General features: G+C 65.3%; 6 protein-coding genes and 1 long non-coding RNA gene across 11 annotated transcripts; 3 read left to right on the top strand and 4 right to left on the bottom strand.

Annotated features, from left to right (window-relative positions):
* Positions 1-12,654: 12,654 nt before the first annotated feature.
* RBBP8NL (RBBP8 N-terminal like) lies at positions 12,655-26,238 on the top strand. Of its 2 annotated transcripts, none has more exons than XM_037060025.1 (14): positions 12,655-12,735; positions 17,437-17,556; positions 18,553-18,595; positions 19,227-19,322; positions 19,609-19,721; positions 20,128-20,200; positions 20,695-20,819; positions 20,939-21,021; positions 21,209-21,366; positions 21,878-22,571; positions 22,755-22,881; positions 23,367-23,437; positions 23,536-23,668; positions 25,042-26,238. In XM_037060025.1, the coding sequence occupies exons 2-14, from the start codon at positions 17,496-17,498 to the stop codon at positions 25,059-25,061; spliced, it is 1,797 nt and encodes a 598-aa protein (XP_036915920.1). In that variant the 5' UTR covers positions 12,655-12,735; positions 17,437-17,495; the 3' UTR covers positions 25,062-26,238. The 2 variants fall into 2 exon arrangements, with proteins under 2 accessions (XP_036915920.1, XP_036915919.1); XM_037060024.1 differs by having other exon boundaries at positions 12,680-12,786.
* A 43-nt stretch (positions 26,239-26,281) lies between these two features.
* On the top strand, positions 26,282-37,495 carry CABLES2 (Cdk5 and Abl enzyme substrate 2). 2 transcript variants are annotated; one of them, XM_037060026.1, is made up of 11 exons: positions 27,292-27,727; positions 30,999-31,070; positions 31,155-31,247; positions 32,258-32,335; positions 32,944-33,052; positions 33,389-33,554; positions 33,935-34,038; positions 34,403-34,509; positions 35,036-35,240; positions 35,423-35,564; positions 36,277-37,495. In XM_037060026.1, the coding sequence occupies exons 1-10, from the start codon at positions 27,348-27,350 to the stop codon at positions 35,561-35,563; spliced, it is 1,455 nt and encodes a 484-aa protein (XP_036915921.1). In that variant the 5' UTR covers positions 27,292-27,347; the 3' UTR covers position 35,564; positions 36,277-37,495. The 2 variants fall into 2 exon arrangements, with proteins under 2 accessions (XP_036915923.1, XP_036915921.1); XM_037060028.1 differs by lacking the exon at positions 27,292-27,727 and adding an exon at positions 26,282-27,252 and having other exon boundaries at positions 35,423-37,495.
* Positions 37,496-37,613: 118 nt separating this feature from the next.
* RPS21 (ribosomal protein S21) lies at positions 37,614-38,891 on the bottom strand. The gene is made up of 6 exons (XM_037060029.1): positions 38,783-38,891; positions 38,548-38,610; positions 38,408-38,471; positions 38,175-38,246; positions 37,762-37,817; positions 37,614-37,674 (listed from the first exon to the last, which is right to left on the bottom strand). The coding sequence occupies exons 2-6, from the start codon at positions 38,595-38,597 to the stop codon at positions 37,665-37,667; spliced, it is 252 nt and encodes an 83-aa protein (XP_036915924.1). The 5' UTR covers positions 38,598-38,610; positions 38,783-38,891; the 3' UTR covers positions 37,614-37,664.
* Positions 38,892-52,928: 14,037 nt separating this feature from the next.
* LAMA5 (laminin subunit alpha 5) lies at positions 52,929-94,205 on the top strand. 2 transcript variants are annotated; one of them, XM_037060022.1, is made up of 80 exons: positions 52,929-53,273; positions 57,149-57,301; positions 64,205-64,322; positions 64,589-64,707; positions 64,790-64,960; positions 65,040-65,137; positions 67,891-68,006; positions 68,193-68,302; positions 68,412-68,502; positions 68,737-68,871; positions 68,975-69,034; positions 71,192-71,332; positions 71,424-71,561; positions 71,658-71,792; positions 71,871-72,005; positions 72,086-72,223; positions 72,702-72,754; positions 72,966-73,071; positions 73,180-73,232; positions 73,321-73,426; positions 73,775-73,874; positions 74,027-74,183; positions 74,315-74,453; positions 74,606-74,748; positions 74,832-74,938; positions 75,035-75,188; positions 75,540-75,700; positions 75,792-75,900; positions 77,230-77,327; positions 77,405-77,606; positions 77,714-77,840; positions 78,275-78,414; positions 78,945-79,060; positions 79,173-79,384; positions 79,788-79,992; positions 80,219-80,363; positions 80,572-80,712; positions 80,834-80,992; positions 81,135-81,236; positions 81,331-81,414; positions 82,042-82,272; positions 82,604-82,717; positions 82,884-83,011; positions 83,174-83,254; positions 83,338-83,552; positions 83,855-83,955; positions 84,070-84,250; positions 84,356-84,505; positions 84,737-84,888; positions 84,959-85,069; positions 85,270-85,381; positions 85,973-86,137; positions 86,224-86,420; positions 86,557-86,673; positions 86,750-86,904; positions 87,097-87,238; positions 87,336-87,438; positions 87,959-88,069; positions 88,664-88,843; positions 88,962-89,110; positions 89,193-89,363; positions 89,459-89,595; positions 89,677-89,830; positions 89,956-90,089; positions 90,167-90,329; positions 90,441-90,563; positions 90,650-90,798; positions 90,877-91,009; positions 91,080-91,223; positions 91,378-91,508; positions 91,620-91,790; positions 91,879-92,014; positions 92,103-92,245; positions 92,314-92,509; positions 92,585-92,752; positions 92,861-93,023; positions 93,149-93,282; positions 93,359-93,452; positions 93,605-93,724; positions 93,849-94,205. In XM_037060022.1, the coding sequence occupies exons 1-80, from the start codon at positions 53,013-53,015 to the stop codon at positions 94,085-94,087; spliced, it is 11,136 nt and encodes a 3,711-aa protein (XP_036915917.1). In that variant the 5' UTR covers positions 52,929-53,012; the 3' UTR covers positions 94,088-94,205. The 2 variants fall into 2 exon arrangements, with proteins under 2 accessions (XP_036915917.1, XP_036915918.1); XM_037060023.1 differs by lacking the exon at positions 84,959-85,069.
* Positions 94,206-94,499: 294 nt separating this feature from the next.
* Positions 94,500-99,935, bottom strand: ADRM1 (ADRM1 26S proteasome ubiquitin receptor). 2 transcript variants are annotated; one of them, XM_037060020.1, is made up of 9 exons: positions 99,853-99,935; positions 98,850-99,063; positions 97,849-97,965; positions 96,504-96,714; positions 95,884-95,965; positions 95,451-95,683; positions 95,078-95,235; positions 94,868-94,970; positions 94,500-94,730 (listed from the first exon to the last, which is right to left on the bottom strand). In XM_037060020.1, the coding sequence occupies exons 2-9, from the start codon at positions 99,060-99,062 to the stop codon at positions 94,627-94,629; spliced, it is 1,221 nt and encodes a 406-aa protein (XP_036915915.1). In that variant the 5' UTR covers position 99,063; positions 99,853-99,935; the 3' UTR covers positions 94,500-94,626. The 2 variants fall into 2 exon arrangements, with proteins under 2 accessions (XP_036915915.1, XP_036915916.1); XM_037060021.1 differs by having other exon boundaries at positions 98,850-99,033.
* A 6,181-nt stretch (positions 99,936-106,116) lies between these two features.
* LOC118996565 (uncharacterized) lies at positions 106,117-106,784 on the bottom strand. Its single transcript, XR_005068514.1, has 2 exons — positions 106,467-106,784; positions 106,117-106,433 (listed from the first exon to the last, which is right to left on the bottom strand). It is a non-coding gene; the product is annotated as an uncharacterized LOC118996565 (long non-coding RNA).
* A 681-nt stretch (positions 106,785-107,465) lies between these two features.
* On the bottom strand, positions 107,466-126,488 carry OSBPL2 (oxysterol binding protein like 2). The gene is made up of 14 exons (XM_037060018.1): positions 126,445-126,488; positions 120,349-120,494; positions 118,936-119,080; positions 118,530-118,605; positions 117,117-117,251; positions 116,552-116,649; positions 114,735-114,917; positions 113,366-113,473; positions 112,805-112,894; positions 111,414-111,537; positions 110,126-110,263; positions 109,128-109,251; positions 108,823-108,913; positions 107,466-107,776 (listed from the first exon to the last, which is right to left on the bottom strand). The coding sequence occupies exons 2-14, from the start codon at positions 120,383-120,385 to the stop codon at positions 107,674-107,676; spliced, it is 1,452 nt and encodes a 483-aa protein (XP_036915913.1). The 5' UTR covers positions 120,386-120,494; positions 126,445-126,488; the 3' UTR covers positions 107,466-107,673.
* Positions 126,489-132,955: the final 6,467 nt, after the last annotated feature.

Here is a 132,955-nt window from a genome sequence, read left to right as displayed (position 1 = left end):
GGAGCTTCTCGAGGGAGCTGTGCAGACCCAGGCTGGGAACCCCCCACCGCTGACGTGGCGGACGGAGGGCGAGCGCTCAGCCCGCGGGTGCCCCAATCCCCACCCTCAGAGAGCCCACGGTGGCCCTGCAGGCGGCCAGATGCCTGTCCTCTACCCTGCCTGCATCCCTGAAGAGTTTCACCGGACCACGCGGCACCTGAGCCACCAAAGAAAGCACGGGCCGAACCCCACAGCTCGTCCACGCTGTCATCCACTGAGCCACCGGCCGTGGCCAGAGGCCTGGCTCGGGGCCAGAGATGAAGCCCCTGCCTGGGCCCTCCCTGTGCACCCCCAAAAGCGAGGTGCGGCCCCTGGAGAGCCGGGAAGAGGGAGGCTGCTCACAGATACTAGAGACCCTCCCGGCCCACCGCCTCATCCCACCCCATGGACCATGGGGCCCCCCACGCTCCGGGGGGGACTCGGGCCCTGCCCCACCCTTCCAGCCCTCACACACCTGCCTGCTTCCCTAACAAGTTAGGGGCTCCCAGCATGGCCCCCACCTTCACTCCCCCTGCCCCCAGTGCTAAGCTCAAGGACTCAGTAAAGCCCTGGGCCGCTAGATGAGGGACAGTGAGGGCCGAAGTGCACCCCCGAGTCCTGCAGAGAGGGGCCGGGGGCCCCAGACAAGCACGGCTCCCTCCCCAGAGAGATGCCCAGAAGGACCTGGACAGGACACAATGGCACTAAAAATACCCGTGGGCAGGCAGGATTTCCCAGGGACGTCTGTAAGTTCTGTCCACGGAAGTCATAAATACCGAATAATGTTAACGTAGAGCCGTTAGTCACCGGGGACAGCCACGTCCTTTGTGGGGGCGAGGATGTTTTCCAGATTGGTAATTTATCTTTTCAGTGAAATCCTGCGACGGGCGAAGAGGAAACAAGAACAAACAAGGGTCCCCCGGGAGCTGCTGAGAGCAGGGCCCGGGAGCCGGGAGCCCAGCACCCCCAGCGTGCCCCGTCAGCCGCCCGGCTCAGGCAGCGGGACCCACGTGTCCCCTGGGGTCTCTGGATTGTCCTTGACGTCCCCAAACAACCCCGGTCAGTCCTGCCTCCAGCTTCTGCACCTGGTGCCCCTGGCCCGCCGCTGGTGACCCCGAAGCCTTCTCCCGCCTTCTGGATCCCCCTGCCGTGCACCCCCTCCCTCCCCAGATCCACACCCTCTGCCCCCCAGGCTGCCTAGGCAGGTGCCCCTGCCCAGCCTGAGAAGTCGGGTGGCCCAGCACCCTGGGTGGGGCGGCCAGGGGTTGATGGCCTTGGCCACGTTGGTCCCATGTGGGGTGCATGGGGATCCCAGTGCAAAGGTCCCAGAAAAAAGAGACTCAGCCATAAACCAAAGGGCGGCGTGCCCTGGAAGGAGGGTTCAGGTGGCAGGCGGTGCCCGGTGGCGGGGACCTGGGTGCTGGGAGCGGCTGCAGGAGGGGGACTGAGTGGTGCCCTCCCTGTACAGCTGGGCCCCTGCAAACGGATGGGGCCAGCTCCCTCCTCCAGGATGCCTGGGGACAGGCTGTGAGTCCTCTGTCATGGGTGGGGCTGACTCTGGGGCATCCATCGTGCTGAGACCCCCAGCTTAGACTCCCCACATCCTGGGGCCCTTCTGAGCCCTGTCTGGGGACCCAGCTCAGGGCCACCGGCTCAGCTCTGCCTCCAGGGACCAGACGTAAATGCCCAGGGAGCTGGAATGAAGCTTGTGGGGACCAGGGACACAAAAGCCCTTCAGGACTGGCTGTCCCCGCATGCACAGCTCCTGACCCGGGGGCACTGGGCGTTCTTTACCACCTTCCAGCCCTAGTCAGACTCAGGGGCCCCTGCAGACGGCATCCAGAGCCCTGGACTGCTGGCTCCTCCCCCACACTGGGCGTGTGGGCTCTGTCCCCAACCACTCCCGTTGAAGACCCAACACCCAGCACCAGAACGTGGCCTTATTTGGAAATCCGTGGCTGCAGGTGTCACTAGTTAAGGTGAGGCCACTGTGGAGTGGCCGGCGTAGTCCCACAGGACCAGTGTCCTTATTAGAAGGGACACTGGGACAGACAGGCACACAGGGGGGCTGGGGCCGCCGGCACCCCCAGAGCTGGAGAGAGGCTGGAGCTCAGACGTCTGCCTCCAGCCCCAGGAGAGGACGCGTGTCTGTGGCCGGAGCCCCCGGTCGGTGGGGCTTTGTCCCAGAGGCCGGGACACGCACGCACAGGCCCTCTCCGCCACCCTGCGCCCCTCCGCTGGGCTGGCCACCCAGGAGACAGGACCTGCCCTGCTAACAGCAGCCATGACAGCGATACCTACAACCGTTTGGGCTGGGACCTTGCTTTTTAAACCCTCACCCAGGACGCGTTTACTGATTTTCACACAGAGAGAGAAGCTTCGATCGGTCGCCTCCCATACACGCCCCAACCAGGGATCGAACCCGCAACCCTGTGGTGCATGGGACGATGCTCCAACCAGCTGGGCCGCCCGGCCAGGGCTGGGCCCGGATCCTTTCAAGCCAAGTGCATGACCCTCACCACGGTGGCTCTCTGAGTGGCACAAAGGTGGCTCTCTGGCAAGGTGGCCTCGTCCCCAGCCCATGAAGGAGGGAACCGGCGCAGAGACAGGGAGGCAAGCGCCCCACCACACTGGGGCCGCCTGGGCCAGGGCTTGGCCGCCCCGTCACAGAGGGGCCCAGGCAGGCAGCCCAGAGACCACTGCCCCGCCACATCACCCAGTTCACTTTCGTCTCGGTCATTACTGCCACCTGGAATATCCTTGCCACGTGTGTCCTCCGTGAGCACCTGCCTGCTGTCCAGGCCGGCGCCGTCCGGGAGAAATTCAACACAAGCTGCGTGTGTCATTTCCGAAGGATCTTGGGCAGGTTAAGAACACCTTGATGCGTGGTCACCGTGGAGAGCGCTGCGTCTCATTCTCATGTTTGAGTGGGGCCTTCACGCGCCAGCATGGGAGTCACAGGGACCGCGCAGCCCAGTCATCATGTGCAACTCAGAGCCGCCCCACTGGACGGCACTGGGGTCCTGTTTATGCACATTTGCTCAGGACTGCGGGATTCATGGATGAGTGTGCTACCCCCGCAGTCATGGTCTGTGCCCTGCGTGGTCGTCAGGAGCAGGAGGTGGTTCAGGGCGTCCCTGCCTCCGGGGGCAGGGGGGATGGAGCCTGGGGGCAGAGGGCAGGTGTGGGGAGGGGGTTGGCCGACTCCCATCCTGGCTGCCTTCCTGGAGGGTAAGAGGGGAGGAAGAGGACCTGGGCCCCCTCGGTCTCCCCAGGACGCGCAGTGGCAGTGATGGGGGTAGGACAGCCCCTCGCAGACCCCACCACAGTCCACCAGGCCCCTGTGATGGGTTTTCACCCCAAAGATGAGGCTGAGCCAGAACCTCAAGATGAGCCCTCCACGGAGAGAGCCCCGGGGCCGCGGGGCCGTCCGTGACAGGTGGGTTTTTCACGCAACCACCCAGTGGACGCCCCAGAGCGGCCGGTCACCCAGCGGGGCGCCGTTGTGCCAGCCTCTGCTGCCAGGCGGGGGTGTCAGCTGATGCCCCCGGGGCGGGGATGGGGCCTGGTGGGGAGCCAGCAGCCTGGAGGGGGAGACTCACATTTTCCGATGAGAGCCGCAGCCGAGGCCGCTGGGGGCTGGAACAACGAGCACAGGGACCTCTTCACCCCTTCCAGGGTCGGCCTCTGAGGGCTGTGGTCGCGGGGGGCCATGAGGGGCCAGGAGGAAGGGCGTGTCCGGGGGAGGTCTCCACCAGGAGCCACTTGAGCGTGAGTCTACCTGCCTCTGAGGACACAGGGCTTCCCCAGAACTTGGCCGGCTCTGGGAAGTGGACCGCAGGGTCCTGGCGGCTGTCACCACCAACCCTGGGCTGAAGGGGGGGACGCAGCATGGATGGCCGGCCTGAGTGGATTCAGGAGGGAATGAATGGATGAAGGCGCTCAGTCCACTCTGTCCCCACGTTTTGTCAGTGAGCCCTGCAGTCCAGGGCCTGCATATCCCCGCCCACGGGGCTAGAAACTGGACAGCGGGGGGCACAGGCCGCGGGCCCTGGCCTCATGGGCGCCCCCTGACAAACCCAAACCTATGCAAACCACGTCACTAGGAGGGGCGGGTGCAGGTCGGTTAGGAGCAGGGACGGACCCAGGCTCTGACTCCAGCTCTGCACAACCCAGCTGTGTGGCCTTGGACAAGTCACTCAACCTCTCTGGACCTTGAGGGGTCACAACCCTGCTTGTGTGACCCCAAGGCTCTCAGCAGGGGGCCTGTCAAGCAGGCGCTGTGCCACGTAAGGAAGTCTCCTCAATGGTCGGTCCACTTTGTGCCAAAACCAACCGCCACATGGGGCCTTCGTCGACCTCGGTGCCTGGGGCCCATGCTCCCGCCAGGTTTCTCGGAGACCCGGCGGAGGAGGCACAGCCCTTTCCTGCACAGCACCACCTGAGACGCAAGACGAAAAATGTGGAGCAAACGGCCTGGCCAGCACACGGGCCCGAGGCAGGCGTGGGCCAGGGAGTGGGGAGGCCCTGGAGGGTGCTGGAGGCAGCTGGGCGTCCCTCCCACGGCCACAGGCCTGATGGGAGGTGGGCACAGCCCAAGGCCTCCTCCCCTCCTTCCTTCGCTCACTCATCCATTCGCTCACTCATCCATTCGCTCAGCGGGGCCGAGGTGTCTGTCCCCGCACACAGTCGCGGGGGACTCTCCCGCCTCAGTTCTCAGTTCTGCTGCCCCAGGAGTGTGGGGTCTCCATGTCCCTGGGTGCCCGTGTGCACGTCAGCACCAGTACGCTCTGCAGCGCCCCCAGACTCCAGGGGTCTGAGCCCCAGGGGTCTGAACTTCTGGGCACCATGGCCGCTCCCCGACCAGCTACAGCCCCACTGCACAACCAGGGACAGTGACACTGAGGAAACCAGAGCCCCAGGCCTGCTGGGCTAGTCGCCCCCTGGGACCTGTTCTCGGGTGTCCTGACACCCGGGGCCCGGCACGGACAGGACAAGGACACACCCTCTGGTCCCCATCAGTGGGCGGGGTACCCGGCGGGGCTCTCTGACCGGCATGGACCCCACCCCAGACCTCCTGCAGGGACAGGCGTCTCTGGGCCTGGGTGCTGGGCCCCCGGGCCCTCACTGCCACCCCGGCCTTGGCCCTGGTGCAGCGGCCGCCTGGCACAGACAGGAGGGCCCCTCCCCTGCAGAGCCCCCCTCAACTGCCTTTGATCTTCCCCGACGCTCTGCAGTTCTGCTCCCTGTCGGCCATGACACTGACAATTGTTTATTAGTTCTGAAACAGCTGAGAGTCATGTCAAACATTCGCATGTTAGAAAAATGTTTATGAAGTGCTATCGCCGTTTATGTAACTGTGCGTTTGGGAGAGCAACAGAGGCCCAGGACCACACAGCCTCGGCCTGCACTCGGCCTTGCCCCTAGGTCCAGGAGGGTGCCCGCCCCGGCCCCCGCCCCTGCCCCGCCCAGCCCTGGGGTAAGGGGACTGTCCCCAGGGGTCCCTGGTGGACTCACGGGAGCTGGGTTCAGGAAAGCAGGCGCCCACCCACCTCCACTCTCACCCTGTAGGGACGAGAATGAAGCTCCAGACGATCCCCCCCCCAGCGAGGTCTGCAGCCGTGGCCGCTGGGTGGGTGCACTGTCCCACTGACCCACTGCAAAGCCCCTCTGTGGAGGCAGATGCCTGGTTTCTCCCTGGTGCTCTGGCCGACAGCGCTGAGGCCGGGCTGGGGTAAGGCCCCTCGGTTCCCTGCGGGTCCCCTGCGGAGGCCAGGCTGACCCTGCCGGGCCCCGAGGACAGGGCAACACAGCCTCTGCCACCCCACCCGCCGGTCGTCCTTCCCAGCAGGACAGAAAGATGGCAGTGGCCCCTTGCTGACATTTCAAATACATTATTCATGGCGGGAATGCTCAGGGGTACAGGGCCCGATGGGCTGCTCCCCAGGACAAGGAGGTCACCGCTGCCTACATCCGCCTGTCCGTCTGTGCGTCCAAGAGGAGCCTGCTGAGCGAGAAGGAAGGGTGGCTGAGGGTGTGGCAGGGTGGACAGAGCGGCTCCCGGCACGCGGAGCTCCAGGAGTCACATGGCGGGAGGGGCCCGTGCCGGGATGCTGGGCCCCTCAGCACCGCCACACGGAAGGCCCCCAGGGGAGGCAGGCTCAGCCGAAGGCCTGCGGTGGATGCATGGGGAGAGCCTCTCTGTCCGAGCCCCGGCCACGCTGGCTGGGGGCTCTGTGGGTTGGAGCGTTGCCCACGGACCAAAGGGTTGTGGGTTCCATCCCCCGTCGGGGCACGAATGGGAGGCAACCAACCAATGTCTCTCTCTCATGTCCGTGTCTCTCTCTCTTTCTCCCTTCTTCCTCTCTCTCTCTCCAATCAAGAAACATATCCTTGGATGAGGATTTAAAAAATAATAGTGAGAGGTCCAACAACAGGGGACCAGAAGGGCCTGCAACCTGAGCACGATACCCCAGACCATAGGAAATGAGGAGCGCAGACCCACGGCCCCGCAGGTGCGAACAGCCCGGCATCCGTGGGGGGAGTGGACAGACAGACTGCGGCCCATCCCTGCAGTGGTCGGCCATTAGGAGTGAGGTGCAGATACAGCCCGCGGCGTGGACGAACCCCAGGCGTGCTGAGTGGGCAGAGGCGGACACAGAAGATCGCACAGGGCGTGGCTCTGCTTGCAGGGATGGTCCGAAACAGGCCACTCCCTCGAGCTAGAAGCAGATCCGGGGTGGCCAGGGGCTGGGGAGGAGGTGCCCCATGGATATGGGTCTCCTGTGGGGTGGCGATGTTCTGGAACTAGGCGGAGGGGGCAGTTGCACACCAGCATAAATGGGCTCCATGCCCCTGGGTTGATCACTTTAACGCAGTCAATTTCAGACTGTAGGAAGTGCGCCTTAATTAAAAAACAGAAACGCCCAAGCAGCGTGTCAGAAGATCCTAACTCCCAGCCTGCCGTCCCAGGGGCGGCCGTCCCACTCTGGCCCGGGACCCTGGGAGTGGACGTCTTGCCCTGTGCGTCCCGCAGACCCCAGCGTGGAGCTGAGCCCCCGGGGCCAGCCACAGCCAGACAAGAAAAGCTCTTCCCCCAAACAAGCCCCTCCCCAGCCCTCCAGCACCCATGAACACCCACGGTGGGTGGCTCCCAGGGCGAACAAGATCCCGCCTGAGGGCCAAGGACCCCAGGAGAGCCGCCCTGACCCCCTGGCTGTCCGCAGTATCTCCTGAGGCCCTTCCTCCGCAGCTGAGCCGTAAAATAAAGGCCCAAACTCTGCACCCCCGAGCGCCACAGTCCGACCGGAGCACGGGTGGCTGAATCTCTTTCCGTAAATGGCTGGGTGACAGCCATTCCCAGAGCATCCGGCCCGTCATTGAACGGCCAGGGCTTGCGGGAGGCTGGGTGCTGCCTGCCGCGCCCCCCGCCCAGAAGGCACTGGGAAGTGCCCCGCACCCAGCAGGAGGCTGCCAGGACCCCCAACACCCCTCCTCTTGAAACTGGGCCTCCTGAGCACCCAGCCGGCCTAGAGGGTCTCCCAGGGGCTTTGGAGGCTGCCACGTCCACCTGAGGCCGCAGGCAGCCACCTCCCCACCTTGTCCCTCCAGGAGGCGCAGAGGCCAGCTGTGACAGAGAGCCTGACCTCCCTTCCCTCATTCTCATTATTTAACTGGTTTTTTTCCTGGCCATAAAATTCCGACTTTTTGTATTTTCAACTCTCCTTTCTCATAGAACAACAACATCGGTATTTCCTGAGAGGCACGGTATCTTTATGGTGGGTGTGTGGGGTCCTCAGTGACGTCACACTCCCTGCCCGGAGGCAGCCCCCGGGGCTGCGGCCTCAGGGTTTGACTCTGTCTCCCTGCGCACGCAGGAAAGCGAGGGTTTTCTCTGCGGTGCACCGGCTCCAGTTGGGCCCCTCCCACCACGGCCGCCTGCTCGGCCCCACAGCCGCCCCACAGCCCACAACCGAGGGCTGGGTCACCCCGACTGACTGGCCAGAGGCGATCTCCACCCTGTCCCCACAGCTCGAGGAAGCCAGAGGCTGTTCCACGCAGACACCCGAGGCCCGGGAGCACTGCCATCGGAGGTCGGGCTGTTCACATCCGGGGACAAGGAAGCAGAAAAACAAGTTTTCAACTTCCCAGAGCCAGGTGGCTGGGCCCAGAACTGCCGGCCTGGCTCCGGTGGGGTCTTGCAGGGAGCATCGCGGCCCCCGGTCTCGGACACCTCCCAACAGACTGGGAGGTCGGGGCCCTCGCCAGCTGCCGACCCCAACACAGCCACGGAAAGCAGCATAATGTGGAAGGGCTTTGCGGGCCAGGGACCACCCAGCATCCTCGGGGAGGCCCCCGGTCTAATCCCTACCCCTGCTGGGGCGGCTCACCACTGACCCCCAAAGGAAGCGGAGGCGGAGAATGCCCAGGGCACCCCTGGTTCTCCCCCAGGCTCCCCGGTCCCTGTCCCCAGAGCCCCCACCCCACGGCTAGTGAAGTCCACTTTGGGAGAATGAGAGGGTTGACACGGCCCCCGTCAGGGCCCAGCTCGCTGTTCTGGGGACAGGGCACACCGACTCTGAAGTTCGCGCAAAGGCGAGAGGACCCGGAACAGCCAGCTGAACGGCGAGGGGGGAGAGCAGAGTCGGGGGGCTGAGGGCCAGGCCACGGGACCGGCTGAGAAGCCACGGCAATCACCACGGCATGATCACCGGTGCGGGGACAGACACACAGACCAACGGGACAGACAGAGAGCCCAGAAACAGACCCCCACCAACAGGGTCAGCAGACCCTTGACAAAGGAGCAGAGGCCACTCGGTGGGGAAAGGATGGTCTCTTCACTCACTGGTGCCGGGACCGCTGGACGTCCACGTGCAAAACCAGCAATCTACACACAGGCTGTGCCCTTCACAGAGCTAGCCCGGGACGGATGGCAGACCCAAGTGTAGGCCCCAAACCAGAACGCTCCTAGGACACAACCCGGGGGAAACCGAAAGGGCCTGGGGTGGGGCGCTGACCTTTTAGATGCCACACCAAAGACATGGCCTGCGAGAGAGAACTGATGGGCTGGACTTCATTAGAACCAGAACCTTCTGCTCTAGGGAAGCCACTACCGCCAGAACGGAAGACGAGCCACATCGGGGAGGTACTTGCAAGGCGAAGGTCAAAGAGGATGTTGGGAAAGACCTGTGCCGTGACCTTGTAAGGAGGAAACAAAATCTTGTAGAATTTAGCTCACGCACATGCACAGGCTCACAGATGTGGATGACACACCACCACGGGGGTGACACCTTCCATGAAAAAGTCACACGGGTCCTCAGGGTGTCATTTCTCACAGCTGCAGGGGACCCCGCAGTTGGCTCCATAGAAGTGTCAATGAAAGCAGCCCCCCCCCAAATTTCGTCGTTTCTCTCGATCGCTGAGTTTTTGCTGCCACATTCGGTTCTGTGCCCACTGTCCTTACTCTGACCCCAGTCCCCGGGGGAACCATTCCTGACCCCTCCCTAGTAGTGCCCTGCTGACCCAGTGACTGGCTCTCTCCCCCAAGCCTCGGTCTCCCCCACAGCCCGGCCTCTAGCAAGAACCCCAGGGACGCCCCCATCAGGGTGTGCAGGACTCAGCGGACGGTCGGTGGTCCCCACTAGCGGGGCGACTCAGGCACCGACGCTTCTGGCGGTTCCTCAGACCGAGAACCGCCCTGTGAGCCGGCACTGCCCCTCTGGGGTGCATACCCAAGGTGGGGGCAAGCAGGGGCTCCTCCGGTGACCGAACACACACCCTCACACACCCACCAGGAGGGAGCAGCCCGCGGGTGCACCCACAGGTGACAGACGGGCACAGCGGGGTCCCTCCATACGACGGGGCGTAACTCGGCCTGCAGAAGGAATGAAGAGCTGACCCCTCAGGACACACGGGACCACGTGGTGTTGCTCCAGGTCCGGGAAAGGACCAGAAGGGGCCCACTCGTGGGGACTGGAAGCCACTGCTCAGATGCCCAGATGTCGGGAGCCGTGGCTCACGGTGTGGGTTTTCTCGAGGGGAGGCCGATGTCGGGACCAGACAGTGGGGACACCTGTGTACACTGTGACTGTGCCAGGTGTCCCAGCGCTTCAGAGCGGGTGACAGGCACCGGGAGGTGGCTACCCAGAGGAGGCCCCCAGCTGAGGTTCCTGGGCGACAGGGACGGGGCCCCGCCCATCTCAGCTCTGAGAGGGGCCCCCTCACCCTGTTGTGCTGGCACCATGTGGTTTTAAGAGCCGGGTGCCCAGCGCCAGGATCCTGTGGGGGGAGAGTTGGGGCTGCCTCCCCTTTCCCCAAGACATCCCTAGGCACCCCCCTCCCACCGCTGGGCCAGGCCCACACCGCTCCCTGCCCCTCAGCGGCAGTCTGGGTGCACAGTCCCTGGGAGCACCCCACAGGGAGGGTGGGGCAGAGGCCCCAGACACCCCAGAAGGCTGTCTCGCCCCTGCAGGCCCCCTCTGCCAGCCCTTATTAATAGGTGACCCATTTATCTGGGACCCAGGGCTGTGGGCTGGCCTGGCCCAGCTGCTGCCCCGCAGCACAAACAGTGGCGGGACAGGCCAGGCTTTTAAAGGTGCTTCCACAGAGGCCTTTGAAGGCTTATCTGCAGCCCCTCCCAGCCAGGGATAAAAGTGGGTCCTCCCCACCTCTGGGCTGAGCTTGCCTCTGGCTGCCCCAGGAGACAGGTACTGGGGGGCACAGACCCCTCCCCAGGCTTCAGGCCCCAGCCCCTCACAGGTGCGGAGCCATCCCTGGTCCAGGGTAGCCCTGGGATTGGCTCTGGGAGCAGCCCCTGACTGCCTGCAGCCCCGGCAGGCACTGCCCAGCCCACCTGGGCCTTGGTCTCCAGCTGCAGGTGGGCCTCGGAGCAGCGCCCTGACCCTGGGCTCTGCTGGTGGGGAAGCCAGAGTCTGCAGGGTGGTCCAGGCCGTCGCTGTGGGCTGGGCCGGATGCCCCCCTGAGGGGCGGAGGCTGCCAGGTGAATGCGACCCGCTCCCCAGCACCCAGGGCGTCAGCAAACAGAATGAATGAGTGGGTGCAGGCAGGCAGGCTGTGGTCTCCCTCAGTCCTCACAGTCTCTCTGCAGACTATCTCGGCTGCAGACGACTGAGCCCTGGCCAGGCGAGCACCCGCTCTGTGTCCGATTCTTAGAGCCAGGTGCTCTCATGGGACGTCGAAATGCATGTCCGGGTCACGGCCACGCACACACGCACCCAGGGCCATGCCCAGAGCCAAGCGGACGACCGAGGGGCAGGCCCTGGACGGCTGTGAGAACGCACAGATGCGTGGTCCAGTGAACGGCTGCCCCGTGGCCCCGCCCCCTCTCTCTAGCGCTGCCCCTCCCTCTGCCCCCAGAGGCCGTTCTCCCACTGTGTCTCTGCACCTGTGCTGTCCTGCACTCCGCCTAAGGGCGCTCTCAGCCTGTCACCAGCTGTCCTCCACTTTCTCCTCCCCACTATGCGCTGGCCCCAGCTCACCGGAGCAGGGTCGTCGCTAACTCCAGGGCCAGCGCATAGTGGGGGCCCTGTAAACGGCTGCCTGACGGACCTACCAGGAGAGACCGAAGGGGGCCGCGCCTGGATCTCACCTGCACCACTGGTCCCAGCGCCAAGGTGCAGGGGGACCTCAGGGGGCTGCTCCCACGCCCCCCGACCCTGTGGTGCTCGGTGAACACTGGCATTCCGTGTCTACATGTGCTGAGGCGCGAGCCTGACAGAAGGCATGGGGGCCCCACGGGTCAGACTGCCCGTGCACTCCCTCCCGCGGCACACACAGACACATGCAAACACACCCAAACTCACCGCCGGCGGCCCGAGGACACCTCTCGCACAGGGCCCAGCCGGGAGGGGCAGGGCATTGTGCAGGGGACGCCTGGAAAGCTCCAAGGCCTGGCTGACCAGGATGCCCTCCTGAGGCCCCAGGGCTGGGCCACCCAGGCCAGTGGCAGCAGGGGCCTCTCAGGAGCCAGAGCGGTGGGGCGTGGGGAGGGGAGGAAGGAGGCCTGGGTGGCTGGGGAAGGGAGCATGTGCGAGGGGGCCTGGGGTCCCTGCGGAGGCCGCTCTTACCCGTCCAAGTGCAGCCACAGGTCACCGTGCAGAGAGCAAACACCACAGCCTCAGCCCAGCCCCTCCCACAGCCCAGGCGCCCCCTGGGCCCAGCCCCACGGGCACCCCTAGCCTGCCCCCTCCACAGGCCTGCCTGCTGTCCTCGGAGATGAGCAGAGGGAGAGGTGCCGAGCAGGGCATCCCCCAGACCCAGCGGGGTGCCTTCAAGAGGCCCTGTGCTCCTCACCCTCACTTTGCAGACAGGGAAACCGAGGCCGGGATGGGAGGCGGGAGGGGCCCCTGTGCCGCCAGGTGACTGGACCAGAGGTCAGTTCCCTCCTGCCCGCCCCCCCCACCCCAGCACCCTCCCCCCGCCGTTGGCCCCGTGTCTCAGGCCCCGGATTCTCCTTGTTAACTGGCCAGAGGCCGGGCCACAGGGTATTCCGGGGAAACAATCCCATCTCTATGTGGGTTCAGGCCGGACCCGTTCGGCCGCTTTCTTTGCGATGGCAGAACCCGCCAGGCGGCTTCGGGCCGTCTCTGCCTCCTTTCTGCTCCTGGCAGGGACGGCCCGAACCTGTCGAGCGGGTTTGGCCAAAATCGTGCCTTGCTGCCTGTGCAAGCTCACACATTGCTCCCTTCGGTCTCTGAGGTAGGTGCTCGGCGGAAAGGGCTGTGGAGGTCAACAGGCGCAAGGGGCCGGGTGAGTGCCAGGGACCCTGGGCCCCACGGCTCCTGCCCTCGGCGGTGGGGGAGGGGCCCAGGTCACTACGGGGGTGACCGCCGGGGGTGCCTCAGCCTCCACTCACTGGGCAAGAGGCTGGCCGGGCTGGAGAGAGGGGCGCAGCTGCCTGCCGCTCCTCCAGGGAGCTGAGTGGGGGAGGGGCCCAGGGGGCCTCCTGGGCAGGGGCCGGGGTGCAGAGGCAGGGCTGGGGGCGAGGGGCAAGGGCACCCGAAAGGGGCTGGCCAGGCACTCCATCCGGGGCCTGTCCCACAGCTGGGTCCTCACGGGGCCAGGGTGCAGCTCTGGGGGTGGGGGAGGTGCACTGTGCGTGGTCCACCGCACAGCCTGGGCGCGGAGGGACACAGCTGCTCTCAGCTTGGTGTCTCTGGGGAAGAGTGACAAAGACCCCCGAGGGGCACACGGATCCTACTCAGCCTCCCCCAGCCAGGCCTCAGGCGGCAGGCAGCCCATCCTCAGGAGGCCGGGGTGCAAGGCCCACGGTTACCTGAGCCACAGAGCAGCCCAGGACACACCTGCCCTGCCCTCTGTGCACGTGTGTGCGGGTGCATGCAGGATGGTGAGCACACAGGTGCATGCATGTGCACATGTGTGTGTGGCACATGTGCCCACTGTGTTTGTGTGTTGGGGTGTGTGCTGGCATGTTAGGGTGTAGTTAGGGTCCCATCCATCCATGTGTGCGTGGTGGTGTCCCGGCTGTGCCCGTGTGCCGCAGGTCTGTGTGTCTGGCAGAGGTGTGTCTGAGACGCACCTCTAGACATGACCCACTACCCTACGCTGGCCTAGAAGGTCCCCAGGGGTCCCCGTTTCTGCCCTGACTGTGCCCCTTGTGAGCTGGCGACTGTGACGAGCGGCACCCCCGTCATCGCGGCTTCCTTGTCCATAAGTGGGGCTGCCGCGGAGGCTCTGCTGGCGAGGATAGAGCCACCAGGCCGTCGTGTGTGAGGCACCTGGTGCGTGGGGGGCCCAGCCTGGCTGCTGACCTCCTGCTGGTCATGCGGCCGCTGGCACACTCCCCATGTCTGAGGAGCCCCAGACCCCGAGGTGGACGGGAGCGTGGGGCGGGGCTTCCTGCCTGTCTGCGTGATGGCAGGGACACCAGGGCTTGGCCCGGTGAGTGATGGCCCACCGCCGCAGAGCGCCCCAGAGGGCAGATGGAGACCCTGGAGCCTCGCACAGCTGGGAGCCTCGGGGCTACATCTGTGACCGGGCTGAGGAGTCCTCCTCAGACAGCCAAACATGCATGCTGAGCCTGGGCACACAGTAGGTGCTTTGGGAACTCAGGCCAAGAGCGTGCAATGGCTCTGAGGACAGGCCTGGCCTCGAGCCAGCCCACAGGAACCTGTCCTCTCACCCTCGTGGCAGTGAGACCTGAGCCGGCCCAAGGGAGGGGGACCGGGAAACAGAACGGCTGGCCCTTGGGGGTCCCGAGGGAGGGAGGGAGGCGCTCGTGGGGACCCAGGGTTTCCACTGCAGTGAACCGCGTGCTCGGCCTACCAAGCACGAGGCTGAGATTGTGTCACCAGGGAGGTGTCCCTGGACACGTGTCATAGGGAAAGAGCCTCACAGCACCCTGATGGGGGGTAGCGTTACCCCCCCTCCATGAGGAAACCGAGTCTGCTCAAGGTGAAACCACTCGCCAGAGCCCACACACAGGGGTAGAAGCAGGACAGGGGTCTGTGACGGGTCTGCAGGCTTGTGACTCACACCCCCAGGCCTTGGTGCTCCGCACCGTCTGGCTCTGCTCAGGGTGAGGGGCGTCAGCATGGCGGCCCCCACCACCCCTCCCTCCACCCGCTCCTCCCAGGGGCTTGGTCCCAGCAGAGGCCTCCCAGCCCAGATGGGGTCTGGGGCCCTGAGGGGTGGAACTCAGGTCTTGGCTTCCCACCCCACCCCAATGGGCAACTCAGGCCACCCTTGAAGGCGCAGGGCCCCCAGACCTTGGGGGGTCCACCTCACCCCCAGAGTTTCTTGAACCCAGGGCGCTGTGCGGGGCACTCCTGGCAAACAGAGCCGACTGACCTCCCAGCAGGAGGCTACGACCCAGGGCCACTCTGCCCATACCCGCCACCCTCCCCACCACAGCAGTGGGGCCGCCTCCACCTCCCGCCATCCCCCACCCTCCCCACACTCCAGGAGGGTGGACAGACAGTGTCCACCTGGGACACTGTCCACTTGGCCTCAGCCAAATCCATTTTGGTCACCTGCCCTCCTGAGAACATCGTCCTGTGCCCACGGCCCCGGGCCTCCCTGGGAAATGAGGGTCCTCAGCCTTCTGCACAGCCCCGCCCCAGGACACTTGTCCATGCTGTTCCCCTGTCTAGCGCACAGACGGGTGTCCCCTGCTGTCCACCATGGACCCTGAGAGGAGCAGCCTGGAGGGCCGGCAGGGAGGCTTGGGGCACAAGGAGAAGCCTGGTGGGAAGTGAGCGGGGGCCGCAGAGGGCACCATGGGGACACCATTGGGGACAACGCTTGCCTCTCCCTGGGAGCCACAACCCACTCAGGCTTCTCCTGGGCCCACGGCACTGCAGGCTCCCTCAGGCTCATCCTTTATGAGAGGCGGCCCCGCCCACTGGCCACCGAAGGCGCTGGAGGGAAGGGCCTCCTGCCGGGCGGGTCTGTGCAGAATTTCCGGTGCTGCGGCTCAGCCTTCCCCAGGCCGTCCCAGCCTGCCTGCCAGGAACCTGAGGCCAAGGAAGCCCCAGTTCAAAGGGTTCCCCTCCAGGGGCCCCACCAGGAGATCAGGTCAGCACGGCAAACACAGCAGGGCCACCGGGACACAGCGGGGTCCCCGCAGGGCGAGGGTGCATCCCTCGCAGCCCTCAGAGAAAGTTCCAGCCCTGACTCCCACCTGCCCCATTAGCCTCTGGACCCGGCACCTGCCCTCCGGCATTGCCAGAGCCTCGCTGCCCACACAGAGCCACCCCTTGGGCACCCCGCTTCCCCACCAGTGACAGACCAGTCACTGAGAAACCAGTTTGGGGAGCCCCATCTTCCCGTCCCTCTACTCCCCACCACACCCCAGCACCCTGCCGGGGCGGCTCCATGGTCACCACAGGGCACAGGACCTCACCCTGTCCTCCAGCTGGGCCCAGCGTCCAGGTGTCCAGGCTTTCTGATGCTACACGTGGGTGCCAGGGCCCGGCCCAGAGCCGGTCTGCTCCCTGGAGGGCAGCCCTGGCCTCTCTTGGGGTCGAAAGGCCTGCTCCCCCAGGCAGAGCGACCGCCAGCCCCACCCCCAGGCACCTGCCGCCCCTACTTCCAGGGGCAGCTGTGCCTCCTGCTCCTGGTGGGTAGCGGGCTGGCTTCCGGCGGGGGGACAGCCACGGCTCTGTCCACAGACATCCAGCCTGGCATCGGGGGTCCCAGTTCGGGACTGTGGGGTGCTGCTTCTGGGAGCTCCCACATATCTTCGAGGCCCCTGCAGCGGCCATGGTCTCCAGTGACGGGCCGATGGGGGATGGCCCAGTGGCCTAGTGTGGAGTATGTCCTGGGGAGAGGGCGGAGGGAGCCGGACACAGGGGCCAGTCCTGGGTGGCAGGCCCGTGGTGGCTTGGATCTGCTGGCCATGGCAGAGGGGGGTCCGGCCGACAGTAGCTCGGAGTGTCAGGAGCAGGTGGCCTGTTTGCGGAGTTTGGGGGCCAGCCGGGGCTGCTCAGGCCGAGGACCGGGCCTGGAGGCCAGACCCGGGAGGACCAGGGTAGGCTCCAGAGGGTAGGCTGCTCGCAGCAGATGGCCGGCCCCCCTTGGGGACACAGAGGGCGGGGCTCCACCCCAGTCATGTGAAGCCGGAGTCAAAATGAGCACCAGGAGCCCTCACAGCCGAGGTGGACCCAGGGAGCATGGGGCTCAGCTCCCTGACATGCAAACAGAACACACATGTGTACATGCACACACGCACACAGAGAGATAACACGTGTGCATGCCACACACCTCCCAGCCGAGACACAGCACACAACACCCACAGGTGCAACGTGACACACACATGAAGCACACAACACATCTGTGCGTGCACAGCACATGTGCAGGTGCACACACAACACACGAGTGCACCGTGCACACATTAAGCACACACATGCGCATGCAGCACACTGCCCAGCACACTGGGGCACGGCACAGCCAGACTCAATGAGTAGGAGCCAGGACAGAGGTCTCAGCGCAGGCGGCCAGGGAGCCCTGCCATGCCTCCGACCCCACAGAGAAGGGCCTGGGAGAGAAGTATGTTGCAACCGGCCGATGGGTTCCCAGAGCATGTCACGGGCGCCCCATGCAACAGCAGGCCTGGCCAGGCCCAGCAAAGTCTCCCAGCCTGTGGCACAGCCTCCTAGGCCGGGGGCCAATTCATAACCATGGGGGGTGTGGGGAGAGGGGGCCACAGGGGGCCTCACCCTGCTTTGCTATGAGGCCGGGGTGAGGGAGGGGGCTGAGTAGACAGGCCCCATGCCTCCCATCCTCTCCAAGCTCCCCACAGGACACGCCCTGAGAGCAGGACAGTGTGGAAGAGGCCCCTGGGTCCTCTGTGTGGGCGTGACCCCATGGAGTGGTGCGGGGTGGCCCACGGGCCCTTCCCACACCAGCGTGCCCCCCTCCCCACCTCCTGCCCCACAGGCTGGAGACAGAGCAGCAGTAGAGCCGAGGGGCCACCCCGAACCCCAGCGCTGTGGGCCATGGACGGCTTCACAGAGGCTCTCAACAGGCTGAAGGCCGTTCACGAGCAAGAGGTCCTGGGTGAGCGTGCAGGGGCGGGCGGGGTGGGCGGGGTGGGCGGCCCCACAGGCGGCTCCACCCGGACAGACGTCACAACGGCCCAGGCCAGGCCAGGGGGCTCCCACACGTCTCCTCCAAACCCCGGCCCTCGCCTCCCGGGCCCAGAGCCCAGGCGGGACGACCCAGAGCCCCAGGTGTCCATGCGTCCGGCTGCCCGGCCTCACACCAAAGCCCCAAGGGTGGCCCTGCAGGTGGTCTCCCAAAGGGTCAGCCCAGCCTGACCACAAAGAGCCGGCGACCTCCCCCTCCCAGCGCAGGGGTCCCAGCACCCCCAGGAGGGAGGCCGCCTGCTTCTGGGAGGATGCTCACGGGTCCGGAAGCCCGACCAGGAGGGCTCTGGGGCACAGATGTGAAAGCCACTGTTTCCCTCTGGGACACACAGGCTGAGTTCTGTCCCTGCCCGGCACCATGCCAGACACACACACCTGACCCTGCACCCCCCACGCTCAGGGCCCGAGCCAGGCCCTCCTGAGACCGACCATCCCACCAGCACCCCCACACACACCTGAGGGCCCACGGACCCGGGTGACCTCCCCAGAGACCTAAAGAGGCAGGGCCTGCTTGGGCAATGAGCCCAGGCGAGAGTACATTGAGGTGACAAGGAGGGGTCTGCCCGGGCCTCCCCTAGGGCCCCATTTTATTTCAGCATTAGCTGCACCCACAGAAAACACCCCTCCCAGGACCTGGCCCAGTGATGGGCTGCTCCCAGCTTCGAGGTCATGGCCAATCTCCAGACAGAGGCCAGAGCCACCGTCCTGGGCAGGGGGAGGGATGGGAGGCGCTGGGCCCAGGCCGTGTTCCTGAGATGGTGCCCACCTGGGGGGGCCTTGGAGAGTCAGGGGCAGACCTGGGCAGGGGTGGGGTATGGAGAGGGACAGGAAGTGCCCCGGGCTCTGCTGCAGGGGTTGACTGGCCACACAGCTAGGCCTGACCCCTGGTCCTTCCTCGATCCTCCAGGCCTGCAGAACAAGCTTGTAGAACTGAACTCGGAGCGATGCCGGTGAGTCAGGACGGCCTGGCCCCGCAGGGACGGATGTGAGGGACAGCGGCTGGCCAGTCTCTCTCTTCACCACCCCACCCCAACACCAGGGTTCCACCTCCCGGCCCACGTACGAGTGGAAACAGGCTCAGCATGGGTGGGGGCAGGGGGGAGTCTCGGGCCTACATCATGCCCCCAGGAGCTGGTGCCCCGGGACTGCGAACTCCAAGGCCACCACGTGCCCGGGGACCCTCATGGGGCTGAGCAAGCCCATGTCCACTCAGAGCACCTGAGATACCAGCAATTATCAATAGGGACAGAAGTCATGACCTGCCGAGACCTGAGGGGCCTCCCTGTGTCACCAGCGGGGCTCCGTTCTGTTGTTTGGGACAAAGCAGAGGTCACTCTGATGGCCTGCGGTGCTGGTGCGGGGCCTGCTGGGTTGAGCACGGCCCACAGGAGGCCCCCCCACAAGGAAAGCCCCACAGTGGGCACTCCCAGCAGGTCCCAGCCCAGGACCCTGGGAGAGGCCGGCAGGGTCGGGGAGCAGCGTGGGGCCCTCGGGCAGAGCAGCAGCAGCAGCAGCAGCAGCGGCCTTGGTCCCCCCCCCCCCCCCCCCCCGGGGCCCCCGCCNCCCCCCCCCCCCCCGCAGGGACGCCCAGAGGGCGGAGGAGCTCTGTGCCAAGAACCAGCACCTGCGGGAGCAGCAGAGGGCCCTGAAGGACAACGTGCGAGTGCTGGAGAACAGGTGGGCGGGGGCGGCGGGGGGAGGGGCAGAAGACCAGGGGTGGGTGGAGAAGGGGTCTGGGGAGCTTCGGGGCTCAATAAACTGAACCAGACAGCCCCCCCGCCGGCCCCCCACAGCCTTTGGCAAACTGCAGGATCCTGGCTCCTTCCTAAACTCACCAGGCAGGGGGTGGGGTGGGGCTGCCACAGTTTGGGGACCACAGGGGCAAGTCCCCGCCCGGAGGGTGCAGCCCCTCTGCAGGCCTCCGGCGCCCCCTCAGAGCGGCCCTGCCTCCCCCGCCCCGCAGGTTGCGGGCCGGCCTGTGCGACCGCTGCGCAGTCACGCAGGAGCTGGCCCGGAAGAAGCAGCAGGAGTCTGAGAATGCCCTCCTCCGGCACCTGCAGTGCATCTGCCTCCTCAGTGAGTCCCACCGCCTGCCCTGGGGTGCCCGCGGCCCCGCCCCCCGGCCTGCCGGCCTGGCGTGGGGTCGCTGGGAAAGGGGAGAAGGCTATCCTTTTGTGGGGGAGGTGACCCGCACCCCGATCACAGACCAGCAACTCAAGTTCCCCAGCTGGCCCTGGCTTGTCTCTCACTCATCAGTACCCTGGTCTGGGGCGTCCGGGCCCTCAACGCCCATCCCCCCGCTTCCTGGGGGGACATCCCAGGGACAAGGTCCTGGGAGGAGGGTCCCCACCGCTTTTCACAGCCCTGAGGCTGGCGCTGTCCTCTCAGCCACAAGCGGCCAGCCCCCACCCCGGGCAGCAGCGGGCTGTGAGGCCCGCCCCACCCCTGCCCCCAGGCCCTGGCTGACCTGTGTCCTTTGCAGCCAATGAGATGAACCGGCTGCAGGATGAGAATGAGGCCCTGAAGGGAGAGGTGACGAGGCTTCGGGGCTCAGGGTGAGTTTTGAAGGCACCAGAAGCCTGAACACCCGACCCCTCATACCCGACTCACAGAGGGCACCCCACAGGAATCCCTGGGGCACCAGGGAAAGGGGCCTGGGGCACGGCATGGTGGGGGAGACCAGCCCAGCACTGGGGTGGGGGTCCCCTGAGCCATTCACCACAGAGCCAACTCCCGACCTCGGAGGGACATGCACAGGGGGCCTGTAACCAGCCAGGAGCCCAGTGGACCCCCTAGGAACAGGCTGGGTCCCCAGCCCCCACAGCAGCTAGGACCCTGGGGCCCCCAGGGGTGCTGGGTCTGAGGCAGGCAGGGCAGCTCAGCTCACAGTAGGAGCCCTGGAGGTGGGTCTCCAGCAGTGTCAAGAGAGTGAGAGCTTTCCTGGGTCACCCGGGGCCCCCCCACAGTAGTGGTGGGGACCCCAGGAGGGCACCCGAGCCTTTCTGATTGTCTCTTTGGGCACTGCCCTCCCCCTCCCCGTGGGACACAGGCCCAAGCCTCCTTGCGAGGAGGGTACCCCAGACACCACCTCACCCCCGCCGTGCACCTCCCCGGGTGCCCGGAAGGCCACCGAAGAGAAGTTGCCAGGAGAGGAGGCTGAGGACCACCCCCCAGGTGTGTGTCCATAGGCAGGGCAGGGGGCACAGGCCAGACAGGCCCTGGGGGCAGAGGGCAGAGCCAGCAGGGGCGGAGTCGCCTAACCACCATCCCCTTGGCCCCTGCTTTTCCTCCAGCAGAGAAGCTGGCGTACAGGATGTCTCCAGGGGCCAGAATCTCCCCAAGGGCCAACCCTGCCGAGCCGAGGGCCCCAGACGTGGTGAGCGCTAGGGACCCCAGCCCCATGTGTCTGCCACACTGGGACCACTCGGCTCCATTTGACTCGGGTGGAGGCAAAGAGCAAGGCAGCAGGTGCCCTGCCCAAGGTCACACAGAGAGCTGGGGCAGAGGCCACAGCTCAGGCCCCTGGCTGACTGCACTCCCCACCCCACCCCCCGTCTGCACAGAGCCCCCAGCGGATCTCCAACCAGCTGCACGGGACCATCGCCGTTGTGCGGCAGGGCGCCCAGGCCTGCTCCACCGACCGGGGTTCCGCCAATGGGACGCCCCCTGCCCTCAGTGGCCCACCCAGCCCGCCTTACGAGCTCGGCCTCCCCCTGGACAGGTGTGGTCCTGCCCAGAGCCACGGCAGAGGCAGCCCCGGCTGAGTGCCTGTCTCCAGTCTGGTCCTCACTGGGGAGGGGGCCATGGCCCAGGAGAGGCTCTGCCCTCCCAAACTTTGGCTTTCCCAATCCCCCACCCACCGCAAAGTTCCCACGGGGACACCTCCTGAACAGCCCGGGTGGGGCAGGGGGCCTGCAGGGAGGAGGTGGGGCTGGGCCCGCCAGGTGAGCCAGGGAGCTGATGCCCAGAAGGAAGGGCCTCGGCCTCCTGCTCCAGCCGCCCCTGGCCAGGCGGTCCCACGGCTTGGCCTCCAGAGTGGGGATGGTTGTGGGGCGGGGGCGGGGGAGGTGGACGGTGGGTGGAGGTTGGGAACCCAGCAGGAACCCACCTTCTCCCTGCCCACCCTGTGACCTGGGCAGCTCTCCTCACCTCCTTGGGCCCCAGGTCTTCCTCCGTGACGTGGAGGTTGACTGTGGCCCCTGTCACTGGGCTTCTCCCTCCCCACCCTCCAGCTTCCCGCGCTCCTCCCGGCCCTCTGCCGTGACCTACGCATCCCTGAAGCAGTCCCTCCAGGCTGACCACCTCTGTCTCCTGAGCCACCGCCTGTCCCTGCACCTTCGGAGCTGCCACAGCAGCCCGCAGGGCCCCCCACCCCAGGGCCTGAAGGCCGGAGAGTTGGAGGCCTGGGAGGAGCCCCCCGGCCTGCTGGGCCTGTCGGGCCCCCTGGTGGACCTGCGGGGCCCGAGGCTGGAGGGGGCCCTGAGCCTGCTCCTGGCCCAGCAGCTGCGGACGCAGGGACAGGCTGACAGTGCCAGGCTGAGGGGCCCCCGCAGGCCAGGGGAAACACTGCCCTCCCCTCCTCTTGGCTCTGACTCCGAGGGGCCAGAGAGCGAGGTGGCCAGGGCAGCCCTGCCCGGGAAGCGGCATCTACGGCCCACAGGCTCAGACAACCCCAGGGCAAAGGAGGCCAGGACCACGCAGGACCACGTTCCAGACAAGCCCCTGGACCTCTCAGAGTGGGGCCGGGGCCGGGATGCCCCCGAGTCCACGGGCCGGCCAGGGTCACTCAGCCCCCAAACTGCGCACACCCCCAGTCCTGAGCCACCCCAGGGAGCGGAGCCGCCTGCCCAGTCTGGACCTTGGGGACGCAGCAATGGCACCAAGGGGACCAGAGCACCAGAGCCGGAGGAGCCCTGCACCCCCGAGGTGAGTCCCCGCCCTCTTCTTACCTCCAGGGGCCCCCAGCCAGGCGGGCAGCCATTCCTGGTGCCTGGCTGCCTGGCTGCCTGGCTGCCTGGCTGAGCCCCCAGCTGTAGCTAGGCCAGGGCCCACAACCGGTGCCCAGATGAACCCAAAAGAGCCCAAACCATTACCTCACTTCCCCCCCAGGACTCCCCGCAGCCTCTCCCAGGGCCCCAGCCCAACCTGCGGTCTCCTGGTAGGCCCAGAGATGAGTCCAGAGAGAGGCCAAAACTGTCCCCAGACCCACAGAGGCCTGACACCGAGGGCCCCCCAGGTAAGGCTGCATCCACAAGAGCCCAGCAGTGGGGCCACGGGAGGGGGGCAGATGCAGTGGTCAAAGTCAGTGGGAGGGAGGGAGGGGTGTCTCGGGGCCCAGCTCAGCCCCCAAGCCTGCCAGGCCAAACTCTGGGTCCCCCACAGGCAGAGCTGGAAAGGAGTTGAGGGGCAGGGCAGGCACACCTCTGACCACAGGCCGTGAAGGGAAGGGTGTCCTAGCTAGGGTCTGGGGGCAGGAGGTGGGTGCCCCATTGCACAGCAGCCAGGCCAGGGGACACCCCCGCTGGTGGGGTCATGGTACAGGCACTGGAGCCACAGGGCCTGGGGCCAGCCCAGGTGCAGGTTGCTCCGCCCTCTGTGCCTCAGTTTCCTCACCCGCACAGTGGTTGCCACTCACTCCTCCCACACCGGCCAGCCAGAGAGAGCCCTGCTGCCGGGCCCCAGGTGGCCTGCCTGGCCTGACCCCCACCTTGCACCCCGCAGAGCTCAGCAAGCCTGAGGTGCAGCTGCGGGTGTCAGACGAGCCGGCCGCACCCGATGCTTCGGATGACGAGGTGGGTCCTGGGCTCACGTGGGCTCCCCCCCCCCACCAGCCAGGGCTGCCCCAGGTGCAGGGGAGAAACCAGGCCCTGACCACACCCTGCCCCACCAGGGGGGCCTGAGCCCCAAGGAGCCCCCACCAAGCACACCGGGGAAGGCGGTCCGGTGCTTCTGCACCGTGGAGCCCCGGCAGGGCCGCCCCCCGAAGAGGAAGCAGGCCCCATCCTCCGACCAGCGGGACAAAGGTAAGTGGCCAAGGGCGGGTGAGGGGTCAGGGAGGGTGGGCAGTCGCCGCCGCAGCCCCAACACCTCGACCCCACCTTTCTGGGCGCTTGGGGAACGGCCTCTTCAAACGGACGGGAGCCCAGAAACCAGCCCTCAGAGCTCCCCTGGAGCAGGCTCTCCCTTAACAGCAGGAACCCGTGGGGCTGGGGTGACTCTGGACCCACTTCCCCTCACTGCCAGCCTGGCCCATCCCTCCACCCTGCAGGGTTGGGGCCACCTCCGAAGAACCTAGGGCGCAGGGCGCGCTCGTTCCTGCTAGGGATGTGGGGCCTGCTTGAATGTTTGCCGAGGGCGGCTCCTGGGGGCCGGCTCTGCCCCACAGGGCAGTGGAAGCGGAGCCGGGCCTGCGGGCATCAGGACCGCCCCCACTTCCAGCCCTTGCCACAGAGGCAGCTCTGGCCGGGCCTCCGGGAGCCCGAGAGAGCCTGTGCACGCCTGGGCTACTAATGGACGCCACCCGGCTGTCTGTGCAGGCCGGTCTGCCTTGAGGCCGGTTGGGCCCTGGCCGCCACAAGGCGCTGTTGTTGCTGTGCAGGTGACTGAGGCCTGTGTCTGCCGGGCGAGCCAGGGGAAGGGCTGGTGCGCCTGTCTGATTTCCAGGCACTTCCTGCTGGGCACTATTTGGAAACGGTCCTGGTGGGCGTGGTCCGCAGGGGCACGCACGTCCCTGCCCCACCCTACACTCTGAGCCTCCCCGTCCTCCCCCCCTGCCCCCGTCCCCGCAGCCAGCACAGGGGCTCCCCCACAGGCACCGGTGCGCCCAGCACCCCCACTGGCGGTCGGTGAGAACAGGGCCCTGGCCTAGCTTGTGGCTGGCTCTGCTACATGCCAGGCAGGGCACTGAGTGGCTCGGCACAGGGGCAGCAAAGTTGCAGCTTGTGCCCACGGCAAGGTGCCAGTGGCCTCCAGTCTCACCACCCCAGGGCCTGGACTGTGGTGGGCCCCTGTCTCATAGGTGGGGAAACTGAGGCACAGAGAGGTGTGGCAACTTGCCCAAGGTCACAAAGCAGGTGCAGGGGGTCAGAACGCCGACAGGTTTTGACACAGGTCTGAGTCTTGTTCAGTATCAGAGATGTGCTCGGGGGCCAAGCCCCTGCAGGGTCCCAGGGCCGGCACCTGCCCCATGGCAGGGCTTACTGTCTGCCCGGGCAAGACCCCATGGCTCCAGTGTCTGTTGCTGTCACCACAAGTCACCCCTGCCAGGGTGAGCTCTCCGGTGCCCATGTCCAAAGGCTGCCCTCAAGGCCTGGGGAGAGCCTAGTGTCATTCCAAGAGAGGACACGCGGGGCCACCGCTGGGCGCCCAAGCCTAACTTCAGCCCCACTTCTCTCAGCCTCCAAGAAGCTGTCGTGAGGGAGAAGGCACTCCAGGGACGCCCCTGACGGCGGACCGCAGCCCGGGAGCTTGAGACCCTGAGGACTAGGAGCCCTCGTCCAGCAGCAGAGGCTGGGGGGACCGATGGCGCTTTGGCCCCGGCACCACGGCCCACCCACCTGACTGCCCACAGCCGGGACTGCTCACACTGCCAGCACAGCTCGGCCCAGAGGGAAGGGCACTGGGTCCTCACAGTGGGCACAGGGGCTGGGAAGGCCAAGAGGGAGCCTTTAGGTGGTCTTTCGAACCTCTCCATCACACTCCTCCAAGAGTGGCCACTGAACCTGCCACCCCACCCTCTCCCCAGCACCTGCTCCAGAGCAGGGGCTCGAAGATGGAAGCGGCAGGGATGCTCAGGCCCCAGCCCAGCCCCACCACCGCAGCGCACAGACAGCCCTTACTGGGCAGCGCCGCCTCACCCAGTCCCCTCTGACCATCCCAGACACTACTGGCCCCAGGCTCCCGGCTTCCCTTCCTCTTCGGCCACGGAGCTGCAAGCGGCGGTCTTTGGGCGCCCCCTGGTGGTGGAATCCAGCAAACAGACTGCGAGTTTAGGGAGGCTGGGGACGGGCGGGGGGAGGTGCCTCCGCTGAGAGGGTCCCCGGGGACTTTGGGAAAATGAAGGTGCGAAGAAGGTGGTATGTGTGGCTACCGAGGTAGGGGGCAGCCGGCGCAGGTGACTCTTGAGTGAATGCGTACAGGACCAGGGAGGTCAGTCCCTTCCAGAAGGGCAGGATCAAAACCAGCAGCGCGTTACAGGGGCAGGGCGCCCCGAGGACGGCAGGAAAGAGCACTGACAACGGGCACCGGCCCCCACACAGCCCCTCCTCTTGGTTGACCCCCGTTCCCTGGCCCCACATCTGCCACTGATGCTGCAAGGGAAGCCCGCCCAGTGCGCCACCCTCAGCCCCCAGGACATTCTGCACCCCCAGTCCAGGACAGAGGCAGGACACGGGGCGGTGACTGGCCTGGGTGAGGCCAGGGCAAACTGCGGCAGCAGGCCGACTAACGGGGGCACTGATCCCCACTTTGCTCCGAGTGGCCACAGAGACTAAATTCCAAGAGAGTAGTCTGGGGAGGCGGGGGAGGGGGGGTCCACGTGTGCCTGAAATCTCCCAGCTGCTGAAGGTGGCATTGATGTTCCCAAAATCAAATAAAAGAGAACATCCAATTTGCAGGCCTGGGTGGTGAAGGCTTGGGGGCAATTTGGAAGGATGGCGCGAAAGGCAAGAGGACAGACTGGGCACTGAGCGAGCCTCGCTGTGCCGGCCATTGAAGGTCACCAGGAGGAGACGTGCCCGGGAGAAAGCGGGGCCCGAAAGGAGCGGCCGTGCAGCCGGGCCCTGACTGGCCACCGTGCAGGCGATGACCTTTCGTACTCCCGGCGACCAGAGGCGCGCCGCCCATTTTCCTGGTGCCCGCAGACCATGGCCGTGGGGCGCGGGGCAGCGCGTGCAGAGGCATTGCCGAGCCGCATAACTAAGCGGCGAACGCCGGCTTCCAGCCCTGGGCAGACCGCGCTGGCAACGCCCCCTGCGGAGCCAGCGCCATCCTGACTGCACCTGGGGTTGAAATCGCTGTCCCCACCCGAAGGCAGCACCTGAGCCTGAAGCCACCGCTCTGACATCAGAGGGACGCGGGTGCAGAAGAAACTGAGTCTCAGATCACTTTGTTGCTGGGGGAGGGGCGGGACTGCCCCTCCCCGCCAGCCCTCCCAGATCCTCCTCTCCACAGACCCGCTGTCTCTTCTTCAGTTAAGGAAGGAGCCCTGGTGGCACCGCCGCGGTGCCGCACAGCCATTCCGGGAGCCTGCGGATCCTCCGGTAGTTTGCACGCTGAAGGGCCTCGCCCACGGCAGGTGACACAGCCACAGGCTCTGCGCGGCAGACACCCGGAGGGGAAGTGCGCTGGGGCCTAAAAACGCAATCTCCACGGAGACCTATCACGAAGGCCGCTGCCCAGCAAGAGCTCGGCTTCCGAGGCGGGGACTCGAACCCGTGGCCCCGTCGTCTCTCGGCTCCCGGCCGGGCCCGGCGGAAACGCGAGCGAGCAGACGACAGGCACGGGCCCTGGGGCGCAGAGACAGCACCTCCGTGACCCAGGGGAGCCGCCCCCGAGCTCAGCAGCCCGCCCATGGCTCCATGCTGACCAATTGCCGAGCGCGACTGAGGTATATTTGCATGAGGGCGCGCCGCGACCAATGAGCGTCTATCCTAGGCGCTTGCGCGCGGGCCGCGGCGGGACGCCCGCGGGCTCAGTTAGAGGATGGCCGCGGCGGCGGCGGGTGGAGCCCCGGGCCCGTCCCCCGGCCCCGGCTCCGGCCCAGGTCCTGCAGCCAGGGCACCGCCGCAGGCGCTGCGGAGACGCGGGGACTCGCGGCGCCGACAGGCCGCGCTCTTCTTCCTCAACAACATCTCTCTGGACGGGCGGCCCCCAAGCCTGGGCCCGGTTGGCGAGAATCCACCGCCACCGCCGCCGCCGCCCGCCGAGGCCCGTGAGCCGCCGGCGCCGCCGCCGCCCCCGGGCCCCGAGACCGCGCCCCCCGCCCCACCGGGCCCTCCCGGAACCGCGAGCAGGGCCTCGGTGCCCCAGGGCCTGCTCAGCCCCGCGCCCGCCAGCCTCGGCCTGGACCCGCAGCGCCACAGGTGAGTGGGGCGGGCGGGGGCGCGGGGACCCGGGGACCCGGTGACTTGGCGCCGGCAGTCCGGGGTGGAGCCTGGGGCCCCCCTACACAGAATTTGGGGAGTGGGGTCATCCCGGGTCCTCAGCCCATGATGCCAGGTCGGGGTACAAGAGGTGACCCTGACCTTCTGTGAGCCCCAGGCACAGGATTGGGATGTCAGGGCCGGGTCTTCGAGGGCTCAGCCAACCCCCGTGGACATGGTGTTGGGGTTTCCTCGGACCTTATCAGTTCTCAGGTACTGGGGTCATGGCCCTCAACCTTGCCAGTGCCCTGAATGTGGGTTTGCTCTGCACTCTCAGCCCCCAGACTCAGGGGCAGTTCTGGGACACCCCTCCCAGCCCACCTTTCCCAGTGCCTGGACGGAGGACACAGGCTGCCAGCTGCCTCTCCGTGTCCCCTGCACTCTCTGCTCTGGGCGACCCCCCACCCCGACCCGTGGACCAGGGGGCCCCTGCACAGGAAGGACAGCTGGCCTCAGAGTCTCCTGCAGATCATCACCCCCTGTACCAAGGCTGCTTTGGCACTGGTGGCCCGTTACCTCTGTGCTGCCCCCATCCCCACAGTCCCCTCTGAGCTCATGGCCCTGGCACGTCCCAGCCAGCAATTCCTCCTCGGCCCTGATTCCATCTCCAGGGACCCCTCGGCCATCCCGGAGCAGCGCCCACCCCGGGCTCAGCCCCTACAGTCTGTGCCCCTGCCTCCAGACCCTGGGGAGCTCTGGGGTAAGCCCCGCCCACGGCCCCTTCTCCAGGGCCCCTGCCTGGCCTTCAGTCCGAAGCACAGAGCTGCCGGGCAGTGGGCAGGCTCTGAGGCTGGCCCTGAAGTCCAGAGGTGGCCTCTCACATGGGAGTCATCTGGGCGGCACTGGCATGGTCACCTCCAGCCCTGACGCTCGGGTTTCCCGGGGTCTTCCGGTTGGGCAGGCCACATCCACAGCATTTGCAGGTGCAGCTTGCGAGGTGTGAGTCCTGGGCAGGCCAGGCATCATTTAGGGGTCTGTGGGCCAGACCCTGTGGACAAGACAGCACTGGCCCCTAGAGCCACACTGGTGGGAGGGGCTGTTGGGAGTGCCTGGAGCCCTGGGTGCTGGTGCGGTTGGGGCACCACTGCTGGATTCTGAAGAGGGCGTGTGGCAGGCCCAAGCTCAGGGGAACTGAGACAGGGCAGGGTGTGATCAGAGTCAGGTGCCGCGGGGGCCCTTCCCACTGCGGCCACAACACCCTGTGTCCCTGCACCCCTTGCCTCTCCCTCCTGCTTACCCTTAAGTCCCTGTCCAGGTGCCCTTCCTTCCCTCAGGGCTGCACCTGCCCTTCTGGGGCCCTGACCTTGTGCCTGGGGAGTTGCTGCCCCGGCCCCAACGGACAACAGGGCGAAACAGACGGCCTGTTTCTCTCTCTGCGCCCCAGGCCCAGGCAGAGTCGCTGCTCGGGGTGTGAGGGACGCCTCAAAGAGGTGGCTGCCAGCTCCTGGCTTTAGACTTCAGGGATCTGTTGTTGTGTTTTAGGAATGGAGAGGATGCTGAGGTGCTTCCCCAGAGTCCGTGTCATGGAGTTGTGCTGGGGCCTGGGCTCTGGGAATAACCTTGAGAGGAAGCCCAGCCCCACCACCCAGTGGCTCTGTGACCTCCAGCAGGTGGCACAGCTTCTCTGAGCCTGTTTTCTGCTCCATGGGGTGGACTTGCATTAAGCACCGCCTGCTTGGGGGCTGTTGTGGGGCCAGGTGAACATCCAGGGCTTAGCGGGGATGGCCTAGGCCTGGGGAGCAGAGCGAGGTCACGGGAGACTCTGGCCACAATCCGGCTGCGCGGGGCTCAGCCCACACATGCTCCACGGCGGGGAGCCTTCGAGACCCTGGTTTCACTCCCAGGACTGCCAGGGCCACATTTCTTTTCAGTTCAGCACGCAACACGCAGGAGCACACCAGGGCCTGGGCTGCCAACTGGGTCAGACCAGGTCAGGAGCCCCTGGCCTGTCCGGTGCCATGTCACGGTGCTTCTGTTCCCTCCTCCCCTCTCCTCTCTCCTGGGAATGGGCTTCGGGACAGAGCCCTGCATGGGGCAGCCTGTGGGGGTTTACAAGGTCACAGGTCCAGCTGGGGTGTGGGCAGGGCTGCACGCCCTGCAGGGGCTCCAGGGAGGGTTCAAAGCCATTGGCACCTCTCGGGCGCCTGACATGGAAGAGCAGTCACTTGAGTGGGGCCACCAGTCTCGGGTGGTCTGACTCCAGGTACAGCAGCGCCTTCCCTGCGCCTCATTGGCCATGGGCGTCTGGAGCCCTGCTGGGCAGGGCGTGTCCTCGGTGACCAGGTGAGGGAAGTTTCTCACCACCACGGGCAGCATCACCTCTGCCCGGCTGTAAGGGCATCACATCCAGAAGCAGCCCTGGCCCCAGCAGTGCAAGGGGGGGCGGGCCGGAATCTGGACTGCAGAGCCACGGGGAGGGGGGCGGTCCCAGCCCCACTCCCCAGCTCTGTGCCTTGGTCTCCCTGCCTCTCTGTGAACAGAGGGTGGTAATATGGCCTCCCCAGTGGAGCTGCTGGGAGGATCGAGTGTGTCCCCAAAACACTCACGAGGAGAGGAAGGCAGAGGAGAGCCCCACACAGAGCAGCTCTTCTGCAGGGGCCACAGGGGCTCCATCCCTGCCCAGCAAGTGAGCTGGACCCTGTGGGCTGGGGTCTGTGGGTGCTGCTCGGCTGCAGGGCCACGTTACAGGGACGGGAGGGCAGCACCCGCCCGGCATTTCCACCTCCGTGGGGACTGCGCTGGCACGGCTCACACAGGATGCCCCAGGGGTGCACCTGCCAATTGGCACCACCTGGGAAATTGCCTGAGGAAATAAGCTGAGAAAGCCCCTGTGGCCACCCTTGGGGCTGCTTCTGGGGCCTGGGGCCCCGCCCTCAGGGAAGGACAAGCACAGATGCAGACACCGCAGAGGTGGTCCCCTCTCCACCAGGTGGCTTCCTTTCCTGGTACCACTCCAGCCCGACATCCTTGCAGGGCAGGGCTGGTCTGGTCACCCTCCATGACCCCACCCAGGGCCTCGGGACACAGGGGCCTGCCCAGCAGTCCTCCCCTGCTGCCCCTGGAGTGGGCAGTGAGCACCCCTGCCTGCGGAGGTCTGGCTCTGCTTCTCTTACCAGCACCCGTCCTGGCGGGCACCGCAGCAGCCCCGCCCGTCCTGGCCTGCCCCGCCTGCCCGGCCTCTGTGCTGAGTCCTGCTCTGTCTCCTTTGCAGGAGGCGAGTCACCTCCCAGCGCTGTTCCCTCGAGTTCCTGGATGACATGGTGGGGTGTCCCTCGGTTCCAAGGTAAAGAACTCTGCGGCCCCACACACCTGCCCTGGGGGCCAGAGAGGGCATGAGAGGGACGGGCGACCTGTATTTCGCCCACAGAACCAAGCACGTGCCCGGCTCCCCCAGACACAAGGGCCTGAAGAAGACTCACTTCATCAAGAACATGCGGCAGTACGACACCAGGAACAGCAGGTGTGGCCGCGCGGGGCCGCCCGCCTTTGCCCCCCACGTGAACCCAGCGCCCGTCCATAGCAGCCCCTGCCCTGCCACCCCAGAACCGCAGGGACAGCAGATGAGCACCAGCGTGGCAGGAAGGGGTGTTGGTGCGGGCGGACGCGTGCAGGGCAGAGGGCTGGGTTCATCCCCTCGTGCAGAGGAGAGGCGAACTAAATCCCCAGCCCAGCAGTGCCCCCCGAGACAGGGCCAGCAGGTGGGGCCCCCAAATCCCGGGTCACAGACGCTGAGCGAGGCCTCTCTTCTCTTCTGCCCTTGACACCCTTCCCTGCCAGCCCTGAGGCATCTCAGTGTCCCACCCTGATCCAAAGGGTCCCCACACTGTACCCCTTGCCATTGAAGGGCACCCCTCGGGAGCCAGATGGCTGCCAGCCGTCCCCGCTTCCCAGTAATAGCCGTGGTCAGACAGCCCTGGACCGCCCAGTGGCTGAGGGGCAGGCCCTGGGGATGCCCAACAGGCTGGCCGGCCTCAGTGGGCACTCGGTGGGCAGTCACCCCAGACTTAAGGGGAGTCTGTCGTCCTCCCTGCCAGGCCAGGGCCTTGCCAAGCAGAGCCGTTCCCAGACGGGCAAGGCCTGTCCCCTGCATGCTCCTGTGCCGGTGGGCCCCTTGCAGCAGGCTCTCTTCCCAACTCTCTTAGGCCCCGCCTCCCCAGGATGGCCGAGGAGGGGCTCCCTGAACCCAGAGGCCCTGTGGGCACCCTCCTTTGCCGTGTGTGTCCGCCAACGCCCGATCCCGGGAACCAGAGTCCCAGCTTCCAGCCTCGGCCCTGCTGCAAGGGGCCAGGCAAGACCCTCCCCATGCAGCGTGTTACATGCCGGGGGCCAGTGAGAGCTGGGGCAGCCAGACCCACGGGCCCTGGCCTGGGAGTCCTGGACACCTGGGGAGGTTGCCGTCCCGAGGCTTTGTGGGAAGGAACTCTCCCAGGAAGCCCCCGCCACCGGTTCCAACCGGCGCCCTCCCTGCAGGATCGTGCTGATCTGTGCCAAGCGCTCCCTGTGTGCGGCCTTCTCCGTCCTGCCCTATGGAGACGGCCTGCGGGTCAGGTGAGTGGCCGGGCGGCTGGGGCCGGGCTCAGCCAGGCTCCTGGCAGCCTCCCCCTGTCTTCGCAGCAGACCTGCCCATCTCCTGATTCTCTAGGAAGGGGTGTGACCCTCTTTACTTCTGTTTGAGCTGCCTGAAGGTCAGTGCTGGGGTGCTCCTCTCCGTGGGGACACTGATGTGTGTCCTTGTGACCCAGCCAGGTAGTTGTGTCCTGTGTGTGACCCAGGAAGAAGCGGACAGCTGGGAGGGTGGGGATGGCACCTGGGACCTGGTGTGGAAACCTCCTGCCCAGTGTGACTGCAGGGTAGGGGGCACCCCGGGAGCACAGCCGTGGGTGAGGCTGTGGCTCGGGCTGCAGGGGCAATATCGCTGCCACTGTTGCTTTAAAAGGAAGCACCCAGTCTAGGGAAGGAGCCAGACCAGGCAGCTCACATGACAGGGGTCCTCGCCCGAGTCCCCAGCAAGTTCAGCACTGCTGCTGCTGCTCTCCAACGCGAGTGCTGTGGCAGCTGCCCTCACGACTGGGGGTGGGCCAGGGGAGAGGGAGGCTCTGCCCCCACCAAGGTGGGGCGGGGGGGCGCCCACAGCTCTCGTGTGCCCTGCGTTGCAGTGACCTGAGGGTGGACAGCCAGAAGCAGAGGCACCCATCTGGCGGGGTGTCCGTCTCTTCTGAGATGGTGTTTGAGCTGGAAGGTGTGGAGCTGGGAGCAGATGGAAAGGCAAGAGCCGACACCGCACACATGGCCGGGCGGGCATGGGGCTCACATCCTGGGGAGAATGAGCGTGTGGCCGTGTGCTTCCCTCTCATCTTCTCCATGCAAGGGGCCGGCGGGAGTGAGCAGCCCGCCCTGCGACAGCGGCCCCTGGGCCCTGGGGTTCAGAGGGCAAGGGCTGGTGGGGGTGGCATTCTGGAATGTTGTCACTGAGAACGGTGATGGTCAGGTGAGCAGCCCCAGCTCTGGCCTGAGCGGGGTCATGGTGGGTGAGGGGCAGGGCCGTGCATGTGGCAGCAGTGAGGAGGGGCGGGACCGCCACTGATGCACTCACCTGTCCAGGTCGTGTCTTACGCCAAGTTCCTGTACCCCACCAACGCCCTGGTCGCGCAGAAGACAGATGGCCACGGCCCAGCGCCACAGCCCCGGCCCAGCGTGCCGCGGGCGCTGCCAGCGTCCAGATACAAACCGGCGGCTGCCAAGCCAGCACCCCCTGGCACGGAGCTAGGTACCCTCGCCGGCGCTCAGGCGCCCCCCAGTGGCAGCAGAGCAGAGTCGCATTTGAACCCACAGCCCTTGGTGGAGACAGAGGCAGACTCGAAGCCTGGGACTGGTGGGGGGGGGGCGCTGGGGGCCAGGGTGTGACTTTTCAGGACGGATGGACTCTGGGCAGAGCAGACACGCAGCCAGGCGGTGGGGAGAAGCTGTGTCCACAGACGGCTGGGGGCCAGGTGTCCTCATCAGGACGCCCTTCCCTTCCTCGCGCACTGGGAGCCCCTCCCAAACCCCATGGGACCTGGCATGGGGGCTCCTGCCCAGGGTGACTGCAGGAGCACGGCTCCTGCCCCAGGGTCAGGGCACTGGGTCAGCGCTGCCTCCTGCCCACAGGGAGTGACGCGGGGGATGCCCTGGAGTACAACCCCAACCTGCTGGACGACCCCCAGTGGCCCTGTGGCAAGCACAAGCGGGTCCTCATCTTCGCATCCTACATGGTACAGTGAGTGCAGACGCACACCTGCTCTGCTGCGCCTCAGGGGCCGGGAGCCCGGCGCCACCAGGGCAGGACCGACAAGCTCCCAACCCCAGGGCACCAGTGGCACCTTGCAGAGGGGGCATGCAGGGCTGGAGAGTGGTGCTGGCCGCACCGCCCGGGGGTCAGCCCACGCCTTCAGCCTGCTCACCCCTCCACCAGGGCCCCCCCCACACCCTCAGCCCGCTGCCCTCTGTCCTGAGGTGTGTCACTCTCACAGACCTGGGGCCACTCTGAAGGCATGGTGCCACCACACTTGCCAGCCAGGCCAGTGGGAAGTGGCCTTGCAGCGGCCAGGCCCCAGCCTCCCGCCCCCTGTGTTGCAGACGACAGTGATCGAGTACGTGAAGCCCTCCGACCTCAAGAAGGACATGAATGAGACTTTCCGGGAGAAGTTCCCACACGTCAGACTGACGCTGAGCAAAATCAGGAGGTAGGGGGGCCGAGGCCACCCAGGAACACCCCCAAACTCACTGCTGCTGAACGCCACCCTGGGGTTCCTGTAGGCCCCCATTTCCTGTCCATCCCTGAGCCTGGCAGACTCAGGCCCCTCCCGACGTCCGTGCGGCCCATAACACCTGGGCAGGCATGTGCGAGCACACACACCTACACCTGGCCGTGCCCACTGAGCCCCCCTCACCAGCACCTGAGGCCCTGCAGATACTGCAGCTGCGAGCTGAGGCGGGGCTCCCAGTCACTGCCCTCTGCTGGGACCCTGCCCTGCCAGCTCTTACAAACGCCCACCCCAGCAGCTCCCAGGGCGCCAAGGCTCCCAGGGTGGTCCAGGCACCATTTCAGCACACCCACATCTCAGCGCCTTGTGGTGCTGTGCCCTTGTGGTACCTCCCCGCACAGCCACAGGACAGCAGGGACTCTATCCTCTGCAGTGGCCCTTAGAGAAGAGGGTGGGACGACAGCTGTTCTAACGGAGGCCGCCTGACCCCCGTGTAAACCCGCAGTTTGAAACGGGAGATGCGGAGTCTCTCTGAAGAGTGCAGCCTGGAGCCCGTGACCGTGTCCATGGCCTACGTGTACTTTGAGAAGCTGATCCTGCAAGGCAAGCTCAACAAGCAGAACCGCAAGCTGTGCGCGGGCGCCTGCGTGCTGCTGGCCGCCAAGATCAGCAGCGACCTCCGCAAGAACGAAGTGAAGCAGCTCATCGACGTGAGTGTGCGCGCCCCCAGCTGGCCACACCCCCTCCCAGGGCGGAGCCCCATGTCCCCAGCTCTCTTCTGAAGGCTGAGCACTGCCCCTGGGGGCGGTGGTCGTCACCCACTCCCCACCTGCTGACTTAGATGGGAACCAGAGCAGGGGCCACACTGAACCCTCTCTCTTCTTCAATGCAGAAGTTAGAAGAAAGGTTTCGGTTCAACAGACGGGACCTAATCGGGTTCGAGTTCACAGTGCTCGTGGCCTTGGAACTTGCTCTCTATCTCCCCGAGAACCAGGTGTTACCTCATTACAGACGCCTCACGCAGCAGTTCTAGGGTACGATGCTGCAGAGACCACCCCTGGCGCCCACCCCACTCATCACACCCACACTGTGGGCCCCAGGGGCTGTGCCCAGGCAGGGAAGTGCACCCCAGTCCCACTGCCTCCCAGCAGGGGCCCAGCCTTCACACACTTGATTTTCCTGGGGGCATGGCTCTCATTCCCAGGCACAACGCACCTCCGTGGCATTTCCGAGTGTCCCTACGCCCTTATGTGGACAGAACGTGGGACATGGGAGTCCTCCCGGGCCTGAGGCTGCTTCCACACCAGGACCTCAGATTTAACGTCACAGCCTCTTTTCCCATCTGCCTCGCCTTCCACGCAGTGTCACAGCCGTGTCACAGCCCCCTGTACCGGCCGGACCACGCAGCCTTGGAGGCCTGGTGCTGGACACACTGCATTTGCTGCAGTTACATGACAAAGCATTAATCCTGTTTGGGGTTCTGGGTGTGAACCCCCCAAAAAAACAGTGCTGTGGACATGACCCTGCCCTACAGCCCAGCTCCAGGCCTGCCCCCGCACAGAGCCGCAGGGTCAGGTCAGGCCAGCAAGAGCAGACTCTTGTTCCTCTTGACCAGCTGCACTCTGGACCTCTGCTCTCCCACACATCAGGTCTCGGGGAAGTCCCGGCACTCAAGTGTCAGGCACCCCAAGAGGCCCTGGCACACTTGTCCACCCCACACGGACACTGCCCTTCGTTTCCCACCAGGAAAGCGCCACTGGCCTGTGACACTGGACCTTCAGGTGACCGACTGCACAGCTGGCTCCTGATCTCACTAAGCAATACTGTGACAGAAAAGCAGTCTATTTGTCATCATGGGGGATCCTGCCCGTGGGGACTTTTTCTAGAAGGAACAGAGGCTGGTCGAACAAGGTGTGTGAGGCTGACCTGAAACCACACTTGGCCCTCAAGTGGAGAGAACACTAACCCTTCAGTCCTCACCTGCAGCACCGCCTCTGGCCTCCTGTGCCCCAGGCTGACTCTCACACTCAGCGGGCCCCAACCAGAAGCAGCTATCACTCCCAAGCTGATCTGGGCCACACCAGCCTAACCATTCAGCTTCACAGGCCTGTGTCCCCTTGCATGAGATGACGTTATTCCTCAGCTTACCACCCAGCCCAACACACTAAGAACCAAGGACTGGAGAGTCAGCCTATCTGGGAAACCGCCTGGGCCTCCAGCTGCTCCACCAGTGTGCCACAAACCTGTCACTGGGGTGGCTCTGGGTCAGCCCCCACCCCGTGCCCTTGCCGGCGCGCTCACAGAAAGGCCCACTGTGCTCATCACAGCTCCCAGCCACCAGCAACTCAGCCTGGACCACCCCCGCAGGGGTGTTCCTTCTCCCACTCCTTGGAAAGTAATGGAGGACCAAGCCTGCATCTGCTGCCCAACCTGCCTCAGTCCCCCTCCACCCCTCCTGGATCCAAGCTGAGGTGGAAGGAAGGTGCCGGCTGCCAGGCCCCGTTGCATCTCAAGGACACGTCTGTGTTACAAGTACTGTCGCCCTGGACATCCTGGTTTACAACTCAGCCTCAAGCGACCTGCCACCCAGTGATTCCTGTACAGCTGTAGAACCGCTGACAAATGCCGTAACTTAAGTTTGCTTATTTATTGTCTGATCCAGTCCTTCACCAATCTTGTCTATGACCTCCCCACCCAAGTCCATGTCCCTTTCGGTAACGCCAAGCTGCCATGGTGTGGCGCTCAGGAACCCTGGTGGCAAAGCCAAGATTTCAGCCAAACCTCAGCCTGAACCCCGTCCCCTAGAACCAGCCCAGACACCGAGGATGTTGAGGGCCGGGTGTCCCTCCATGGGCACCCAGTTGCAGTTGTGGATTTTCGATGGATGTTAAGCAACTATCTGACCTCAGTACTGAGTCACAGGTGTTTGTGTTTCTGCTCTCAAGTAAAACATGGTTTCACAGCACACTTCACAGCTCGTCTCCTTTTTGGGCTGGACTGCCTTTGTGGGCCACTCACAGCCCAGTGTCACCCTGGCCCTGCAGAGTCTGAGGCGCGCCCACCAGCACAGAGGGAACCGACACGGAGTTTCACTGTTTATTTGTGGAAAATTTCACATCTGTGATGCTCTGCAGTCAGAAGTTCCTGAACGAGAAGAACAATAGTACAGCCTCAGATCTGGGGGAGCAGTCCCAGCCTCTGCCCCGCCCTCTGCCCCCCATCCCCGCTTACTTTGAGACGATGCTGTCGGCCTTAGCCAGTCGGAGGATGGAGTCATCTGACTCACCCTGGGGAAAAGCACACGGGCCATGTTTCCTGCTGCCCCTAGCTGGCCATGTCCCCTCGCAGGGCCACACAGCAGTAATGGGGGGGGACTCTCCCAGCCTCATGCCTCACCAGATGGGCGAGGCCTTGGAGACAGGGGAAGGGGGAGAGCGTAGTCACTGGGAAGCTCCAAAGTAAAGGCTGGCTGAGTGTTCCCAAGGCAGTCCTGTCTTTGAGCAACCTTCCCGCCCTCCCCAGGATGGGCAGAGGGCACAACCCAGTCCCGCAGGCTCAAACTATCCTTCCGACCAATGAGAAAAGGCAAGGCACACCACATTCGGCCCTCAAAGGCCCGGGTGAGCCAAGCCCCAGACACTCACCATCCTGCGAATAGCCCCACAGATAGCGTAGGTTTTAAACTGGCCGTTGAACCTGCCTGTCACCTTGTCAACCTATCGATGGAAAATGAGTGTCACACCAGACGGGCAGTCCAGCGCCTTTCGCTCTAAACCTGAGGTTTGGGAATTATCAACGCCGGCGCCAGTCCAGGCTTCGCTCCCCCGCTCCTGAGCTTTCTCCCTCACCGTGCAATCCCTCACGCCGCCCGGCTCACCTCGGCCACGTTCATCTGGATGGACGCGTGGTCCTTGGCGCCGATGATGCGGTTGCTGGCAGAACTGCGGGGAGAAACGTGTGAGCGGATGGGGGAGAAGGCGCCTGGGAAAAAGGACCAGTGGCGGGGACAGCGCTCACCATTTCCGCGGCACGTACAGGTCCACAAACTCGCCAGCGTCGTTCTGCATGTTGAGAGCGCGCCTGCGGGGCCCCGCGCAGCGCGTGAGCACCAGGCGTGCCCGCGAGCCCGGCCCCCGACCGCAGTTCCCGCGCCCGGGCCTCGCCCGGACCCCGCGCGCCTAGCCCCCGCCCTGACCCTCGCCCTGACCCCCACCTAGAGGCCCCGCCAGCCGACACCGGCAACGCGGCCTACCTGCTGCCACCACCACGAGCACGTCCGGGAAAAGAGAGCGCAGCTTCCCCCGGCAGCGCTATTGGTGGGAAAGGCGGGGCCTCGACCAGTGCTTCCGGGTCCCAGCGTACCGCTGCGAGTCTGCGCAGAGCCCGGCCGGGCGCTCTAGGGCACTTCCACTTCCGGTGGGCGGGGGCGGTGCCTGGGGCGTCTGGTGGCGAGTACGGTTCCGTGGGCCGGCTTGGGTTGGCCCTGAGGTCCCGTAGGACGGCGGGGGCTCTAGGCCTGCGGCCGCTCTGCCTGAAGACCGGCTGAAGCCACTGCCGCCCGTGCAGCGAGAGATCTCTCGGTGCCGACTGCCACCGAGAGTCTGAGTCGGTGAGGACGGCGCTCACGGGCGGCCAGGGCGAGAGTAAGCTGCGTGGTCATCCGTGGGAATGCGCGACGCAGAGCAGTCCGGGTACGGACCCCGCGGAAGTAGCCGAGGAGGAACACTTCTGGGTGTAGTGGAAGATGAGAGCAGACGGTGGACAGAACCAGGCCGCGGGGCCAGGGACCCAGGGGAGACCCCGCAGGGCTGTGCGGGGTCCCCGTCGGCGGGACGCCGTCCTGGGACGTAGCAGCCGACCCCTACGAGACTCGAGTCCCGAGCGAGCAGGAACCGGGCCCAGCCTGGTGGCAGAACCAGGTCAAATCCAAGCCCCTGCGCCGCTCTGTCTGACCGCTCTCCAAGGACCGCTTCCACCACCTCTCGCATCACCCCGCTCCAGTCCTTAAGAGCCCTAGTGGACAACAGCCTGTGCCAGCCCCCTCCTGGGGCCAAGAAGCATTAAGAAAGATTACAGAAAACTCCCAGACTGCAGAGGCGACTTCCCGAGTCCCTGACCCACATTCCTCTGAGCCCGCAGGGCCGTTGGCCGGTCTGCGCTGAAACGTCCGCTTGGTGCTTCATCTCCCAGACAAAACACAACACCCCTTGAGGGCGGGCTTGAGACCATGCATGCTATCTCCCCTCTAGGGGCTGCTCTAGGCTGAGCCGGCCAGAAAGCCCCTCCTTGCCCTTCGTCAGCCCCCCCACCCTGTGACTCCCCCCCCAAGTCTCTGGTTGCACAGTCAGGGGCTGCCAGCGGCTGCCTGTTCCTCCTGTGGGATAGGATGTGTCAGTGACGCTGGTCAGCCTGACCAGAGAGCCTCATGATGGCTCTGGGAGGATTTAACTACATCTGGAAACCAGGGTTGGTGCGGGCAGTGTCTGCCGTCACTCCTACGGGGCTCCAGCCTCGGAGCATCAAGAGTGAGCGATCTGAGCCCGAGTCTTCCAAGACACCCCTCCAGCGCTTGGGGCAGCCCTGAGATTGGGTGCTCTGCACCCCCAGCATGTGCACAGACCTGACGTGCGCAGACATGATTTGTTTGTGGGTGGGGATCTGCACAGCTGGCCTGCCTGTGGGTGAGCCCAGCTGGGCCGGTGATGAGAGCTTCTCACCGGAGGCAAGAGACGGGCAGCTGGAGTACCAGAGGCAAGGAGTGGCCCACAATACAGAGAGCCCTCACAATACAGGGTCAAGTGATTTTTGACAAGGATGTCGACCAAGGGGAAAAGGGCCTAAATTTGAGACCTCAGTCTCTTAATGAGAAAACTAAGGCACAAGCTTCATGACACTGGACTTGGAAATGACTTCTTAGGTATGACACCAAAGGCACAGGCAACAAAAAAGACAGTTGAACTTGATGAAAAATGTTTTTCATTTGTATATCAAAAATCAACAGTGAGCCCTGGCTGGTGTTGGCTCCATGGATTGAGTACCAGCCTGAGAACTCAGCATGGATTTGAGTCCTGGTCAGGGCACATGCTTGGAGTGTGGGCCAGGTCCCCAGTAGGGGGCGAGCGAAAGGTAACCAATCAATGTATCTCTTGCACATTGATGTTTCTCTCCCTCTCTCCCTCTCCTTTCTCCTCTCTAAAAAGTAAATTAAAAAAATTGTAAAAAAGCAAGCCATGTAGTGGGGTAAAAATATTTTTAAATCACACATCTGATAACAGGTTAATGTGCAGAATATATAAAGAACTCCTAAAACAAAACAAAAAGGCAACCTGATTCAAAAAGGGGACTTGAGTAGATGCTTTACCGAAGAAGGTAAATGACCAGTGAGTGCACTTAAAGACGCTCGACATCACTGGTCGCCAGGAAGATGCAAATCAAAGCTCCGAGGTACCACCACCCCTGTTAGAATGGACACTGAACACACACACACAGAAAATAAGTGTTGGTGAGGATGTGGAGAAGTCAAAGCCCTGGTGCGCTGTCGCAAACAATGTAAAGTGGGGCAGCCGCTGTAGGAGATACTATGGAGGTTCCTCAGAAAATTAAACCGAGTTACCATATGGTCTGGCTATTCCGCTCCTGGGTACACACCCAAGAGAACTGAAAGCCGGGACATGCAGCGAGATTTGCGCATCTGTGTTCACAGCAGCCAACACACAAACACACCTGAGTGCCCATCAGCCAATGAGCGGATAAGCAAGATGCAGTAAGCACAAAAAGGGGAATATCGTTCAGCACAAAAGAGGAGGAAAACCGTGACCCGTGCACATGCACGGACCTCAGAGACATGACGCTCAGTGGCATGAGCCCGTCATAAAAAGACAAACCCTGCATGATTCTGCAAGGACAAGGTCCTTAGGAGTCGTCAAAGTCAGAGAGCAGAATGGTGGGTGCCAGTACGGGGGGCAGTGAGTGTCGCAGGGGGACAGGGTATCATTTCACAAGGTGGAAAAGCTCTGCCGACGGCGGAGCTGCTGGTGGTGCGGCATCAGCGCCTTCAGCATCACCGAGCTGTGAGCTTGATATGAGTCCTTTACCAGGACAAAAAACTGTATAGGACACACACACAAGGCTCTGTGGTCTCCTCTCCCCGGGGCAGGGTCCCAAGGCCACATTCTTCAAGGGGAAGCTGCTCCCCAGTCCTGGGCCCTGAAAGCAGAACAAGCCCCACCTTGAGAAGCCCTGCCATCTGAAGTCCAGATCCAACAAACAAGGAGGAGCAAGGGGTCCCTTGATGGGAGTGGAGGGGGCCTCAGCAAGCAGGGCCTCCTGGCAGCTGTAGGGGAGGGAGTGGCAGACAGCCTGTGACGTCCCCAGAGGACACCACCTGGCACCTGGAGCCACACCTGGCCCTGCGCACAGCCCTGCGAGGGGCCTCCAGGCAGAGGCTCACCTGTCTGCTCCCTGCTAGCCGAAGGAGGCTGAGCCACTGCCCTCAAGCTCCAGGCCCCGGCCCCTTGCCGGCAGGTTGGGAGGGCATCAGAGGTCTGGTGGCATGAAGGGCGTGGGGGGCAGGAGCACCTGGCCCTGAAGACACTGTCCAGTGGAGCCCGTTTTGCTGCTCCCGGGCAGCCCAGGGCTCAGGATCGGCCGCTCTGCAGGGCATTTCCAGCAGGGTCCTCGATGCCCCGTCTGCTCCAGAGCACACCCTCTTCCTCTTCCTGCCCACCCTCCACCCCAGCGCGCTCTGCGGGGCCTGGACTGCGGACGCCTCGTCAGGATGACAGGCAGAGGTCCCACTCTCCCTCTGCCTTTTGGGCCAGTTGTTTGGCCGCCTCCGCCTGCCAGCTGTGAGGTGGGGGCCAGGGTCACCTGCGTTCAGCGGGTCAGCACATGCTGGGCTCCGAATTGGTGTGGCCCTTGGTAGGCCCTCATCCGGCACCACCAGCTTCCTGCTCATCTCCACCCCCATCCCATCCCCATCATCATTGCTGTCAGGATGGGCGGCTGAACTGCAACCCGGAACAGACGGCTGACGTCAAACCAGGGAGCCGAAGGGGCGGGCTTTGCCAAAACTGTGTAGCAACCTGAGTCCAAGGAAAAAGCCACCAATGATGTATTGCCGCTTTGTTCGGAGGGGACCAATCCCCAGCTCCCACGGGGAGCCAAGGAAAATAAAATCCCGCCACCGTTTTCCCTATGCGCGCAGCGACTTCCCCGACCCCACTCTGCGGACTGGGAAGCCTTGCCTGGGCGCACAAACCCCAATAAAGCTCTGTGCTGCCTAACTTTGACTGGCATTTCTTCCTCGGCGGAGCCTATGAAAACCTTTCAGTTGCGGTCACCCCCATCATCACCGTCATCACTGCCATCACCATGGCTGTGACGTGTGGCCCCTGGTCCTGAGCTGGTGGCCACAGGACCTGCACAGTAACCACCCCAGCCTCCAGCAGGCCCCTGTTCAGGCTGCCCAGGCCCAAGGCCGTGGCCAGTAGCATTGGCTTGGTGGGCGTGGCCGAGCACTCACCTCGCAGGCAGGCAGACAGGCAGGCAGGCAGGCAGGCAGGAGGCTCGCAGACGGTGCCCCTTGCAGATTTCCAGGGGAGGCTGCCCCGAGATCTGCCGCGCATGGGCTGGGCAGGGCCGGGCCGGGCTGGGCCGGGCCAGCCCTGGATGCGTTGTGTGTGGAAAGGAGCAGCTCCTCACGGGACGCTTCCTTCCAGGCCTGGGCGCGGGCCCAGGGTGAGCCGCCGGTCAGGGCCAGGGGACAAGCTCCCACCCACGCAGGCCCGGACAGGAGCCGGGGGCCGCCAGCCTCCGGCCTGCCTTCCTTTCTCTTGGGAGGGGGGCTGCCTCTCAACAGAGCCTTGCCCCCAGGGCATCGTGAAGCGTGGGAGCCTGGAGCCCGAGGCTTCAGCGACCCGCCCACTCAGCAGGTCCTGGAGCCGCTGCCCCTCCATGGTTGTTGGGGACCATCCTCCGGCCTGACACAGGCAGTCACAGGCCCTCCCCCGGGGCCAGGCCTGAGGCGAGCCAGCTGCATTACTCACTGGCGTCTGGGTCCCAGGGAGACCGGGAGCCCCGGGCCAGCGTCCTGTTTCGATCTGTTTCACTAGTTGAAATGTTTTACCTTACTTTGTCCTTTTATTTTACTGCCTTCTTTATTGTGTTTCCTTCAATTTTTTCATTGCAATGTGACCTACGCATAATAGACTGCACAGGCCCCCAGGTTTCATATGCGTGTCCAGCAGGCTGGCGGGCTCGATTCTGACTTCACGGGCCTTGGGTCAGGGGTGGGATGACCTCCACTCAGCTCCCAGGAGGCTTCCACGGACCCCTCCCAGGTCCCAGGCGGACCAGGGCCCAGGCACCAGCCGACCTCCAGTGGAGAGACACGGTGGGTGAGGTGGGACACGGCCAAGATGTCCATCTTCCAGCTGCACCCCTGCTGTGGGGATGGCTGTAGACGCCCGAGTCCAGTGACAGGAAAGGAGGCACTTCCGTCCCAGGAGCACAGAGTATGTCCAGCGGGTCTGTCGCAGCTGACACACCAAGGGTTTGCCTTGCTGGCCAGAGGCCAAGGCGTTCCCACCACATTCCGTGGAGCTTTAGGACCCAGGGGAGAAGGCTGCAGAGCTCTGGCTTCAGGGCCCACCTCCAGCCCCAGGCCCAGCCCACCGGGCCCTGCTGAGCCCACGGGGAGGTGGGGGGGCACGCTGACCTTGGACCCCACATACAGACTGAGACCCGGTCCTGGCTCCAGGCTGACCTCTGGCCCTGTGCAGAAGGAGCCCTGACCTCTGGCCCTTCTGCCTGAGCCTCAGTTTCCCCATCAGAAGGGTACAGCTGCTCTCCCAGCTCTCGTTCGAGCAGTTGAGGGCTGAGCAGGAAAGGGGCAGCTGGGGGCCTCGTCGTGTCCACACCTGGGGACAGGGTGAGACTCATGCCCAGCCCTTCGCTGCTGCTTGCCCAAGTGGAATCAGGACTGGCAAGCAGTCTGTCGGATTATCTATCTGGGAGGTGCCCCAGCCCTGGGAGGGACAGACAGGGGCACAGGCCTGGGAAGGGTTCTGACACCTGGCCCCTGCCCGGTACGGTCAAGGGCCCAAGGCTGCCCCGTGAAGAGGCAGTTAAGGAGCCCATTTTGCAGAGCAGAGGAGAGGAGGTCGCTCCCCAAAGCCACAGAGCTGGGGCACAGGGGGGTTGAAACCAGCTTCCAGGGGAGGGGGAGGAGTTGCTGGAGAAGCTCCGGTCCCCAGCACTGAGCTGCTAGGGGGGGTGGGACTTCAGGTTCACTCCCAAGCCTCGGTTTGGAAGTCCCATCTCCCCCACATTCCTGGTGACCCCCACAAGGGGGTTAGAGGGGAAGGTGGCCCCAGTCCTTCGGCCCCTGGGTGGTGACAGGGCCCTGTCCACCCACCAAGCCAGCTGAATGTCAGCAACAGCCAAAACATACCCAGAGGCTAAGGTTTGCACCCAGATTCCTGCCCCGGGGCCGGGCCTGGCCCGGCTTGTCTGGCTGTGCCCCCGCTCGGCCCCACTCCCCCAGTTCCCGGCAGCTTGTCCCCTCCCTGCCAGCCCCACAGGTGCCAGGCACTGAGGCTCTGGGGCTTCAGCGGGGCCCAGCCAGGTGGTGCCATCGCCCCTCTACGTGCTGTGACCTGCAGGGGGCTGTGGGCAGGTGGCTGTGTGGCGCCCTGGGCTGTCCTGCGCCCATGGGGGCCGAACCCGGCCCCAGCCCTGGGGTGCTCACAGCCTGGAGATGAGCACCACACACTCTCACATCTGGAGGCTCTAGGGCAGCAGGCCCCCCAAGACAGGTGGCAATGCTGGGCTGTCACAGCCAGGGGAGGGGACAGTGCTATTGGCCACTAGTGGGTGGAGACCAGGGGTGCTGCTTAGCACACCGAGGTGCCCGGGACGGCCACGCAGGGAGGCCTCGGCCCGCAACGGCACTGGTGCCTGGTCTGGGGCCTTGAAGGGCAATGACCCAGCTGAAGGCGGCGTCTCTGAGGAGGGGACACTCTCTCAGGAGGGGTCACCCAGTAACCCGCCCGGAGCGGAAATCCGGGGTGCCGGGCGTATCAGGAGGGGGACAAGGGACAGGTGGGGTCTGGTATCACCTGAGGAATTCAGGAGGTGGGGCCACCCTCACCACCTTCTCCCCCAGGGCCCAGCTCCTAGCAGCCTCCGGCACATTCCTCCCCTGGGTGGGCAGGGGGTGGGGGGTGGGGGCCTGCATTCCTGGCGCAGACAGGGGCCTTGGGATGGCTGGCTGCATCGTGGTTGTGGTCCTCACTGTCATCAGCCTCCTCCGGGGCCCCGGGGCCTGACCTTTGCAGGAAAGCATACAGGGGCAGGTCAGAGGCCAGCACACCTTTCCCGAGCAGAGTGAGGGCCCTGCCAGTGAGGACGGGACTCAGCAGCCCTGCATGGTCACGGTCGGCCTCCTGGTCATTGGGGCGGATGTCACACAGGGTCGGAGCTCCCTCCTTCTCTGGCTCCCCACTTGGACCCCATTTTGTGAGCACGTTTCAGGCGCTGGCCCAGCCCGAGCCTGAGGGCCCTGGGTGTTTGGCCCTGGGCAGCGTGTGGCCAGCTGCCCAGGTCAGAGGGTGGGGAAGCAGGGAAACAGCAGGTCTGCTCAGGGCTGTGGGGAGCTGGAAGCGTTCGGCCTTCAGACTCCAGACCCCCCCACACCAGAGTCTCCGCATGTTTACACTCCCCTAGGAAGCGTCTCCCCAGAAGAGCCTGGGATGCTGTTTCATAAATGTTGAGACAGGGCAAACGGAGGCCTGGAGCCTAGCCCACCCACGACCTCTCTCCATGGGGAGGGGTCTGGGGTGGGGTGGCCCGGAGGGGGCCACCTGGCCTGCCCCTCTCCTCCACTCCTCCCCACCCGCCAGCATTGAGTCAGAGGCTTCTGTAGGCAGGCCCAATAAGGGTGCCCAGGCCGGTCGGGGCCAGCTGGACCTCCATGCCTGCCCCCCACCTTCTGGCCTTCCGAGCCCTTTGATGAAATCGGGGGACATAGATGGAAGTGGTTGGGGTGTTGCTTCTGCCTGAAGCACCTGATGACCTCCTGGGGGACAGGCGGACTTCAGGGGCAAGCCTCTAGGGTGGAGCCAGCAGGCTGGCCCCCCCCAGTGACCAGGCACCCAGTGGGGACCATGTGAGGACAGGGCGGGAGGGGGCCGTGACTCAGCAGACCCTCCAGGCTGAGTCAGTGCCCCGTGTAGGCCTGGCTGTTCACCATGACCCTAAACACAAACCCATGCCTCGCCTCTGGTCTTGGGCAGCACCAGCCAGCTGTTGAGCGTCAGCCAGCCGCATCGGTGGCCCGTGGGCGCCCTGAGGTAACTAGGCCTCCTCCCTCTCCACCTGAAGGCCTGACGCCCACCCAGTCCCGCCTAGCCTCGCCTCCACAGCCCCTACTGGCCCCCACAAACTGAGGCAGGGCCCTGCTGGACAAGGCTCAATCTTGACCCCTGGGAGCGACCAACAGCCAAGGGGGCCCCAGCCCCTGCTTGCCAAGGGGGTGCGGGAAGTCTGCCTCTTCATGGCTGACTCACCTTCCACCCCACGGACCTGCCCCCCCACCGTGGAGGGACATGTGGGCTGCTTCCCCCATGGCCGTCAGAGAGAGCGCTGCGGCAACTATTCACACACAGGCTCCTGTGAACACTGGTCACATCCCTCCTGGTCATGGAGTGGGGGTGGGAGGGCTGGGGCCCTGCAGCCAGAGCTCCCCACGGGCGGGCGGGCGGGCGGGCAAGCCGGGCAAGAAGTGCCCCTGTGATCCTGAGGCTGCCCCTTGTGGGAAGCAAGTCCCTTCTCCAAATGCCCAGGAGGCCCAGGTGCTGAGAGGCCAGACCCGGGGTGGGGGCCCTAGGCCGGCCGGGGTCGGGGGTGCCTTGGGGTTGGCTGAATTAGGGCAGCAATGGGGAGAGACAGAGAGACAGGGAGAGTGAGGGAACGAGAGACCCTTCGCATCAGGGGAGCAAAGGAGGGGAGCCAGCTTAAGAGGCCGAGGTAGGGGCCAGGGCAGTGTGGTGTGGGGGGGGGGGGACTGAGTCCCAGCCGGTGGTCTGGTGGGTCCAGTCACGGCCCGGCAGCTGCTGGACCCAGGCCAAGCGTGTCAGCTGGGCATCTGGGTGGTCTCTGTGGTGCCGAGGGGCACAGGCCGACCCCTACGGCAGCCCTCGTGACCACAGCAGCCCCGGCAGGGTCAGGCCCCAGGAGCTGCGGGTCCGGAGTCAGAGCACACTGGCTCTGGCGCGGCAGTGGGGGGCTGGCCCATGCCTCCCGGCGCCCCTCTCCCACAGCCCCATCCCTGCCTGGGAGATCAGATTCCTCCTGGCCATATAAGGCCGTCTGCGGGCACCTCTTGGAGAAGCTGCGGAGTCCTCACCCTACCCCCCATGGGAACCAGAGCTGGGCCAGGCCCCAAGGACCAGGCGGGGGAGGGGGCTGCAGGAGCCTAGGTCGAGGGAGGGACGGAGGCAGGGTACACAGGGCTCAGGGCTGGGGAGGGCCCACCCGTGGCCTGTTCCCCCCAGGGCTGGGGTGTGGAACAGGGAGGTAGCAAGGATGGGGTTGGGGGTACTGGTGAGGACACAATAACATGTAGGGGGTCACCCCAAGTGGTCCCCACAAATCTGGAGTCAGGAGGCCTGGACGCCCAACTTCACACCCTGGCAGGGCGCCAAGCGGGTCCCTGACGGGTGCCCCTCGGAGAGGCTTGTGGCGCTGGGGTTCTAAGCACAGCCCGGTTGGGCCGACCCCCACTTTGTCTCGCAGAGGGGGACCCAAGGGGGTGGGCCCTCTGGGGAGGCACCCAGAGGGCCCAGCCCGACCAGGGAGGGAACCAGACAAAAGCGCGTGGACAGAAACGGGGGTCTGCGGAGCGCAGCCCCAGGGGCTCCTGGGATCACAAATCCCTCAGTGGGCAGCCGTGGTGGTGGGCAGTCTGGCCCCTCTTTGCCTTCAGCCAGCCCACCCCTTGTCTCTAAGCAACCGGGTTAGCACATCTTCCCAAGGCCCCTTTGACCCCTTCTTCTAAAGCCTGACCCCCTCTGAGGCCCTGGCCGGGCGGCAGACTGGGTTGGAGCGCTGTCCTGAGCACTCGAGGGCTGTGCCCACTTCAGTCACGTGGGGCACGTGCTGAGCTGTGACATGCCCCCCGCTGGAGTGCATTCGGGAGACAGCCCGTGACGTGTCTCTGTGCCCTCCCTCTCTCTCTAAACCGAGGAAGCACATGTTTAAGAAGTGGAGCTCCCCCCGCTTCTGCCACCTGCACATTCAGTTCCTCACTCTCATTCCCTCCCTCATCGCAGACACATAAAAGCAGCCGCAAAAGTGTCACTTCTGGGAAGCATCCGAGAGCCGGCCTCCTGGCGATGTCGCCAGTTTGGCCCGAATGAGTCCCGTGAAAGTTCTCGGCTAGCTCAGAAGGTTCTGCCGTGGACGGGGCCAGGGGCTCTGTTGTGTCCGGGGTGGAGGTGACCAGGCCCAGTCTGGCTGGGGCGGGGGGTGGGGGCTCCTGGAGGATCCTCAGGGAGGACTGAGGGGGGTGGGGCATGGCCGGGCTGCCTCGTGGGGCCTGGCTTTCATCTGGAGACAGACAGGAGCCGGTGCGCCTGGGGGAGGCCCGCAGCCCCGGGTTACATGTCATCCTGCGGGCTCCAGCTCACCAGGGACAGATTCCAACAATGTGGATTTCTGATTCCTTCCAGCTCACAGCCCACTTCGCAAAACCAGGGTCCCAAGGTCAGCTGGGGCCAGGGGCTCTCCCACACTCAGGCAGTGACTCGGAGGCCAGGGGGCAGCATCCAAGCTGAACTCGGAGGTCACACTGTTAGCCCCACAGAGCATCACAGCCCCCTACTTCTGAACATGCTGGACTCGTGTGCGTTTCACCTGGCCTGACCCTCCAGGCCCACGGTGCCTGCCAGGAAGGGCAGCCGAACCGGGTGCTTCTGCGGAGCGGCTGCGCCGGCCAGCTCAGGCCTTCCGGCGCCTGGGCACACCTAAGCCTGTCTGCGTCCCTCCCCCCACATCAGGACACCGGCCGGAGGGTCAGGCCTGCAGTGGACACCCTGGGGGTGTGGCCTGCGAGCTGGGCACACAGGGTCAGAAGGCTCCCAGCAGAGGGACCTTACCCAGCAGTGCTCCGGTCAACCCAGAGACTGGTGGCCTCTAAGGTTTCCCAGGACCATGTGCCTTGGAGGCCAGCGGTGGCCTCGTTGGGGCCGCAGCAGGGAGGGGAAGGACCACTCCTCCCAGAGCCACAGGGGGCCTGTCCCACATCCCTCCTCGGAGGACAGCAGCCCTTGGTGAGGGAGACAAGTTGGGGGGGCGGCGCCCAGCCGGGGGAGGGGTCCAGTCGCTGCTCGGGGCCTCCTGCTGGTCCTCGGGTCCAGGCCCCCGTCTTAGAGGCCTGTCCTCTGCCCGCTCTGGGGTTCCCAGGTGCTGGGCTGGCTTCCTCACTGGGGGAAGGGGCACTTGGTCCAGGCTAAGCAGAGGCCAGCAGAGGCTGGGGCTCTCCCTCCCTGCCGGTCTATGACCTCCGGGGAGGCTGCTTCCAGGACACTGGGCCTCACCTTCAGCAGCCACCAGAATCAGCGGTGCCCCGCTCCGGGCCTCTGGGCCCTGCACCCGCCCGTCATGGACGTGCTCACCTGCTGGGTTCCCTGCATGGGCACTGGGAAAGGACGACCCGCTGGGCCGAACCACAGCACTGGCTCCCCCCACCCCTCTTCCTGCTGAGACAAATACAGACCAGGAAGCACCGGGCCCTGCGGCATCTCCCAGGAGGACAGGGCCTGGGGGAAAGAGCCAGGGCCTGGGGAGTGGAGGCCCAGCAGGCGTGGCCGCCTGGTGCTGACTGTAAGCACCAGGACGCCCTGCACAGCTGCCTCCGGAAAGCCCCTGGCTGAGCCCAGTGTGTCTGCGGGTCCCCACACCTGCCCCCCAGAGGGGCAGCAGGGGCTCCTGGGGAGGTTGCTGCCGTGGGGCGGGGGCGAGAGGCATCCCTTCTTGGTGCACCATCCTCCAGTACTGGGTGGGCCTCTGCCGGGGACTCAGGACAGACCTGGGCTGCCTGATGTTAGGGGGAAAGGCAGCGGACATCTGACTGAGTCCTTCCCCCTCGCTCACTTGGTGCTCTGGACTCACCTCTGGGTCCTTCTGCTTCAGTTTCCCCATTTTTAAGTAGGAAAGGCGGCTGGGTGGCCCTGAAGTCTGAGGAAGGCAGGAGACATTCGCTGGGCCACTTGGGGGTGAGACGGGACAGCCCTCCCTGCCCAGCTCACCTCCCACCAGCTCCCCCTCATTCCCCATGCTGTCCCCTCCTTGACCAAGCACAAAGGCACAAAGGTACACGGTGGGGGCAGGCGGTGGGCGCCACGGTCTCCTGTGTCCCCACTCCCCACCCCAGCAGTCATCAGTTGCTCCACTCCAGGGGCAGCTGTCCCTCTCCCTCGATCCTCCAGCTGGGCGCTGGGGCTGACTCAGCGCATTCTTGGGCAGCTGCCCCTCCTGCCTGCCCTCCCGGCAGCCAGCGGAGGCCTGGGTGCTACAGGGCTCAGAGGGTGCCCACACACCACCGTTGCCCACTAGCCCCTGCAGGGGATGTGGGGAAAACTACCTAGATCAGGGGAGAGAGGGATCCCCGTCTCCAGCCTCAATTGCCAGGGTGCCCAGCTGTCCAGGGGATGCCGAGACAGGAGTGCACGGCTATGCGGAGGCGGGTGGGGGGGCACCTCGGGGGCAGGGAAGGCTGGGCAGATCGAATCCCCACTCTGGGATGGGTCTGCTGCGGCCCCGGGGCGGCTGTCCTTTGCAGGGGATCATAAATTAGCTCGTGAGCCAGCCCGTCTGGGGACTCGAGATTCCTCCCTGCCTCCTGCCCACCCTCTGAGATGGCCCTCCCCCACTCAGCTTCCCGGCAAAGGGAACTAGAAGTGAAGTCACAGTTAGGGACTTGGGAAAGGCAAGAGAAGGGAGGGTTGTTCCCACTGCCCCTGCCCCTACTCCAGAGGGAGCAGGGGCTGCCCAGCCGCTGGAGTTTCAGGAACCACAGGGAGGGGGGACAGACATGCGGGCGGTGGCGCAAGTTTCTGGGAGCAGCTGCTGGGCAGGCCCCCGCCAGGGCCAGCTGGAGGTGGCCCCACGAACTCTCCAGGCCCCAGGACTGTCCAGGGGTCCCATGTGGGACGGACACCCGGCTGGCCTGGCTCAGAGAGTGGGGGAAGCTGCCAGCCCAGCAGCTGTGACCCCATCTCCACCCCCGGGGGCTTCCCTTGAGACGAAACGTGGGCTCAGAGCCTCCCAAATGCACAAGCAGCTGGGATAAAGCTGGAGCTCGGCTCTCAGTTTCTTCCCAGTTCCCGGGCGTCCTCCAGTGTCCTGCGTGGGGACTAGCGCTCAGTGGGAGGATTCAGCCCAGCCCAGGAAGTCGGGGTCCACATCACCCCCAGCGCAGGCACTGCCTAGCACAAGGGTGGGTTCACCCCCCCAGCAAGTGCTGGGTAACCGTCCTCCACGGTCCATCTTCCTAGTACCCACCAGGCCACAGACACCCCTCCTTCGCTGAACAGGTGGGCAACAGTCTGGCCCCTCCGGATTCAGTTCCCTGCTTCAGAGTGTTTCAAACCAAACTGTTCAAAGGGGCGTGAATGAACCGGACCTGGAAGCACCGGGTCCCCAATCCAGGTTCCCTTGTCCCTCCACAGACAGATGCCCTCATGGCCCCCACGCACAGCCGATCACACGGTTCAGAGCGCACCTTCCCGCCACTGGCAAGATGGGGCAGACAGAGGGGCAGTATGAGGGGACTACAGCCTGGGGAGTGGGGCAAGGGAGGCTGCAGGGCGTCTCCGAGGGCACCCTGACCAGGGGGCCGGGTGGGGGTGGGGTAGCCAAATGCCTAGGATCCCTTGCTGCTCGGGACGTTCTGAAGTTTTCGGGGTACCGGTGGGGTCCCGCTGAGCCGTTGATAGACAGATGTCCCAGACGCCGAAGTGCGAATGTGCCCGACTCCCGGCCGCCTTGCCTGCGCCCGGACCGCCGGGGGCGCTCGGCCGCCGAGAGGTGCCCGAAGTTATGAAAACAAAGAGCGGAGCCTCTAGGCTGGGACCAGCCAGGCGGGTGCGGCGGGGAACCGGGGCGCGGCGGGCGCGGGGGTGCCGCCCAGGACTCGAGCCACGCCCTGGGGGGCCTGGGGGGCTCCGCGTTCCCACGGCCTGGCCTCAGGCCAGCAGGTGCCCCTTCCGGAGGCCTGCCGGCCGGGTTCCGAAGGGTTAAGGCTGCCGGCGGCCCCGCCCCCTCCCGGGCCCCGGGGCGCGGGGCTCGGTCGCCCGGGAGGGCTGGGGCGGGGCCTGACGTCCGCAGGCGGAGCGAGCCGGCCGGCCCCGCGCTCACACCCCACCGGGCTCCCGCGGCGCGCAGTCCCAGAGTGCAAGGAGCGCGGCCGGACCTGCGGGATGCGGAGGTCGCGCCCCGCGTGGCCGCTGCGGCTACTGGCCGGGCTGGCGCTTCTGGGCGCGGTGCGGGGGGCGGCGGCGCAGCGCGACTTCAGCCTGCACCCGCCCTACTTCAATCTGGCCGAGGGAGCCCGCATCGCCGCCTCGGCCACCTGCGGCGAGGAGGCCCCGGCGCGCGGCGCCCCGCGCCCCACCGAGGATCTCTACTGCAAGCTCGTGGGGGGCCCCGCGGCCGGCGGGGACCCCATCCAGACCATCCAGGTGAGCGCGGGCCGGCGGCCCGGGCTACGCAGGCGGGGCGGGGGGGGCGGGGGGACGCGATCCTGAGGACCCGGTGCCGGGCGGGGCGGGCTCGGACTCTGCGGCTCCGGCCTGACTTGGCCGGGAACGCCCCGGGCCCGGGAGAGGCCAGGTACTGACCGAAGTCCCCGTGTCCCGCCCCGACTCTCGGGTCTCACATTTCCGAAAGAGCCAAGTGGACCCCGACTCGGCCCTTCAGGCTCGGCCAGAGACCTGCGCGTCCCCACGCCACCTCACCCCCGGGAAGGCCGGACGCAGCCTCCCCCGCGCGGACTGCGGGCCGCGGGGCCCAGGGGGTTTGTGCCCGGTTCCAGGCGGCCGCGAGTCCGGGGATGCGGGCGAGGCGGGACTTGGCGGCGGCACCCGCTGCCTGCGGGGAGGGGGCGGGCCCGCTCCGCCTTCCCGCAGGACGAGCTGGAACCTGCTGCTGGCGCCCGGACGGGACTGGGATGGGGCAGGCGGGGCCGGACCGCGAGGCTCCCCCTGCTGGCTGCGCAGCCCGAACCCATCCCCGCTAGGGGTGTAGGAACTTGGTGGGGCCCTGAAGTGCCCCGGGGAGGGGGCGGCAAACAACAGGGTTTTTCACTGGGGATGGGAACAGGGAGCTGCAGCCCGGGGCTGCGTCTCTGCCCCACTCACAGGTGGTAAGGTCTCCCTGGAAACCCTCTAGGGGCGCACCCTCGCAAGTCGTGAGCCCGTAGGTGGGGAACAGTTCGGTGGCCCCACGCGTGGACACTCCAGGGGAGGCTGGGCTGTGGAGGCGTCCCCAGGACAGGGTGGGCACGGGGGCCCTGTGAGGTTCCTTGCCTGCCTCCCAGGGTAGCTTGGGGTGGGGTAGGGTCCCTTCTAGGGGCTCCCTGACACCCTGTTTGGGGCCCACCTTTCCACCCCTGCTGCTTGCCTGAGGAGAGTCTGGGAACAAACCCCCCCCCCCCCGCCCCGCCCCCAGGGCTGATGGAAACACTCTACTCTGCCAGGGCTAAGGCTCCAGGCTGCCACCTTCCTGGTGAGGTAGGGCGGGGGGAGGAAGGGCGTTGGACTGTGGAGTAGTCACAGTGGGTGATGAAGAGGCCTGGGCCCCTCACTCCGCCCTGGGCCCTCCAGTGGATGAGTGGAGAGAGGCAGGAGTGGCTCCTCCTTCCAGGGACTCAGCGCTGCCTCCCGCAGGCTCCCGACTCACCTGCATGCTCTCCTCTACCCTGCTCCCCGCCACACACACACAGCTGAGATTTCAGATGGGGAAACAGAGGCCTAAACAGGGACAGACACTTGTGGAAGCCTTGCCACCAGACCCTGACCTGGCTGGGCGAGCGGTGGAGACCGAGGCCCTTGGCCCACTTGGTTGGTGTCAGGGAAGGCGCTCATGGGTGGGTGTCCAAAGCCTCCCCTCCACACAGGCAGTGGAAGCTCCAGGCCATCTCTGCGCCCCAGACCAGTCCTCTCTGTCTGCCCACGCTGCCTGGTCCCAGGGGACAGGCCTCTGAGGAGGGCCAGCAGCCAGGTCCCTGCAGGGAGGGGCCCTGCACACTCCCTCCTAAGTGCCTAAAGGAGCAGCTCGGGAGCCAGGGCGGGGTTGTCTCTCCTTAGATGGGTGGTTCCTCCCAGAGCCTCAGTCTCCTCCTCTGTAAAATGGGTGCAGTGCAAGGGGCCCGCCTCACCGGCATTTGGAGCCTGTGAGTGGGTGGGTTGGAGAAGTGGGTGCAGCTCTGGTGCTAGGTGCCAGGGAGCCGGCCCTGAGTGATCAGGGCCAGCCTTCTTGCCCAGCCAGCCCACAGTCAGGCAAGAGAGGCCAGAGCCTTCCCTGAAAGCCAGCGGCCCTCAGCAAAGGGCTCCCCAACTCTGAGGCCACTGTGTGAGGCATGGCACAAAGACTGGCCGCCTTGTGGACATCCGTGTGACCTTGGATAAGTCCCTGGGCTGGCCAGGACTTCTGCCTTCTCCTCTAGGAGCAGGGGGTCTGCCCAACGCCCCAGCCTCCAGTGGAGCTGGTGGTAGGGCCTTACCCCCCAACCCCAGCTGGAAGCCAGTGGCCAGGCACAGGAGGTGCCAAGGAGGTGAAGCCCCGCTTCCGTCCACCCACAGAGCCCAGTCTTGTGTCGGCATGGGGGCTACGTCACAGGACAGGGGCTGGAGGCTACAGGCTCCGGGCTCCCAGGGGACCTCCTGGAGGACCTAGGACAGAAAGTGGAGTGGGGGTCCCAGTGGGGGCCTAGGTGAGCCCAGCTTGGGGGGAGGGGTCATGCGGGCGTCTCAGAGGGCGGAAGGTGGGCACGGGAGGAATTCAGAGCTGGCCCTGGGGCCACAGGGGAAGCCGGGGGCTAGGCTGCCAGAGTGGTGACTCACTGGGAGGGGAAGCTGTTATCGCTGCTCCCCATTTCCTTGCTGTGCGGGCAGGACCCTCAGCAGCTTTCCCCATCCCTGTGGCCCTGCCCCCCAGGTGTGGCAGCTCAGGGTGGAGGGCTCAGGACCATAGTGAGGGACAAGGCAGGTGTGTCCCCCCTGAACCTCAAGCTCTGCACGCCTGGGGAGGTCATGAATGCAGAGTCGCTGACAGCCAGACAGCTCCCGGTCTGGAGGTAGAATAAATAAAGCGTGGGGTGCACCAGGGGCGTCAGGCCAGCATCCTGGGTGGCCTAGAGCTGGGTGGGGACGCCTCGGAGGAGGTGATGTCTGGGCTGAGACTCCAGACAGGAGGTCAGGTGTGAAGGCCCCAGGCAAGAGGGAACCAGGCCCGCAGCAGGGGCCCAAAGCACCCAGCGCCAGGGCCCCGGAGCCCACTCTGCTGCCTGTGTGTGGGTCTCGCCCTCCCAGATGCACGGTGGAAGCCTGGGAAAGGAGGTGGAGCGTCCCACACTCCCACCCCAACTCCTAGGACGGGGTCCGGCCCTCTGGGAGGCTGGGCTGTGCGGTGGCCGCCTTTCCTAGAAGCGGCCTCTCGGGTTTCAATCCGTGCCAAGTCCCGAGGGCCGCCTTTGTGTGTGCAGAGATGGCAGGTCTGCCTTCCTCTGGGGTGGGGGTTGGGCTGCACTGGGCCAGCAGCCAGGGCCCAGCCCTGCCCCCACCGTACCCAGGGCTCCCAGCACCTGCTCCTCCCCAACGGGGACCGCAGGCCAGGGTGCCGCTGGGAGTTGTGTTCTCAGAGGACCGGCCCCTGGCAGGTCTGGGCCGTGACGGAAACAGCTGCCGGGCCTGGGATGGGGTGGTTAATCCTCGGGCGGCCAAGGCAGGTGCCAGCCTCACCCCTACTCTTCGGGTGGGGACACTGAGGCTTGGCTGCTGCTGTGACCTGGCCGGGCCCCAGGGCTCGAAAGCCACAGGCCCAGGAGGTCCAGGTTCCTCCTGTTGGCTGCCCACATGCCTCCACCCCAGGGCCGAACCTGGAAGGCCACCAGAATGGCTTAGTTCCATCTCTCGGGAGACCCTAATCCAGATGGCTCTGGGTGAGAGCCTGGCAGGGGTGGTGGGAGGCAGGCCGCTGGAGGTGGAGAGTGGGTCTGGCCCCTTTTCCTGCCCCCAGCTCCAGCTCCAGCTCCATTGGCCTTCTCTCTCTTTACTCTGTGGCTCTCCCTGCCTCGGGGCCTTTGCACGGACAGCCCCTCTGCCTGGAGCCACCTCCTCAGAGAGGTCCACCTTGATTCCCCCACACACCTACAGCGGGTGCCCCTCTGCCTCTCCACTCTCTCAGTGCCTTCCTAGTGGGTGTGCCCGGAGTCAGGGGTGCAGTCAGCTCGGGGAGGAGTGAACAGGGTGGGCCCAGCGCTGGGAGGAGGGCAGCTGGAGGCAGCCAGAGGTCCCAGCCAGTCCCGGCCATCTGACCCCTCCCCATGCCCCCGCAGGGCCAGTACTGCGACATTTGCACGGCAGCCAACAGCAACAAGGCGCACCCTGCGAGCAACGCCGTCGACGGCACGGAGCGCTGGTGGCAGAGCCCGCCGCTGTCCCGCGGCCTGGAGTACAACGAGGTCAACGTCACCCTGGACCTGGGCCAGGTAGAGTCCCCGTGGTGCCCGCCACAGCCCCATGCCCACGTGTCTGGCGCCAGGGTTCCCTCCGGGCACAAGCTAGACCACAAAGTCCCCACTGAGTGCACTCGCGTGCCCTCGGGGAGTCTGAGCCCAGTCAGACAAAGGCGTGACCGTGGGCGCCTCGTGTGTGTTCTTCCCGCCTCCCTGCAGCGTGCGGAAGAAGTGGGTGCTGCCCGCAGGGCCAGGGAGAGCGGGTGGGGTGCTGCGCTCCAGCCTGGAGGCGGCCCCAGGCTGAGCTGCCGCGGTGGCCGGGAGGCATTCCTGTGCAGGGAGCTGGGCTTCAACTTGCTGGGGTGGGCGGGGCCCCAGGAATGTGCAGGAGGACGGGGGAAGTGGACATTCCTGGGGTGCCTGTGCCAGAGGGCCACCTTGGGCTCAGGGGTTCCCGCTCCAGGCCCTTGCAGGCAAGAGGGCGAGACCGGGAGTTTCCAAGTGACGGAAGAGCCCCACCATTGGTGGACCTGCTGGGTCAGACTCGGGCCGGGACATGCCCTGCTCTCTGTGTGACTCTGCCCAGTGCCCAGCCTGTGACATGGGCTGGAGGTCCCACTGCCCCTGGGGTGGGGGTTGGGCGGCGGGGAATGAAGCCAGACCTGCCTGGAGTTGGGGCTACAAGGCGGATCCTGCCAGACCCCACCCTGGAGTCGGGGGAGGGAGGAGTCAGGTCCAGGGGCGAGAGTCCAGGCCGGCCAGCCACTGCGCAGTCGGGTGACCCAGAGCTCCTGCCCCTTGCTGTGCCTCCTCCTGCTGAGACCCTGCTCGTCAGGGGAGAGGCCATGAAGTGTCTCCGTCAGTCGGCCGGCAGGGCAGACCCATGGGTGGGTTTGGGGTGCACTGTCAAGGACCGCCTGCCCGGGCCTGCAGTCCTGGGCCTGTGGCCAGGTGGGCAGTGAGAGGAGTGGGTCCGAGGCCTGGCAAGCGTCCTGAAGCCTCAGGGGCCCTGGCTGGGCTGTCAGTCTGCGGGAGAGGCCGCCTGGTGGGGGGCGGGGAGAGGCCGCCCTGCAGGGGCATCCAGCCTGCAGGTCTCAAGTCTGGCTGTGCTTGGCTTGCTCACCTGTTCACCTGTCCCAGGGAGCTGGGGAGGGAGCCGCAAAGCCCCGTGTGACCTGGGGTCCCCCTCTCTGGTACTGCTGGAGGGGAAATGCAGCCGCCCCCACCCCGGGTCCATCAGAGGGAACTTGTGCTGAACAGTTTCGAGAACCTGCTCTGCCCCTCCCTGTGGGACAGGCCTCATGCAGCTGGGGGAGGGGCTGGGGCACTGGCTGGGGGTGCAGTGGCCCAGTTTCCATGGCAACCCCAGAGTGGCCTCAGAGCAGGTGGCCTCCCCCCACCCCCCGGTGTTATGGTGGGGCCCGGCCCTCTGGGCTCTGTGACCCCTGAGCCCCGCTTTGCAGACGGGTCCTGGCCAGGGGAGGGGGTCACCACCTGTGCATCTTGCCTCTCCAAGTCTCAGTTTCCCCAACTGTAAAATGGCCCGAAGGGAAAAGGGGTTGGGGATGGAGACCAGGTCTGGTCTGCAGTGCCTGGTCTAGGGCAGAGGAGCCCACGAGGGCAGAAGGGGAGGGCTCTGGGGGCTGGAGCACTGGGGAGGCGTTTGGAGGGGCAGGCCTGGAGTGTGTCCACCTGGGTCCTTGAGGTGGCCCTGGGATCTGTGCCCTCAAGCCTGCCCAGGTCCGGTGACCAGAGTGGCGGGCACCCACGATCAGACTGGGGTCGTCCCCAGGGCAGGAACCTCCAAGCTCGCTCCCTGCTGCGAATGAGAGAGGGGCCCGGAGAGAGGGGTCGGGCTAAGCTAGCCCGGCCCAGTGGTCCTGACCCCCGACTGGGGTTCTCCCGCTTTGGGCCGTCATTGCAGACGAGGGTCAGGGCGGGGCTGGGGCTTCCGCCAGGAAGTGGGGCTGAGTGGGCAGCGGGGCTGGGCACTCCCTGTGGCGGGCTGCCAGCCGCCTTTGTTCTGGGTTCTGGAGCGGATGCCTTGGAGGGGGGTGGGGGTAGCCCGCACTGGGCATCAGGAGGCCTTCCTGCCCCTGGGAGGGCTGAGAAAGGCGCCGTGGGCCTTCTCCCAGCTCCATCTCACACCCGGTGGGTGGGCCGGGCTGGCTGGGGGCACGAACTGGCCCCCCTTTCCACGGCCACACCAAATCCTGTTCTATCGTTCCCACGGGGGAGGGTGTTGGACCCTCTTCCTTCCCAAGTTGCAGCTGGAGAAACTGAGGCTCCAGGAACCACATCCTGACTGGGAGGTGGGAAGCAGCCAGGGCCTTGGCCGGAGCCTTGTGGCCTGAGAGAGCCATCGTTGGTCTGACCCTTGCTGGTGGCCAGCCTCGGAACCAGTTCCCCCGGGGGCGGGGGGGGCAGGTGGGGGAGGGGTCCAGCAGGATGAAGGTGCAGAGGGAGATGGGGCCAGCCTCGGGGGGGGGGGCTGGGGTGGTTGCTGGTGAGGCCAGAAGTGTGGGTTGGGGGCTTGAAATGCCAGGTGCGGGGTCTGTGCCCTCCCTAGGGGACAGGATACCAGGTGGGGGTGCCGAGAAGCAGAGCTCTGGTGAGAGTGTCCTGGGCACCTGGGGACGCAGAGCACCTGTGGGGAGGGACCAAGGCCTTGTGCGGTCGTCTGGAGAGACGCAGGGCTGGGCCCCAGCTGGGCACCTGGGCACCTGCTTGAGGGGCTTGGCTCCTCAGCAGGGCTCCCCACAGCCACTTGGGCAGGACCCCTGTTGCCAGGCGGCACACCCTCTGAGGTTGGCAGGCTCCAGGCTCCCTGGGCAGGGCTCCTGGTCCAGGCCATGCGGCAGGTTCCCCAGCAGGGTCAGGGGGGGGATTTGAGGGGAGCGGCAGGAAGTTCGCCCGAGGCTGGCCAGGCTCTGGTTACAGAGCCCAGCAGCCAAGACAGGTGCGGGGGCTGGACCGGACACAGGCCCTTGAGCCGGGCTCCCTGAAGAGGGTGGGGGTGCCCTGGGTGGCCAACTGGAGGCACCTCCTGTTCCGGCACAGGCCGGACTCTCCTTGTGAGAATGGATGAAACCTTGCTGGGGCCTCTGCTCCCAGGACAGAGGGGCTCCTGGTCCCTGCCGCCCCCCCCCCCGCCACACACGCCAGCTAGGCTGCCTGCCTCTGCTCCCTATGGGGGCTCGCAGAGGCCCCCACCACCTCACATGGGATGCCCCCCTCCAGGCCCAGCCTCCCCCAGAGGCCCGTGTTTTCCATCTGTTTTTAAACAACCCCCACAGCGTCCTGCCCACCAGAGACTAAACTGTTTGGGTTTGGGGTCCTCTTGAGGTAAACCCCACTTCCTGTCTCCTGGGGCTGACCATCTGGCCTGGCCTGGGGTAGAGGGGAGGGGCGGGGAGCTCTGGGCTGAGGCCAGGCCCCGGACAGCTCCTGGAGGTGGGGGGGTCCCTGAATCCCCTCCCCCAGCCGGCTTTGCTTAAGTGCTGGGGCACAGCCCTCCGCTCTAGCCTGTGAGCTCACCCGTCGGGGGCCCTGACCCCCACCCGTTCCCTGAAAGCCCCCCACCCCTGCTCCACACACTTGTCTGTTAGGTGCCCACCCAGCAGGGTCGGGCCCCCAGGGCTGCTGCCCAAGTTCTGTTTTGCTTTTCCACGCCCAGTCTCCCTGGGAGCTGGGGCCTCCGTGTCCAGGTGGGGACAGCCGGCAGGCCTTGGTTAGTTACCCAGTCGGGGGCCTGAGTCCACACACCTGCCCACCCTGCCCTGCGCCCCAGCCCCGGCGGTGGCCTTTATCTCTATCAAGGTTCCCAGAGGGGTGTCTGCTGAGAGAGCCATACACACACAGGGGAGAGAGCCCCTGGGCGGGGGGTGCTGGGCTGGAGCTGTCAGCACTGGGGGTGGGGCCCCAGAAGGCCAGCCCAGCGGTCTGGGTGGGGGACCCAGGAGGCCTGGGTACCCACTGTTCACTCCAAGGGCGATGGCCGGGGAGCTGACCCGGACACCGGGTCTAGGAGGGGCTTCCTGCCTCCACCCGGCCTCAGCCCGGGACCCTGGCCCAGCCCTGGGAATCAGCCCTGGGCCCTGCTTCCGGGCGGGTCAGGGCTGAGTCACCGACTGCCCAGCAGCTCTTGGGCGCTGGTGGGTGGGGGCGGGGCTCGATCCTCCCCCAGGACAGACCTGGTTCTCCCTGGCCCTGCGATGGGCCAGGCAGAGGTGGGGTGTGCTAGCCTGAGGTTCCTCCCTCGGTGAGGCGGGTGCCTGGCCCGGTAGGCTGCCGGCCAGCTGTCACCCTCTGCACTCCACCAGGGTTTCAGAGACCCTGCAGTCCAGATCCAGCCCTGACCCTGTGCCTTCCCCTCCCCCGCCTCAGCCTCTGTAGGCGGGGGGCTGTGTGGCATCAGGGCCCCTCTGCAGCATCCCCACCAGGGCTCCAGTGTCAGCTCGGCCACGCAGAGACGGCAGCGTCTTCCTGAGCGAGGAAGCCATTGCACTGCCAGCGCCCTGACCCCTGGCCTTCGTCCCTCGGCTGTGTTTGTCTTTCCACTGCCCCCGAACCCAGGGAGGGGACAGGGCTGCCCCGGGCCCACGGCCCCTGGTGCCTGGAACCCACGCAGGGCCTCCTGCACTGGCCCTGGCCCCAGCCCCCGTCAGACCTCGGTCACCGGGTCGGGGCACAGACACCCTCCTGGGGGGCCCTGGCCCCCTGCCGTCAGGCTGGGCGTGGGGGCTGGGGGTGCGGTGACCGACCGAGAAGCAGTCCTGGAGACCTGCCCGCCCCAAAATAGCCAGATTGTTAAAAATAACTCAGGAGGCTTTTGTTTGGCTTTTGCTTTAAAAGACGTTCTTTCCTTCGGCCGAGAAGGCTGCGGCAGCAGGAAAGGTCAGCCCGCGTGGGCAGCTGAGCCTGGCAGGCAGAGTGGGGGCAGGGCGGAGGCCAGGGCCTGCCCCACTCGGGGGTCGGGAGCAGCGCCAGGTCGGGGACAGATGGGGAGCCCTGGGCCGATGTCTCTCCTTCCCTGGAGACTCCCCTCCCCGAGTGGAGCCTCAGGGACAGATGTCCAGGGCCCCTATGTGACTGACAGAGGGCCAAGTGGCGGGGGTGGGGTCTGTCTTTGAGCACAACCAGTGTGACGGGTGTGTGCGGGAAGTTCCCATGACACTCTTGTCCTGCCTGATCGGTGTCTTTGAATCAATATTTGGGCAAGGGCCCTCAGCTGGGAAAAATGCCGTGGGCCGCCAACACAGGGGGGCAGCCTGGTGGCCTCGCTCAGGGGAAGGCGGGGGTGGGTCCCAGGGGCTCGGCGGGAGCCTTGAGTCCCCTGGGGGTCTTGGTGTTTGTGACTCGGGCACACCCAGGTCCCCTGGGACTCCCTGGAATGCCTCAGGGTCGGCCAAGGTGCCAGCTGGGTGGAGGGTCCCTCCCCAGGGGCTCGTGTCCCTTCCCCAACTGAAGGCCCGGGAAGATGACCTCAGAGCCTGGACATGGGCCAATACGCTGCCCCCCACCCCGGGGAACAGCCACTCCGCTGGCTGTGGACCTTCGGGAAGGGCGTGGACACAGGGCAGGCCTGTCTCCGGGGCCTGGGGCGCTGTCCCCACTGGCACTCTGGGCAGCCCATGCTTTCTGAGGGCTGGGCCATGAGGGGTCACCGCCCTTCCATGGGGTCACAGGCTGACAAGGGCTGGGGAGTGACTATGGGCCCTGGGCAACACTGGAGGGACCCCTTCCCTGCTCCAGCTGGTCCAGAGTAGAGGTGCAGACCAGTGTACCCCCAAGGGGGCCTGCCCGGGGGTGCAGGACGCCACTGGGAGCATGACATCACCCCGGAGGTATGGGCAGTGCAGAGCCCATGGGTCTGACCCTGTATCTCAGGCCCTGGCTGGGGGGTGAGGGGGGACCCCCGACACGTGATGTGTTTTCCAGTGTGTCTGGGCCTCCCACTCCGGAGTGCAAGCTGGGGGTGACCGTGTCCCCTGTCCCCTGCCCAGGTCTCCTGGGAGCCCGAATCCCTGGCCCAGGCTGGACAATGGCTCTTGGGTTTGGAAACAGGGGGAGGGGCTTACTCGCCCGTGGAGTTGCCAGAGAACCACATCCTTCCCTGTGGGAGGCCCAGTCCAGGGTGGGCACTCCCGGGGAGCTCAGGGGCCGACGGGGGGCCCACATACTGGGTTCCAGGGTGGAGCCCGTCCACACGCTCGCCCCCTCAGGGGTCTGGGCGGCCCAGCCGCCTCCTTGAGGCCTCAAGCTGAGTGGGAACATCAGAGCCCACACCGTCTCTGGGCCCAGAGCCCTTATGGGGGCCGTGGCCATCGGGTCAGGTGTTCCAGACACTGCCGAGGGGACCCCAGCTCATGCTTCCTCCCTGGGGCATTTATGAGGCTCCCCATTTTCCAGCCTGTCTCCTCTGTCGGAGCGGCATCGGTGCCAGACCCCTTGCCACTGGGGCCTTATGGCGAGGGCGAGTCTGAGAATGGACAGGCAGGTTCTGAGGTGGCTCTGAAAACAACGGGGGTGACCAAGTGAGACTGGAACAGGGGCCACCCTCCCAGGAGAGGGTGGCCCCTGCTAGCCGGGCGAGGAGGCCAGGCTTATTGGGAATAAGGGGCTGTGCCTGGCCACGGGACCGGTAGGGGGTAAGCTCCTAATTCCTTGCCCAGACCCACTGCCTGGGGCCCGCAGGCAGGACCGGGCCCGGGGCCAGCGGACCCTCAGAAACGGCGGTGTCCGGATGGGCTTCGGCGGCCATGGGCTGGCCGGCCAGCCTGGGGGCTGCTCCCTGAGCAGGTTAGCTCTCTCCCCGGGGTGCCCCTGGACCCAGAGGAGAGCTGACAGCTGTGGGGGAAGGCGGCCCGTGCCATGGGGTGGGGCACCCCTCCAGGCACCAGGGGCGCCTCGGGCCTTACGCGATCCCTGCCGCAGGTCTTCCACGTGGCCTACGTGCTCATCAAGTTCGCCAACTCCCCGCGGCCTGACCTCTGGGTGCTGGAGCGTTCCACCGACTTCGGCCTCACCTACCAGCCCTGGCAGTACTTCGCCTGTGAGTCCCCCGGAGCCAGGGCTGGCCCACGTGTCCCCGGGTGGCCCTGGTCTGCCACACTCGGTTCCTACGCAGGCCAGGGCTGCCGGGGCACATCCCCAAGGCAGGTGGGGGTGAGCGGCTCCCGTCCCCCATGGGGCCCGGCTGGGTCCCCCGGCAGGTGTCACACTGTGGTTCCCTGTGGCCCGGCTCCTTGCTCAGCAGCTCCAGAGGGGACAAAGGCCACCACTCGGCCCGAACCCTGACCTCCCCATGGGTTCCCACAGCCTCCAGGAGGGACTGCCTGGAGAGGTTCGGGGCGCGGACCCTGGAGCGCGTCTCCAAGGACGACGACGTCGTCTGCAGCACGGAGCACTCCCGGATCGTGCCCCTGGAGAACGGCGAGGTGGGCTGGCAGGCGCGGCACGGCGGGTCCAGCCCGGTATGGGGGCCACCCGGTGCTGGCCTGACTCTCGTCCCGCCTGCAGATCGTGGTGTCCCTGGTGAACGGGCGCCCGGGGGCCATGAACTTCTCCTACTCGCCCCTGCTGCGCGACTTCACCAAAGCCACCAACATCCGTCTGCGCTTCCTACGCACAAACACGCTGCTGGGTCACCTCATGGGCAAGGCGCTGAGGGACCCCACCGTCACCCGCCGGGTGAGCACGCGGCCAGGGGAGGGGCAGGGGCGGGGGTCAGGCCGGGGTGGGGTGGCCGGGCGCTCACAGCCGGCTGCAGTATTATTACAGCATCAAGGACATCAGCATTGGCGGCCGCTGCGTCTGCCATGGCCACGCGGACGTCTGCGACGCCAAGGACCCTGCAGACCCCTTCAGGTGAGACCCGAGGCTTCCTGCCCACCTCTCGCCCTGGTGGGGGAGCCTCGGTCCCACTGCCTGCCTTCTCCTTGGCCCGTTGGCCCCCCACCCCGAGGCCTCAGTTTCCCCGAGTGCAGAGCCAGGGGCAGGCAACGCCCTGTGCCCCTTGGCCAGCAGCGGTGGGCTCTTGTCCAGACCCTGAGCCCAGAAGTCACTGAGCGAGATGGTCAGCCCGAGGCTGCACGTCCCTGTCCTCTGGGCTGGGTGCTGTGCCCACCCTGACCTTTGTCCCCCACCAGCCGCAGGCCAAGGCCCCAGGCCCAGAGCCTGGGCGTCAGCAGGTGATGTGGGCCCCACACCTTCCCTGCTGCAGACCACACAGCTGCCACGCCATGCACTTGGGTTTGGGGCCTGCTCTGTGCCTTCTGCTGGGGCTTTATTGCTTAGTCTGCACCCCGATTGACACACGGGGGTGAGTGAAGCCCAGACAGCACAGTCTCACCCTGCCTTATGGTCAAAGCCACAGCCAGAGGCCGACCTCAAACCAGTCCACCGTGGCAGAAGGGCCTGAGGAGGGAGGGCCATAGACCCCCTCCCTGGGGGGCCGGGCAGCCCTGGGGGCTCTGGGAAGTTTAGCGCCTAATGGAAAGCCGTGCGGGCTGGGAGGGGTGCCTGCCAGGTGGCGGACTGGTCTGGGGGGGCGGCAGATCTGCCCCAGCCTGCCAGGGCGGCGCCAGCACCGTCTGCCCCACCTGCACTTGGGCGTGGGTGAGCTCAGCTCGCCCCGAGGGGCCCAGACTCCAGCACTCAGCACCCAGAGTCCCCACAGGCAGCCTGCCTGTCCTTCTGCCCAGCCGGCTCTGGGCGTGCACCCTCCCTGCTTGGGACTGGCATGGTCCTTGATCTTCGCTGCCCGAATCCCAGAAGCTCCGGTTGCTCAGACAAGCCTCGCAGGCGTCCCATAGCGCAGCCCTGCCTGCAGGCTGCTCGGCCACAGATGTTCCCCCAGGGCTGGTGGGGGGCAGGGCACACCTCTGGGCTCTTTTACTGGGACACTAATCCCATTAACACAGCGCCGCCCTCCTGACCTCATCACCCCCCAGAGGCCTCCACTGGGGGGTCAGGTTCCACAGGTGGCTCTGAGGGGGACAAAAGCCGTCAGTGGTGACTGGCGAGTCCCCTGGATGTCTGCCTAGTTCTGACCGTCACTGTCTGAAACGGCTGTTTCGGCCTCACTCTGGGGCGAGCCGTTAGCTGGCTGCAGATTCCGGGTCGAAGGCCGTGTCTCTGGACACTTGAGAGACGGCTGCTCCTGGTCTCTTGGCGTCTCCGGGTGCTCGGGGGCATCAGCTGGAAGTTTCCATGCTCTCTTCCCTGTGCTCCGTCAAAGGCAGACTGGTTTTCTCTGGTTCGGGACCCCTGCTTTGTGAATCTGTGACTCGGACCCTCAGGACCGAGCCCCCCAAATGCTGCCTGTCAGATCCCTTCATTCCAGCTGTTCTCTTGCTGGAATCCAGGCTGTGCTCCCCTCCGCCTTGGAACCGGGCCCCCCTCTGTCTTCCCGATGGCTCTTCCACTCAGTCTCTCCTCTCTGCTGTGGTGTCTGCCCGCCTGCCCGGCCCACCCTGGGAGTCTTAAACGCAGTCATTTCATTGTCTGTTTATAGACCTTCTGGCCGACTCTTTTGATCTCGTCTGACTATTTTTTACAGCATTCCTTTTCTTTTTTAATGAAGTTTTAGATTCCTTAGCTTGCAATGTCTAAATGTGCTTACTGCACGGTTTTTACCCGATTGTGACATCTCTGGGCTTGGGGGCTGTGTCTGCCGCTGTGGCCAACGCTGCTTCTCCGTGTGACGCCGTGCGCGCCCCAGGTCAGGACAAAGCCCACACAGTGCGCTTCGCGAGGGCTTTTGCCAAACACACCTGGGTGCCCCTGCCTCGCGACACCCCTGGGAGAATGTCTCAGTTTAGAGGTGCCCGACCGTGTGGATGGCTGAAAAGTCCAACAGCAGCTGCGGCCCCAGGTTCCACTTCCAAGACAGATGGGCTGCCCGGAGCTGCTCCGGCCACCGTCCCCTAGAGGTGCCCCCCCACGGTGTCCCTGGGTGCTAAGGGATGGCAGCGCTCATTTCCAAGGCCCGAGGACGCTCGCAGGGACGAGGTTGGAGCTGCGGGACTGGTCTCACTTCACAACTGGCCCAGGCGTCAGGCACAGCACTGGCCAGGCGCCGGGGACCCTCTGCCTGACATGTGGTCTCTGCCAGTGTGGGGCTTTGGCATGGGTGTCTGAACAGTAGGTGGCTGCTACCTCAGCTCCCAGCCACAGCCAGCTGTCCCCCTGCCTGCTGAGCCAACAGGAGGTGCTGTCCAGGACAGCAGGCGGGGGACAGCAGGCAGGGGACAGCCGTCCGACTGGCATCCACCCCCAGCTGGAAGATGAAAGAGTTCTTGGCCACCTGCCCCTGGGGAGGTGCCCTGGATGCGTAGGGGGCATCTGGCTGAGCTCGGGCTGCCCATTGAGTGAGGCTGAGGCCTTGGGTCCTGGGCCAGAGGGGACGGCACAGCCCCAGGGCTCCCTGCTGACCCACAGGCAGGGGCCACCGCACCAGCCACTCAGTGCCCAGCCCCTGGTGTGCCCACCGACCCTGCCCTGCTGGCTCCTGTGCTCCACAAGGGCCCTCACTGCCCCCGCCAGCCCCTCGTGCTCCCAGGTGTCCCGCAGGTCCCCCTGTGCCCACATGGCCTGAGCCCCGCGCCCTGTGCCCCCAGGCTGCAGTGTGCCTGCCAGCACAACACCTGTGGGAACGCCTGTGAACGCTGCTGCCGTGGCTTCAACCAGCGGCCGTGGGAACCGGCCACGCCTGACAGTGCCAACGAGTGCCAGGGTGAGCACCCCCGCACCCCGCACACGCGTGCACCCCGGCTGCTCCCACTCCTGTGCACGCGTGCGCAGACCTGGCACATTCTGCCAAGTCATATCTGGGGCAGTGGGTGGGAGGTGGCCCAGGGGTCCCCGCCAGGCAGGGTCACGGGGTGCCTGCTGACGCCCGGACGCCTGCCCTTCCCCGCAGCCTGCCACTGCCATGGCCACGCGGACGACTGCTACTACGACCCCGCGGTGGACCGGCCAGGCTCCGGCCAGGGCGTCTCCCGGGGCGGGGGCGTGTGCATCGACTGCCAGGTGGGCCCGTGGGGGCCGGGTGGGGCCCGGGGTGCGGTGCAGTGACTTGGGGGTGGGGGAGGGTTTGGGGGGCCAGCCGGGACTCAGTGGCCCTGCGCCCCTCCCCCAGCACCACACCACCGGCGCCAACTGCGAGCTGTGCCTGCCCGGCTTCTATCGCTCCCCCGACCACCCCCTGGACTCACCCCACACCTGCCGGCGTGAGTGGGGCCGACCGGGGCGGGGCACTCTGGGCTCAGGACTGACCGGGAGCAAGGGCTGTCCCAGAGCAGGAGCTGCGGTGACTGGGTGTCCCCAGGCCTCCAGCTCCCTGCATCCCAAGCGCCCCCCCCCCCGCCGCCCCCGCACTGCCCAGACGGGGGAGGCCGAGGCGCCTGTCCGGCCGACCACCCTGGGCTGGGGGTCTCACGGCTGCCCGGCGCCCCGTCCCCCAGGCTGCGACTGCGAGTCCGAGTTCATGGACGGGACGTGCGAGGACCTGACCGGCCGCTGCTACTGCCGGCGCAACTTCACGGGGGAGCGGTGCGAGGCCTGCGCGGCGGGCTTCGAGGGCTTCCCGAAGTGCCACCGTGAGGCGCGGGCCGGCCGGGCGGGGCGGGGGCCTCCTGTCCTGCGCGCCTCCTCTCGGGAGGGCGGGGACCCCCGGGCTGACGGGCGTGTCTCCTCCCCCAGCCGTGGCCACCGCCCACAACAGCAGCGGGGCGCAGACCCTCCCGGCCGGACAGATAGTGAGTAAGTGCTCAGCACGCCCGCCCTGGGTCCCCCCACCACCCCCGGGCGGCGGGGCGGGAGGGGCCGCACCGCCGGGGCCCACCGGAGAGGCGGGATTTTCATTTCGGTCCTTTGCATTTTATGCAAACCAAACATTCGCACTGGAAAACCGGGTGAGGGAAGGGTTGAAGGCGGCCTCTCCCCAGCGTCCCCACCCCCCACAAATAACCCTTCTTCCCACTGCCTGGGCCCCTCGCGCGCACGTGCACACTCTGCTTTTGCACACACAGGTGTGTGTTTCGTGATTGTGTCTTCCCCCCACCGCCGCCCTGGAGACACGTCCCTTCTTGTCCTGGGCTGCACAGGAAGACAGCGCAGTTATTTAGCCAACTCCCAATCTCTGGAACTCTAGGTTCTTTCCAATTTTCTTTTTTTAAGTTGTGCTTGGGTAAACATCCTTGCTGCTCAGGCTTCCCATAAATTCTTAGCGCTTGTGGAGAAAGATCGCTCAGAGGGGCGGCCCTCCCTGCCCAGGCTCCAGGGCCCGCACCGGGACCCTCGGGCTGCGGCCGCCCCCTGGCTCTCAGAACACAGCCGTCCCCGGCGGCCCTCACGTGCTGAATCCAGTCACTGTTGGCCGGACACAAACGGTGTCGCTCCGCCCCAGAGTGCGGCTTTGGCCGGCCGCGTCCTGCTGGATTGACTGTTGTGCTCTCGCCCCTGCCTTTTTCTGTGTAGCTGGCCAGGTCAGGTTCTATTCTCCGGAACCAGAGTTCTTTAGAAGCGTGTTTGTCCTTCTCGGCGCTCGGTTTCCCCTCGGCCCTTCTCCTGTTGGCTCAGCCCACATCACGGCCGGGTTCAGCGACGGGAGCTCCTGGGTTTTGTCTCGGGGACGCCGCGCTTGCTTTACTTCTCGCCTGTTGAGGCTGCTCCGTGAATGCCTGGCGGGAGCTTGGGCTCTCGGCTGGGGACAGATTTCTGTGTGTTCCACGGTTCAGGCACATGTGTCAACTATGTCAACTATGCTGCTTAAAGCCACTCCGTCCTCCCTTAGCTTTTGTCCCGAGGGCAGTGGATGCCGTCTTTCTGTCTAGGATCGTGGCTTTGCCAGACCCGCAGTTTTGGTCGTTCTGCTTTCTGCACCCCGAGACCCCATTCATCCGGCTCTTAGGGACTGGGGTTCGCTGCCCCTCTTGGGCGGGGCGAGTCATGCTCTCAGCACTCACTCCTTTTGTCCCCGTTAATGCTTGTGGCCTGGGGGTTGCGTCCCCCAACCCCACGCTCGCCCCCTCTGCATGGGCGCTGGGCCCTGTCCCTTCAGGCAGCTCTGCTTCCTATCCAGGTCCCCAGGGCAAGGTGCGTCCTTCTGAGAGGACATGAGCGGACTTTCCATTCAGAATCAAATTGGCACCTTGGGGCTTCATTTCAGGAACGCAGACCTGACTTGGTCCGGGGTGGAGGCCCCATCAGCAGGGCTGCTGTTCCCGCCGGGCCACTGCTCCCGATCTGCTTCGCGTTCCCTCTCCTGCCTGTTGCTGGGTTGAGCCACCCAATGTATTTTGGTTTCGGTCGGTGCATCTGTGGGTCTGGTTCTGGTCCATGGTGACCCTTGGATTTTGGACAAACATCGAACTGTCACTTTCTCTCAGTGACAGAACGAACTGGTCCTCATTGCCCTCCTAATGCACGAGTGAAGACTCTAGCATGATTTTTCTCTCTTCTTCCCCCCACCCCCTGAAGTCATTTATAAAGACTCGAGCTTTCTTTTCCCTGTGCGTGAGTCTGCATTTAACTTTTTCCTGGCTGTGTGCACACCCATGTTGAATCGGCGTCCATGGCGTGAAAACCAAGTCACGCATGTTCCGTTGCCGTGACTCCATCACACGCCACTGTCTTCCTGGAACACTGGCCTCCCCTCCTAGGGGTCTGCATAGTCATCCACTGGCTCCCTTTTAAATCGAAAAACCTTTCCAATCACACGCAACCTGCAATATTACGTACAGCGCAATGGTCAGACGTCTGTGCACCTTCCCAGGCGACCTCCCGCAGGTCTGGTGCCCACTGGACGCTTGCTGCTCTGCCCAGTGAAAGTGCCAGGGGAGGCGTTGGTGATGGAGGGAGGTCGGTGATGGGGAGGCCGGGTTTGCAGGGACCCTGAGCGCCCCCTCCCCTCTACAGACTGTGACTGCAATGCCGCCGGGACCCAGGACAACGCCTGCCAGCGGGATGCTCAGGCCGGACGCTGCCTGTGCAAACCCAGCTTCCAGGGCGACCACTGTGAGCTGTGTGCCCCGGGCTTCCACGGCCCCGACTGCCAGCGTGAGTCCAGCCCCGCCCTGTCCCTGCCCCCACAGACGCGGGACGCAGGCCGCGGGCCCGGCTCTGACCATGGCGGCCACCCCTCCCGCAGCGTGCCACTGTTCCAGCCCCGGAGTCCTTCACGGTGACTGTGACCGAGACTCGGGCCAATGCACCTGCCGGACGGGCTTCGAGGGGGCCGCGTGTGACCGCTGCGCCCCTGGCTACTTCCACTTCCCCCTCTGCCAGCGTGAGCGAGGCGTCCCCAGTGGGCCCAGGGCAGGGGGGCGTGGGCCAGGGCCCGTCCAGCCCGCTCAACGCCCCTGTGCACCTCTCCGCCCCGCAGTGTGTGGCTGCAGCCCTGCGGGGACCCTGCCCACGGGTTGTGACGAGGCCGGCCGCTGCCCCTGCCGGCCCGAGTTTGACGGCCCCCACTGTGACCGATGTCGCCCAGGCCACCATGGCTACCCTGACTGCCGCGGTGAGCTACCGGCCGGGGCCTGAGGGGACGGGCAGGCGCTCCCCGAGGATCCGGGGCCTGACCCTGTGTCCCTTGCAGCCTGCAATTGCGACCCCCGCGGGGCCCTGAGCCAGCTCTGCGGTGCAGGCGGGTCCTGCCACTGCCGCCCTGGCTATGCTGGCGCCACCTGCCAGGAGTGCGGCCCCGGTTTCCACGGCTTCCCCGCCTGTGCCCGTGAGTGCCCACTCACAGGGGCTGGGTGGGCGGGTGGGCGTGTGCCATCCACCGAGTGCCCACACCCGCTCCTCCCCCAGCCTGCCACTGCTCGGCGGAAGGCTCCCTGCACGCCACCTGCGACCCCCGCAGCGGACAGTGCAGCTGCCGGCCCCACGTGACCGGGCTGCGGTGCGACGCCTGCGAGCCCGGCACCTACGGCTTCCCTGCCTGTGAAGGTGAGGCTGGCGTGGGCTGTGCAGCACAGGCTGTGTGTGGCTCACGCAGGGGACGCCTGCACTGCCCATGTGCTGGTGTCCCTGTGTGTGTCCATGTGCTTGTTCTCTCACGTGTTCACGTGAGGTCTGTGTGCTTACATATTTATCCACATGCCTCATAAGTGTCCACACACAGCCCTGTGTGACTCCTAGTTGTGTGTGTGTTGTGTGCATGGGTGTGCTCACGTGGCCGTGCACATGGTGTGTGTTCACACGCTTACTCCTGTGCAGTGTGTGCTTGTGGCATGTCCCTAACCATGTGCAAGAGGTGGGGGGAGAGGGAGGGATGCCCTCTCAGCATGGTGGTCAGAGCATGGAGGTGCTCATCTTCACGCCTATTCATACCTATGGGAGCCGTGGGCCCTGCCCCGGCCTGGGGCGGTGCCTGGCCATCGGATCAAAGACCAAGGAATGACCACGGCCGGGGGTCTCTCCACAGCCGGCTCCTGCCACCCTGCTGGCCTGGCCCCAGGCGATGGCATCTTTCCGGAGGTGAGCCCTGGTCAGCCCTTGGTGGGGTTGAGACCAAGCGTCCCTTACTAATGGGTTGCTATGGCAACCTCAAGTCTCATTTGTTCCCCTGCTGGTCCTCTGTCCCCACTCCAGGGGCATCCCCGAGCTGGCACAGGGTAAGGGCTCCAGGCCTGAGGGTTCGTGGAGAGGAGGGGGGGCCGCTCTGACCCTCAGTCTCATCCTCCCCCAGGCGCAGGCCCCATGCAGGTGCCGGGCTCACGTGGAGGGGCCAAGCTGCGACCGCTGTAAACCCGGGTTCTGGGGGCTCAGTCCCAGCAACCCCCAGGGCTGTACCCGTGAGTCTTCCCGGAGCGGGTGTCGGGGGCCTGGGGGGACGCCCAGGGTAGCAGAGCCCAGGCCCCGCCGCCCCTCCGAACTCTCAGGCCTTCTCTGCCCTCCCCCAGGCTGCAGCTGCGACCCCAGAGGCACACTGGGTGGGGCCGCCCAGTGCCAACTGGTGAGTCTGCGGGCCGAGGTGCTGGGGGCTGGGGGGCAGGCACAGGGGGGCCCCTGCCCGCCCAACCCCACCTTCTCCCGACCCCTAGGGAAATGGTCAGTGCTTCTGCAAGCCTCATGCCTGCGGCCAGACCTGTGCGGCTTGCAAGGACGGCTTCTTTGGGCTGGACCAGGCCGACTACTTCGGCTGCCGCAGTGAGTGCTCTCCTGCTGGGCCCTGGGGCCACGTTCAGCTGGGGGGGTGGGCAAGGCTGAGCCCAGCTAGGGACAGACGGCTTGAGGGTCCCCAGCAGGACCTGGGCAAAGACAGGATTCTGCTGTCAGGCCTCCTCCAGCCTGTCCTGCGCCCGCAGGCCTCATGGATCCACCCCCTTGCCCCTGAGCCTGGCCTCGGGACCTCCCTCATCCAGAGTGCCAAGCAGCGCCTCTGCCCAGTTGCCACAACAAGGCGGACGGAGGCCCTGAGCACGGAGCAGGGTCCTGAGCGGGGCAGGGACAGCAGCACTGACGTCGCCCCCGTCCCCCGTCCCTTGCTCCTTGCAGGCTGCCGGTGTGACGTTGGCGGCTCACTGGGCCAGGGCTGCGAGCCGAGATCGGGCGCCTGCCGGTGCCGCCCCAACACCCAGGGCCCCACCTGCAGCGAGTGAGTGTTCACTCCTCCCTGGCTGCAGGCTACGGGGCCAGGGCACTGGGTGGGGGCGTAGCCAGTCCACTGGGCTTGTCCCTGGGGACCCTGGGGATGTGCCGGGCCAGCGCCAACCCCGCCCAGAGGTCACGTGCTGCTGCCTCCTTCAGGCCGGCGCGGAACCACTATCTCCCGGATCTGCACCACCTGCGCCTGGAGCTGGAGGAGGGGGTCACACCCGAGGGCCACCCGGTGCGCTTCGGCTTCAACCCCCTGGAGTTCGAAAACTTCAGCTGGAGGGGCTACGCACAGATGGCGCCCATCCAGGTGGGCCTGGGGCTGTGGTCCCCCGGGCCCCGCGGGCAGTGCCCAGGGCGGCGGGCTGGCCCCGGAAGCCCCAGGATCCCGTTGGGAATGGCCAGGGCGGGGCGACTCCATTGTCCACTCCCCGCCCCCAGCCCAGGATTGTGGCCAGGCTGACCGTGACCTCCCCTGACCTCTTCTGGCTGGTCTTCCGCTACGTCAACCGTGGACCCACCAGCGTGAGTGGGCGCGTCTCTGTGCAGGAGGAGAGCAAGTTTGCCGCCTGTGCCGACTGTGAGTGCCCGGGGGGCCGGGCCCCTGCTCCTGCACCCACTTCCACCCGCATCCCACCGAACCCCTGCCCAGTCTTGGCCCCTGTGTGGGTGGGGAGCCAGGTGGGCCCTTGGGCCGTGTCCAGTCTCACCACCCGGCCCCTCCCCACCCAGGCACAGGGCAGAGCCAGCCGGTGGTCTTCCCACCCAGCACCGAGCCCGCCTTCGTCACTGTGCCTCAGAGGGGCTTTGGGGAGCCCTTCGTGCTGAACCCCGGCACCTGGGCCCTGCTTGTGGAGGCTGAAGGGGTGCTCCTGGTGAGGCGGGGGCACGCGAGCTTGGGGGCAGGGCGGGGCCTGGGCGGGGCTGCAGCATGGACCTCCTGCCCTCCCTCCTCCAGGACTACGTGGCCCTGCTGCCCAGCGCCTACTACGAGGCAGCCCTGCTGCAGCTGCGGGTGACCGAGGCCTGCACGTTCCGGCCCGCGGCCCAGGGCTCTGGGGAGAAGTGAGGGCCGCCCCGGGGGGGGGGGGTAGGGGGCTGGCTCTCCCTGTGCTCAGGCCTCTGGCCCTGTGCTGACTCAGGCCGTGTCCCCACCCACAGCTGCCTCCTCTACGCCCACCTGCCCCTGGAAGGCTTCCCCTCTGCCCCTGGGCCCGAGGCCCTTTGCCTGCAGGACAACAGCCTGCCCCGGCCCTGCCCGACAGAGCGGCTCAGCCCCACGCACCCCCCGCTGGTCCTCTGCCAGGGCAGTGACGTGCGTGTCCCCTGGGTTGAGACCTGGGGGGAAGGGTGCCCTTGGCCTGGGGTCGGGACGTAGGTGAAGGGCAGGAGTGACTCGGGCAAGGCTGGGGGGTCTGGCATCGGCAACTGGGACACCTGCAGGGCCCCGTCCACTGTCCGGCCCTTTGGCTCACCAAGAGGCCAAGGGGGTCGCTGGTTTCCTACAAAGGCGCATCGGGGGCCGGGGGTGGGCAGGGGAGGCCAGAGAGTGAGCAGCTGCAGTGTCCCAGGGGCAGGGCCCCTGGCGGTGTCCAGAAGTGTCCACGTGGGGTCCTGTTCTCTGGGGGAGGAGCAGGTCGGGTCTCTGATTGCCCTGTCCCCCAAGGTGGACGTCCAGCTGCAGGTGGCGGTGCCGAGGCCAGGCCGCTATGCCCTGGTGGTGCAGTATGCCAACGAGGCAGCCCGCCAGGAGCTGGGTGTGGCCGTGCACACCCCCCGGCAGCCCCCCCAGCAGGGGGTGCTCACCCTGCACCCCTGCCTGTACAGGTGGGCATGGAGAGGGTGGGAGGGCTCGAGGCCGGGTGGGAGGGTTGGGCCCCGGGGTTGCCTGGCTGCTGACCACCCTGCCCCCCACCAGCACACTGTGCCGGGGCGCCGCTCTGGACCACCAACACCTCCCAGCAGTCTTCCAACTGGACACAGACGCCAGCATCCGACTCACCGCCGAGCAGGCGCACTTCTTCCTGGTAAGGCCCTGACCCCTGGCCTCTCACCTGCACCGGCCCCAGGATCCCCAGGAGAAGAATGATAAGGACCCGAGGCCCCCATCACCAGGGCCAGGTCAGCTCGTGCCCTGTCCTGGCCCTTCCAGACCCCTCACCTGCAGGCTGCTCTCCTCACCCCTGAGCACAAAACACCTCTCTGTGTACTAGCAACACCCACGGCCACGTATGGGGGTGCGTGAGTCCCTGAGTCAGAGTGGGAAGAGACGACGATCTTAGCAAAAGCCTGTTTGGGGTATAACTCACCCAAACCTCCCACCGCATGCCCAGGGGCCCCTCCCTGGAGTTGGGAAGGGTCCCATTTGCTGGGCGTCCTGAAGCTGAGGGCTGGATAGCGTCTCCTGCTGGGAATTGGCTCCCGCACCAGCCTCTCAGGGCTCGTGAGCTCCTGGTGGTTATGTTGTTGCAATGGCTGAACTTGGCACAGCCTCCATAGTTCTGGTGGCCAGACCCAAGCACCAGGACACAGAGGGATGGTGGCCGCCCCTGCGAAGCGTCACAGGGTCTGCTGCCTCGCGCTCCCCAGGCCTTCAGGAAACTCCTCTGAGCAGTAAATGCGCAGTTTCCATCCAAGGGCCCAGTACTGATGAGAGACTGGCCACAATGGCGAGCAACCCCGCGCCTCCGGGTCGGGGGTGCCAACCCCACTTTGGGGAGTCGGCGTGCCTCTTTGTGGCGCTAGCAGACACGGGCCGCTGAGGCTACCAGTCTGTCTGCACTGGGCCCGCGCTTCCCCCGGCCCCCTGTCCGAAGACCAGGCTGTGTCCACCTTTCCACGGAGCACTTCCACGTGGGTGGGAGCACACCCACGGTGCACAGGATGCCCCGCGGGCCCCCAGGGCAGCCACCCCCATGCCGTTGGGGAACTCTCTGCACCGCTTCACACAGGGCGCCCCCTGCCCTCACTATGCCGCAGGTGGATGTGGGTGCTACGTGGTCACGCAGCTGCAACGCCCCATTTTGGTTGCATTTGTCAGGCATACGCTTCCAGTCCCAGTGGACGGTCCAGGGCAGGAACGCCCACCTGTGACCCCGTTCCGGGTGCTCAGGGGAGGCAGGCAGTCAGACTGCAGGTGGTGAGGGGTGGCCAGCAGAGAAGAGAGGCCTTGGGGACAGCTGGGAGGTACCCAAGACCCCAGAAGCTGGAGTTGAAGGCAAGGGGTTAGGCCACCGGAGGAGGGGCCGGCAGAGCCAGGTGGAGCCTTGGTGCCCGGCACAGGGCTTGGGCTGGACGCCGGTGTGGACAGGCTACACCTGCTCCTCCCACACCCACACCCGGCCCTCTGCCCACAGCACAGCGTCACCCTGGTGCCAGTGGAGACATTCAGCTTGGAGTTCGTGGAACCCCAGGTCCACTGTATCAGCAGCCACGGGACCTTCAGCCCCAGCAGGTAGCAGGCTGGGGGGTGGGGCGGAGCGGCCAGTGGGTACACTGGCCGGGCCAGGGCTCACCCTGTGCTCCCCACAGTGCCACCTGCCTGCCCTCCCGCTACCCGAAGCCCCCCCAGCCCATCGTCCTCAGGGACTGCCAGGTGTTGCCGCTGCCGCCCGGCCTCCCCCTGACCCTCTCGCAGGAGTTCACGCCGGGTGACCCCCCACCGGGGCCCCAGCCACGGCCCCCCACTGCTGCGGACCCCGATGTTGAGCCCACCTTGCTGCGGCACCCCCAAGTGAGAGCCCAAGCCTGGGGACAGGGATCTGAGCAGGCAGGACTTGCAGGGGGCCCCCCAGCGTCCCCACACCTCTGCCCACTCACGCAGGGTGCCTCTCCCTGCAGGGAACAGTGGTCTTCACCACCCACGTGCCCACCTTGGGCCGCTACGCCTTCCTGCTGCACGGCTACCAGCCCGCCCACCCCAGCTTCCCCGTGGAGGTCCTCATCAACGGGGGCCGCGTCTGGCAGGGTGAGGGCACAGCCCCAGACTGGGAGCCCATCGGGGGTCCCACTCACACAGCCCATGGACCTGGCTGTGACAGGCCCACACCCCCTCCTGCCGCCGGTTCCCCAACAAGGTGCCACAGGGTCCACCCAGTGTCCTGTGCCACCAGCCCCGCTTCCTGGCCCCCTTCCCAGACTCTGCTCACACCCGTTCCACGGAGTAGAGGTTGCCCATCACACATGGGTGATCGAGGGGTTACCACAGGTCTCTGGTTGATAGCACATGTGTTCCTACATGTGTGTCTGTTTTGTTTTCACTCGGCCCAGCCCAGGGGCTGGTCCGCGGGGTGTGGGGCCGAGTCCTTACCCCTGCTGACTCCAAGGGGGCCCCCAGCCCGGGAAGAGGCCGTGGGCCAGGGTGGTGTGTGGGGGAAGGGCTGACCTGCTTGTCCCCTCCAGGCCACGCCAACGCCACCTTCTGCCCACATGCCTACGGCTGCCGCGTCCTGGTGGTGTGCGAGGGCCGGGCCGTCCTGGACGTGACCGACAGCGAGCTCACCGTGACTGTGCGTGTGCCAAAGGGCCGGTGGCTCTGGCTGGTGAGTCCTGAGGCTGGTGTCCCCTCATGTGGACATCCTGAACCTTTCTGGGGACCAGCTGTCCCCACACCTGTCACACGGCTCGAGGTCACTCAGCCAGGGTTTGTCCCCCACCTGTACCCATGCTGGATGCCGGGAGCAGCGGCCTCTGGGGACCTCCAGAGCATGAAACTCCAGAGGGGCCACCAGTCCCCCAGAGCCCTGCTGGCCAGGGGCATCTTCCCGGGGCGTGCGGGGCCTGCAGGGGTACAGAGGGGGACCCTTGGGAGAAGGTGCTGCTTCCTCCTTCTCCCCAAGCTCCCAAGAGGCTGTGGAGCCAGCTGCCCTCCAAGCAGCCCAAGCAGGGACCCAGACCCTGCCAGCCTTGCTGGGGCCCAGGCCTGTGGGATGATGCCAACCTTGTCTTAGCTGCCCGGCCAGATGGTGGCCGGTCACAGAGGCCTCTGGATTGAGTTCCAGCCAGCAGTACACTTCCCAGACCCGGGTTCTCTGCTGGGCTCCTGGGAGGTGACCAGACCCTGGTGCCCTAGGAGTACGTGCTGGTGGTCCCTGAGGACACCTACAGCTCCAGCTACCTCCGGGAGGAGCCCCTGGACAAGTCCTATGACTTCATCAGCCAGTGTGCCAGCCACGGCTACCACATCAGGTGGGCGGGGCTTGGGGTGGGAGGGGTGGGGCTCTGGGCAGGGGCGGGGCTCTAGTGGGAGGGGCCAGTCCCGGCAGGGAGCCGGCCTCACCACCTGCCCCTCTCCCCGCAGCCCCACCAGCTCATCCCAGTTCTGCCGCGATGCCGCCACCTCCCTGTCCCTCTTCTACAACAACGGGGCTCGGCCTTGTGGCTGCCATGAAGTGGGTGCAACCGGCCCCACCTGTGAGCCCTTTGGGGGCCAGTGTCCCTGCCGGGCCTACGTCATTGGCCGAGACTGCTCCCGCTGTGCCACCGGCTACTGGGGCTTCCCCAACTGCAGGCGTGAGCACCTGGGTCCCTGGCTTTGCCAGTGAGGGGGGTGGCGCCTGAATTCAGGGGGGTGCTTTCTGGTACAGGGGGGCTCCCAGGAAGTACGGACAGTGGTCAGGAGAACATTCTAGAGCCTGGCAGGCCAGCCCAGCCACCTCCTCTCCATGGGATCTTGGGCAGCTTCTGGCCCAGGCCTTACAGGGTTGTCCAGAAGGTTCCAGGGCCTAAATGGTCATTCTAGGCCACTGACCCCATGCCAAGGAGCTGCCTGAGGGTTGGGCATGGAGCTGGGGGGAACCGGGCTGGGAGGTGGGGTGGGGCATCCCCGGCCTTGCCCCCCCCCCCCCCCCGGAGCTGCAGTCTGGGCCTCCAAGTGGGGCCGACGGGACCACCAGCCCTGTGTGCAACCCCACAGCCTGCGACTGCAGTGGCCGCCTGTGCGAGGAGCTGACGGGCCGCTGCATCTGCCCGCCTCGCACTGTCCCGCCCGACTGCACTGTCTGCCAGCCCCTGACCTTCGGCTGCCACCCCCTCGCCGGCTGCGAGGAGTGTAACTGCTCGGGGCCCGGGGTGCAGGAGCTCACGGACCCCACCTGTGACAAGGACAGTGGCCAGTGCAAGTGAGACCCCGGGACTGGAGCCTGGGGACCTCCCGGGGGCCTGGGTTCTGGGGGCATTTCTGGGCTGACTGAGCCCACACCACCCCCACTATTGCTCCTGGGGTTCCGCAGCTTGCTGTCCTTGAGTTTGGGGGGCCGGGGACCACCTGCCGTCTCTCATTTCAGCGTGAGGGGTCCGGGTGGAGGGAAGGCCCAGCCAGCTTCTGAATCCCCCTCCCCCTGGCAGGTGCAGACCCCACGTGGCCGGGCGCCGCTGTGATGCCTGCGCCCCAGGCTTCTACGGCTACCCCAGCTGCCGCCCCTGTGACTGCCTCCACGCCGGCTCTGCGCCTGGCGTGTGCGACCCCATCACAGGCCAGTGCCGCTGCAAGGTGAGGGGTGAGGGTCCCAGGGGCCCCGGGCCTGCGCCCCACCCACCCCTTGTCCTGACTCGCCCCCAGCTGCTCATTCCCTCCGGTAGTTGGGACCCCCTGGGAGGTGTGGGAGAACCGCCCACCAGCGACGGTGTGACGAGGAGATGAGGCAGCTGGGGGTCTGCACACAGCCGGCCAACGGCCTCTCCCTGACCTCTGCCCCCAGGAGAACGTTCAGGGCCCCAGGTGTGACCAGTGCCGCGTCGGGACCTTCTCCCTGGACGCTGCCAACCCCAAAGGCTGCACCCGCTGCTTCTGCTTTGGGGCCACAGAGCGCTGCCGGAGTTCTGTCCATGGCCGCCAGGAGGTACGCGGGGCAGGGCCGCCCCACCTCAGGGCGGGGACACATGGCTGCGGTGTCTGCCATGGAGGGCCATTCTGGGACGTTCGGCGGCGCTCACTGAGTGTCCTGCCCCTGTGCTCTGCAGTTCGTGGACATGGAGGGCTGGACGCTGGTGAGCAGCGACCGGCAGGTCGTGCCCCATGAGCTGCGGGAGGACAGCCTGCTCTATGCAGACCTGCGGCGTGTCCCCGAGGGCTTCCCGGAGCTGTACTGGCAGGCACCGCCCTCCTACCTGGGGGACCGGGTGAGCAGGCCCATCAGTCCTGGGCAGGGGTGCCCATGTGCAGGGGGGTGCGGGGGCTCCAAGAGGGTGCGCAAGGCCACCATGGATGACTCGACCTGTGGGCAGCGTGCGGCCAGGTCACATTCCTCTGTCCGGTCTCCAGGTGTCATCCTACGGGGGGACCCTCCGCTACGAACTGCACTCGGAGATCCAGCGTGGAGACGTGTTCCTCCCCACGGAGAGCAGGCCGGACGTGGTGCTGCAGGTGGCTGACGGGGTGATTGCAGCCGAGCGGGCGGGCGCACGTGGCGGAGCCAGGACACGGGCAGCCCTGACCAGGTGCTTGCCTGCCTCCCCAGGGCAACCAGATGAGCATCATGTTCCTGGAGCCGGTGTACCCGGAGCCTGGCCACGGGCACCACGGGCAGCTGCAGCTGGTGGAGGTGGGTGGAGCTGGCCCGCCTCGAGCCGACTTGCATCCCTGCTCCCTGCTGGTCCCCGTGGCTCCCCACCCAGCTCCCCACTGGGGCCTGCCTGTGTCTTTGCTCCAGTCTCTCTTGGCTGGGGGTGGAAGCCTGTCTCCTGAGGCTTTGGTGTTACTCCTGACACGTGCCCCACGCCTGACGTTGGGGAAGTGGCCGTCCCCTCCTGGTCGGTAGCTTGCCTGTCCACTCTGAGGTGTTCGGATTGGCAGAAGTCCTCACGTTTCCTGTTCTCGGATGCGTGGAGGTCTCATTGGCAGGTGCCGTTTCTGCATCTCCTTAAGAGAGTGCTTGGCTCTGACGTCAGGAAGTACTCACGTTCGTTTTCTTCTAAACGCTTCAACTCTATGTTGGAAAACTCACTGAGCTGGGTTTTGTGCCCCGTGGGAGGGAGGGACCGGGCACCACTCCCCTCCCAGGATGATGACAGTGGGCTGTTCCGGCAGCCTTACCGGCCCCCCAATGATGGCTCATTCCAGCCCGGGTGTCACCCCTCCTGCCCCAAGGGACCTGAGTGCCCCCATGCCCTTGGGAGGGTGTGTTCCGGGCACCTGCTCAGCTGCACTGAGGACTGTGGTGGCCCCGCAGGGAAACTTCCGGCACACGGAGACCCACAGCGCCGTGTCCCGCGAGGAGCTCATGATGGTGCTGGCCGGCCTGCAGCAGCTGCAGATCCGCGCCCTCTTCTCCAAGGTCTCCTCCGCCGTCTCCCTGCGCAGGGTGGCGCTGGAGGTGGCCGGAGAGACGGGCAGGGGGCCTCTTGCCAGCAACGTGGAGCTGTGCATGTGCCCCGCCAACTACCTCGGGGCCTCGTGCCAGGTGAGGTGGGGGAGGGGCGGGCTGTCCACCCTCCGCCCACCCTCCCCCGGCGCCCACTCTTGCCTCTGTCCCCACTGGTGCCATCCCATTGTATCTCCCACCCGCTGGGTGCCACCCTCCCAGCAGCCTGACCCTCCCACCTCTGGCCAAGCCAGCCGCTGGCTCACCTGTCTGCTCGTCCACTGTCACAGTGTCCCTGCCCTTGATTCACTCACTGCCCAACTACCCACCGGTCTGCCTGAGTCTGACTTGTGAGCGCGGTCCCCGGCGCTCCGCCCCCAAGCCGGGCTGGCCAGCCTCTTCTGACCACTGTTGCCAATGCCACCCCCAGGAATGTGCCCCCGGCTATTACCGGGACGTCAAAGGGCTTTTTTTGGGTCGCTGTGTCCCCTGTCAGTGCAACGGCCACTCAGACCTCTGCGTCCCTGGCGTGGGCACCTGCGTGGTGAGTGGGCCCTGGGGGAGGGAGGGCAGCCACCAAGGCACCCCTGAGGGACCTGTAGGTCCGTGGTCACGGACGCTTGGGGAGGCTCCTGGGCAGAGTGCCAGCAGGGTCAGGGTGGGAGCTGGAGGTCAGCGTCCCCGGTGCTGACCCGCCCCCTCCACCTCAGGGCTGCCAGCACAACACCGAGGGTGAGCGCTGCGAACGCTGCCAGGCCGGCTTCGTGCGCAGTGGGTCCGAGGACCCCACAGCTCCCTGCGTTAGCTGCCCCTGCCCCGTTTCAGTGCCTTCCAACAAGTAAGCTGGTCCAGTCGACCCTGCCGTCCTCCGCGGCCCGGGCAGCTGGATGGGCCCCTGAGGTGGGGGTGATGCCCGACCCCTGGAGTCCGGCCCAGTCTGGGTACGCAGGGCGCTGCCGCGGGGTGTGCGGGTACATGACAGCCACCTCGGTTTCCGCAGCTTCGCGGTAGGCTGCGTCTTCACGGGGGGCCGCGCACAGTGTCTGTGCAAACCTGGCTACGCCGGAGCCTCCTGCGAGCGGTGAGCCTGGGGGGCGGGGCCAACGAGGTGGGGGGCGGGGCGGGGCGCCGCGGAGCGCGCCCCTAACCCCGCCCGCGCGCTAGATGCGCCCCCGGCTTCTTCGGGAACCCGCTAGTGCTGGGCAGCTCGTGCCAGCCCTGCAACTGCAGCGGCAACGGGGACCCCAACCTGCTCTTCAACGACTGCGACCCCCTGACGGGCGCCTGCCGCACCTGCCTGCACCACACCGCCGGACCCCACTGCGAGACCTGCGCCCCCGGCTTCTACGGCAACGCCATGCTGCCCGGCAACTGCAGCCGTAGGTCCCCTGGGGTGACGCGGCCCAGCGGGGTGCTGGGTGTCTCTGAGAGCAGGCTGCGTCCCATGCCAGGCAGCTGTGGGGCCGCCTCTACTGAGGGTGCACCCCGGGAGGGCTCTGGCAGGGCGGGGCAGTGAGGGGACTGTGAGGAGGCTGCATGGGGTCAGGTGGGGCGTCCTGGGACTCTGGACCAGGGGAAGGTGGTAAAAAGTGAGGAGCGGGCTTACTCCTGCTCAGTGAGTGTTTGGGGGGGAGGGCAAGGCTGAGGGGGAGGGCTGCTGACACAGTTTCACTTCCTACAGGGTGTGACTGCTCCCCGTGTGGGACAGAGGCTTGTGACCCCCACAGTGGGCAGTGTTTGTGCAAGGCCGGTGTGACAGGGCCTCACTGTGACCGCTGTCAGGTAGGGCTGCCTGGGAGGGCCCTCGGGCTCGGAGGGTGGAACTTAGGGTTGAAGGAGCGGCAGAAGCAGGGTCCTGCCGGCTGGCCAGAGCTGTGACCACATCTGTGCCCGCAGGAGGGACATTTCGGCTTCGAGAGCTGTGGGGGTTGCCGCCCGTGCACCTGTGGACCAGCCTCTGAGGGCTCCGACTGCCACCCCCAGACTGGGCAGTGCCACTGCCGGCCCGGGGCCGGGGGGCTCCAGTGCCAAGAGTGTGCCGCTGGCCACTGGGGCCACCCTGAGCAAGGCTGCAGGCGTGAGTGTGGAGGGCGGGGCCTGTGGGGTGGGGCACCTCCAGATGGCGAGTACCAGGGGCCCTCCGTCAGCCACTCACCTCACCCCCTCCACCCCCCTGCCCCAGGCTGCCAGTGCCAGGGGGGCCACTGTGACGTGCACACAGGCCGCTGCACGTGCCCCCCGGGGCTCAGCGGGGACCGCTGCGACACCTGCAGCCAGCAGCACCAGGTGCCCGTCCCTGGCAAGCCTGGGGGTCCCGGCGTGCACTGCGAAGGTGAGTCCCCACCCCACCCCTACCCTCTGACCACACCCCTCCCCAGCCCCGTACCGACCCAGTGACCCCAGCATTAACTTCAACCACCAGGGGAGTCCTGTGGCCACAACCCTCCCTCTCGGTTTTCCGAGGACTGCCACACCTGTCCTTACATTGACCCTCCACCCTCTGGGCTGACCCCTGACCCTCACCCTAGCCCCTCCCACCCACCCCACCCACCTGCCCACACAGTGTGCGACCACTGCGTGGTCCTGCTGTTGGACGACCTGGAGCATCTCGGCGGCCTCCTCCCCGCCGTCCGGGAGCAGCTGTGGGCCGCCAACACCAGCTCTGGGGCCTGGGCCCGGCTGCACAGGCTGGACGCCTCCATCGCTGACCTGCAGGTACTGAGCGGTGGCGGCCCCCTGGCCTCCCCACCCCAGGCAGCAGGCCCTCACGGTCCCCTCCCCACAGAACCAGCTCCGGAGCCCCGAAGGCCCCCGCCACGAGGCCGCGCGGCAGCTGGAGGCACTGGAGGGGCAGAGTGAGAGCCTCGGGCAGGACACCCAGCGACTGGACGGACAGGCAGGACCCCGAGGCCCTCAGGGCCCCCCTCAGTGGTCTCCTCCCACGGGCCCCTCCCCCTTGGCCCCAGACTATCACTGCCTAGGGGATATCACTGACTATCTCTTCACTCAGGCCCAAGGCCACTGCCTAGGCCCCAGCCTCTCCCGACACCCTGTAGCCAGCAGAGGCTCTGGGCTGATGGGCTGCTGTGTCCACAGGCCACAGGGGCCCGAGTTCAGGCTGGCCAGCTGCTGGCCAGCACGGAGGGGACGCTGGGCCGGGCACAGACGCTGCTGGCCACCATCCAGGCTCTGGGCCGAACACTGAGTGGTAGGTGGTAGCCCAGAGCACGGGGGGGCAGGGGGTGAGCAGAATGATGCTCAGGGCTGAGGGCAGGGCAGCTGCCTCCAGGGGGCTCGGGCGTCTCAACGGGGAAAGGGCGCTGTAGCCGGGGAAGCAGTAAGGCAGAGTCCAAGGGGGCAGGGGCGGCTGGTGCAGCCAGAGCGAGAGGGCAGGAGGACCATGGGCGGTGGGCCAGTGCCCACCTGGCTGGCACCCTGCCCCCCTGGGAAAACCCACTGGTGGGCAACTTAATTACACACTGAAATGTGTTGTCCGGAAGAGATCAGAGGGGACCTGGCTCAGCCCAAGGGTCCGGGAAGAAGTAAGTGCAGGTCCAGCCGAGCGCTGGACCAGAGGAAGGTTGCCCAGGCGAGGGGCCCGAGGGAGGAGGCTGAGCGGGGGGACAGTGGCTGGGGGCAGTCGGGGTGGGGGCTGTGTGGGTGAGGGGTGTGGGGCGAGAGGGCCAGGCCACCGGGAGCCACCCCGGGTGTGCTGAAGGTGCTCAGGCCAGGTCCTCAGCCCCAGAGCTGGTGGGCTGGTGTCGGCCCTGAGCAGGACAGCCCCTTCTCAAATCCTCAGAGCTCATGACAGACCACCTGCTGCCGGTCAATGCCACGGCCCCATCGGGCGAGCAGCTGCGCCGGACACTGGCCAAGGTGGAACAAATGCTCAGGGAGATGCGGGCCCGCGACCTCGGGGCCTCACGGGCCGCAGCTGAGGCCGAGCTGGACGAGGCCCAGAGACGTGAGTGTCGGCCTTGGCCTGTGGGGCAGAGGTGGGCACTAAGGGTCACAGCCCAAGTGACCATCCCCATGCCGGGTCTCTGCCAGTGCTGGCCCGCGTGCAGGAGCAGCTGACCAGCCGCTGGGAGGGGAACCAGGCCTTGGCCGCCCGCACCCGAGAGCAGCTGGCCCAGCATGAGGCTGGCCTCATGGACCTGCGAGAGGCCCTGAACCGGGCAGTGGGCGCCACGCGGGAGGCCGAGGAACTCAACAGCCGCAACCAGGAGCGCCTGGAGGAGGCCCTGGTGCGAGCCCATCCCGCCCCCTCCCTGCCCCCTCCCCCCCTGCAACCCTGCCTCACCTCCTTCCACCCCAGTCACCTGCCCCCACCCCATCACGTCTCTCTTTCTGTTGCCACCACACTCTGCTCGACCCCGCCAGCGTCGGAAGCAGGAGCTGTCCCGGGACAATGCCACTCTGAGGGACACTCTGCAGGCTGCCAGGGAGACCCTGGCTCGGGTCTCGGAGCTTCTACAGGGCATGGACAGGGCCAAGGAGGTGAACATGGCCCCTGGGGTCCCAGGCGAGTGGGAAGGGGGTGGGGGTGGGTCCCAGCCAGGTCCTCTGCCCCCAGGAGTACGAGCGCCTGGCCGCCAGCCTGGATGGAGCCCGGATGCCACTGCAGGAGAAGATCCACGCCTTCGCCTCCATCGACAGCAGGGTGGAGCTGGTGGAGGCCGCTGAGGCCCACGCGTGGCAGCTGGACCAGCTGGCGCACAACCTCTCCAGGTGCAGAGCCTGCCGAGCAGACAGGCCGGGCAGATGTGGCTGGGCAGATGTGGCCAGGCCTCAGTGGGACACCGCTAGTTGGCGAGGCCTAGAGGGAGGGGCTGTTGTCCTCACCACAGAGGCCCGTGAGCCACCTGAGGATCTCTGGGCACCCCCCATGCACACTTGACCTCTCCCTTGTCCCCCCCCCAGCATCATCCGCGGAGTCAACCAGGACCGCTTCATCCAGCGCGCCATCGAGGCCGCCAACGCCTACAGCAGTATCCTGAGAGCCGTGCAGGCCGCAGAGGGCGCCGCGGGCCAGGCGCGGCAGCAGGCCGGCCGCACGTGGGAGGTGGGGCCCCAACCAACCCTCGGGCCACAGGAACCCTGCTTAGCCCACCCAGCTCCTGTCCACCCGGTGTGACCTGTGTCCCGTCCCCTGTTTGCAGATGGTGGTCCAGCAGGGCCTGGCTTCCCGGGCCCGGGAGCTGCGGGCCAACAGCAGTGCCCTGGAGGAGGCCATTCTTGGGGAGCAGCGGAGGCTGGGCCAGGGTGAGCCCCGCCACGCCTGGGTGTCCAGCTTGGCAGGGATTCTCATCCTCTGGGCACGCGTCGGGTGGGGGATGGTGCCCTGTTACGGAGGCGGCTGCTCCCCACTGGCTCCGTGTGTCCACCCCCGGGAGCCCCGGCTTTGGGAGGGACCCTGGGACAGTGGAAGTGCCCAGGCCCGGGGACACGGGCCTGCTGCCGTCCTGGCCCCGGGGCTGTGTGGGGCTGGCCAGCATCAGGGAGGGCCCCCTGCTGCTGGAATCGAAGCTAGTGCCTTGGTGTTTCTGAGCCTCTGCAGTTTCATCTCTGCAATGGGGTGATCACTTTTACTGTGGGACCAGGAGCAGCCCTGGTTGCTCCAGTGCCTGCCCCTGGGCCGAGGACTCTCGTGTCTGGGTGTCTCCATCTGTGTGTGTGCATGCCAGCCTTGTTCCCCCCAGCCAGGGGGGCCAGGGTGGCCAGGGGGCTGCACCCAGACGCTGTGGGGAGGGGCACCTAGGGGCTAAGCCTGCCTCCCCCGCAGTGTGGGCCACCCTTCAGGGCACCGGGACCCAGCTCAGTGATGCTCGGGCGAGGAAGGAGCAGCTGGCAGCCAGAGTGCGGGAGGTACAGGCCATGCTGGCTATGGACACAGGTAGGTCGCGCCTCCCCCCAGCCCTGCCCCCACTACTTGTCCTCAGAGGCGAAGGGACACCTGCCCCGCATGAGCGTCACTTCAGCCAGTGGGCTGGTGGTTGGGTTCTGTAATGGGGGACACGTTCACCCCTGAGCCGTCCAAAATGGCGACTCCCCCTGAGAGCCTGGCCCTGGGGACCTCCTGCCGGTTGGAAGGTGAATGCCTAACAAAACAGACCCAAGCAGCAAGTGCAAACTGCAAGGGGGCACAGCCGGCAGGCCAGCACGGAGCGGGGTGGGCACACGAGGGGCCCGGGCTGGCTCCGAGCAGAGGAGCAGCACGTCCGACCCTGATGTGCAGGAAGCCCATGGCCGCCCACTCCCGCGGGGAGCACAGCAAGCCCGGCGTGGGGACTGTGGGGACTCTGGCCAGGCTGTGGGGAGAGGGCGGTGGCCCAGGGATGGCAGTGGTCACTTCAGGGAGACCGGGCTGAACTGAGGCATCAGGGCGCCCCTGCCCTGGGCCAAGAGGCTGGTGAGGAAGGAGCCACCTGAGGGTGGAGCCGGTGTGGTCTTTGCTTGGCCCTGCTGAGCCTGCCCCGGCCCACCACAGACGAGACCAGCAAGAAGATTGCCCACGCCAAGGAGGTGGCTGCCGGAGCCCAGGACACGGCTGCCCGTGTGCAGTCCCGGCTTCGGGACATGCAGAGGAACCTGGAGCGGTGGCAGGGCCAGTACGGGGGTCTGCAGAGCCAGGACCTGGGCCAGGCGGTGCTCGACGCAGGCCGCTCAGGTGGGGCCCCGCCCCCCATGCCCCCTCCCGTGTCCCCCACCCCTGGAGAGGGGGTGGGCAAAGGGTGGGAGGCAGGGGTCTCAGGGCAGCCCCTGCCCCTCTGCTCCCCTCCCTGCAGTGTCCACGCTGGAGAAGACACTGCCACAGCTGCTGGCTAAGCTGAACCTCCTGGAGAACCGCGGGGCCCACAATGCCAGCCTGGCCCTGTCCGCCAGCATCGGCCGCGTGCGGGAACTCATTGCCCAGGCCCGAGGTGCCGCCAGCAAGGTGCGCGCAAGTGCCAGGGACAGTGGGGGGCACCCGGGAGGCCGGGCAGTGAGTGCTGATGGGCTGTGCACCGTCCACACAGGTCAAGGTGTCCATGAAATTCAATGGGAACTCAGGGGTGCAGCTGCGCACCCCCCGGGACCTCAGCGACCTTGCTGCCTACACCGCCCTCAAGTTCTACCTACAGAGCCCAGAGCCAGGGTCTAATCAGTCCTCTGAGGATCAGTTTGTGCTGTACATGGGCAGCCGCCAGGTACTGGGCCAGCTGGGCGGGCCGGGTACAGACAGGTGTCAGGTTGGAGCGGCAGGCATGCTGGGTCCCTGTCCCACCGAGTCTCCCATCAACAGGCCACTGGCGACTACATGGGTGTGGCCCTCCGTGACCAGAAGGTGCACTGGGTGTACCGCCTGGGGGCCGCGGGCCCCGCCAACCTCAGCGTGGACGAGAGCATTGGGGAGCAGTTTGCAGCGGTCAGTGTTGACAGGTGAGCAGCCAGCCTCCGCCGCCTCCCCCACTCCCTGCCCGGGCTGAGTGCTCACCCCAAACCTCGTCGCTCTGCCTTCAGGACCCTCCAGTTCGGCCACATGTCTGTGACGGTGGAGAAGCGGGTGATCCATGAGACCAAGGGCGACACTGTGGCCCCCGGCGCCGAGGGGCTGCTCAACCTGCAGCCCGAGGACTTCGTCTTCTACGTGGGGGGCTACCCCCGCAGCTTCACGGTGAGCCTGGCTGGGCCTGGCTACACGGCCACCCCCCCCCCAACCGCATGCTTGTTCCCGCAAATCCTGCTGGTGTCTGGCTCCAGCCCGCCCCATGACGCCCTGACCACGTGCTCTGCCCGCAGCCCCCAGAGCCGCTGCGCCTCCCTGGGTACAAAGGCTGCATTGAGGTCGGCACACTCAACGAGGAGGTGATCAGCCTCTACAACTTCGAGCAGACCTTCCGGGTCAACACAGCAGTGGACAAGCCTTGTCCACGGTAGGTGCCGCCTGGGGCCCGTCCCTCACCCCTGCTTGGCCCACTCTCCTCTGACCCCTGTGACCTCTGACCTGCAGCTCCAAGTCGACTGGAGACCCATGGCTCACAGATGGCTCCTACCTGGAGGGCTCTGGCTTCGCCCACATCAAGGCAGCCAGTCCCTCCGGCAACACCAAGCGCTTTGAGCAGGAGCTGCGGCTGGTGTCCTCCAATGGGATCATCTTCTTCCAGCAGCACCAGGCAGGACTACTGGGCCCGCCTCGCCCACCCTGGCTCCGCCCATTGCCCCGCCCACCCGCCAGTCCCACCCCGTGCTAGCCCCACCCCGTGCTGACTCCGCCCACCCCGCAGGGCCAGTTCCTGTGCCTGGCTGTGATGGAGGGCAGTCTCCACCTCCTCTATGACTTCGGCGAGGGCCTGAAAGAGGCTGTCCCGCTGACGACCCGGCCGCTCCTGACCTCGGCCAGCAAGGCAGTAAGGCTGGAGCTGGGTGGGATGGCCTGGGGCGGGAGGGGCCCGTGGGACGCCACGGGCTCTGCAGCCCCTGTCCCGCCGTCCAGATCCAGGTGTTACTGCTGGGGGGCGGCCGCCAGCGCGTGCTGGTGCGCGTGGAGAGGGCCAACGTGTTCAGCGTGGACCAGGACAACGTGCTGCAGCTGGCCGACTCCTACTACTTAGGGGGCGTGCCGCTGGACCAGCTGCCCCCGAGGTGAGCCGGCGCGGCCCCCTCAACCACGCCCACCCTCCCCACCCTCATACCAGTCCCCAACACGCGCTCGCCCCGCAGCCTGCAGCGGCTCTTCCCCACCGGGGGTTCCGTGCGTGGCTGCGTCAAGGGCATCAAGGCCCTGGGCAAGTACGTGGATCTCAAGCGGCTGAACACCACCGGCATCAGCGCCGGCTGTACCGCGGACCTTCTGGTGAGCCCCGCCCCCGCTAGCCGCCCCTCTCCCGTGGGCGAGCCTCGGCCTCACTATCACCTGCCTGCAGGTGGGACGGGCCATGACATTCCAGGGCCGCGGCTTCCTGCCCCTGGCGCTCCCAGACGTCGCACCCCTCACCGGCCAAGTCTACTCTGGCTTCGGCTTCCGCAGCACCCAGGACAGCGGTCTGCTGTACCACAGAGCCTCCCCGGTGTGTCCAGCAGCCCCTCGAACTGCTCCCCGACTCTGCCCGGCCCTCCCCTTGTGGCTCTGATCTCCTGCAGCTGGGGTATCAGGGCCTAAGCGGCTGGAGGGAGTAAGTCTGGGACCCCAGCTTGGTCTGCTGACTTCACCACTGTCCCCAGGATGGGATATGCGACGTGTCCCTGCAGCGGGGCCATGTGACCCTCCGGTTTGTGAGGACTGAGGTCAAGTCACCAGGGGGCTTTGCGGATGGCGCCCCCCATTATGTTGCCTTCTACAGCAATGCCACAGGGTGAGCCAGGAGCGAATGGGGTGGTGGTTGAGCGGGGAGCTGTGTGGCCGCCCTACTGCAGGCTGGGCTGGAGGCGGGGGGCAGGGAGGAGATACGCCGCTCTCCCCACAGGGTCTGGCTGTACGTGGATGACCAGCTTCAGCAGATGGCACCCCACCGGGGGCCGCCCCCCAGACCCCGGCCCCAGCCTGCAGAGTCCCCCCAGCTCCTCCTGGGCGGCCTGCCTGAGCCGGACACCTTCCGTAACTTCAGTGGCTGCATCAGCAACGTTTTTGTGAAGAGGTGAGCTGAGCAGGTGTAGGGAGGCTGGTGCTGACGCCCCGCCCAGGTGCCGCCTGCATGGTTGACTGCCTCCCACCACCCCCGGCAGGCTCGAGGGGCCCCAGCGCGTGTTTGACCTGCAGCTGAACTTAGGCGGTGTCAGTGTGAGCTCAGGCTGCCCCCCGGCCCCCAGCCCCCGGACGTCACCTGCACCTCAAGGACTGCAGGCCACAGCAGCTCGGAAGGTGGGCACTGGGGTAGAGTTCAGGTGGGCGGAGCTGGGGGGTGGATGGAAGATAGCCCCTAAGCACCCATGCACCCCTGACCCCACAGGCCTCCCGGCGCAGCCGGCAGCCCACTCAGGACCCTGCCTGCATGCCACAGCCCCTGGGGGTCATCCGAGGCACCTACCAGTTTGGGGGCCCCCTGCCCAGTTCCCTGGAGTTCACAGGCATCCCGGCGCCCCTTAGCAACCGGTAAGCTGGGCAGGGTGGGGCAGGGTGGGCACAGGGGGCCCCCAGGCTGACAGTCATGTGGCTTCCAGGTCCCGCCTCTCCATGCTGGTCCGCCCCCGCTCCTGGAGTGGGCTCCTGGTCCTCGCTGTGCCCCTGGCGTCCGGCAGCCCCGCCCTGACTCTCTTCCTGAGCCACAGGCACTTCGTGGCTCAGATGGCAGGCGGCCCTGTGCCCCAGCTCCGGGTTCAGAGCCGCCTGCGTGGTCAGGCTGGCCGGTGGCACCAAGTAAGGGACTGAGGGGAAGGGACGTGGGCGGGGCTCCAAGAGCTGCCAGCCTCACGGACCTCTGCCCACCCCCAGGTGTCCGTGCGGTGGGACAGGACTCGGATCCAGCTCGGGGTGAACGGGGTCTGGGCCCAGAACTGGGAGGAGGCTGACAAGCAGCACCAGGGGGCCGAGGCCCCCCACCCCCACACCCTCTTTGTGGGGGGTCTTCCTCTTGGCAGCCAGCACAGCCACAGACTCCCGGTGAGAGCTGTCTCTGCCCAGCCTTCCCACCGGGTCCCCAGCCCTGCTAGACCAGTCCCCCTCCCCAGCAGCCCCAAGACCTGATCCCAGGTGTGCCGTGCCCCCCAGGCGGCTGTGAGCAGTACCTGGTTCAGCGGCTGTGTGAAGAGGCTGGCACTGGACGGGCGGCTCCTGAGGACCCCCCACAGGATGGTGGGGGTCACACCCTGTCTCTCAGAACCCCTGGAGCGGGGCCTCTTCTTTGCCAGCAGCAGGGGAGCCCTTATCCTAGGTCCGTCTGCTGCCCCAGGGGGCCAGGGCTGTCCCTGGGCCGGTGGTGGGGTGGGGTGGGAGCCATAGCCAGGGAGGAAGGGGCCTGGGGTCGTTTCTGCTGCTGCTCACAGCCCCTCCCTACAGACACCCTGGGGGCCACCCTGCCTAATGTGAGCCTGCAGCTGGAGGTGCGGCCCCAGACGGCCACGGGCCTCCTCTTCCACCTGGGCCGGCTCCAGGCACCCCCCTACCTACAGGCGCAGGTGCTGGGGAAGCAGGTAAGCTGGTGGGGGCTGTGACCAAGGGCCAGCACTGGGGTCAGCAGGGCCCCCCTGACAGCCGTCCCGACCCCAGGTGCTGCTGTGGGCAGACGATGGAGCAGGCGTGTTCTCCACTGCCGTGAGGCTCTCCAGGACGCTGTGTGACGGGCAGTGGCACCAGCTGGCAGGTGAGCTGGGACCCCTCCCGTGACGGGAGACACTCCTGAGCCTGGCAGGGACTCGGGGCACTGACCCGCAGAGGTCAACGACGTGGCAGAGCCTGGGCCCTGGGGCTGGTGAGGGCCCTCCCAGCCCCACCTCAGGGAGCCTGTGCCCACAGTGACCAAAGGCGGGAGTGCCCTGTGGCTGGAGGTGGACACCCAGAGCAGCCGGGCCCTGGGCCCCGTGCTGGAGGCCTCGGAGCGCACCCCAGTGCCCCTGCACCTCGGCGGCCTGCCCGGTGAGTGCAGCCTTACCCAGGGGAGGGGGTCGCTCCACTCTCCGCCTACCCTCCCGTGGTGGGACCCCCGCTGGAAGCCAAGCTGTGCACCAACCCATCTCCCTCTGTCTCCCCTGCACCCCAGAACTGGAGGACACACAGGACGGGCCCCCCACCCTGCCGCACCCGTGGCCTCCAGGCTTCCAGGGATGCATGAGGAGCCTGACAGTGGATGGGTCCCCAGTCACCCTGCCGAGCTCAGCGGGCGTCCAGGGCGCAGTGGGGGCCAGTGGCTGCCCAAGCAGGCGGGGCACCGTCTCCCGGAAAACCCGCCCCCGCCAACAGCCAGCTGACCAGGCCACCCTCGGCCAGTCTCATAGATGAAGTTCACGTGGGTTTATCTGCACTCGGTGGGCAGCCTCATTTCTGGGAACCGTTTAAGTTATGTCTGACTTTTTAAATGAGAGGGAAATACAATAAAATTGGGTTTTTATACTGTTGATCTTTGCTTATAATTGTGAGATTTTCCTTCCACCAATTTTTAATAGTTTGAGAAGTCTGTAAATCACTGGTCCCTTTCCTTAAAACACAAACTAAAAAGGAATTACTTAACTGACTGCTGGCTGACCTTAGGTTTATAAAGAGGAGAGCGTCTGACAGCCTGGTCACGGGGCTGCTGTGGGAACAGCCGCCCCAGGCCTGTCACCCCAAAGTCCGATCACCCCGAAACACCAGCTCCCGTCCAGCCGGCAAGGGGACAGGGCCGCCACACCAACTCCCAGGCACAGAAGACGAGTTGTTGGATAAAAGACAAGACCTTTATTTATTAGCACGTCAGGGCAGAGCCGTGGGGGCCGTAGCAGGCGCAGGCCCGGCCCCCTCGCACAGCCGAGCGCCCTGCCCCATAAAAGACAGCAAATAACTTAGTCTAAGCTCATGTCCTCCTCCTCGTCCTTCTTGTCCTTCCCGTCGCCCTCCTGCTCCGGCCTGGCACCGCTCTGCATCGCTTTGGCAAACGCTTCCACATCTGCAAAGTGTCCAGGGCGTGAGGCCACCCTCCCGGGCCCCGGCTTGCTGACGCCGACCAGGTGTGGGGGCAGCCAGCCCACGCCACGCACACTGGGAGGCCCCAGTCCCCACCCACAGGTGGGGACTGGCACTTACCACCCTTGTTGGCAGCCTCCACAGCCTCCGCAGGCAGACCAAACTGGCACATGAGGGGACCCAGCTGCCCCGAGGCCAAGGCCGCACTGAACATGCCCAGAGCCTGCAAGGAAGGGCCAACACCTCTGAGCAAGGCTGGGGGTGGGGGGGCACCCACTTGGGCAGGACCCGGGCACATGCAGCAGAGGTGCAGGGCACCCGCTGAGGCACCTGCTGGAACTGGGGGGAGGTCAGCGTGTTCTGGATCTCCTCTGCGGTTTGGGGCAGCGACTCCCCGGAGGGCAGGTAGGGCAGCAGGCGCTCCTGGACGTCCGCGTTGGCAAGGATGGGCGCCATGATCTCAGGCGTCAGGACGCTGGCCAGGTCCACTACAGGATAAGCACACGGACGTCAGGGCCAGAGGCAGGCCCGGCCTCCGTCGGGAGGGCGTGACACGCTCAGCGGAGACCCGCGGAGGAAGCACACTGCAGAGGGCAGCCGGCCGGGGGACGTGCCGGGCCAGGCCGGACCCTGGAAAGCCAGCTCGAGCAGGTGAGGGCAGCAGGCCCTCCACCCCTGGAGCGGAGGACCACGGGCGGGTTACCTTGCTGGCCGCCCCCTGGCCCGGCCGGCACGTTCATAGTGGCCAGGATGCTCTGGAGGTCACTCAGCTGGATGGGCTGCGTCGGGCTGGCTGCCGTGCTGGCTCCACTCCCCGAACTGGGGGCGGGGCTCGGGCTGGTGGCCGAGGCGGCTGCTGGAGCAGAAGGGGCTGGGGTGGCACGGGCAGAAGAGGTGGTGGAGGACGGGGTGACCGCTGCCGACTGGCTCCGGGAGCTGGGGAGAGCAGGGCAGCTGCAGCCACCAGGCGCCCCCCTGGCAAAGGCCTTTGTGGTGCAGGCGTCCGGGAAGCACCGAGACCGTGAAAGGACCTCCTTGACACCTGTTCCGTCCCACATCTCCTACTCCCAGTCTCCCTGAGGAGGGAACTCCTGGCGGCACCCATGGGCGCAGTGGGGGCGAGGCTAGGGGCTCACCTGGAGGAAGAGCTGCTGGCTGGAGGCCCTCCACTCCCCAGTAAGCTGGCCAGGCCCGGCCCTGTCAGGGCGCCCAGCCCACCTGCAAGGAGCAAGGACACAGGCTCGGCTGTCACACCCACCGGAGAGCCCAACTCCCACACCCCCACCGACGGTGCCGGGAGGCTGGCACGGAAGCTGAGGGACAAGCACAGGGAGGCGGCGAGCCCGGGCAGCGGCTGCCCAGATGGTGGTGTTCTGGGGCCCGTTCCTTCCACCACGCTCGGGCTCAGCGTGACACAGTGCAAGTCCAGCACAAAGGGCCACCAAACGCCCAGGGGCAGCAGGCGGTGTGGAGGGAGCCCAGGCTCCAGGCAGGAGCCCTGAGCGCATGTCCTCAGGCCCCTCCTCAGCTGGCTGCTCCCAAGACACACAGCGGGACGCTCCCCGGTGCCTCGCCCACCCCACTGCCGCTCACAGGCCTTCCTCCAGGAGGGCAGCGCTGGCGCGCACACACGGACACCCCTCAGGGCCAGACACTTAAAGGAAGCCAACACCAGCAGAAAAGCCGCCGCCCCCGCCCCCCCGCAGCGCTAAAGGCCATCCCAGCCAGGAGCAAGGCTGCAGGTTCAAGGGCGTACCCAGTCCTCCGAGGCCGGCGGGTCCAATGAGCTGCATGAGCTGGCTGTGGCTCATGCTCCCCAGCAGACTCTGCAGGCCGCCCTCGCCACCCAGCGCGGACAGCTCATGGCCGCCAGCACCCCCGGCCCCCAGGGCGCCGGGCATGGGCGGGTTGTTCAGGCACTCGTTCACTTTCCGGCAGTGCTCCTCGTCCTGGTCCGTCTTGGGCTCCTGCGGGAGAACAGGACACCGCCATGGCTGAGCAGGCCGCCCACCCGGGGCAGTGGTCCCACATGACGGACACATGTTCTACGGCCACAGAATGAGAGCACGCTCCACGCCAGGGCGAGGCCCGGCCCCGCACAGCTGTGGTCCACCACAGCCCCACCTTGGGAAGTGCCTTGGATGCAATGACCTCAGTTCCAGCCTCGCCCGCAGCCCCTGGGGTGAGCGGGTCACCGGGCAGGGTCGCCCTGTCAGCTCCCAGGCCTCTGTGCAGCAGCCCCTGAGCACGCGCTAGGGACATGGAGCCACCGCAGGCGGGCAGTGGGAGGGATGCCATCACAGAGGCGACACCAGGACGGTCAGCGAGTGGGGAACATCTGGCAAATTCCTTGGGGAAACTGGAGAAACAAGCTCTGCCCCAGCGGCTGCAAACCCCTGCCCCGAGTCCGCAGTCGGACCAGATCATGGCCGCGCGCGCCCACCGCCTTGGCCCAGGCAGCAGCGGGGCCCCCACCACAAAAACCTTTCCCACCGGCTCCACAAGGTGCTGGGGAGGGGCAGGCTCGGCCCTGGGAGGGAGCTCGGCAACACCTGCCACAACCACACACGCAAACGTGCCCACTGCACACCCGTGTACATGACCAGAGGCAGCCCCGTGACAGAGACTGCGACCAGCCGACAGCCAGCAGAGGACACAACGGCAGCTTGACCAGACAGAAGACAGTCTGTTGCCATGGGTGCGGGACACCCTGGCAGGGCCCTGGAAAGGAGCCTGCACCTCCGCCCAACACGCCGCGCAGACCCCACACACTATCACGGGGCCTCTGCCCGGGGTCCTCGTGACCCTCGGGGAACTGGGAGATCAGCAGGCTAAAGAGGGCCTGGCCCGCGAACCCGTGCCTGTCTGCCAGGGAGCTCCACACCCAGAGAGGCGCTCAGGGCCCAGCCGCAGGTGCCTGGCTTAGGAAGCAGCCCCTCGCCCCTCACGGAAGGCCACCCCAGGACCTTGGAGGCGGCAGGCAAGCATGGCCGGTCCGCACTGGCCAGTTGGGAAGGCCAGCTCCACAACCCGCTGGGAGGGCTCTCACCTCGTCTTCTGACGGCGAGAAAAGACAAACACAAACAAAAGCTCCCACGTACCTGCATCCAGAAGAAGAGCCGTTTGGACCCCGCCTTGAACTTGAGCACATAGACTCGCCCACTGGGGCACTGTGGGACACGCTTGAACTCACAGTCATCTGGGAAGATGATCAGGTCCTGCAGAGGCCGCAGGGGCAGGGTGTCAGCATCTCCCACACGGATCCTCGGACCCCAGAACCTCCCCGGGGCACGTTGGGCCCTGTGTCTTGGGGTATGCAGTGTGTGTGGTGGTGGTGGGGGGGGTGGCACAGGACCCAGCCCCTCACCAGCAGGGTCCCTGAGGGGCAGATGAGCTGGGGTCCCAGGCCCCTGCAAAGGGAGAGAGGGGCAGGGGCAGGGCCAGGGGCAGGCCCAGTGCCCAACGGGGAAAGGGGACTTTCGACTTTTTTTTTGAAGCATTTTATTTATTTATTTTTAGAGAGGGGAAGGGAGAGAGGAAGAGAAACATCAATGTGTGGTTGCCTCTCCTGCGCCCCCTGCTGGGGACTTGGCCTGCAACCCAGGCCTGTGCCCCGACTGGCAATCAATCTGGCCACACTTCGGTTTGCAGGCCAGATTTAGTTTACACTTTCCTTTGCCCAATCCACTGAGCCACACCAGCCAGGGTGAGACTCTAAACTCCTGAAAGAGTTTAATAGAGGCATTCTGGGAACAACATTCCAAGGTGAGTCAAAAAGTCAACTCAGACCTGCTCTTGACCCTGACCCAGGGCACCTTAGCCTGGAGGGTGAGAAGCACCCAGTCGTTGGCCTGGATTGCGGCTGGCACCTAACTCCTGAATCTGAAGCCGGCAACACCCAGTGATGGGGAAATCCAGCTGGTTGCTGGCACTGGGAGGACCCAGGAGCAGAGCAGAGCAGCTCCTGAAGGCAGCAACCCCCCCATTCACACTTCAAGGCCCTCCGCATGGCAACCCGGCTGCTGACCCTGCTCAGGGAAGGACAGCAGCTCCCCGCAGGGCCAGGTGCGGCCTCTGCAGGCAGCGTGGCGCCCACACTCACGTCTTCCACATTCCCAGACGTCCTGTCCTTCCAGCAGAAGTGAATGAGGGAGTCGTCCGTCTGCTGGATGTACACGAGCCCTTTCCTTTTATCGGGGGTGACGGTAGTTCCTTTCAGTGACATTTTTCCTGCCCGGAACTCCACCAAATACTTGTTGGAGGACCCACGGGAGCCTGGCACCAGGCTGGGAAACAGAGCGCCTGAAGTCGTCATCCTGGAAAGGGGACCAGCAGGTAGACCCTGTCACTCATGGAAGTCCTGACTTACTACTCAAGCGCTGCGCTGGCCCCGACCCAGGGAAGGCGTCCCCCGCTGAGCCTCCGCTGGGCACAAGGGAGCACCGAAAGCTGCCCAACACCCGCTCAAAGCACCTGGCAGGAGGTGGGGGGGCAGAGCCTCCGGGCACCTGAGCCACGGAGCCAACCCGCAGCTTCTCACGTTTCTCAAAGAACGAAATCAACTTCTGCGTCTACGCAGTCTCACTCTGCGAGGCCGCTCTTTCTCGAAAACTTGTTTCTTCTGCTAGGGCCTCAAGAATTTAAAAGCTTGGGCTGGGCGGGGACACCGCTAACACGTCAGATGGGACACAAGACTTTGGCCCCACGCCCGTGGAGCTGCAGGGCGCTCCCTTCAAAAACAGTGAGCACTCGGGGGAAACCCGTTGCACGGCCCGCCCAGACCCCGCACCCCTGACAGCCCGACGGCCTCGCCTCCACGCTGTGCGGAGGGGCCGGGGCGACTTGCAGCAAGGCGGCTGCCCGGGATGGCCCAAGAGCCGCCTCCCCAGTCCCCGGTCCAGAAAGTCCTCGCCCCGCGCAGACCGCCCCACCAAAGGCCTCCCGATCTCCGAGAGCGCCGGCCCACTCACGGAATCCGGCTCCCAGGCCCCCAAGCCCCTCTGCCCCACACCCCCGGCCCCTCCGGCCTCCGTAGACCCGGCTCCGGGTTTCCGACGGCGCAGGCCCCGCCCCCAGTGGCCCCGGTCCCCCGCCACCCCACTCACCTGGCCCGCACGAAGACTCAGCCGAGAGGTACCGTCTGGGTTCGCTCTTCCTCCTCGGCGCCTGCCGGGCCCCGCCGGAAGCCCCCGCTGGCCCCGCCCCACCCGCAGCTGTCTCCGCCGATTGGTCCCTGGCAGACGCTAAGGCTAGCATTGCCCCGCGAGCGATTGGCGAGGTCCGCCGTCCATCCCCCCTACCCGGCCCCTTCCGGCGGAAGCGTGGCCAGCGAGGCGCGGGCCGGAGCGGCTCCTATTGTTGCTGTGTCATAGGGGCGCGGCGGCGGCCCCTGGCGGCAGCGCCTAGGGACGGAGGGTCGGGAGGGGGTCGTCCTGGGGGCGGTGGACCCTCGGGCCGCCCTGAAAGGCAGGGGCCCCTGCGGGGCGCGAGGCGGCGTCTTCCAGGGTCACTATCGGTGAAGGGCGCCGAGACGTAGGGGGTATAGTCACGGGGTCAGCGAAGGGGTATCTTAGGACTCGGGGTCTGGCCTCGCGTCCTCCGGGAAATGACTGAACCGCACTCCCGCACTCCGTGCGTGGCCCGAGGCGCCCGTCGGACCAGCGAGGCCTCGGGGGAGCGCGCGGTCCCCACTGCGGTGCCTCCACACCACCCGACGACAGCACTGACAGGCCGTCTCCCCTCGGTCCCCGTGGGCAGCTCGAGTCCCCAGCGGCTGGTGTGGGGTCGGAACAGATGCGGCCGCCGTCCCCCCCGAGAGGCGGGCGGGACAGCCCCGGGAGTGGAGGGCGCTCCGTGCCACTGCCCGGCCGGCCCCGTGGACGTCCGTCCGTGGCCCCCCGGGCGCTGGCCGGGGCGGCTGTGTGTGTCAGTCGCGTGTGTTTTTATAACGAGCTGGGGCGCGAAAAGTGCTTCTATTCCCGTTGTTCCCACGACGCCCACTCGACTTCCCCGCGCCGCCGCGGGATCTAGACTCACAGCTTGTTTCCTTTCCCAAAATGGAGCTGCTCGTCGTCGGACACGCCATCCAAGTTCCTAAGTGAATGGATTCGCGCTTTCCAATCAGTGTGCTTATATGTCTTCATGTAAAGTTCTAATGTGGTAAATACCGCCGATGAAGCCCACACACAGTACGTGTCCTTTAGTGACGGGTTAATGTCACTGAGGGTAATGTCCTCGAGCTTGTGGCCGGGATCAGGGTTTCCTTCCTTGGTTTTGGGTTTTGTTTGTTTTTAATCCTCACCAGAAGACATATTTTCATTGCTTTTAGAGAGAGAGGGAGTGGGGGAAGGGGAGAGAGAAACATCAGATGCCCGCAGAAGCCTCCCCTACCGGCCCAGGCACCGGGACCAGGAATCGAACCTGCAACCATTGTGACTGTGCGTCCACAATCCGACCAAATGAGCCCAGCGAGGGCAGGACTTCCTTCCCTTTTTGAGGCTGAATGGTTCGTTTTAAATGTAGAGATGGTTTCTCTTTGTTTTTATTTTTTAACAGTGTAATTTTTTCCAATTACCGTTTATCCCCCTTGTACCCTCTTCCACCTCCCACCACGCCTTCCGCTGCAGTCCCCAGGATGCCATGGGTGCCCTTGAGCTCTGGGAGAGGGGCATGGGGGGCGGGGATCCACCAAAAGCTCGTAGGCTCGGGTAGTTGGTGCTTGTCACCCCCCTTCACCTATCTGCGGCGCTGGGGCTGCTCCAGGTTGGGAGCCAGGGGCTTTTCGGTTTGCTGGACAACATCCAACCCACTGGGCCACGCAGGCCGGGGTTCACTGCAGCTTCAGCGCACACGTCCCCGGTGATTAATGAGGCCAAGCATCGTTCTGCCTGCTCGTCAGCCGTGCGGGTGCCTTCCTCTGGGAAAGGAGGTGTCTCCTCCAGCCCTTCGCCCAGAATCAGGGGGTTTTCTTGTAATATTTTTAATTAGAGTTTATTGATTGTGCTGTTACAGTTGTCCTGATTTTCCCCCTTTGCTCCCTTCCACGCAGCACCTCCCACTCCCTCAGGCCATTCCCCCTGCCATTGTCAGGATCCTGGGTCAGCGCCTAAGTTCTCTGGCTGCTCCAGGTCCCACACTGCACTTTCCGGCCACGTGGCTGTTCTGTGACTGCCTGTTCGTATTTCCCAATCCCCTCCCCTCTTCCCCCCACACCGCCCCTGTCTGTCAACCATCAAAACACTCTCCACACCCACGATTCTGCCTCTGTTCTGCTTGTCTGCTTAGTTTCTTAGATTCCATTGTTGGTAGATATGTGTTATTTGTCATTTTATTGTTCATAGTTTTGATCTTTTTCTTACCTAAGTCCCTTTAACATTTCATATAATAATGGCGTGAACTCCTTCAGTTTTTCGTCTTGGAAGCACTTTATCTGCCCTTTGATTCTAAATGATGGCTTTGCTGGGTGGAGCAATCTTGGGTGTAGGCCCCCAGGTTTTTGTGACTTGGAATATTTCTTTCCACCCCTTCTTGTCTGTGAGGTCTCTTTTGAGAAACCAGCTGATAGTCTCATGGGAACTCCTGTGTAGGTGACTCTCTCCTTTTCTCTTGATGCTTTGAAGATTCTCCTCTTTAACCTTTCACATTTTAATCATGATGTGTCTTGGAGTGGGCCTCTTTGGGTCCCACTTGTTTGGGTCCCACTCTCTGGGCTTCCTGGACTTGTATGTCTGTTTCCTTCACCAAATTAGGGAAGTTTTCTTTCATCTCTTTTTCAAACAGGCTATCAAATTCTTGTTCTCTCTTCCCCTTCCGATAGTCCTGTGAAGCAAATGCTGGAATGTTTGAAGTCGTCCCAGAGGCTCCTTACGCTGTCCTCATTTCATTTGTTTGTTTGTTTGCTTTGGATTCTTTCTTCTTCTGATTTGTTGTTTTTTCTTCCATGTTTCCAAGTGATTGATTTGATTCTCGGCTCCGTCCATTCTGCTGTTGTTCCCCTGGGAGTTGCTCCAGTCTATTTCAGTTCGTGTCCTTTGTTTCTGCCTGGGTGTTTTTGTGCTGCCGAGGTCCTCGCTGGGTTCGGCAGCATCCTGATAACCAATGTGTTGAGCTCACATCTGATAGTTTGCCTTCATTTCATTTACCTCTTTTCCTGGAGTTTTGATCTGTTATTTAGGCCATGTTTTTTTGTCTCCCTGTTTTGGCAGCCTCCCTGTGTGTGTTTCTGTGTATTGGGTAGAGCTGCTTTGACTCTGTGTCTTGGCAGCATGGCCTAACACAGTAGGTGTCCTGTAGGGTCCAGTGGCACAGCCTCCCCCATCACCCAAGCTGGGTGCTTGAGGTGCGCCCTTTGTGTGGGCTGAGCACACCCTCCTCTTGTAGTTGAGCCTTGGTTGCTGTTGGCAGGTCAATGGGAGGGATTGACCCAGGCATGTCAGCTGCAAGGACTGGCTGTGACACTGACCACCAACCTCCGCCCTCCGTGGGGGATCAGCTGTGCAGGGGCAGGTGGTGGTGCTCCAGTGTGGTCTGTAGCTGGCCACTGGGTGCGCTGGCCCTGGGGTCTCTGGGTGGTGCAGGCCAAGGTCCGCCCCCATCTGTGTTTTGCCCGGGACCACCCTGCCTGAGCTGTAAAGCAACCTGAGATGCTGCTACTTGTGCTGGGCTTGGAGATTCCCAGGTGAAGCCAAGCTGTGAATCTAGGCTGGTTGCTGCTAGTGCCCGGCCTGGGGTCACTGAGGCCGGCTGCTGCCGGTGTGAGAGGATTTAGGAAGTTGTGAAGCGTGAGCCAAGACCAGCTGTTCATATGGAGAAGTCTCTGTTAACAGCTTGGGTGGGCTCATGAGTTGGATAGGACGGAGTCTCTGGGGGTCTCCAAGGCAGGTCAAACAGTGTTAGCCAGGCTGATGGAGTCTCAGATGTGGCACCAGCTTGCCAGCTCTGTGGTGTGAACAGGTCCAGAAGAGGGACAGTGGCCCCTGCTGGCCCTGATGCCAGGCCCCTCGGCCTGCCCCCCGCACACCACGTGCCTTTCAAGCTGCTACCCCATCGCTGGAGCCCAGAGGAAGTGAGTCTGGGTGAGTCCGTGTATGGGCTCTCCAAGAGGAACTGCTGGGAGCCCCGGAATTTTCTTCCACAGACTCAACCCCCACTGGTTTTCACAGCCAGAGTCGTGGGGACTTCTTTTCCTGGCACTGGGACCCTGGGCTTGGGGACCCAGTGTGGGGCTGGGACGCCTCGCTCCCGAGATGTCCCTCCCACATTTTCATCCCCCACACGTGGGTGAGGGACCAGCCCGCTCCCGTCTGTGCCCGGTCCTGCCAGTCTGCATGGGCATGGCTTCTTCGCTTCCACAGATGTCAGGCGCCACGCAACTCGGTCATCGTGGTGTGGGTGTGGGAGGGGGCCGGCCGTGTCTGCCTGTTTGAGTTTGCTGGGTGTTAGGAACCCTCTCTGCATTCGGGTATCAAACTGCTGCCAGACGTGGGGTTTTCCAGTACCCCTCTCGGCCTGTGGGCCAGCTTTTCACTCTGTTGTTGCCAGGCCCCAGGCCCTTGGTGAAGAGTCCCAGAAGTCATTGCCACGTCCACTGCCGTGAGGCTCGTGTCCTGTGTCTTCCCCTGAGAGCGGGTCGGGTCTAGGCCCCACACTCGCTAGCAGAGCGTGTGAATTGTTGGCTGCACATGCAGCACGTGTCACTGCCTGTGGCCCTCGGCCCCCCGCTTGCCCGCCCCCGCTGCCACCGGGGCCCAGGGCTCCAGTCCCCATGTGCGCACCTGGGAGCTCACGGTGGCAGCCACACAGGAAGCCAAGCCCCCTGAGTGCACGCAGACCCGGGACTGTCTGTCTCCCTGCCAGGGCCTCCTGGACCGGTGGGACGAGTGCCTCACCCAGCCGCCAGCACCAAGGGCAGGGCCGGACTGCAGGGACCCTCAGGCCCCATGGGCAGGTTCTGGGAGCCGTGTGGCCTCCAGCCCCGGGTCCTGGAGAGAAGGGACACTGTCCTGCAGGGCTCCTGATGCGTGGAGAACCCAGACCTCCCGTCCACCCACACACCCCTCCCTGACAGCGGGTGCCCGTCCCGAGAGGCCAGGGCAGCTGGACGGTGAGAGCTGCCCAGGGCAGAGGTCCGCTGCTGCCGCTGTCCCCACCTTCCCTGAGGGGCCTCTGCCAGAAGCTGGTTCGACCCTGCTCATCTCGGGCCGGCAGTCCTCCAAAACCTTGAGGGTTGACTCTGAGTGGGCAGATGGTCGGGTCCTGACCATTGTCACCTGTCATCACTCTGCAGGGCCCTGCCCCACGAGGGCGCAAGGGACATGAGGTGGGGAGAGTGCACTGTGGGGGACACTGCACAGCAGGCCTGGCCTGTCACTGGCTCTCTCCCCAGGGACCCACCGGGCACCCTCTGGGCACAGGGCCGTGTCCACGGGAAGACGTCTGAGAGTCCAAGCGTTGAGAGAGCAGAAACCAGCACGAGGAGACCCGCAGACCCCACTGGAGCCGCCCTCCACGCAGGACACAGCTCTCCGCCCCCCCCCCCGAGGGTTGGGGAGCAGCACCAAGGGCGACCCTGTCTCACTACCCCGCACGCGTGCGTACACCTGTGGGGCCTGTGAGCCCACCACTGCCCCGAGGAGGCTGCTCCTGGAGGGGGGCCTGTGGTGCACCTCCCGGCAGTGTTTCTGGGCTCCTGGCCTTGTGACCCAGCGAGGACCCTGCAGGCAGATGCCTGTGCCCACGTGCTCGGTAAATGCCCCCCCCACCCCGACAGCTCCCAGGCCATGTCAGGCCATCTCCAGCACTGGCCAGGGTCAGACCAGGTCATAGGTGTGGCCCATCTCAGGCTGACCCTTCCTCAAGCACAAGCAGCCGATCCTTGGGGACAGTCAGTGGCCAGGACAATCGTGGGGCCCTCCCGGCCTGGGCCACTTCCATTCCATGGGGGGGCTGTGACAGCCCAGTCTCACCCAGCACATCCCTGCCGAGCACACGTGTCCGCAGAAGCGGACACTGAGCCGAGCAGTCCTGGGTGGCCAGATGCTGGGGTGCCTGCAGGGGGCCAGGACCTGCTTGTCTTCGACCTCTCTACAGGGCAGCACCCAGGTGGGAAGCCTGGGGCTGGGGACCCCTGACCTGACCAGCACGCCGGGGCAGAGCTGTGCCCGCCCGGCCGCCTAAAGGCAGCTGCCGTCCCTGACCCTGGGTGGCCTGTTCACTGCAGGTGACGCCCGCAGGTCCTGGGGTGCCGACACTCAGGGGCTCCCAGGAAAACAGGCAGCGAATGGACAGCCACGTGGCCTTGTTCAGGGCTCTGTGGCAGCCCAGTGGCCGCCAGTGGCTGAGGTGACACAGTCACGCCTGCAGAGCGGATCTTTGCTGCCAATCGTGTTTTAATCATAGCTGTGATTTGAAGCCGGACACAACGGTCACACCCTCCCCGAGGGAGCCTGCCACTCTCACCTCTGTGTGTGGGGATGTGTGCACATGCACAGGGCACGTGTGACTGCACCGTGTGCTGTACATGTGTGCTCACATGCATGGGGCTCCCTGTGTTTGCACACACGTGTTCATGGGTCACGAGCACAGGCATACGTGTGTGTGTACTGTGTGCGCCTCTGTGCTCATGTATGTGCCTGTACGCCACACGCAGCAGACTGTCTCCCATTGGAGAGTGGGGCCGTGACCCAGGCTGAGTGCCCTCGGAGGGCAGTGACCCCCAGACCAGACGGGCGCCACCACGGAGCCTCATGCACCTGGATGGAGCCTCTGCCCCGACCCCCAGCACTCAGCACAGGGACCCGCCTGTGCCCATGTGTCAGACACACAGGCTGGAAAACCAGGACACAGTGCTGTGGGCACAAGCCACGCATGCTCTCAAATGGCTCCCGCTTGGCAACTTGGGTGTGGCCCACAGGACGAGGGGTCCTGGTGATGGGAGGAGCAGCCGAGGCTGGGAGCCGTCCAGGATTCATTCAGCGCCAGCAGTGCTGTGGCCGTGGCCGTGGCCGTGGCTGTGGGTTCCCGTGGAGATGCCTCTTTGTAGACAGANGAGCCTCTGCCCCGACCCCCAGCACTCAGCACAGGGACCCGCCTGTGCCCATGTGTCAGACACACAGGCTGGAAAACCAGGACACAGTGCTGTGGGCACAAGCCACGCATGCTCTCAAATGGCTCCCGCTTGGCAACTTGGGTGTGGCCCACAGGACGAGGGGTCCTGGTGATAGGAGGAGCAGCCGAGGCTGGGAGCCGTCCAGGATTCATTCAGCGCCAGCAGTGCTGTGGCCGTGGCCGTGGCTGTGGCTGTGGGTTCCCGTGGAGATGCCTCTTTGTAGACAGACGTACACGGTTGGGGACTAATGCGTGCCTTGCCTTCGGCAGATCCTAGTTGAGTACTTTTAACTTCAGTATTTTAAAAGTCGTGTTTACATTGTTGAAGACTGGTGAAAAATACGGAATCTGACAGCTACTCACTTCCCTGCTCTGACACCCGAAAGGTTCACCCTGGCAGCACGGCTTAGTGGGCGCCCTGGCCGGCAGGGGCTCCCTGCGGGGCCCAGTCCGACCTGCCGGGCTCCGGGCCCCGGGACACTGCCTCTCGGAGGCACCCGGCCCCTTCCTGCTCCTTCCTCCAGAGACAGGCCCACCAGGGGCGCTGCCGGCCACCGCGCCCCACGGACGCTGTCACCGGAGGGGGTTGAAGGACCTTCTTCTCAGACCTCGATGAAAACACGGCGACCCCACGGGAAGCTTTATGAAGGGGCCGCGCCAGTGCGACTGTTTGGCAATCGGAGGTGGTCAAGTGCTTGGCCAGGGCCGCCCCTCTCCCCAGACACGGTCCTGAGAAAGGCAGGCTCTGCGGACCGGAATGTGGAGGAGCCACAGGCAGAGCACGGCCCAGCAGCCGTCCGGGCCCCAGGCACACCTGGTCCTCAGTAGATGTCCGGGCAGCCAGAGAAGTTCCGCTCGAAGTAGCCGCCCGTGTACAGCCAGTCGGGGGCCCCCGTGTGCGGGTTCCTGCCTGGATGAAACCACCTGCAACACAGGGCGGGGGCGGGCAGTGGGCCGCTCAGTGAGGACACGGCCCCCTGCCTCCCCAGGGGCAGCGCACACTCACACCGCAGACCCCCGGCTGACACCTCAGGGGCCTCCCAGCCAACCGGCAGGCTGGCCTGCTGTCCGAGAGGGGCCTGAGCCCCAAGCGGCCCGCCCATGCCTCCACAGGCGAGGGCGCTACAGGCTGTGGCCTGGGGAGGGGCGGGGTCAGGGCACGGGGAGAGCCAGCGCGGTCACTGTCCCCAGTCCCCAGCACGATAGCCACCTGCCCCTCCCCTGTCTGCTTGTGCTGTGGGGACAGCTGAGGACACCCGCCGTGTGCTGGAGGTGGGTGTGGGGCCCACAGGTGGGAGTGGTCGTCATGTCGGGACAAACCAGTGTTTGCACCGTGTTTTTTTTTTTAACTCGCTTAAGAAACAGTGAAGGGATGGTAAAGAGTTTCAAGCTGTCTCTTCTGAGACAGAGCAAACTCCACACACCAAACTATTGAGAATAAGATACTAAACGAAATTGGAGGCCCAGCTGCTAGAAGCTGGTTTTGGGCACGACACCCGCGTGACAGCCACAAGGCGACCATGCCAGGCCCTGGACACAGCGACAGGAGCTGCACCCTAAGGAGCCAGTGGCACCCCCAGAGATCTCTGGGACCCTGATTCTGGCTCGAGGTTTGATTCTGAATCTCGGTGACGCCCAGCAGCCCTTGGGGGAGGGAACCCTGAGTGAGCTGCTGCCACCTGGTGGTCACAGGGAGCAGGGGGGTGGGGACAGCGGGCCGCATGCAGCCTGTCGTCCCCGAGAGCTGTCCTCCCTCAGTCACCAGCTCATCCGGGCCACATTTTCTTTGTAAATCTGCCACATTTGAGAAGGTGCTCGGGGCTGAATACACAGGGCAGGGTGGGGGCTCCAGGCCTTGGTCCGTCTGCCTGGTGGGCACAGCGCTGGGCACAGGGACAGCTTCTGCTCAGTCCCAGGTACAGGGCAGGGGGGTCCTCCTCCCTGTCCCATGCCCCATGGCAGGGCCTCACCTCGTCTGCCACTCGGTGTCCCCCTTGTCACGCTCCCGCCGGGCCTCCCTCTGCTTCTCCTCCAGCCTGTCTTTCTCCTGGCTCGCCAGGTCTGGGCCAAGCACATGGTCTGGGTGAGGAGCCGCCCTCACGGGGGGCCACCAGGGAGCCACACCCACATGCCAGGCCTCTGGCATCAAGGGCCCTCGGGTCCTGGCATCCCACCAGCCAGAGGCACATGCGAAGCCCTGGGCCGTGCCCCCACCACAGTAGTGTCCACAGGGCCCGGGTGGAGTCCCACCCCGCACCCCTACGCAGGCACGCACCCATGTCACCGTTCTCCATGCTCCGGATGTCGGGGCGCAGGCGGCAGTCGGTGGGCGCCAGCGTCCTCTCCATGCCTGGCTGCAGCTCGTTGAGGGTCACAGTGAAGCTGGTGAAGTTGTACATCTGCGGGCAGAGGGGCCATCAATGTGCGCTCCCCTGGGCACGGCCTCGCGTGCCTGGAGGCGCCCCGCCCTGGCCTGAGACGCATTGGCCTCGGTCCCCTGGGGCCCCCACTCTCGGTGCCCAGCTTGCAGGGCTGTCTCCCCCAGCATCTCCGGGGTGAGTGGCTTGTTTACACTTGCTCTGTGTTGTAAGAGGGCGTGATGATGCCATGATAAGTTATATGTTGTATTTGTGTTCTGCATGTAAACAACAATTTAAAACATGAAAAAGTACAACTTGTTACATTATACTTATAGAACTATTAATATGTTACTGTGTGTGATACAAACTGCAAGTTTTCCAAAAACAAATGCAGAAAGACAAGTCAGAGGCAGCGTCTCCTCAAGCTGGTCCCCAGGGCGCTGGGCGCATGCTTTCCAGGCCCTGCCTGCAGACCGGGGCAGCGACACCAGTGTGCCTACGTGAGAGTCGGCTNATTTAAAACATGAAAAAGTACAACTTGTTACATTATACTTATAGAACTATTAATATGTTACTGTGTGTGATACAAACTGCAAGTTTTCCAAAAACAAATGCAGAAAGACAAGTCAGAGGCAGCGTCTCCTCAAGCTGGTCCCCAGGGCGCTGGGCGCATGCTTTCCAGGCCCTGCCCACAGACTGGGGCAGCGACACCAGTGTGCCTACGTGAGAGTCGGCTGTGTCCATGCGTGCCCAGGACCCGTGTGGACCAGGCACTGCCTGTGCCACTGGGCAGCTGGGTGTGGCTCGGGTGGGGCCTGGGCCGCTTGCCGAGCAGCTGGCCGACCAGGTGGCAAGGCCCTGTGTACTCTGGGGCAGGGCCGGCAGAGAGCGGGGTGAGGAGGGGCTCCCACACCTGCGCGGAGTTGGGGGGCCGGCTGCTGACCCTCCAGAGCAGCTTGCTGCCTGGAACAACCTGCACAGTCTCTGGAGCCTCGGGCACGGCGTCCCCCGCGTCGCTTGCATCCCCGTTGGCATGCTCAGCACTGCTGTCCTGGAACGTGGAGCACAGGGTCAGGTACGGGAGGGGCAGTGGCCCTGGGAGCGCCTTCCAGACGAGGCGCTGAGCCCGAGCAGAGTGAGATGCCCGCCAGGGAAGGGCACGCCGCTGCCCGTCTGGAGCCGGCTCCCGCAGTCTAGGGACTCCCGCTTCTGTGTGCTCTCCCCCTTGGGGAGCTCCCACGCGAGGCCCCCATGGATGGGGCACGGAGGTGGCGGCAGGCACAGATCTCCTGGGAAAGGACGCGCTTCCGTGTCTGGCCACTAGCTGGCAGCACCATCCAGAAGCACGCTCTGTCGAGCTGAGGGGGACCCACTCCTCGCTCCCCCAGCCCAGACATGGTCCAGACTAGGGGGCTGCACCTGCAGGTCACACCCACCCGGAGACCACCCCTGCCCCCAAAAGGTGCTACCCTGCAGCTGCCTTTCAAAAGCAACAGGTCTGGTGTCAGCATGCTGCAGGGCTGCTGCCTGCCGGTCACACGGTGGGTCCCAGAGCTGAGCTGGGATGAGGCGCTGTCACCTCCAGGTGGCCCAGAAACAAGGGCGCTCAGCACACACATCTCGGCGACCCCTGTGGGTCTGCCGTGCCAGCCAGTGTGTCTTCACAGGACACTCGCCTCGTTGCTGGTGAGGCCTCGTTGCACAAGAGGCCTGACCACACACAGGAAGCAGTGCAGGGCAGCGGGGCGAGGGCCCAGCTGGGAGCCCACACTGCACACCAAGGCCAGCGTGTCACCCAGAAAACAGGACCTGTTCGAACCAGCCCTTCCAGCTGTCGGCTCGGACGCCCGCAGGCCTCAGGGAGTGGCCACCCTGGCACAGCGTGCCGCTGCGGGGCCACTGCCTGTCACTCCACCGACACCAGGAATGGCCTTGCTGGCTCTGGGACGGGTCTGCACTGATGAGGGGCTGGGAGATGGGGGTCAGCTCCCAGGTGTGAACAGAATGGCGTTTCTGGGGGAACGGAGGGGCTCCTGGTTTGACTCAACGTGGGCTGCTGACACTGTGACAGGAGCCTCACGCCCTCCAGGCTGTTGGGACGCAGAGGCCACCGAATGGCGAGTCTGTGCATCCCCTCCCCTGGGATCCATCCCCAGCAGTGTGGGAACCGAGGCAGGGCTGGTGGGTGGGCAGCACCTTACCAGCTGGGTGGCTCCCAGGGGCTCGCTCCGCCGCCCCTGCCTCCTGAAGGACTCGTATGCTGCGGGCTCCACACCCCACAGACACTCTGTCCACTTGCCATAGATGACAAACAGCTTCTTCTTGCTGGAACGAAGGGGGTTAGACCACGTCAGGAGCCGCAGGCAGGGGGCAGAGACACCCGCACACAGCACTCTGAGACTTGCTGACTCCCGGGGCTGCGTGCACCCGGCCCTCCCTCCCTCCCAAGCCAGGGAGCAGGCCCCGCACAGGGAGAGTCTCTACCTCTGTTGCCACACGAGGGCCCCTGCTGCCCTCCCCGCTCCCGGCTCTGGGCAGCAGCAAACCTCTGCAGACCTTTCCCAGTCAGTCCCTACGGCTCCTCAGGCCCCTTNTGCCATAGATGACAAACAGCTTCTTCTTGCTGGAACGAAGGGGGTTAGACCACGTCAGGAGCCGCAGGCAGGGGGCAGAGACGCCCGCACACAGCACTCTGAGACTTGCTGACTCCCGGGGCTGCATGCACCCGGCCCTCCCTCCCTCCCAAGCCAGGGAGCAGGCCCCGCACAGGGAGAGTCTCTACCTCTGTTGCCACACGAGGGCCCCTGCTGCCCTCCCCGCTCCCGGCTCTGGGCAGCAGCAAACCTCTGCAGACCTTTCCCAGTCAGTCCCTACGGCTCCTCAGGCCCCTTCCTAGAGATGCACTCTGTGAGCAAGGGGCGTCGGGCGTACCCGGGCCTCAGCCTGGAGGGCTGCAGCTCCTCACTGGGGACCCTCCCCCGGGGACTCCACCAGGGACGAGCTGCTGCCGGGCCTGACGCCAGACAGGTGCAGCTCTTAGGGGCTGCAAAGGGCCTTGTGACATTACGTGGCCCAAATGACTTGGGATAAAATCGAGACCCAAAACATAAGGCAAATAACCCAAAGGGAGGAAAAAGCTCGGAAAATTGGTTAAAACACTATTGGCACTTTCTCTGCTCACAGAACCTTCAAAACTCCCTGATTCGCAGACTGGAGAGAACTGCCCCAGGACACAAGGCTCTGGGGGCGGCTCCGGGGGCAGCTCTGGGCTGCACCACCGCCGCGGGTGGTGGGCCGTGGATGCAGCTCGAGGGGGAGACCTGGTCCGATTTCAAGTCTCTGCTCCGAGTGCGGCTGCAGCCCCGGCTCCGTGGGGACCCCCCACGTCGTCTCTCACCCTCGAGAGAGAGCGACGTGCAGAAACAACAGGGAAAACCTGTCTTGTATCTCCCGTTACACACAACAGTGGAATGATTTTTCTACACACAAAGGAGGCACAAGAGTGCCCTGGTGTGTTGGCCGGGAGCACCGCCCCGTCCACAGAAGGGCGCCCCACAGGGGGTGCTCGCTGGCCCGCCGCGCACGAACCTACTTCTTGTCCTGGATGTAGCCCTCCACTCTGTGAAGCTCCTTCCCGAACAGCCCGCACGGCTTGAAGTGGAGCACGCACCGATCCCCGGTCCTGCAGGGGAGAGACACAGGCCTCTGCAGCAGGGTGGGAAGGCTCCGGGCCCCCGTGGGGACAGCTGCACGGTCGGCCCACAAACTACAAGCCACTCAAGCGTCCACGTTAAATGGTGACTTTCTGGCGAGTCAGTGACCTCCTAGCAGAGCTGTGGCAGGGAAGGCCGAGGGGTGGTGGGGTCCAGGGAGAGAGAGTGGCAGGCGCCGAGGACCCACTCCACTGTTCAGTGTTGTTTGACGTTTCAGGAGTCGGCTCGTGAGTAGAAAGCGCTGTCTGCACAGAGTGGGACAGGACCGGCCCCACCCACACGGACTTGGGCTCCCTGTCCCGACACTGTGGACCAGCAAAGGCCCCACCGCCGGGCGCCGCACGCCGGGCGGTTTTCTCCCCCCAGCCCAGGGCAGCAGCCCGCCTTTCTGCACGGCGCCCGCCCTGGGTGTTCCTGCCTGCTGCGGCGGCGGCAGCTACCTGTGGTTGAGGATCTGCACCGTGCCGTACTGCTCTATCCAGAGCTTCCCGATGATGACGTTGTGCACGCAGCAGGTGGGGTTGGTCCAGGTGTAGGCCTCCTCGTGCCTGCCAGAGAGGCCAGGGCCACGTCAGAGCCGGACCCAGATCGTCCGGCCCGGGGAACGAAACCCCAGACAGAGCGCACGTCACTGCCTCAAAGCCTGCGGCAGCCTGAGCCTCGCTTTGAACTGCCTCCAGCGGCGGCGGCGGCTCACTTAGCATCCGTTTGAACCTGAGCTCTCCTCTCCTTTGTAGCGACCACGGGGCATCCGCCTGAATGCCAATGAGGCCCAGACAGAGGGGCTCCCAGGTCCACAGCCCGCACCGTGCAGGGAGGCGCGTGGGCACCAGTGGGCGCCGGGGCCGGCCCCTCTGACTGCACGGTGCTCACCATCCTCTGGTTCCTCGCCCCCCAGAGAAAAGCCCCCAGGGATGTGAGGTGAGCCCATCCCCAGACCCAGGTCCCCAGGAGCGCCGTGTCAAAGGGCCACATTTAAGGGCAAAGTCAGCTCAGTGTGACACATTTCAGAGCAGTTGTTTGCAATTCCTTGAATTTCCCGGATGAAGCCCAACCACCTCCCAGAAGGGGCTGTCCCCTGGGTCTGGTGACCTTGCTGCTGCCCAGGGTCCTCATGGGCCTCTCGCAGCCAGCCAGGCCAGGCTGACGGGGTCCAGACTCCATCGGGGGTCTGGTCGCAGCCTCACCTCGGCACCACGCCTGCCCCCTGGACCGCAGCTGCAATGGGTCCACAGCAGCCAGGTGACTGCTGGGGATGCTGCAGTTTTCCCGAGGTATCTTTGACCCACGTGGGGTGGAGCACTCAGACTTAGAATGGACAGGGTGGGGCAGCCTCACGGGTGACCCCTCAGGTGCCTCTGCTCCTGGAACTGGACCCTCCACACTCAGCCAGGCCTGGCCTCAGCAACAGCACACTGGGGCTTGGGGCCACTGCTGGGCCACCTCCGAGACGAGGTCATAGAAGCCACCGTGGCTTCCCTCTGAGCAGCTTCCCCTAGTGTGTCCTGACTCTGAGGGGAGTAAGCGTCACGCATGGTGCAGCAGGGGGCCCATGTCCTGGCTGCCCCCTGTCGGGACACCGCACAGGCCCCGGCATATCAGAAGCCCCGCATGGTGGGATCACTCATCCCGGGCTGCAGAGCGTGGGGGTGTCACGCAGGAGCGGCCAGACACTGAGGGGGGGAGGACGGGAGGACTCAGGCGGGGGCTCCGACTAGACTGGAGATGTGTCTGCTGCCAGAAGACCGCACACCCTGTGCCCCCCAGAGCGGCGTCGCAAGGAAGGGGATGCCCCCCGCTCAGGCCCACCTGAGCAGCTCCAGCGTGATGGTGCCTCGGGGCTCCGCCTCCACGCTCTTGCCCCAGAACTTGAGCTTCGGGTAGATGGAGCCATGGAACAGGAAGTCCTGGTGCAGGCCTTCAGCGTGGAATGCACTGACCGGGGGGTGGTGGCTCACCTGCTCGGATATGAACCGGAAGCCCAGGTCCTCCCTGAGCGGGTGGGGGTGGGGGGGAGGCAGGGCGTGAGCAACAGTGACTCCGAGACCCGGGGGCCCTGAGGCTCAGTGGCCATGTGCCCATGGGACTGCGGGGGCGCTGGGGGATGGGACCACGCTAACCACGCTGCTCTAACCACGCTGCCACGCAGGTTAGAAATGTGTGACCTGCGCATGGACATCCTGCTTGCCCTACACTGACTGCCTGCATGCCTGTGCACACACATGCACACACACGTGAGCTGGGCTCCCGGGGCCTCCCTGAGCACGCGCAGGTCTGCGGGGGCCTGTCAGGACAAGGCCTGGGGAGCAGACCGCCACTGAGTCCTCGGGGGCACCCACCTCGGGGTGTCCGCCACCCAGCCCAAGAGCCAGGGCTGCACACCTTTCCCAGGGGCCCGCCAGCCTCCTCCACAGCCCCTGAAGTTTGGGGATGCGATGTCTTGGGCCCTGAGATATTTCTGTCCAGGAAATGGGAGTTTTCGTACATTCTCTTGTTCAATAAAAATGTCATTTTTAAATTGTTCTGGAACTATGAACACACCTACAGTTGTAGCCGTTGAAAATGACAGAGACTAAAACACATAATGACTGACTTCACTGGGTTCTGAATTTCCAGCCGTCACAGGGGAAGGGGGGTGGAAATATTAGGCTGTCAAAGGTGCTGCCTTGGTACGTGATGTACGAGACGAGTGCTCATCTGAGGAAAGCGGGGGCATCTGCAGCTCTGGGGCCAGCCGGGGTGGACTGGGCTCCGTTCCGTGGCTCCGACAGGGCAGCCGCCCGGGCCCTGGCCACACAACGAGCCACAGACACGGCACGAGTGTGGGCACCGGGACGGAGGTGTGACAGACAGGCAAGCCGGAGCCCAGAGGCATGTGAGCTCCTGTACCAGTCAGTGCAGCTGGGCCCTGGGCCTGCAGAGGCCCCCCAATAGGGGAGGCCCCCCAACACGGGAGGCCCAGGGAGCAGCCTGGTCCTTGGCGCCTGGGTGCCACACTTCCCGCCACCACTCCTCTGGTGGCACTGTGGTCTCCTGTCTCTTTTTTGGTTCCCGTGGAATGAAATGAAAGGCTGACCCCGTCCCGACCGCGCACCCACGCTGTGGACAGCGGCAGATGCCTGCTCGGCCGGCCTCTTGGGGGACAACACTGCTGAATCCAAACCAAGCCCCTTTAGCAGCGATTCTTGGGCGCATCTTTCCAGCCTCTGGGCCTCAGTCTCCCCGTCCATAAACTGAAGGCACCGGGCTGCTCCCTGCAAGGCCTCTCCTGGGACCTACTGCATGGGCCCGCTGTCAGCTGCGAGCCAGCCCGGGCGGCACTTGCCGCCCTCCCTCCGACACCTCCTGCTTTCTCCATGGCTGAGACTCTGAGACCAGCGGCTCTGAAGCAGCCGACTCGAGGTCCCACCCAGACGCCTGGGGCCGCCCCACCATCACCCTCAGGGTGAGCTGGACCCAGGTCAGGACTCGAGCGCTCAGGTCGCTGCCCACCACAGGAGCGGCCTGCCGACACCGGCCTGCCAGTCTCCAGTGGGGACGGTCCCACCCCATGTGGCCTGAGACCAGAGTGGACACACACATGTGAGCTGGGCTCCCTGCCCGCTCCTCTTCCCTGGAGGCCTCACCTGATCAGCTCGTACGTCTCTCCCAGGAGCGGGTTGAAGGGCTTGCCAGTCCTCTCCCACTGGGAAGCCACCGCCGACACCGCGAAGGCAGCCACACACTGTGGACAACACAGGTTGTGAGCGGCCCCCCAGGAAGGGGTCCCTGGGCCACGGGGCGCAGCAGGCCCCCCTCACTCATCCGAGTCAGGATTCCCCCTCTGGAGACGGCTCAGCCTGCCCCTCGTGACGGTCTGTGGCTGTGTCCGGGGAAGCGCTTCTGCCACCTCTGCACAGCCCACACGCAGCAGCCCTGGGCCTTCCCAGACCAGCCCCTGCTTCCTGGCAGGCCCTCTGGCGAGGGCGGTGTGTCTGTCCCACACAAAGACACACGTCATGTGCATACACACACAGGCCCCCAGCATCCCTGTGGGGCCTGGCACAGCCATTGGGCGGGACAGCCCAGGGCAGCCGCCCCGCGCTGGGGGGTGCCGGGGCCCTGCCATGACAAGGTCCATCACAGGGGGCCACGCCCACTGAAAGCTGCGGCCCGCCCTCCAGCCCCCAATCCCCTGCCGGCGCGGACCACCTGCATGCGCTCCAGGGCCCGGGGCTGGCGGGCGGCACGGTGCACCAGGGCCGTGTGCTCCATGTACTCTGTGAGCCGCTGCAGGAAGCTCAAGGGCTCGTTGAAGGCCACGGGCATCGTGATCTTGGACAGCTCCTGGGGGCCGACAGGGGCATCACAGGCAGCCTTCCCGGAAAACGCTGCCCCCACTCCCACCTGACACCTGCTCTAATCCTCTAAGGACATTTCTCAGTGCGGCAGAGGACTGCAGGAGGGGACCTGGTGTCACCCTGGGTGCTCCACCCTGCCGGGGGAGCCCTGTTGTCTCCCACCGATGGCTGTCACCGGGACTCGGCCTTGCCACGCTCCCCGCCCCCATTTCGGACCATCTGCACAGCCAGGCAGCAGGACTGGCCACCACGCCCTCAGGGCTCCACCACACCAGTGCCCCTGGTGGCCTGCCCCCAACTGCAGCATGTCCTCGACGCCACTTTCGGAAACATGGCCCCAAAATATCATCCAAAAGTCGTCACCCCCAGGTGTTGGGGGACAGGAGAGACACACACACGCGAGCAGGAGGAGCTGGAGAGACCCTGTCACCCCGAGTCTGAAGCATCATTGACACAAACTCCAACACAGTGGCTGCCGTCCTGCCCAGCAGCCTCCCAGGGCCCCAGGTCCTGAGTCCCCCCATCCCTGGACCAGGGGCTGCCTGCAGGTCCTGGACGGCACAGGGCGGGGTGAGCCGGGTGCCTTCTGTAAGGGTCTGGGCCTTGAGGAGGCCTTAGCACAGCTGGGCAGCCGGCGGGTCTAACCCCAGGGGCAGAAGACACAGGGAAGACCGGCCGGGGCGGGGCTGCCCATGCGGGGGCCTGTGATCCAGGCCTGGGTTCGAAGATGGCAAGCTGCCTCGCACCTCTGTGGGGTCCAGACTTTCTCTAAAATAAACTGCTGAATGACACCACAGAGGTCCCCTGGGAGAGAGGACGGAGCTGGACCAGGGCCGCAGGCAGGGGTCATGAGAAGGACGGGGATGGGCGCCGGCAGGGCGGTGGGTGCACGTCCCCGGAGCAGGGGTCGATCCCTGAAGGCAGCCACGCAAGGGCCCACGCGCCGCCGGGGAGCACCCAGCGAGGGCCCTGGCTGTCGGCTGGGAGAGGACAGGAAGAGTCTGTGGCCTTGGCACCCTGGGGACCCTCTCCTCGGTTACAGACTGAGCATTTGGGCTCTGCCTGCAGCCTCCTGTGGGAGGGCTGCTGGGGTTCACCCCCTGTGAACCCCACAAACACCTCCACTCACGCCCTTCGCAGAAGGTGGCCGACCAGGGGCTCGTCACCGCATGTGCGGAGCGACCTCCCTGTCTAACACACCTCCCCGCCCCCCGAGTCAGTGCCTTCCCCGCCGCACGGCGGGAGCCGCGGCGCGCCCACTCACCAGGCCCACGCACTTCTTCAGGATACCCCACAGGCTGAAGTCGCTCCTGGTGAAGGTCGGGGCCGGCAGGCACGTCCTGAAAAGCAGCGACCCAGCGACCTGTCACTGCCGGTCCTGCGCAGGCTCACCCCGGACAGTGGGGTCCTCTCTCAGAGCCCTGTCTCTCACGTCCGACCCGAGCACCAGGCCACTGCGCCCCTCGCACCTGGGGCCTGTAGAAAGTCCCTGCAAAGCTTTGCCACGGGTCTCCAGGCCCACACGGAGCGGCATCGTGTCTGGAAATTCTGGGCCGCGCCGGTGCGAGGTGCCACCCTGGAGCCGGCCCACGTGGCACTCAGGACACAGCACGCTGGGGCCACCACAGACACCCTGGAAGGTTCTGGAACACAGACTCGGGATAACATACCTGTGCTTTTGAACCCCATTCTCCTGAGGGGGCCTCTCCTCAGCTTGGCCAATGCTGTTACTTTTGCTGGTGTCCACGTCAGCCAGGCCAGGGACCCCCTGACCGGCCTCTGAGAGCTCCCCGGAAGAGCTGTCAGAGTCAAAGCCTGCACAGGACAAACGGACGGTCACCCCGTGGTGGAGGCTGGTCTGCAGACCCCCAGGGGGCAGCACACCGGCAGCCCTGCACTGCCTGCAGGGGGCGCCAGCCTCCCTGGCAGCAGGGTGAGAGCCCGCACTCCGGGCAGTGAGGCCACGGCCCTGCACCGCCTGTGTCTGCTCCACTGCTCGGGACACTTAGTGCTGCTCTTCCTGCCCATTTGTTTGGAACCACAGGACCGAGGTGACAAATCGTTTCACCTGTCACCCCCACCTGGTCCACGCGGAGCAACACAGCTGTGTGGACCCCCCCAGGGGCGCCACCACAGGGACCCGGGGCGTGAGCTCCGCCGAGTGTCTCCAGGAGCGTTTCTGGGAGAGGGCAGATGTGTCCAGGCGTCTCGGTCACACTGGTCCCGGGGGAAGGAGCTACGCACGGGACCCCCGAGAAGAGCAGGATGCACCGAGGCCAGGGCCAGCAGCCCCGGGCAGCTCCCAGACCCCTGCATTGAGGGGCGCTAGGTTTCATCCAGAGCGCATAGCGCCTACACTCCTCCTGGGGGTTCCAACAAGGATCAATCGGAGCCCTGGCTGCCGTCTGTGTCTCAGCCCCACTGCACCGCCGCCCCGGGAGCAGCTCTGTGGTGACGGCGCACGCCGAGCACCCTGCCAGGGCTCTGGGGGAGTGGAGTGAGCCGGGGGATGGTGGCAGCTGTCAGGGAGCCTTCACTTCGCCACGCCCTCTGGCGTCATGAGGGAAGCCGGAGGGGGGGGGGTGTCGGAGGGTCCCACTGCATGGAAAGGCCCTCCCCGGACACCCAGCCAGCAGCAGCCTTTCAGAGCTGCCAGTGTCCCCGGTCTCCTGCAGCCCCCACCACCCTGGCACTCCCCAGCACGAAACGACTGGGTTTCCGGAGTGACGGGGTGGCGGGCAGAGAGCGAGGGCCATCCTAACCTTCGGGTCCAGCCCCAGGTGGCTCACCCCAGCCCGGCCAGCAGGCCCCCTGCCCCACCGTCCCTGCTCTGACATGCGCAGCTTCCCGAGGCCAGGCTGCACCACTCCTCACCACTGCCATGGAGAAGTGGAAAACCAACTGACCCTTGACCACTGGCGCCACGGGCCAAGCTTCTGAAGACTAAACCTCGGCTGCCCTCTCATGACCCCTGCGGTCCCAGACCACACTGCTCCCCAAGTCCAGCTGCCAGCCGGGGATGGACTTTCTGGCCCTCCCACCCCGAGGGGTAGTCTGGGCCCAGGGCCGAGCTGCGCGCCCACCTGTGACGGCGTCGAAGAACTCCTCGTCCCCGTCCATCCTCGACGGCGGCCTGCCTACCTGCGGTCCCTACTGGGTCATCGCCCAGGTCTGCATCGGCGATGGGTGGGCACCGCAGGGCACGTGGGGGGTCCGATGGTGGTGGAGACTTGGGGGAGAAACATTCGACATACTTAGCTTTCAGAAGTCTCACAGTTTAGAAAAGTTTTTCAAATACCCACTCACCTTTTTTTAAATCAACCTCAATTACATCTTAGCACACCAGGGCCCATCAAGGAACAGACACGCTAGCGTGTCGCCGGTGTGTGAAGAGCTGTCTTTATTTTACAGCTGCCACCTCCAGTTGTGGACACTGTGGAGCGATTTATCTGGGACCACGAACAGGTGGGCTTCAGCGGGCTCTCGGGCCCGGACACTCGCGGGAACCGTGCGGAAGGCCCCGCAGGCCCTTGTCAGACGTTACCAATGGAAAACCCCGGTAAAATATTTGTTTCCCATCAACCCGAAGCCAGTCTCCAGCTCTGGAGGAGCTGTCAGCACAAGCTGACACCCACTTCAATTTCCTCCGAGGCACTGAGGCTCCGTGTCCCCCCACGCACGTCCGCGCGTGCCATCGGGAAAAGCAGCACTTCGTGGGCGGCGAGACACCGAAGCCACAGGCAGGCCTTGTCCCCACAGGGCCTGGCTCTGCCCGTGGGGGCGGTGGTGGGGGCCCCCCGGCCCTCCCCGAGGGCCCTGCCCCCCCCCCCAGCCGTGGAAGTGCTGTGCAGCCTGACGACCAGCAGGTGCAGAGCGGCTCAGGTGGGCCCGTCCCGCGAGCATGGAGGGACCACAGAGCACCGCGTTCCCGCGGGCTCCAACCCAGCAGACGCAGCCGCAGACCCCGGTCTCAGCGGGGCACAGGGGACCCTCCCAGACCGTGAGGCCACTGACGCATCTCAGGAGACCTTAAAAGAGGCCTCGTGCCCCACCCTGGACTGAGCTGCCAGGGCTCCCTGAGCAGAGGCCCGTAGCTGACTGCGGCACACACTGCCAGCCGGCCCGGGGCCATTTCAGCGCCCCGCCAACCAGGAGAGGACACACACACGTTCTCGACCACTCACCCCACCGGTCTACTCGGTGACAGCGAGACGCGCAGTTCAAACACCAAGGGCAGGGGGTGCAAGACTATAGCCCCTTTCCTGCAGGCATCCTGCGCCCCAAGACCAGCAGAGAAATCAGACCATCAGCAGGGCCACTGTCCTCTGCTTGCCCGCCTCTGAGGGCCAGAAGCAGAGCCCTGCCCCGGCAGGTGGGCAACTGGGAGCCCCAGCATGCAGGGGAGCGGGGGTGGGGGGCCACTGCGTCCCAGGGCACCCACCCTGCCAGCGTGTCTGCTGCCCCACCTGTGGCGCCCATGCAGCCAGGCAGGATGCTTCGGATGCCACCTCCACGTGACACACAGTCCGGCCCAACCCTCTCACCCTTTCCCCTGCTGTCCTCTCCCAGCCCGGGTCCTGCCTTGCTGCTTCTCCCCAACTTCCACCTGCTCGGCCTCCAAACCGGTTTCACTGCACAGGAAATGTGTCACCCTGACTGGGGACCTGCCCTGCTCACTCCCAGCTACACTTCCTGGGCCCCAGTGCGGGCAGGGTTTAAACCAAGGCCAAGAAAATCCTTGGATTTCTACACCTCCCTAAAAAAGGGAGAGAAACCTGGCTGGTGCGATTCAGTGGACTGAGCGTGGGCTGCAAACCAAAGGGTCGCCAGTTCGATTCCCAGTCAGGGCACAGGCCCAGGCTGCAGGCCGGGTCCCCAGCGGGGGCCACGTGTGAGAGGCAACCTCAGGTTGTTATCTCTCCCCCCCTCTTTCTCCCTTTCTTCCCTTCTCTCTAAAAAATAAAGACAGAAAGTCTTTGAAAGGATATACATAACAATGTTTAAAAAAAGAAATATTATTTTTTTAAAAAAGAGAAAAATGAAAGGGAAAAGATGACAAACTCCTGTGTGTTCATTTCCCCCCAGGAAGGGGACTCAGGTGGCTCATTTGGTCCTCAGAGGGAGTCCCTGATCCAAAATGAGGTCATGGCCCTGCAGGGAGCCTCAAGCACCGCAGAGCGCAGGGCCACCTGGCACTTCCCCAGAGCGCCACCCCCCCCCCACCGCCAAGACCTGCACATCCCATGGGTCCCCCCCCCCCGCCCCCCGCAGCCAAAGACCCTGAACAGGCGCCGAGCCCCACGCACACACACACGCATGGCAGCCAAGAATCAGGGCGTCACTGGGAGCCGCAGCCACACGGGAGCCTGGCCTCCTTCCCGAGCACCACCTGTGGCACTGTGATGTCCCCACGGTGGGGTCTCGGTGGAGCCCTGACACGTGGAGCCTGACTCACCCGAGTCCAGGACAAGATGGCCCTGGCCCTCTCCTCACGATGTCAGGCGCCCCGCTAACCTCAGTGCCGCTGCAGTCCTCAATAAGCTCCTGCTCGCACGCTACAGCGGCGCGGCCACTGACGCCCACGGGTAGGAGCCACTTTCCAGCCGGGCCGGTGGCGCAGGTGCCAGCCTGCAGCTGACTCTCCTGGCGGCCGCCTGGGAGCCGCCGGTGTTTGCTCAGGGGACACACAGCCGCTCCCTCTGTGTCAGCATGAGCCCGCCCCACCAGCCACTGTCACCGAGACCCTGGAGTCAGGAAAACCCCCCGAAGCCGGTTCCCAGGCCGCCTCTGCCCAGGCACCCTGCACCGTCTGGAACAGGCTTCCCGGACCTTTCGGCCCCTTTTAAGGCCAAAGGTCCCGCCCTCTGGTCAAGGAATGAGCTCGAGTCAGACAGGTCTGACCCAGCAAGAGCCACTCGGCTGGTTCCCAGGGACGGGCCTTGGCGGTTTCTCAAAAAGACAGGAGCCAGGGGAGGGAGATGCCCAGGCCACTCCCAGAGCCCCCATCCCCACACAGCCTGGGCCGGCCGGGCGGCCCAGCCACTCCACTGCTCAGAGGCAGACCCCCAAGGTTCCCTCCCACGGTGCTGCTCAGGGCGGGGGTCAGGCAGAGGCCTTACCAGGAGGGTCAGTGGGGAAAATGCCATGTGCTAAAATCCTGCCCCGTGAGCCTAAGTTCTTTTCTGAATTTGGGAAGAAAAGGACAGAAGCACCATCTAGTTCACGGACACAGCTAATGACCATTCATCCAACCGCACGGCTGTTGCGTGTTGCTGCCAGCCCTCCGCCCCCTGTGTCCAAGGCAGGCTCGGCCCGGGCCATGCCAACACCTGAGACTTACTGGGAAAAACACCGTGAAAAGCACAAATTATCGCAGAGCTACAATTTAGCCACTGTCCATGGAAACCGCAAAAAGGGTCTAACCAGACCCTGAAATATTAACTCTTAGGACTTACCTATTTCCTAAAGCTCAGTCATGTTCACACACTGACTTCCTTTCAGTCTTAATAAGCTACAAATCAGCCTCGAAGTGCACCAGGTTCAGGGTCAGGCCTCCCACTGACAACGACTGCTAATTGCCAAACAAGTGCCCCCGCCCCTCCCCGGTGGGCGGCTGTGGAGCCGGCCTCGCCCCGAGGGCAGCCTGCCGCCCAGGGCCTGTGGCCACAAGACGGCTGATCCCCAGTGACCCTGGGGGGCTTCTCCCAAGCACGGCCTGGCTCAGCACTCGCCAGGTCAAAGCGCCAAGGTCACACACAGTAGCACGCAAACCCGATTCCTGCAGGTTCCCTCGGCCTCACTTCCGAACTGCACTGCGTGTGGAAGAGTCACTGCCAGGTGCGGTCAACTTCCGCACGCCCAGGCTGGCGGCCGCAGGGCAACACCGGACCCTCACCCTCACCCTCACGTTTCCTCACCTGTGTTCTGCTCAACAACCCACTTGGTGGGCCAGGGCCCTGGAGGCAAGAGCAGCCAGGTCACCTCCCTTTTCCAAGCTAGAGGGTGGGAGGCCAGGGCACTAGAGCCCCGGCCTCGCTCTCCCCTCTGACCCCCAGAAGAAGCCTTTACCTCTCAAATGGGACGTGTCAGTCACCTCCAGGCCCATGGTCAGCGCTTCAGTTCAGAGACAAAAGCCCAACACGCCTACACCCACCAAGGCCTCGCTCTGCTCCCAGGAAAGGGGCCTGGGCTCCTCACAGGGAGCATGAGAATGATGGCCAGAGAGGGCGGCTCCCTGTTTGAAAGTAGTATAAAAGTACATAAAATGTTTCAAAAACTGTCTGCACCAAAACGAAGTGCTACTTTTGCAGTGAGCTGGAGGTAACAGTATTTCCAAGTCGAGCAGCCCCACGTACGCGGAGCAGAGGCTCCAGGATGAAAGCCGCGCTTTCTGGACACCGAAGTGACGCAGCGCTTGGGCGTCCAGCACCCGGAGCCTGGCCCTGGGCCCCAGCGAGAGGAGCAGCCCAGGCAGTCTGCAGTAAGTGCGCCAGCGGCACCACCCTCCGCCCACAAATCCCCCTTCGCCCCGGAAATGCAGCGACCTCACTCCTAACAAGGTGCTTCAGCTAAAGCTGGGATCGAGGGGGAACTGCTTTACTTTAGAAGAAATACAACAGTTTTATAAGCATGTGTGCCTATAAAAAATGAACATCTATTATTGATTCGGCAAGAACCAACGTTCTGACACGCAGCTAGGCCACGCAACTGGGATGCTCCACAGAAAACTGCTCAGGGGACGCTGCGAACGAGGAGGCTGGCTTTACAAGGCAGTGCGGAGAAGTGATGCCGTGTGAGCCCCGGGGCCGGCCCGCCTCCCACTGCACGGTGCACCCGCTGCTGTGTGTCACTGCTGCGGGGTAGGGGGTGCGGCCTCTCTGCTCCGCAGCCCCACCGGCGTGAGCTCAGGACCATGCTGGCCCTGGGCATTGAGGAGCACCGACACCGACGAAGGGGCTGTGAGGGGCTCCTGGCCACCCTGGAGCCGTGCCACACACCACCGCCACCTTGGGTGACAGCTGCTAAGGGAGGGCACAGGAGGGCAAAACAGGAAGGGCGAACGTGACTCGGGAGATGGCCTGCTTCCTCATCCTCACTTTTAAAATGACAACACTGGCCAGGCACAGGGTGGATAAAGAGGAAGGATGCACACAAGGTTCCTTCTTCCTCAGCCAGGAGCAAGGGGGTGCCCCACCTGGGCCAGAGACTGCTGCCTGTCACTGGGGGCAGAGACGCGAGGCCGGGGGACCTGGGAAGACACTGCAGCCCAGCACCATCAGGAAGGACGCGTGCTTTCCACCGGCGTCTTCCCATCATCCTCAGGGGGTGGCCACCAGGCAGCCGGGACAGTGAGGGTGCGCCTCTAGATGGGCACAGGCCGCCCCAGAAGAGGGACTGAGGCCAGAGGGGCTGGCTCCTGGTCCCGAGCTTGTTCTCCAGGGACCCTTCAGGATGAAAACCCCCAACGCACGAGCAGCCTCCTGGGAGGTGACCCCCGCACTCAGGAGCGCCCCAGGAGCCACGCACTCGCCTAGCTCCTTGTCCCCAGGAACTGGGAGGTCCGACGTGTGACGGCCCAGCTGGGCTCACGGACCTGCACGGCCACCGTCGGGTTGTGACAGGGCCGAAATCGAGCGGAGAAGGAAGGCAGCTGTGAAAAGCAACCTGGATCTGCGCGCACGAGCGGGCAGCGTCCGCGACCTGGGTCCCGAAACTCAACTGGGAGGCGAGACCCTCTCCGACTGGACGGCCTGCCCGGCGAGCCGGGCCCGGGCCCTCGGCCGACCCCGCGGCGCGCCCGCCGGCCGGTTGTAAACAAAACAAAGCAGGGTGGGGGGGCGGGCGCACGCACAGGTGGTCCCCCGGGGGAGGTGCTGGGCCGCGGGCCGGGGACCGACCTCTCGCGGTAGACGCACGAGAACAGGCGGGGGTCGCCCCGCCCTGCCGCCGGCCGTCAACTCCCCCCCAAGTTTCCTGGGGGCTGGGACTCGCGGGCCGGGGCCGCTCGGGGCCTGGCCGAGGAGCGGCGAGCGCGGGGCTCCGGCTGCCTGGGCCGGGCCTCCCCGCCGCCCGCCCGGGGCCCACGCCCGCCGGAGGCCGGAAGCCGTTCCGGGAGACGCGGGGTCGAGGCCGGGATCGGGGCCGGGATCGGGGCCGGGGTCCGGGCCGGGGTCACTCACCTGAACCGCAGTCTGTTCGGCGCCTGCAAAGCCTCGTAGCCCGCCCCGCCCCCCCACAGGCCCACGACTCACTGACACCGAGGCGGAAGTGCGGCCGGCCACCCCATCGACTGACAGCCCACACCAGCCACTCAAGGCGCCCCGCGCCAACGCCTAGACCGCTGCTCGCCCAATCAGCGCTCGACCTGAGTACTGAGCCGTGAGGCGGGATTATGCTAATCACTACCCCGGAGCGGCATCTCACTCTTTCCCTCGGGGGTCCCGCCTACGCGAAGGAGTGACGACGCGACCAGCCAATCATAGCACGGAAAGGCAGGGTTATGCAGATATTGACTCAAGGGGCGGGCAGGAGATAGGAAAAGGCGCGGCTTAGAGAGCTGAGTTTACAAACACCGAGTCAGGTGGCTGACGCTCGGCGGGCAGGGGGCTGTGTGCCCAGACCTCACAACGCAGAGGGCGAGCCTAGAGGCGGGGGCGGAAGTCATCCTCCTAAAGCTGCCTCCCTCAGCTAAGCATCTTGCAGGGCTCCCCACCGCTCATCCTTCTTGGCATGCCTTTCACTGCTCACCAAAATCCGGAGGCTATTTACCATCTGGCTGCATTCCTGATCCTTTGCTCCTGTTTAAAATCTTTTGGGAGTCCCACTGACCTGCAGTGGCTCCGTGGTTAAGCCCAGAAGCTCTGGAGTCAGACCCCGAGCTGTCATCCTTACTAGACCCGTGGGTCCTTACTAGATCCTTACTAGACCCTTACCTGCCGACACCAAGAGTTTCTGTTGCAAACCAGGTGTCTCCCACCCTCATCCCACCTGAGTATTGGGTCTGGTTTGGAGCAGTAGGTGGAGTCACATGAACCAGGCTGGCTCGGAGGTGGGCAGGTGACCCTGTGCTGGCGGCTGAGGGCCAGAAAGCTCAGGCCAGAGTGACACCTGAGGTCAAATGACTCTCCCACCTGCTCATAGGCCTTCCCAGAACTGGGGAAGGTGACAGAAAGATGTAAGTACAAGGCTACTGATGGCCTCTTCCCACCATGAATAGAACAAACGGCCACCTGGGAGTGCAGCTGACCCAGAGGAAAGCAAGAGGAAAGGCCCTGAGTCACCTGGGACCAGCCACACCTCTCACAACCTCCACTCTAGACTTCCCGGTGACCTGGCCTTCCCTTCCCATCTAAGCCAGTGAGGTGGGCTGCAGAGCACCGACCCCCTGTGACTGCAGAGCGCACTCGGAAGGTTGCACTCACTGCTGCCTCTTCCACAAATCAGCCCCAGCCGGGCCTCTGCCCCCAGCAGGACGTAGGTGCCTTGAAGTCAAGGGCAGACCTTGGCTGAGGACACAGGTGCGCCCTGTAAACAACAGGGCAGAAGTGAGTGGACGAGGCCTCTGAGGTAGGGGTGGGGCCTAGGCTGCACCTCTGGGGCCAGAAGGCCAGCCGTCCCCCATCACCAGACCGAGCCAACTAACTCACTGGTGGGCCCGCTGTCAGCGGGTGCTGGCAACTTGTAAGGACAGCAAAGGATCTCTTCCAGCCTCTTCTGCCCAGAGAAACCAGAAGGAGGCGGGACTGGGCCTCAGAAACAAAGGCGTTGCCATGGTTACCCACGGAAACCTACTGGAGCAGGAGAGGAAAGGGTGTGGGGCACATGCTGGTCCCTAAGCCGGGACAAGGACAAAGCCAGTTGCCACGGAGATGCTTGCTGGTTCCCTGGACTGCCTGGCCCAAGTCTGGTGCAGAGTCCTAGAAGCCCGCCACCCTCCGTGACCCTTACCCCGGCGAGGCCCTAAGACTCTGACCCCCATGTGAAGGACATGCCCTGGAGAAGAGAGGTCCAACCTACCAGTTCAACGCTTGGCCATGAACTTGGGGGTGAGAGAGCTGGCGCCTGACAAGAGGCTGGGGTCCGGTGAGCCTCGGGTCTGCCCGTGGCTCGCCCATGTCACCCCCTTTAAACAGAGGCAGCAAACTGGGGTCCCACTGGAGGCAGCCTCCTTCCGCCCGAGCAGGAGGAGCCCGCCCTCCGTTGGTGCTCGGGAGCCTCTCCCTGATCTTTGCTCGGTGCAGAGGCAGGATCCTCAGGAGCCGGGTGAAGGGCAGGCACGGGACCGGAGACCGAGGTCCGGGCCACGGGGCCACAGCAGGACAGTGGGGACAGCGGACATCACCCCGTGCCCGTGATCTCTACCCCTCATCAGGTTGCACATTCCTGTGTGTCCTCTCTCCCACTTTGCAGGCGGGAGGAAGTGGCCCCACACTGTGCAGCCCAGTGGGCTGGCCCAGCCTGGAAGCTTGTCAGAAAAGGCAGAACCCTGCCCGCACCTCCCAGACCAAAATCTGCACCTGAGCGAGATGCCCAGGTGTTCCTGGGTGGCTGGGACCTCAGGGAGCTCGAGTCATGACACAGCTGACTGACTACCTGCTCCAGGGTGGGGGTCATCACAGGGCCAAGCACTTGGGCCTGGCTCACACCCAGAGTCCTCCCAGGACCCCAGTGGGCCATCCGTGTGGGGCCCCGGGTGTTTGAAATGCGCAGCCTAACAGATCATTTGAGGGACCGCTGCCACCAGAAACGCCCTCATACTGGACCAACCCCTCCGAGCAAACCCCACAGTCATGTCCGTCTGTAGCCCCCCTGGCAGGGGCCATCGGAGGCCCCCATCCCAACTCCTTCTGAATCAAAATCAGTGGACATCACGGCCCACGACCCCCCTCCCAGAAGGTGGCCCCGCTTCCCCTCGTTGGCCAGCAGACCCTCTGAGCGCACAGCCTGGCGTGCTGGGGTCAGAGGTCCAAGCAGTGTGGGAACACGTGCCCTGGATCTGCCCGAGGAGGCAGAGAAGAGGCAACTGCTTCCCATTTCAGGTGGGGAAACCGAGGCTCAGAGAGCGCAGCAGCTGGCCCAGGGCCCCCCAGCAGCGCTGGGCAGCGACGGCAGTGCCGCCCACAGCCCTCCGCCCTTTCCCACACTTCACCCTCACCTCCCCAGCAGGTCTCTGGGCCGGGGCTGATCTCTTATCTCCGGGTGCAGCCACAGCCGCCTCCCCGGCGCTGGCGAAGCCGGGCCTGCCAGGATGCTGGGGCCCAGCGTTGCTGACCGGCCTTTGCCCCTGAGGCCCACACCCCTGCCCCCGACAGCCCCAACTCCCTTCTGCAGACCCCTAGGGGACCGTCCCCCCAGAGGCAGCCTGGGCAGCCACAGGGCGGTAGCCCTCACGTGGCCCAAGCTGATCCTGCCCCAGGAAACCTCCCAGCCTCCTGTGCAACGTGACAGCACTTGGCACCCTGTCATCGGAAGCGAGTATTTTTAGGGTTGAACCCACCACCTGAAGAGAGACGAGTTCTCAGTAGCAGCCTCAAAGGGCTTTTTCTTTTCTCCTCCCGTGGCTTCGGGTCCCAAGCGGTCTGCGCCCATTAAATTCTGCCAGCTTTTTACCCCGCAGCTTCATCACACCTCAGCCTGGCCTCCCAGACACCAGCCTGGCCAGAAGGAAGTGGGCAGGAGCACGGCAGAGAAAGGGCGGAGCAGAGACCGTACCCCAGCATAAGCAGGAATGACGGGGGCAGGCGACTTCCTTCCACTGGACCCCACTTCTGGCTGCGGTAGCCCCCCAACATTTGTTCAGCACTTTCTGTGTGCCCGCACTGGGCTGGGTACCCTTCAGTGTGTTGTCTCAGTTCAACGTCCCAGCACCCTTCGAAGTGCCCCACGCCAGGAGCCGTGGAACCCCAAGGCCTCTCTGGCCACTATTAGGTGTTTCTGGAAGCAAATGTGTCAAGTGGGAAACCTGTTTTAACAAAGCCAGCCAATGCTCCCCACTGCCCCAGGGCTGGGCAAGGACCCTGCCTGCTCTGGTGTTCGCGCAAGACTCTGAGATACAGAAGGGCCTGCTGCAAACTCAAGATTTATCAAAACTGGGAGACTTGCCCTGGCTGGTGTGGCTTAGAGGGTCGAGCACCGGCCTGTGAATGGAAAGGTCGCCGGTTCGATTCCCCATCAGGGCAAGTGCCTGGGGTGTGAGACTGGTCCCCAGTAGGGGGCCAGCGAGAGGCAGCCAATCTGTGTACCTCGCACAGTGATGTTTCTCTCCCTCTTTCTCCTTCCCTTCCTTCTCCTCTGTCTGAAAGTAAATTAAATCTTCTTAAAAATAATAAAAAAACACTGGGGGACTTTTCTGTGGAATGTCTTGTAGGATGCTAGAGTGGCCGTCCACCTTGTCGAGGGCACATCTGGGTCAACTGGGCTGCTTCCCCTTTAGAATTAGAGCCACAGGTCAGATAGGGTACCAAGCATCACCAGGACCCAGTTCCTACATTAATGTACCACACATGTAGTGCTGACTTCCAGTCTCATTGTCACTTCATGGCCCACAGTGGCTGCTTGTGCTCCAGCCATCACAAGCAAGTTTGGCAAGAAAGGAGGAGGGAGGGAAAGAACAAGGGCAGAGGTGGTTTCCTCTTGCAGTACCTGTGCTGCCCACCAGGTGAGTCAGCTCGCTCTCTCTCTCTCTCTCTCTCTCTCTCAAAGATTTTCTTTTTATTACTTATTTTTAGACAAAGGGGAAAGGAGGGGAAAAGAGAGGGAGAGAAACATCATTGTGTATTTGCCAGTCATGTGCCCCCTACTGGGGATCTGGCCTGCAAGCCAGGCATGTGCCCTGCTTGGGAATCAAACCTTCAGTCTTCTGGTTTGCAGACCGGCGCTCAGTCCACAAGCCACACCACAAGCCACACCAGCCGGGGCTGAGTCAGCGCCCTCTGGGGCGCTGACCCTGAAAACACAGCAGGCACTTCTGCTGACAACTCAGTGGCCCTAACTTCACTCTGTACGGCTCCTGGGGCGATAGCAGTTGAGCTGAGTGAGCCTGAACAAAACAGAGCCCCCAGGGGAGAAGATCATGGGTGGCCACCTCGCGGAGGACCTGAACAGACTGTTGACACACCCAGAGCCCTGTGGCCAGGGCTGCCTTCCACCTCCAGGTGTCCTCTGGCATCGGCCGAGGCAGGCCCAGCATGTTGGGCACTTCACGAGGTGTGGGAAGAGGGCACTGCCCGGGCCAGGCAGAACTCTCTGCTCAGTCCCTGCCACCCTGGCAGCATAAAGCCTGGGCCCCCACTGTGCGTGGCCCAGCAGTGGGTGGGGCAGGAGCCGAGGGCTGGCCCTGGCCACTGAAGTGCCCGCAGCAGGCGGCCTGTGGTTTCTGTCTTCCTGGGTGTGCTCCGAGAGCTGGCAGCTGGCTTCCTCTTGCAGTACCTGCTGAGCACCTGCTGGCCCTCCCTCATCGGGCGGGTGCAGTCAGGACACAGGCTGGGGGAACACAGAGGGAGCAGGGACCCCAGTCCTTCTCTCTGTACCCTTCCTGGGGGCTCCACACAGGGACCAGTGGGGTGGGTAGGAGCGGGGGTGGGGGGGGACAGACAGCTGGGCTGGGATTAAATTTAACTTGCCGGAACTGCTGGCCAGAGAGCTGCCAGGCACGGGGGTGGGAGGGGAAAGTTCAAACAGCCTGGGGAGCGGGGGCGGGGGCGCGAGGGTAGTGTGATCCATTTCTCTTCCTGCCAGCCAGGAGGGGGCTGGCGGCAGGGGCCCGCTCAGCTCCTGGCAGGAGCGCCCGTGCTCCGCAGGGCGGGGTAAGAGACAGCCAGCATTTGGGTTCTCCTGGGGATAGGCGTGCTCCCCTCCCCACCGTTCCATCCTTTCCATCCACGGGAGAGGAAGGCAGGGGCGGGAAGGAGGGGGGAGGGGGGTAGCCAGCCAGGCGTGCCCCAGGCCTGCCCTCACGGCACGCGGTGGAGGGGAGGGGTGACAGGGGTCCCAGAAGGCTGGAATGCAGGCTGGGAGTGTCAGGGCTCACAGCGGGGCAACCTGGGTGGTCCTGGGGGGTGCGGTTCTGGGCTCAGTGGGCTATTCTGCTGTCACCATTTGAAATTCTTAATTTGGGGGAGAGACCCACATTTTCACTAGACACTGGGCCCCCCATTCTCCAATCATCCAAAGTGAAGAGGGTTCAGGGCAGGATTTGGGTCCAGGCTTGTCCCCAGGAAGAGGCGAAGGGGCTGATCTGAGGCCACCTGTCACACCGCTCCTGCCCAGGGCAGGCGGTCTGCCCGGGAGTCCCCGGGCCGGGATGCGGGGAAACCTCAGGGTGGGTGCTATCCTCCGCACCTGGCCTGGCACCTCTGGTCACTCCCTGGCTTCAGTAACAGTGTGACCTTCTAGGCTCTTAGCCCAGCTGCACATAGTAGGTGCTCAATAAGCTGCCAGGAGTGGGTGGGCCCATCTGTTCTGGGCAGATGGCCAGGGGTGGGGATGAAGCTGGCATCCTCACCCAGCTCCACGCTGGGTGGCTTGCTAAGAGGGAATCTGTGTGAGCCTCAGTTTCCCCAAGGAGCTTGTGGGGGGGGACATGGGCGTGGCCCCCTGTGACAAACAGCAGGTGCCCTGCCCAAACCATCCTGTAGGGACCCCCCACCCCCAGGCTGACCTCACTTTGAGCTCCAGACAGGGGCACATGAC

This window comes from Sturnira hondurensis, unplaced genomic scaffold (genome assembly GCF_014824575.4).
Source record: "Sturnira hondurensis isolate 20B ecotype Veracruz unplaced genomic scaffold, ASM1482457v3 Scaffold0011378, whole genome shotgun sequence".
NCBI classification, from domain to species: domain Eukaryota; kingdom Metazoa; phylum Chordata; class Mammalia; order Chiroptera; family Phyllostomidae; genus Sturnira; species Sturnira hondurensis.
The sequence above is the reverse complement of the archived record's forward strand: the minus strand, read 5'-3'. Positions and strand labels throughout refer to the sequence as shown.

Excerpts from the sequence above, each read along its gene's own strand:
- RBBP8NL (XM_037060025.1), top strand. The coding sequence starts at position 17,496 with ATGGACGGCTTCACAGAGGCTCTCAACAGGCTGAAGGCCGTTCACGAG. Across the intron at positions 20,820-20,938 it reads GGCTGAGGACCACCCCCCAG|CAGAGAAGCTGGCGTACAGG; the intron begins GTGTGTGTCCAT and ends CTTTTCCTCCAG. Across the intron at positions 22,572-22,754 it reads AGGAGCCCTGCACCCCCGAG|GACTCCCCGCAGCCTCTCCC; the intron begins GTGAGTCCCCGC and ends CTTCCCCCCCAG.
- ADRM1 (XM_037060020.1), bottom strand. The coding sequence starts at position 99,062 with ATGACGACTTCAGGCGCTCTGTTTCCCAGCCTGGTGCCAGGCTCCCGT. Across the intron at positions 97,966-98,849 it reads CGTCTGGGAATGTGGAAGAC|GACCTGATCATCTTCCCAGA; the intron begins GTGAGTGTGGGC and ends CGGCCTCTGCAG. Across the intron at positions 95,684-95,883 it reads GCCAGCAGCTCTTCCTCCAG|CTCCCGGAGCCAGTCGGCAG; the intron begins GTGAGCCCCTAG and ends TGCTCTCCCCAG.
- LAMA5 (XM_037060022.1), top strand. The coding sequence starts at position 53,013 with ATGCGGAGGTCGCGCCCCGCGTGGCCGCTGCGGCTACTGGCCGGGCTG. Across the intron at positions 84,251-84,355 it reads CCCTGAGCAAGGCTGCAGGC|GCTGCCAGTGCCAGGGGGGC; the intron begins GTGAGTGTGGAG and ends CCCCTGCCCCAG. Across the intron at positions 93,453-93,604 it reads GCAGTGGCACCAGCTGGCAG|TGACCAAAGGCGGGAGTGCC; the intron begins GTGAGCTGGGAC and ends CTGTGCCCACAG.
- CABLES2 (XM_037060026.1), top strand. The coding sequence starts at position 27,348 with ATGGCCGCGGCGGCGGCGGGTGGAGCCCCGGGCCCGTCCCCCGGCCCC. Across the intron at positions 32,336-32,943 it reads GGAGACGGCCTGCGGGTCAG|TGACCTGAGGGTGGACAGCC; the intron begins GTGAGTGGCCGG and ends CCTGCGTTGCAG. Across the intron at positions 35,241-35,422 it reads AAGTGAAGCAGCTCATCGAC|AAGTTAGAAGAAAGGTTTCG; the intron begins GTGAGTGTGCGC and ends TCTTCAATGCAG.
- RPS21 (XM_037060029.1), bottom strand. The coding sequence starts at position 38,597 with ATGCAGAACGACGCTGGCGAGTTTGTGGACCTGTACGTGCCGCGGAAA. Across the intron at positions 38,472-38,547 it reads CTGTACGTGCCGCGGAAATG|TTCTGCCAGCAACCGCATCA; the intron begins GTGAGCGCTGTC and ends TTCTCCCCGCAG. Across the intron at positions 38,247-38,407 it reads TCCAGATGAACGTGGCCGAG|GTTGACAAGGTGACAGGCAG; the intron begins GTGAGCCGGGCG and ends TTCCATCGATAG.
- OSBPL2 (XM_037060018.1), bottom strand. The coding sequence starts at position 120,385 with ATGGACGGGGACGAGGAGTTCTTCGACGCCGTCACAG. Across the intron at positions 119,081-120,348 it reads GTTCTTCGACGCCGTCACAG|GCTTTGACTCTGACAGCTCT; the intron begins GTGGGCGCGCAG and ends TGTCCTGTGCAG. Across the intron at positions 113,474-114,734 it reads ATCACGCTGGAGCTGCTCAG|GCACGAGGAGGCCTACACCT; the intron begins GTGGGCCTGAGC and ends CCTCTCTGGCAG.